The following is a 144,179-nucleotide window of genomic DNA, read 5'->3' as shown; positions in this document are numbered from 1 at the left end:
GGAAGGTGGTTTCCACATAAAGATGCATGTCAGGTAACCAATGCATGAAGGGAACTGTTGGAGGCAGAAAGTCATGTGATAACATGCAACCAACCAACCAACCAACCAATCAGAGATACCTATTCGATTGTGCTGTGGAGTCCTCAATGCCAATAGGTTTACACCAAGGGAGGATATGATAGCAGATAATTTATTCTCTTTCAGACAATAGGATTTCTTCTGTCAGCAAGTTAAATACTATTTTCTGGTTTAATGAAGTCACTTGTTGAAATTGACCATTTATGTAAACCTCAATTTCCAACAGTTGCTCAGGCAAAACCTGTAGGAACATACTATGGTGCAATTCATATCATGTACTAAGTGGATTTGTGTATTTATACTGAAACTTTAAACTGCAGAAACACAACCTAGCAAGGGTAAGGTTATATTTTCATTTCTTGAAGAAACTCAGGGAATTAGAAGCCTCTAGTACGACATACAAACAGAAAATAGGGTAGTAACCCAGGCCTTTGAGTTTAGACATAATGCTTTATCTGTCAATATTACTAATCACAGCTAATATTTTCTCATTCAAAACTGCTACCTAGCTACCATTGATAGAAATTTACATTGGCATCAACATATTGAGCATGTAACCCAAAAATAGCCAGAAAAACACAGCAGGTCTGGCAGCAACTGTGGAGAGAAAAGAGTTAATGTTTGACATCCAGTGACCCTTAAGAGTAATAGACTCATATAGATATACAGCACAGAAACAGACCAACTCGTCCATGCTGATCAATACCCTAAATTAAGCGAGTCGCATTTGCCAGCATTTGGCCCATATCCCTCTGAACCCTTCGTATTCACATACCCAATCAGATGCCTTTTAAAAATCATAACTGTACCAGCCTTCTTCAGAATTGATTGTAGCTAGGAAAAGGTTGCTAGATATGCTGAAGATGGGGTTGAGGGAGGGGGGAAGGAGTAAACAATAGATGGAAATGTAGCCCGAGAGAACAGCAGTTGGGCTGACATTGGAATGGGTAACAGTCAGCCTAGGAGAATCCATAATGGGACGATTAGTGGCTGGCAATGGAATGATTGTGGTAGCAGCACATGCTGTGTGAGTAAGAAGATGGGAGAAGATGCTCAGACCCTAAAACTATTGAACTCAATACTGAATCCTGAAGGCTGTGGAGTCCCCAGGTAGAAAATGAGGTGCTGTTCTTCCAGCTTGCGCTGAGCTTCATTGGAACACTGAGACAGAGATATTGGCCAGAGAACATGGTGCTGTGTTAAAGTGGTAGGAACTGGAAGTTCATGATAATTTTTGCAGGCAGAACATAGGTGTTCTGCAAAATGGACACCTACTCTGTGTTTCATCTTCCCACTGTAAAGGAGACCACATCATGGTCAGTGAATACAGCAGAGAACATTGAGTAAAGTACAGGTAAATCACTGCTTCATCTGGAAGGTGTGTTGAGGGCCTTGGATAGTGACAATGAAGGAAGTAAATGAGCAGTTGTCTGTGTCAGGACAGGTGCCCCAACTGTGTGTTCAGTTGCATTTACAAGTTCTTTTTTTTTTGTTGGTTTTTCTGGGTGATGTTCATCCTCAGCTAACATTTATCTCCTGTCCAAGATTATCAAAAATGGATTAACTGATCATTTATCTCATTGCTGTTAGTTGGATCTTTCTGTGCACAAATTGACTACTGTATCTGCCTTCAAAATATTGGCAGTTTAAAAACAATTAAGTGACTGTGAAAGGTGGCAGGCCATTAGATCATAAGGAAGTGAAAATATATTAAATAAAATCAATTGCTGATTTTGGGTGAACAGTTTGCATTTAAATAAGGATAAGGAAATGAAATAATAATGTTTAGGAGTTCAAGCAAGTTCCCTGCAATAGTTACATAAAAGACTTGAGGAGTACAGTTGCAACTCTGATATCATCAGATACAGACAACTGTTTAATTGTTCCAATAAGATTTTACTGATAGTGCAACAAATAATTGATGTTTAATTGCCCCATATTTAACAACTTTAATCAGTTTGAGGGATGACCTGATCAAAGGCATCAAGAAAATAAATAGCTGTAAATAAGTTATTTTTCCACTGATTAGTATTTACCTATGGTCACTAATTTAAAACAATCTGGCAAAGAGTAAAAGAGGACCCAATAAACACTATTACAGAGACGGTGGTTATAACATGAAATTGATTTCATACATTTTGTTGACACAGAATCTATAAATTCTTTTAAAGGAGTGTGATTTATCTGGAGAAGTAAAATTAAAAAGTAGGCTGAACAAATGGGAAAGTGGAAACAGATCAGTCCAGAAGCAAAACCATCAACACATATTTAATATGATGATAACTCTGCTATAACCTACTTTTGATACAAGTTCCTCCTCTTACAACAACTTCTCTTTTGAGCCTTATACTCTTTTGAGTATATTAGTAAATGGAAATTTAATTAATTTAAGATGCAAGGTTTAAACCTTTGGTTTTGTCTGAGCTTTACTCCGAAGATCACAATTTTCCATCTGTGATGGTCTTTACAGGTAAACTGTGACATTTTTCTAGTGGCAAATCAGGTACCTAAGATAGTGATGAAGCCATCAGAGCAGTGGTGCAAGCCCCTTAATAAAATTGGAGGGTTTGGAGACTTACTGATCGGTATAGACCCTATTCTTTACCCACTCAAATCAATTTCAATACAGACAGTCGAAATGACTATCTCCTCTCTCTACTTGCTGACATGTGCTTTCTATGATTTAGAAATTTGATGATGTGGCAGACACATTTAGATCCTTGGCAAGAAAGACATAATGTAACAGAAGAAAATACTTTCACGTTATTACAAGGTGTGCTTTGTAAAAAAAGTAAATAATTAGCTTGTGTTTGTTTAATAAAGAGCTTTTGATTCCAAAATAATTCCCAAAATATGCAAAGTGTAATTCATTGTGCAACCTCTCCTCTTGACCCCCTGAGTTGAGAAAGAATTTGCATTTATACTGCGCCTTTCACAATTTTGGGATTTCCCAAGGTGCTTTGCAGCCAATGAAATTATCTTTAGAAGGATAGTCACTGTTGTCGTGTGGGAAACACATAATCAATTTTCGCAATCAAAATCTTACAACCGGCAATGGGATAATGAGAGTTTCTAATTTTATTTGGGGGGTGGGATGTGTGTCTGGAGATAATTATTGTCCAAGATGCAAGATTCTGCTGCTTCACTTTATAAAGGGCAGAGAATTCTGACAAGACATGATTCCTTAGTTCAGTGCTTCGTCCAAAGAAATTTCTGACAGCATTCTCTCAATAGTGTTGAAGTCTCTGGAAGGGGACCTATCCGCTTCTTACTCTGAGGCAAGAATATTATACATTGAGCCAAGGGTGATACCCTGACTGATGGTCAATATTCGAGAGTGTGGTGCTGGAAAAGCACAGAAGGTCAGGCAGCATCCAAGGAGCAGGAGAATCGACGTTTCAGGTGTAAGCCCTTCATAAGGAATGAAGCTCATGCCCGAAATGTCGATTCTCCTGCTCCTTGGATGCTGCCTGACCTGCTGTCCTTTTCCAGCACCTCACTCTCAACTCTGATCTCTAGCATCTGCAGTCCTTATTTTCTCCTCCCTGATGGTCAATACTGTCATTAGAAGAGGGTCTTAATTCTAGATTAAGACATTGTGCCTTCCTGTAAACAAAATACTGGAGAGTTACAAGGAACAATATCACATTTTCTTCATTCCAGCTAATATTTGAAAAGTCTATATATGGTGACTTGTTGCGACATGCTTGTAGTCATTCAGACTGATATCACTGGCATTTATGTTAACCACTTGTAATTATTTAACACTACTTTTCTCCATTTGTATTTGATTTATTGTTTGTATTCTTGGTTTGTTTTAGTTACATTGCTATTAAGGAATTTTTCCCTGCTCCTTCTAACAGGCTTTTATACTAAGAGGTTCAAATTGTTATTATCAATGCATGAGTTAATTTATTATTATGAAACTCTATTTGTTCTATTTTTATAAAAGTTGATAAGGAACAGGATAAACTTACACAAAACTTTCATTGACCTCTGTACTGTTCAGTAATAATTCTTCATTTGGTTGATTGAGGATAGAACACAGTTGCTGGTTAGGTTTGTACAAGTCACAGATTCCCCTGCAGAGGGGGCCATCCAGAAATAATTCTCATTAAATAAGTTTCAGTGCAAAATGCAATGCAGTAACTCACCATCTTCCAAACTTGCAACTTCAGCTGCAGAGAAAGGCAAGAACACAATAGGGACACTACTTTGTGAAAATTATCACCCAAGCTAAACAACATCCTAACTTGTAACTGTATCCCCATTCCTAAGCTGTCGAAAGATCAAAATTCTGGAACTCTCATCCTAAAAGCAGCGGTTCAAGAAGACACATCTCTACAGCTTCTTCAGGGCAACTAGGAACAGGTAATAACCGCTGGCCTACCCAACAAAGCCCACAACCCACAAACAAATGTTAAAAAATAAACTGCAACAGGTCTATGGACAAATATAAATGTAATGAATGGCTAGCTGTTAGTTCCATTACATAGTTCAACCTGTTGGTAAGTTTTGGGCAGTATTCCTCCACTGACCAATAACAGGTCATACATTTTACATTGTGAGACTTTGATTGTTGTATTTGTTTACATAATTACACATCAAAAGCAAGCCACTGGTTGGAAAGCTTTCGAGAATGTCATGAAGACTCAATCAGGTGCTATATAAAAGCAAAATGTTTTCCAGAGGTTTTCAACCATGGCATGCAGATTGCAGGAAAGCTGACTATTGTCAAAAAAGGAAGGAAATGGCTTTTTGTAGCAACTTATAGTGTATGCTTTGAAGAGTTTTGGACACTAATGATCATTGCTGGAGTTCAGTTATGCCTGTTACATGTGCAAATGTAAATTAATTTCACACAGTAAGGAAGAAGAAACAATGAGTGGGCTAGAGTCATAGAGCCATTGTGATGTACAGCACTGAAACAGACCCTTTGGTCCAACTCATCCATGCCGACCAGATATCCTAGCCTTGTCTAATCCCATTTGCCAGCACTTGGCCCATATACCTCTAACGTTTAGGTCAGAGTGGTGCTGGAAAAGCACAGCAGGTCAGGCAGCATCCCAGGAGCAGGAAAATCAACATTTTGGGCAAAAGCTCTTCATCAGGAATAGCTATTTCTGATGAAGGGCTTTTGCCTGAAACATCGATTTTCCTGCTCCTCAGATGCTGCCTGATCTGCTGTGCTTTTCGAGCAACTCTCTGATCTAAACTCTGGTTTCCAGCATCTGCAGTCCTCACTTCTGCCATATACCTCTAAGCCCTTCCTATTCAATGCCTTTTAAACATTGTAGTTGTGCCAGCCTCCAACATTTCCTCTGGCAGCTCATTCCATACAAGCATCTTCCTCTACGTGAAAAAGTTGCCCCTTGGGTCCCTTTTAAACCTTTCACCTTTAAATCCCTCTCACCTTAAATCTATACCCTCTAGTTCTGGATTCACGAAGCCCAGCAAAAGGACCTTGTCTATTTATCCTATCCATGCCTCTCATGATTTTATAAACCTCTATAAGGTCATCCTGCAGCCTCTGATGCTCAGGGAAAACAGCGTCAGCCTATTCAGCCTCTCCCTTTTGCTCAAATCCTCCAACCCTGCCAACATCCTTGTAAATTATTTCTGAACCCTTTCAAGTTTCACAACATCCAACCGATCGGAGGGAGACTAGCATTGCACACAATATTCCAGAAGTGGCCTAACCAATATCGTGCACAGCTGCAACATGACCTCCCAACTCCTGTCCTCAATACTCTGACCAATAAAGAGTCTAAAGGGTGGCGTTGAAAAAGCACAGCAGGTTAGGCAGCATCTGAGGAGCAGAAGAGTCGATGTTTCAGGCATAAGCCCTTCATCTGACCAATAAATGAAAGCATACCAAATGCCTTTTTCATTATCCTATCTACCTGCGGGATAACATTTTGCCAATGTTTGTAGTTCAGGTAGAGCTATTGGTTAAGAGACCAGAAGAGTTCATTACTATTTACTTAGTATGATAGAATCATGTGCATCCACCTGAACCGTATTTAGAATGCTTTTTCATTTTTGTGCTTTTTTAAGTTGTGGACAGATAATTATGGCAAGTATAGTGTAAATAGTTGTTTGAACAAAAGGTATTTGAAATGGTTGCAGATGAATTGGAGCCAAGGGTGTGTACAAATATAGCTAGGTGGCAACAAGAAGCCCATAGATTAGTGACCAGTAATCAATGACAAAGGCCTTTTGACCACCAGCAACTGTGTGATTAGTTCTCAGGGAAATGAACAGCCTGGATCTGGGAACATGATAGAGAGAAGTGTTTTGATCTCTACCAGTAAAGAAGTTGTCTCTCTATTCTCTGCAATCAAAAACCATTTTAAACCTGAAGGAAATCAATTCATCTTTCCTCCAGCAGTTGTTGTCAGTTATGACTTTTAACTGACACGTTAGCGACTTTTATAAGTAAACCAATGACAATGTGTCTCTTGTAGGCCAATGGAAGTATCTGGAGAATAGTGACTAACAGTAATGATCTGACCAGCATTAGAATCATAAGGATCATCTCAGCAAACCATGAATAGCAGCCACTGAGCTGACTTTCAGATTTTCTTTGCCCCATAAGGGCAGCACGGTGGGACAGTGGTTAGCACTGCTGCCTCACAGTATCAGAGACCCGGGTTCAATTCCCGCCTCAGGCGACTGACTGTGTGGAGTTTGCACGTTCTCCCCGTGTCTGCGTGGGTTTCCTCCGGGTGCTCCGGTTTTCTCCCACAGTCCAAAGATGTGCAGGTCAGGTGAATTGGCCATGCTAAATTGCCCGTAGTGTTAGGTAAGGGGTAGATGTAGGGGTATGGGTGGGTTGCGCTTCGGCGGGGCGGTGTGGGCTTGTTGGGCCGAAGGGCCTGTTTCCACACTGTAAATAATCTAATCTAATCTAATCATAACCTATTTATCCATGTCTGTTTATATTTGAGTGTGGAAAAAGTGAGGACTGCAGATGCTGGAGATCAGAGCTGAAAATGTGTTGCTGGAAAAGCGCAGCAGGTCAGACAGCATCCAAGGAACAGGAGAATCGACGTTTCGGGCATAAGCCCTTCTTCAGGAAGGGCTTATGCCCGAAACGTCGATTCTCCTGTTCCTTGGATGCTGCCTGACCTGCTGCGCTTTTCCAGCAACACATTTTCAGCTTATATTTGAGTGTGTAGGTTTCTATAAGGGGATTAGAGTTTTAATTAGAAGTGTTATTTGCCAATGGTTTGTAACTGTTTATCGGTGGCTAGAATGTAATTACTTGTAATAAATAGTAATTCCTGTTAAGTACAGAAACTTGGTCCATAATTTCTATCACACTTTGCCAGGCGAAAACAGTGTAAGGAGTTCACTGCTCTACTCCCGCCTTCCCACAACCACCTTTTGCCCCATGAGTAGCAGAGCCTGCAGAAGCCTCATCAGACTGTACAGTCACTGATAGAATCACTCTGAGAGTGGAAGAGAATCATCCATGTCTGCGAGGGACCGCTAATAATGATGATGATGTTCTATCATCCTAGATCCAAAAATTAGGTAAATTAGAGTGTTGCTTGTATTTATTTTCAAATTTTTAATTTTCTGATGTCTCTAGGAATAGTGAGATTTGATCTCCAGTGTGCTGCCCGAGTAAATCATCACAATATCTCAAACAAAATACAACAGTCTACAGCAATGCAGCTTTCAATCAGTACTGGACTGATGTCTTATCTGAGATGATATATTGGAGTCCTGAAATGAGCCTGCTGACTCCAAGTTGACACTCTCTGTTTGCTGTTAAGTGACTAAATGGTGAAAAACACAGTGTCTGCCATTTTTCAAAACTCATACCTCGTAATTTGCTGAAATCGCCTCTAATTCTGTTGTTATGGTAACTCATGACATTGAATTTGATTAAATCAGCCCGTCAACACTGTGAACCTGCTACATGTAGGCTCCTCCAACTGCACATCAACTCTCCATTCATGATTGTTAGAACACAATGACTAAAAGCATCATATCGCTCCCCCACCCTGCCCCTCTGCCAAACAGTGCCTGTGAAGAGTTAACACAAACCATACCAGCCAGCAATGTTGATTCTCACAGGTCTCTTCAAGTCTGACCCACCAGTCAATGTGATTATGGCTCTAACTTAACTCATCATATCAACTTTTGCCCCATGTTCCTTAATGTGTTGAGCAAACAAAACTTTATCAACCTCAATTTGATATTTAAAATTCATTCAGCATCAACTGCCAAATTTCCACACCTTTGGGAGGTGTTTCCTAATTTCACTTCTGAAATGTCTCATTCTAATTTTTGACTCTAGACCAAGCTCTCTAGTCAGCAGAAATAGTTTCTCGCAATCTCACCTATCTGGTTCCCTTAAAATACATTGTAAACTTTGGTCAAATCACTGCATAACCTTCTAAACTTCACAGAATATGACTTAAATCTTAATTTCTCCTGGTAAATTAACCTCTGGAGTCCAGGTGTATTTCTGGTAAATCTGATTTGTGTTCCCTCCAAGATCATTCCTACAAAGTGGTGCTTAGAATAGCTCACCGCTGTGGTCAAACCAAGGCTTGTATCATTAGAGCATGAGGTTTATTCCATTGTAGTCTTCTGGGTGGAAGGACTAGCATTCCATTAGCTCTTTTGATTACTTTCTGCATCTGATTATAATATTTTGAATGATCTGTGTATCTGGACCCCCAAGTTTTTTTGGATTATTTGTTTCTTTTACTCATTTATAAATAATCAATTACTAGTTAGGTTTTAAAGTGACATGGGATTTTCTAAAATGACCTGATGAGACAGATGGAATCTTGGTTTGACATTTCTGTTGAACAGCGCATGATAGTCCACTTTCACAATGTTCCCACTTATTGGAAGAAGCAGGCATCATGAATTTATCTGACCAAAAAGAATATTAAAGTTATTGTGATGTGCCTTTATTTTCAATGTTTTTGTGAAGAATTCTGCTTAGGCCTCACTGTAGATTTGTATAAATTAAATAAGAGCTTATTGGTGAACGCTGAGCAAAACAATAAAAAGCCAAATTTCCTTTTTTCTTTTAATTAACATTGATAAAGCTCAATATTTTTAAAAATTGTTTTGACTGGAAATGAAGCCAGGAAGGCATTGAAGTTTCTTGATACTGTGTCGTTGTGGAATAAACATGGGTTTCTTCCACTGGTTTGAACGAATGTGAACAGACCTTTAGGAATAAAACTTCTGTTAATGTTAACACTGAATGTATGTTATTTAGTCTTGCAAAATTGTGCAACAATAAAGGAGCCAGAAATGTAACCTGAGAGCCTTTAGCCGGCTTTTATCAAGTGGGAGGCTGGTATGTATGTGTGATGAACTAGGCAGTTTGGGAAAATGGGAGCAAAATAAAGAAAGGGCTGAGAATTTGATTGGTGTTGGAGAGCCATTGAGTACAATTAGAGGCATGGAAGTGGAAGAGGTCACTGCAATAGAGTAGTGTAATGCTCTGGAGAAAATTACAATAAGGGTATTAAAAGCTGATTCCTTTGCACATTGAAAGTAAATGAAGAAAGGACAGGATTGGTAGTAATCAAGTCTATTGGGTCTCAATTGCCAACGGATTTAATTTGGTTTGTGTATCACCTAACTGTCCACTTATAATATTCAGTTATGACATGTTGACAGTTTCGCAAATAGGTTTATAATTATAGTCTGATATCATAGTGAAGAAAAGCTGAGACTTGGTGAAAGGTTCCATTCTTCTTTATGGGTGTACTGTTCAGCTTTGAAACCTGAAAATTAGTTCCACATGAGCAATTGCTGCTAAAGGCTCATTGGAGAAACAAAAAATCCTTTGGAGAGTTTGACTGTTTAGCCAGTTTAGACTATTCAAACTGGACTTTTGACTTGGAAGTAGAATCAAGGAACACAAGTTAATGTCAGTCGTGCATTTTTAGGAAAGCTATCAGTAAATGGTTCTTCACAGATAATGATCAAAATGTAGAATAAATGTCCAAATAGAGAAGAGGAGAAAAACATATTTCTGGCATCATCTAATGGTCTGATCTTACAATCTCTTTGGATGAATCATAATTAGCTAAATGTCTTCTTTATTCATAATATTCTTGAGATTTACCTTTAAAGGCAATCTTTTACTAGCCAACTCTTAACCTAAACCAACAAAAGGCAGAATACCAAAGGAAATCATGCAGAATGGGAAGGCAGGGATGCTGAAAAGGCCTGAATTGGAGAAGATCAAGAAAAAGGAAGAAATTTGAACACACTGAGAACTTTAAATTTGAGGCATATGTCCCCGCTGGTATTCCCTGACTAGTATTGTCTGTGAAGTATGTTCTTTGGCTCTGTGGAAGTTGAAGCTTCATACCATCTTATTTTTTTCTCCCCCAGTACCCTATAATCCTCTTGTCTGAACATTGATTACAATAACTTTAGACAGCCAGTATATCTTGATCTTCAAAACTACATAAATTCGGACCCAAATTCCATTTTTTTCGTAACTTCCAACAATCTCACACTTTCATATTTCCCCAGGTCTCTGAATTCCTTGATTATTTGCACATCCTTCATTTCTTACATGTACTGAGTCCAGCTGACATTATGTATCCATCATTCTTTTCATGATTCCTATTTGGGATTGTTTTTGTTTCATACACAGACATTTGACTTTATTTCTGATTAAATTTGAACGCCTGATCATCTTCTTCACTGGAAAAGAAGAATGAGAAGAGACCTCATAAAGCTCTTGAACTGTTTAAAATATATAAGCACCTTGAATTCTGAGATGTACACACATTAGCTTGCAACAAAACAGAATAAATTAAAGGCTATGGGGAGGTGGACTTGAAAAGAACAATTACTGGTAATCAGTGAAGGAATTGTATGTTGTGCTGGTTGTTCTTCTGGTGATATAATTAGTTTACATTAGATTCCCTCCAAAATGGAAACAGACCCTTCGGCCCAATGACCCTCCAAAGAGTAACCCACCCAGACCCATTCTCCTACATTTACCCCAGACTAATGCACCTAACACTATGGGCAATTCACCTGACCTGCACATCTTTGGATTGTGGGAGAATGTGCAAACTCCACACAGACAGTCACCTGAGGCGGGAATCAAACCTAGGTCCCTAGTGCTATGAGGCATCAGTGCTAACCACTGAGCCACCATGCCATCCCTTGAGCAGTTTTTAAGGCAGATTCCCACAGTATAAAAGATCTTTGTTCACAGTCAATTTTCTCTCAGGGGTGACCGTCTTTGCAGAACAGGGTGCACCACCACTTCTACTGAGAGAGAAAGCCTTCCTTGAAATTTCACAATGTTACTCCAATTTATTGTTTTATAGCAAACACTACAAATTTATAATGACTGTTTCTAATATTGATGTTTTAATCCTGGCTGTTAGCCCATAATAGGAACAAACAGTTCAAAAGTAAGATTCAATGGTCCATTGTCAGAGTTCCCCAGTTATCCTTTGATACAGATAAGGGGGGTTTCAATCCATTTGATTACATAATGGGTTTTGGATTTAAGTCTTTGTTCTGTCAATACTTGTCAGCAAGAAATCCCAGAACTGGCCATTTAGATATAGAACTGGCTTAAAGGTAGAAGACAGAAGGTGGTGGTGGAGGGTTACATAAATGATTTGGATGCGAGCAGAAGAGATACAGTAAGTAAGTTTGCAGATGACACTAAAATTGGAGGGGTAGTGGACAGCGAAGAGGGTTACCTCAGATTACAACAGGATCTGGACCAGATGGGCCAATGGGCTGAGAAGTGGCAGATGGAGTTTAATTCAGATAAATGCGAGGTGCTGCATTTTGGGAAAGCAAACCTTAGCAGGACTTATACACTTAATGCTAAGGTCCTAGGGAATTTTGCAGAACAAAGAGACCTTGGAGTGCAGGTTCATAGCTCCTTGAAAGTGGAGTCACAGGTAGATAGGATAGTGAAGAAGGCATTTGGTATGCTTTCCTTTATTGGTCAGAGTATTGAATACAGGAGTTGGGAGGTCATGTTGCGGCTGTACAGGACTTTGGTTAGGCCGCTGTTGGAATATTGCATGCAGTTCTGGTCTCCTTCCTAGCATAAAGATGTTGTGAAACTTGAAAGGGTTCAGAAAAGATTTACAAGGATGTTGCCAGGGTTGGAGGTTATGAGCTATAGGGAGAGGCTGAAAAGGCTGGGGCTGTTTTCCCTGGAGCATCGGAGGCTGAGGGGTGACCTTATAGAGGTTTACAAAATTATGAGGGGCATGGATAGGATAAATAAACTAAGTCTCTTCCCTGGGGTGGGCGAGTCCAGAACTAAAGGGCATAGGTTTAGAGTGAGAGGAGAAAGTTATAAAAGACACCTAAGGGGCAAATTTTTCACGCAGAGGGTGGTACGTGTATGGAATGAACTGCAAGAGAATGTGGTGGAGGCTGGTACAATTGCAACATTTATGAGGCATTTGGATGGGTATATGAATAGGAAGGGTTTGGAGGGATATGGGCCAGGTGTTGGCAGGTGGGACTAGATTGGGTTGGGATATCTGGTCGGCATGGACAGGTTGGACCGAAGGGTCTGTTTCCGTGCCATACATCTCTATGACTCTATTTGTAAGTCTCATTGTGAGCTATATATTCCACTTGAATGTCAGATAATTATCCTTGGAGAGCCTTTCAGGCTTTGCTAGACAATTTCAGCCATGTCATTTGTACATTACATTGTAAATTCCTATTGAGAGCTCGACTACTTTCAGATCAGATGATTTTAGCCATTTTAATGTTGAATAAGAAAAGAGTATAATTTTATGGTGAAAGGCAGGAGGCTTGGGGGCAATTTGAGGAAAACATTTTATCACCCAGAGGGTGGAGGGAAATGGAATGCATTGTGTGGGAAGGAAGTTGAAGTGAGAAACCTCTCAATCTTTAGAAAGTACCTGGATGGGAATTTAAAATGTCATAGCATTCAAGGGTGTAGGCTGAGTGCTGGAAAGTGAAACTAGTCTAGATATGGAGTGGTATTATATTGGTGCCAACCTGACAGGCTGAAGGGCATTTTCCATACTTCATGATTCAATGATCCTAAGTGTCCCGTCTCATTTTTACTCATTCCTCCAGAACAAATAGCCGAGGCTTTATAAGTTTGTTATCAAGATTTGACAATTATTCGTCATCATTATTGCATTACAGAGCCTGTTGTGCATTTCAAATATTCTTTGATCACATTCTAATTTTCAACACAATTTGTAACTTCTGTGGTTAAGTATTGGCACATCATTTTATTCAGGAATGTTGGTTACGGCCTAAATCATTGGTATGACTCAGTTTCTCCTTTTCTATAAAAAAGAACATCAGAGGACAGGTCAACATGGTGAGTGTGGAGGACGTCATAGGTACTTTGTTATATTTAAGGAAAGGTGAGTTAGTTTGGACAAACATGAAAGAGAAAGGGAAAGAAAACAGAATTAAAAATTAATATGTGGGAGACAATTGTTTCTGAAAAGAAAAATTCTTATCTTATTTCTGCTATGCTTAGTGACTTTTTAAACATTTTTACGTACATTTCATGTTAGTTGAATTCAGGGGTGGAATTTATTGATTTGTGCTTTCAATAAGTGTATCATTATTCATTTTGCAACCAATATTTAACAGCTTGCATTTATAGACCACTTTTATTTAACAAAGAAAGACATTAAGGCATTTTGGAGACCAGAAAAATTGAAGTGTGGAAAATAATAAATGTTCAAGGCCCAGTATTGAATATGCATAGATCTTATTAACAGACGTAAAGATGTATTAAGAGTTTTTGGATCAGATCTCATTTATTTGCCCTGTTTTCTGAATCTTACCTCCAAAACAATTACTATCCATGAAAACAGGTTGTCCAATATTCCATGTGTTCTCGTTTTTATTAACATTCTGTTGGCTATTGGGGCAGCATAGTGGTTCAGTGGCTAGCATTGCTGCTTCATCATGCCAGGGACCCAGGTTCAATTCCACCTCGGGTCACTGTCTGTGTGGAGTTTCCATGTTCTTCTTGTGTCTGCATGGGCTTCTGCTGGGTGCTCTGGTTTCATCACATAATCCAAAGTTTTACAGGTTAGATGGATTCACCATACTAAATGGCTCCATAATGTCCAGGGATGTGTAGCTGATGGGTTAGCAATGGTGAATGTGGAGTTACAGGGATAGGGTGAGGGGCTGGGTCTGGATAGGATGCTCTTCAGAGGATTGGTGCAGATTCAATGGGCTGAATGCCCTCTTTCTACACTGGGGATTCCATGATTCTATCCTGGTTGACTTAATTCTAATGATATCTTAATGCTCTCTGAAGAGGCCCAGCAAGCCTCTGAACTGTTGACAGGTTACCAAGGGATGGATAATAATTGTAACATTGGAAAGTGTCATTCACATTTCCAAAGCACTTTGTCCATGACTCCCTTGGGAGGGTGTGCTGATATTGATGCCACTGCTCCTGGAGTTGCCACAAATTTGAAAATTTAGTTAAACTATCAAAGTGCCCAGTTTACCTAACTGTCTGGTTCAGCTTAAAAGAAATAAAGACCATGTTTTTGTCATTAGTAGGAAAATACTGTAGCTATTTATTGTAACCAGACTGGTTTTCTTAACCAATAGGCAGATGACTCTTTTAAAAGAAAGGAAAATGAATTGCTAATTTATAACTCAGCTACTTTTTTTTCATGAAGTCGTATACATGGATAAACAGGCACACAAAGAGTGACAGACAAAATACAAATAATAGATGGAGAAAATATGTATTGAAGAAGAAACACTGTTCTGTATTAATAGTCCAGATCACAAAATTGGATGTGTTGGTCTCACAATCTTTTAGATTCTTCAACGGTACCACAATGATAGCTGCGCAGCAATGATTGGTCTTTAGTTCATCAGTTGATTGTTTGTAGCAAGGGTCTGTCTTTTTCCTTTGGGTTGTAGAATTATTTCTTTAAGCATGCCTGAATCTAGTATCTCTTCTCTTTCAATAAAGAATTGGAGATGGATTACTGAACAGAGAAATAGCCCAGAGAGAGAGAAAAAAGAGAGAGAGAGAGAGAGAGAGATGTTGACATAGCCAGCTTCTGGAGATTTCTCCTTAAATCTCTTTCCATTTCCCTCACAGTTGTATTAAATTGAAGCCAGTCCAATCAGACAGTTGTTACTATCCTGAGCTCTCTTCAATGTTCCTAAAAAGTGGGACTCTTGTGGCATAATGTTCATGTCCCTGCTTCTCTCCTGTTCCTTGGATGCTGTCTGACCTGCTGTGCTTTTCCAGCAACACATTTTCAGCTCTGATCTCCAGCATCTGCAGTCCTCACTTTCTCCTCTGAGCCAGATTACCCAGGTTCAAGTCCCATCTGCTCCATAGGAGTGTAATAACATCTCTGAAAATGTTGGTGGAATGTATCCGTTCCTAAAGTGTAACATTTTCTCTCACGCTTTGAATACTTCACTTGTTTTTCCAAATTGCAATTCCTTGCCCAGTCTCCCCTTTTGATGAGAAGTTTTCATTTTCCTCATCTTCAGTGGACAGGCTAAACATAAGGTGTGATTGTGTATAAATTATTGTTTTGTCAAGTCTGAATTTGGTAGAGTGTTGGCAAAGGCATTCCCACCTCATTGGTAGATCAATCCTCAACTGGAACACACAGACATTATCATCGAATCACAGAGTCTTTACAACACTGAAGGAAGCCATCCAACCCATCATAGAATCCTGACAGTGTGGAAACAGGCCCTTTGGCCCAACAAATCCACACCAACCCTCTAAAGAGTAACCAATCCAGACCCATTCCCCTACCCTATATTTACCCCCGACTAATGATGCACATCCCTGAACACTATGGGAATTTAACATAGCCAATTCACCTAACCCACACATCATTGGAATGTGGGAGGAAACCCACACAGACATGGGGAGAAGGTGCAAACTCCACATAGCCAGTTGCCTGAGGCTGGATTCGAACCTGGGCCCCTGTCACTGTGAGGTAGCAGCGCTAACCACTGAGCCACCATGCTGTGCCAATGCATCTGCACTGCCTTCTCTGTATAAATGTGGGGTGGATGAAAGCATAATGGCATTGTCAGTGGACTAGTAATCTGGAGAACTACATATTGCTCTTGGGGCTAGGATTTGAATCCCATCAAAATATATGGAGGAAATTGAGTTTTTTTTTAAAATCCAGAATTACAAGATAACCTTGACATCATTGTCCATTGTTGTAACAATCCATTTGATTCACTCGTATTCTTTCTGGAAGGAAAATTGCCATTTTCCCATGGTCTGGCCTACATGTGACTCCAGACTCACCTCTTAAATGTCCAAACAAGGCATTAAAACTGCCAAAATTCTCAAATAAATAGAATGAAGCCAGACAGACCATATGGTACTAGTCTATGCATTAGAAACAACAAACACAGCTCCACCAGGTCTTTGTTACCAACACCTTGGGGCTGAGGTATTTTAGGTGGTGGAGGTGATTTCCTCAAATTCCAGGAGCAGCAATTACTGTTTTGTATGCTGTTGCATTGTTTTGGAACTTTGGGAAAAAAAAGTCAAATCAACAGCAGTTTTTAAAGGGAGAAGAGCAGACAAAGGAAGCACATGGTGAGGACAGTGCAGGAGAGAGAGAGAAAAAGAAACTAATACAGCAGTGACCCTGCACAGTTACCTTGTTGTTTGAATTCATGTATCGATGGACATCGGAGTGTGTCTGGGAAAATTAACAAACAGTGAAATTCACAACTGATCTTAGAGGAACTGTTTGGGTGAAGTTCACAGCACAGAAGCAAATAAGTGTATTGTTTTTAAATGTGGCCTACAGAAAGTCTAGAGTAGTGAGTAGAGTGGGTTCTTTCTTGATTATATGTTTTTTGAGGTATGTCTCTTGATTAAACTTAAAATATAAGCCATAACTATTAATTGAACCTGGGGCAGTATTTTGTAGAGGAATAAGATGGTGTTACTTTCTGGGTCTGTAGATTGTGAAGGAGCAAAAATGGCCTTTAATAGAGTGATAAACGCGTCTTGTTTGATGTGGGAGTTTAAAGAGAGTTTAAGGGTTACTACAGATTATATCTGCAATAAATGCCGTTGGTTGCAAATCTTATCAGATCGAATGGATCAGTTAGAGAGACAGTTAAAAGCAATGAGGAGTTTGCAACAGAAACAGTATGTGATGGATGGCAGTTATAGGAAGGTGGGGGGGGAGTCTCAGATACAGGCACATAAATGTGTTAACTCCAGAAAAGGTAAGAGAGGTAGGCACATAGTGCAGGAGCCTTCTGTGGCTATACCCATTTCAAACAAATATGCTGTTTTGGAAATTGTAGGGGATGACATATTCTCAGGGGAACATAGCACGAACAGCCAAGTTTCTAGTAGTGAGACTGACTCTAATACAATGAGGGGTACGTCGTGTTCCAAGAGATCAATTGTGTTAGGGGACTCTCTAGTCTGAGGTACAGACAGATGTTTCTGTGTCCTGCAGCGAAAAATCAGAATTATGTGTTGCTTCCCTGGTGCCAGGATCAAGGATGTCTCAGAGAGGGTGCAGAATGTTCTTAAGGGGGAGAGGGGCCAGTAAGAGGTCATTGTCCACATTGGAACCAACGATATAGGAAGGGAAAAGGTTGAGATTCTGAATGGAGATTACAGAGAGTTAGGCAGGAATTTAAAAAGGAGGTCAAAGAGAGTAGTAATATCTGGATTACTCCTTGTGCTACGTGCTAGTGAGGGCAGGAATAGGAGGATAAAGCAGATGAATGCATGGCTGAGGAGTTGGTGTATGGGAGAAGGATTCACATTTTTGGATCATTGGAATCTCTTTTGGGGTAGAAGTGACCTGTACAAGAAGGACGGTTTGCACCTAAACTGGAAGGGGACTAATATACTGGCAGGGAGATTTGCTCGAGCTGCTCAGGAGGAGTTAAACTAGTAAGGTGGGGGTGGGTGGGGGCAGGTGGGACCCAGGGAGATAGTGAGGAAAGAGATCAATCTGAGAACAGAAGTGAGTCAAACAGTCAGAGCAGACAGGGACAAGGTAGGACTAATAAACTAAATTGCATTTATTTCAATGCAAGGGCCTAACAGGGAAGGCAGATGACCTCAGGGCATGGTTAGGAACATGGGACTGGGCTATCATAGCAATTACAGAAACATAGCTCAGTGATGGGCAGGACTGGAAGCTTAATGTTCCAGGATACAAATGCTCCAGGAAGGATAGAAAGGAAGGCAAGAGAGGAGGGGGAGTAGCGTTTTTGATGGCATTACAGCTGTACTGAAGGAGGATATTTCTGGTAGTACATCCAAGGAGGTTATTTGGGTGGAACTGAGAAATAAGAAAGGATGATCACCTTATTGGGATTGTATTATAGACCCCCTAATAGTCAGAGGGAAATTGAGAAACAAACTTGTAAGGAGATCTCAGCTATCTTTAAGAATAATAGGTTGGTTATGGTAAGAGATTTTAACTTTCCAGACATAGACTGGGGCTGCCATAGTGTTAAGGGTTTAGATGGAGAGGTACTTGTTAAGTGTGTACAAGAAAATTTTCTGATTCAGTATGTGGATGTACCTACTACAGAAGGTGCAAAACCTGACCTATTCTTGGGAAATAAGGCAGGGCAGGTGGAGGAGCACTTTGGGGCCAGCGACTATAATTCTACTAGATTTAAAATTGTGATGGAAAAGGATAGACCAGATCTAAAAGTTGAAGCTCTAAATTGGAGAAAGGCCAATTTTGATGGTATTAGGCAAGAACTTTCAAAAGCTGATTGGAGGCAGATGTTTGCAGGTAAGGGGACAGTTGAAAAATGGGAAGCCTTCAGAAATGAGATAACGAGAATGTAAATTATAGGAGGATTAGCGGAACCATCAACGGCTAAGAATAACATTGATTGTTATTACATAGTACCATTAAAAATCAGGATAAAACAACACACACAAAGACAGTGAAATTAAACATCATAACTGACAACCTGTTCACGAAGGATTCTTTCAAGATTGAAGAATAAGGGGGAGGTGAAAGGAATATCCAGATACAATACATCAATATATTGATGAAATAAAAGCTGACACCTTCATAAATGAATCTTCACCAAATAATTATGAAATAATGTTAAATGTTACAGTCTCATATGAAAGTGGGAGGAAACTATACAGAGGGTTAACACCTACATTTTCAAAGCAGGAGGAATCCAAATAATAGAAAAATAAACACTTGCATGGCAATTTCAGATATATTAGGGACCTTCTGATAGTACTTAAGATATTTTCTCTCATTGGGAGAAGGTATCTTGAGATTTCAAGGTAAAACGTTAATGCTGATGGATGTTCTATTCTTAGATATTGCTAGATATTTTAGTCTTGACTATCCTTAGATTGTTATGCTTGTTTTAGTTTTAGCTATTCTTATGTGTTCTTAAATATTCTTGAATACTTGGAATCCAGTTTGATGTTATTTATGTTTAGATTTATCAGATTTTTTGATATTTTGGTCACAGAATGTTAAACAATTTACTAATTTTATAATTTTATTTTAAGAAAATGTACAAGCAATATATTTTAAGTTTTCTGTTTCAACTGAAATGAACCCTATAATCCTGTACACTTAGTAGGGAAGGTTTTTTTTTGAATAGAGAAATTATGGACCCTTAAAATGCCTGTTAAGTTCAAAGTATAATGAAGGCTTATTAAATTAAGCAAGCTATTTGCAGAAGCTTACATTCTTGGACAGCAGCTTCTCCCATTGGGTGGCTATCTAAATGCAAAACTGAGCATTTGCAGAATCAGCTAGATATAATTCAACAGACAAAGTTTTAAGCAAATTACTCCTGATCGAAGTTAACTCTTAACTCTTTCTATGTTAGCGTTATAAATTAGTTCAACAGCACAGTATTACTAGTTGCATGCCAGGCAGCATAAGTTATGTGTGACGAAGAGGGTTAAGCAATTCCATAATTCCACAGATCTAAGCTCTGCAGTTCTGTTGCACCTCATTGTGAATGGTGGTGGAAAATTAAATAACTTACTGGAGGAAGAGACTCCACAAATAGCCACATTCTCAATTTTCGAAGGGTACAGCACATCAATGAAAAAGATAAAACTGAAGCATTTGCAAAAACTTTTAGCCAGAAGTGTCAAGAGGATGATTCATCTCCACCTCCTCTGGAGATTCCCAGCCTCATAGATGTCAGTCTTCAGTCAAGTTGATTGGGCGGCATGGTGGCTCAGTGGTTAGCTCTGCTGCCTCACGGTACCAGGGTCCCATTTTTGATTCCAACCTCAGGCAACTGTCTGTATGTACGTTCTCCCTTGTATCTGCGTGGGTTTGCTCCACAGACCAAAGATGTACAGGTCATGCTAAATTCCCCAAAGTGTTAGATCACAGGCTTGGTCGATGACTGTTGCTCAAAGCCAAGAAACATTGTAGAGGTATAGAAATACCTGAACGAATGGAGAAGAGAGACAAAATAGTTTGATTTAAAATCAGCGATGGGGCCATTTTAAAACAAGAATGACTAAGTCTTTCCTTGGGCATTAGTGTTAGGTGCATTAGTCAGAGGAAATGGGTCTGGGTGGGTTACTCTTTAGAGGGTCGATGTGGACTTGTTGGGCCAAAGGGCCTGTTTCCACACTGTAGGGAATCTAATCTAAACTTCCTGATTTAGAAATATATTGTTGTTTCTTCAGTGACATTTAGTCAAAATCCTGGAACTCCCTCCTTAATTGCATTGTAAATTTTCCTAAGCCAAATGGACTGCAGCAAATCAAGAAGGCAGTTCACCTGCATTTCTCAGTGGTAACTAGGGACAGGCAGTAAATACTATCCCAGTCAGTAACTCGACATCCCAGGCCTAAATAGAAAATGCATGCACATTCTCCCTTTTTAGACTGTAATCCAATTCAATATCATTATCTTTCTTGAAGGAAGCTTACCTCTGACTCTATCTTTACAGTCTTAACTAAAATACCTGATTAATGTTATTAGTATCAAACAATGTGTGAAATATACAGATTTCAGCTGTATATTGGTAATTTAAGTTTTTGCTGATTGTTCAAATTAGGTGTTGTTGAATTTCTTCATAATCATAGAATCAGTAAAAGTTAAAATTATCTCTCTTTTACCCCATTGTCCCACTAGGATGTTGTCTTGATACTTAATGATTTGAAAATCTATGTCGTGCCCAAGGAAAGACTTAGTCATTCTTGTTTTAAAATGGTCCCATCGCTTATTTTAAATCAAACTATTTTGTCTCTTTTCTCCATTTGTTCAGGTATTTCTGTACCTCTACAGTATTTCTTGGCTTTGAGCAAAGTAATAGACCAAGCCTGTACATGTTTAACTGTGAAGTTTGTACAGGGGACACAATTCCCTAGAGCCTGTGCTATCTGCTTCATTATGCAGCTGCATTCAAATTCAGAATTCAGGTTCAAAAAGGAATTGGATAAACCTTCCAAGCAATTATTGGAAATGTTATAGGGAAATAGCATTGGAATGGGCCCAACTAGATGACTCTTTCAAAGAAAGACTGAATAGTTTTTTCATGTGATCTATCATTCTGTGTCAATAGTGCTGTTTCCTCTAAAAATTAAGACTAATGAAAGTTATCCCAATAAGTATCACATTTCCTCTCAAGGTATGAAATATCTCACTGCTATGTCAACCAGTTTCTTGAAACATGTTGTTCAATACTTTAGGAAACCATTATCAAGAATATTGGTTAGATTTGACCTTTACTCCAAAATTTCAAAATTTTGAAACCAAATCTAGACTCCTCTCCTGATTCAGATCACTGCAGTCAACAGACAATTATCCAAATTTATCACCAAGGATCATGAACACCTCTATACTTCCCTTGAGATCAGTATATAATGATTTTTGTGCCTCAGTGGAATACATTTAGGGCCTCAAACCTAAGTCACCCCTGGACCAGCAAGTCTTAACATTACTGATACAACTAAGCCTGTTTCACGTAATAATACCCAACAGATGCACTATTTTGTAAGCTAGTAGTTTGGATGTTTCAAGCAGTGATTATTGTGTTTTTTTCTTTCCTGATTTGTACAAATTGTTTTCAAATTCCAGTCATATGGATTCAAAACCACTTCTGAGTATGTATTTTGACTATAGTATTCCACAATCTGCATCACTTTGAATGAGTCAATCTTTTGTTATGAAGGTATGCATACAAGGTTCATGGCGCTGTCAAGAAGGTGGTTTCCTGACTTGATCTTTGACTGTGGTGCTGAGTAGCCACGGTATTGAATGAGTTGAGAGACAAACCATTCCCACAAATATGTCTCTCTCTCTCTAATTCTTATATATCAAAAATGCCTTCTTATTTTACAATCATGTTCAGTATAATTATGCAACAGGGTGAACTTTATTTCAGCAAATTTTCTTGAAAAGACAAAATAATGAAAGGAATTAGAACAACAGGACAAACACAGTTAACTGTGCTTCTGAAAAGAATGAAGGAAAATGGCTAGTGGGAGGTTTGTAGGTTGTAATTGTTACTCTGTGTGTAATAAATGCCAACAACTTATTATGACTAGGACTAAAAATTAATTGTGCTGAAATGTTCAAACAATTTGAGAAATTTCTCTCAGAATGTAAAATAATTCCGATTTGATTGAGCAACCTATCTTGTTATTGTTCTGTGTTTTTCAGTGAAACTATTTGAACAAATCTGGATCAGTAGTCTTTATATTTTCCCCTCACTCCTAGCACTGGTGCAAGAGGTTTCAGCAGCACTACAAACTATTTTGGGTGAATGACAAGTGGTCTTTTTGAATGATAGATCCTATATGGGTGGGTGTTAGTCCATGGGAATGGGGAATCAATCACATGTAAGTCTGATTTACATGTGAGTATTCCAGATGGACCAACTGAGGTCAGCAGTGGTAACAGTGCCTGACATTCCCATCTGATGTTCTGCACCTCAGCATTCAAACTATCTCTGGAACTCTGTTTACCTGATGTGATACTTAATACAGCAGAGATAGGGACTGTTTTTAATGGTCTGGTTCGTAGCACACCCCAAGCCCATCCCCCACAAGATTCACCATGGAATATTTCAGCATATTCATTCATTTTTGCCAGGCAACCCTCAATAGGACACTACAGGATTCAACCAGGACTTCAAAAATAAAGCATTGATTAATATCCAGAACAGTACTGCAATAAAATTCAAGGAGATAGAAATGTAAGTGCATTAGGAAATGTGGGTATTTTTATTTTGCTTCATTTTCTTTAAAGATTTCTGCTCATCAGTTATAAAAAAAAAATTGGAGGTGGCAAAAGAAAACAGTTTGACAGCCAAGAGTCAAGGATGGGCAAGATGCCTGACAAATGATGGGAATGTAGGGGAGGTGTGGATGAAGGTGGGAGGTCAAATGGTGACACCTTCAAAAATATATCCAAAACAAGTTTGCAGTCTCATCCTTAGCTGGTGTTTTACAGAGAACATTTTCCAACCCCTGTACAGAGGAACCATTGATTGTGAACATGGTTATCTCAGCCATTCCAAAATCAGGTAGAAATTTACCTGGCTCTCTCTTAAAATCAAAGCTATGTTTTGATGTATCTCATAAAATATAAGACAATGCTGTCTAATGTGATGCCAATGATGATGAATTTGATCCTTTCTGCAATGTTATGATTTTGGTTCAAACCATCCTTGTAGAATTAATTCATCAAATAGAACATAGTGTCATAGATTCTCTACAGTGTGGAAACTGGCCACTCAGCCCAACCCCCCGAAGAGCATCCCACCTAACCTTCCCCTGTTACTCTGCATTTCCCATGGCTAACACACCTAATCTACACATCCCTGAACATTGTGGGCAATTTAGCGTGGCCAATTCAACTAGCCTGCACATCTTTGGACTGTGGGACGAGACCAGAGCACCAGGTGGAAACCCATGCAGACACAGAGAGAATGGGCAAACTCCATCTAGACAGTTGCCTGGAGGTGGAATCAAAGCCAAGTCCCTGATGCTGTGAAGTAGCAGTGTTAACCACTGTGCCACAGTGCATGATGCACTAAGTTAGTTTGAGCTAATGATTTTATATTTTCTTCATATTTGAAAATGGTGATGATCAAAACCAACTTTGGCAGATCACATTTTATATCCTGCATATAAATCCAGCATCCAAGGAGCAGGAGAATCGATGTTTCGGGCATGAGCCCTTCTTCAGGAATGAGGAGAGTGTGCCAAGCAGGCTAAGATAAAAGGTAGGGAGGAGAGACTTGGGGGAAGGGTGCTGGAAATGCGATAGGTGGAAGGAGGTTAAGGTGAGGGTGATGGGCCGGAGTGGGGGTGGGGGCGGAGAGGTCAGGAATAAGATTGCAGGTTAGGAAGGTGGTGCTGAGTTCGAGGGTTGAGACTGAGACAAGTTGGGGGAAGGGGAAATGAGGAAACTGGAGAAATCTGAGTTCATCCCTTGTGGTTGGAGGGTTCCTAGGCGGAAGATGAGGCGCTCTTCCTCCAGCCGTTGTGTTGCTATGGTCTGGCGATGGAGGAGTCCAAGGACTTGCATGTCCTTGGTGGAGTGGGAGGGGTAGTTGAAGTGTTGAGCCACGGGGTGGTTGGGTTGGTTGGTCCGGGTGTCCAGAGGTGTTCTCTGAAACGTTCCGCAAGTAGGCGGCCTGTCTTCCCAATATAGAGGAGGCCACATCGGGTGCAGCGGATGCAGTAAATGATGTGTGTGGAGGTGCAGGTGAATTTGTGGCGGATATGGAAGGATCCCTTGGGGCCTTGGAGGGAAGTAAGGGGGGAGGTGTGGGCGCAGGTTTTGCATTTCTTGTGGTTGCAGGGGAAGGTGCAGGAGTGGAGGTTGGGTTGGTGGGGGGTGTGGACCTGACAAGGGAGTCACAGAGGGAGTGGTCTTTTCGGAATGCCGATAGGGGAGGGGAGGGAAATATATTGTTGGTGGTGGGGTCCGTTTGGAGGTGGCGGAAATGATGATGGATGATATGATGTGTATGGAGGTTGGTGGGGTGGTAGGTGAGGACCAGTGGGGTTCTGTTGGCGATTGGAGAGGTGGGGCTCAAGGGCGGAGGAGCGGGAAGTGGAGGAGAAGCGGTGGAGAGCATCGTCGATCATGTCTGGGGGGGAATTGTGGTCTTTGAAGAAGGATGCCATCTGGGTTGTTCGGTATTGGAACTGGTCCTCCTGGGAGCAGCTGCGGCGGAGACGAAGGAATTTGGAATATGGGATGGTGTTTTTACAGGAGGCAGGGTGGGAGGAGGTCTAGTCTAGGTAGCTGTGGGAGTCGGTCGGTTTATAGCATTTTTCCCCCCAGACCTGCTGCGCTTTTCCAGCAACACATTTTCAGCTCTGATCTCCAGCATCTGCAGTCCTCACTTTATCCTGCATATAAATCCACCCTGTATTAAGAAGAATTTGTTGAAGCGTCAGAGTTGACTGATATGCAACAATCTATGATAAATTAGCTTTCAACTGAACAAAGTTGAATTGTTGGGTCAGACTTCAAGTTAATAGCCAATGATTCACTCCTCATGTTAAAATCAAAGCAAACATACCGTCAAGAATTTGCCTTTCTACTATATATTCCAAGCAGGATGATATTCTCCTGCCTTAACATAGCAAACATTAAAGTAGGTAAATTCTAAATTGTGCAATAAAGATCATAATATCATGAGATATAAGAGCCATTTTATCATGGCTGACATGTTTCTCAAAGCCATTCTCCTGCCTTCTCTCCCTTGCCTTTGGTCCCTTTACTAATTGAGAGCCCATCTATCTCTCTCTCTCTCTTAAATACATTCAATGACTTAGCTTCCACAGCCTACTGCGGCAATGAGTTCCACAGATTCACCAATCAATGGCTGACAAAGTTCCTCCTAATCTCAGTCCTAAAGGTTTGTCCCTTCTCTCTGAGGCTGTGCCCTCATGTCCTAGATTCCTCTTCTAGTGGAGGCAGCTCCTCCGCATCCATTCTGTCCAGGTCTCTCCGCATTCTGTACGGTTCAATGAGATACCTCCTCGTCCTTCGAAACTCCCTCAAGTACAGAATCAGAGTCCTCAACTGCTCCTCATATAACGAGCCCCTCATGCTTGGAATCATTCTTGTAAACCTCCTCTGGACCCTTCCAAGGCCAGCACATCCTTCCTAAGACATGAGGCCAAAAACAGCTCACAATATTCCATAAGCGATCTGACCAGAGCCTAATGCAGTCTCAGCTGTACATCTCTGGTCTTGAATTCTAGTCCTCTTGAAATGAATGTTAGCATTGCATTTGCCTTCCTAACTGCCAATCTAAACTTAGTGCAAAACATTTACATAAGCAGTCGCCTTCCTTATCCCTCCATCTTGGTATGTACTAGAATGCAGCTGGATAAATAAAATAACCATGTGCCACATAACTGCTCAGACATGAATTTAAAAATATTTCCTTTATAGTGAATTGCAAGTGACTTGTGACATGTATCAGTATCTGAGTTTGTTCAGTGAAAATCATTTCCACTTTCCAAACAGCAATTACCTTCTTTGTGAAACAAGAAGAGAGGGGCCTCTTGATACCCATCATATTTTGATTCTGTGGTTTGGGAAATATCAAAAAATTGATTGGTATGCTAACCATGTTTCTCTGTAACTCAGTATAAAACAGCCATTAAGTGTGTACGTGCTACAGCGGCTGTCATTTTTAGATAGATCAAGTATAGGTATGTAATTGGATGCTACCTGTGTTATGTCGTCAATTACCATAATGGGACATGTTTACTGCTGCAACATGAAGTGCAACTTGAAGGTCAGCTCCAGTCAGTAACTCTTCGGGTACAGGGGCAGAATCAATAAAGTTAAACAGCTGTGATTTGGTGGCATGTGGGCTCTAACCACAATGCTCCTACATATATTTATGTCCTACAAATACAACAGTGACTATAGTTCAAAAATAATTCACTGGTTGTGAAGTGTTCTCTGAGATCATGAAAGGGATAAATATAAGAATTTTCCTTCCATTGTGATCTGGATCACACATGTCGATCTGTTGAATTTAGAGGGTTATGTCTCGAATTGTTTACGGTTTATCTGATAACTTACGTTTGAGATGTGTTTCCTTGGTTGCCTGTCAGGGCATTCATTCCTCAGTGTAAATGTGTGGACCGCCTGTTTATCATTATCAGTCTGATAAATACAAGAATCATTCTGTAGTGATTGGAACCAGGTGGACCTTGTTGATTACTGGGTTCTTGATTAAGATTGCTAAGACCAATCAGGAAGCCCTGGCTGACCAATATAAACAGGGGACTTACCGCAGTGAGGCGGTAGTGTGGGGGGATAAAAATAAAAATAAATAAATAAATAATAAACAAACTGGAGATTTCCCCTTCACTGTTTGAGAGAGAAAAAAAAATAAACAGGAGTGTTTTGATGTGAAGGGCAGTGCTTGTCACTGGCCACCCGGGTGTTTTCCTATCTTCCTGGTGGTGGAAATTGAATAAAGATTGGTGCACTTTGTGTCTTTCACTGTGTCTCACACCTGCACAAAAAAAAAAAAAAAAAAAAAAAAAAAAAATGGAGGCAAGCCCGTTCCTGGTGGTGGAAGAAGAAAAAAAGAAAAAAGAAGAAAAAAAAAAAAAAAAAAAAAAGAAAAAAAAAAAAATAAATAGGGATTCACACAGCACTGCCCTTTGATGGGAAAGGCACTGCTGGTCACAGGCCACTTGGGTGTTTACAAATAAAAGAATAAGAAAAAAAAAAAAAAAAAAAAAATATAAATAGGGATTCACACAGCACTGCCCTTTGATGGGAAAGGCACTGCTGGTCACAGGCCACTTGGGTGTTTGTGCAAGGACTCTCCTTGAAGGTGACTATCCCTAGAAGAAAAAAAAAAAAAAAGAAAAAAAAAAAAAAAGAAAAAAAAAAAAAATAAATAAACAGGGGACTTACCGCAGTGAGGCGGTAGTGTGGGGGGATAAAAATAAAAATAAATAAATAAATAATAAACAAACTGGAGATTTCCCCTTCACTGTTTGAGAGAGAAAAAAAAATAAACAGGAGTGTTTTGATGTCAAGGGCACTGCTTGTCACTGGCCACTAAAAAAAAAGAAAAAAAAAAGAAAAAAAAGAAATAAACAAGAGTATTTTGATGTCAAAGAAAAAGAAAAAGAAGATAAAAAAAGAAAAAAATAAATAAACAGGGGACTGGAGTTGTTCAGGGAGAGGTGGGTGCTGCAGGGAGTGGAGTGCATTATTTCCCCCTCTAACTCTATTTTGATTTAATCCCCGCCCTCCCCTTCACTGTTTTGATCACACAGCATTGCCCTTTGATGTGAAGGGCACTGCTTGTCACTGGCCACTCGGGTGTTTCTTTTCTTCCTGGTGATGGAAATTTGAATAAAGATTCGTGCACCTTGTGTCTTTCACGGTGTCTCACACCTGCACACACACACACCATGGGTGCTGGGGAAAAAATAAGCACTACCGCAGTTAGGCGGTAGCGTGGGGGTTTAAAAAAGAGATTAAAAATAATAAACAGGGGATTTAGAATCTCCTCAGTTAAGGGGACTGACTCTGAGATGGCTGTTCACAGCCAGTGTACAGTGTACAGTGTAATAAAGGGTGACTTAGTGATGAGATACTGGTCTCTAAGCAGATATTTCACATTCGAACTTTATGTCATCAGATAGTTTTTCTTATCAATGCATTTCAGTATTAACTTCCCAATTCTATCCAATGAAATAATTCTATCTAATGATAAAAGAAATATAAATGAGAGAAAAGTGAAATTTGTTTAATGATTTTTCGGGATGTGGGTACCAGTAAGACTTTTCCCCAGCTGCCATGAAGAGGTAGCATGGGCTGTTTCTTTGCTGCAGTCCATGAGCAGTCTGAACCAGTTCAGAGAGCAGGTATGAATCAACCATTGTTGGTATCAGACTGGGGTAACAGAGAGGACAGACAGGGTAAGACAGTCAGGTATCCTTCCCTAAATGCTATTAGTAAACCAGATGGTATTTTTAACAGCAAGCCAATAGCTATTTGGCCATCATTCCCAATATAACTTTTATTTCCATAATCTCCAAGAACTGAATTATTTGGATTATTATTCCAGACTTTTGTTTTTTTGTCCCAGTATTAAAGTAATTATCTGTCACACTTTGTAAATAATAGATGTTTCAGAGAAGTCAGTATTTAAGTTTTGTTGGCAGGCCAGCTGTATTCAACTCCATCACTCAGAGTAAGAGAGATTCTGGGATTTTCAGTTGAAGGTTTACTTGATGAATTTTTAAAAATAACTTTCAATAAAGTTTGGGGCAGCAGAATATGCACTCACTGCTAGGAGGATACTTCATGGATATGGTAGCCTCTTGTTCTTTCAAGCCACCTCCTTTCAAAAACAAACAGGAGAATAAAAGGTTTATTAAATCTGACTCACCATTTTTATATGCACAAGTCAATGAAGCAAATACAGTCAATGGTTTATCATACATTTTTAAATCTTGTACTCCAGTAATACAAAGGGGAAATTCTTCATAAATTTTAGGACTTTATACCAATTATCTGTTATGTGAAGATGAACAAATGTTGTGATTAGTCAAAATTTAACAGAACAAAACAGCACCAATCACATATACTTCTGCAGGGGATTCCTAACTGAAAGTTATTTGAGTTTGTAGTAGATGTCCGTGTTGATTCGGTCGCCTGAGATAGAAACAGAAAGGTCTAGGAAGGGGAGGGAGGAGTCCGAGACTGTCCAGGTGAATTTGAGGTCGGGGTGGAAGGTGTTAGTGTAGTGGATGAACTGTTCAACCTCCTCGTGGGAGGTTGAACCCCCTTCCACCGACACCCTCCTTCGACTGACCGAACTGGTCCTCACCCTGAACAACTTTTCTTTCCAATCCTCCCACTTTCTCCAAACAAAAGGAGTAGCCATGGGCACCCGCATGGGCCCCAGCTATGCCTGCCTCTTCGTAGGGTATGTGGAACAATCCATCTTCCGCAACTACACTGGCCCCACCCCCCATCTTTTCCTTCGCTACATTGATGACTGTATCGGCGCTACCTCGTGCTCCCACGAGGAGGTTGAACAGTTCATCCACTACACTAAAACCTTCCACCCCGACCTCAAATTCACCTGGACAGTCTCGGACTCCTCCCTCCCCTTCCTAGACCTTTCTGTTTCTATCTCAGGCGACCGAATCAACACGGACATCTACTACAAACCATTCGACTCCCACAGCTACCTGGACTACACCTCCTCCCATCCTGCCCCCTGTAAAAACGCCATCCCATTCTCCCAATTCCTTCGTCTCCGCCGCATCTGCTCCCAGGAGGACCAGTTCAAAATACGTACAACACAGATGGCCTCCTTCTTCAAGGACCGCAATTTCCCCCCCGACGTGGTCGACGGTGCCCTCCACCGCAACTCCTCCACTTCCCGCTCCTCCGCCCTTGAACCCCGCCCCTCCAACCGCCACCAGGACAGAACCCCACTGGTCCTCACCTACCACCCCACCAATCTCCATGTACAGTGCATCATCCGCCGTCACTTCCGCCACCTCCAAACAGACCCCAGCACCAAGGATATATTTCCCTCCCCTCCCCTATCAGCTTTCCGTAGAGACCACTCCCTCCGCGACTCCCTTGTCAGATCCACACCCCCCACCGACCCAACCTCCACTCCCGGCACCTTCCCTTGCAACCGCAGGAGGTGCAACACTTGCGCCCACACCTCCCCCCTCACTTCTCTCCAAGGCCCCAAAGGAAACTTCCATATCCGCCACAGATTCACCTGCACCTCCACCCACATCATCTACTGCATCCGCTGCAGCCGGTGTGGCCTCCTCTATATTGGGGTACAGGCCGCCTACTTGCGGAGCGATTCAGAGAGCACCTCTGGGCCACCCGGACGAACCAACCCAACCACCCTGTAGCACAGCATTTCAACTCCCCCTCCCACTCCACCGAGGATATGCAGGTCATTGGACTCATCCACCGCCAAACCACAACAACGCGACGGTCGGAGGAGGAGCGTCTTATCTTCCGACTGGGAACCCTCCAACCACAGGGGATGAACTTGGACCTCACCAGTTTCTTCATCCCCCCTCCCCCCACCTTGTCTCAGCCGAATCCCTCCAGCCCGGCACCGCCTTCCTGACCTGCAGTCTTCTTCTTGACCTCTCCGCCTCCATCCTACTCCGACCTATCACCCTCACCTTGACCTCTTTCCACCTATCACATTTCCAACGCCCCTCCTCCAAGTCCCTACTCCCTACCTTTTATCTTCTCCTGCTGAACACTCTCTGCTCATTCCTGAAGAAGGGCCTGTGCCCGAAACGTCGAATCTCCTGTTCCCTGGATGCTGCCTGACCTGCTGTGCTGTTCCAGCAATAAAGTTTCAACTTTGATCTCCAGCATCTGCAGACCTCACTTTCTCCTTCAATTGATCTTCACACAATTTCTTTCTGAATGAAACAAGTTTTCTGCAAGAGTCCTTTTTAGAAAGACCATTAGTGTGATTGAGGGCAAGAGGGTTTTGTTGAGGGTGTTCTGTTGGCTGTGTACAATGGGTTAGGTTGTATCATTGCACTCCTGTCAGAGTAGCATTACCATTTGGCTCTGAGGATAAGATGCTATCACTGAGCCAAGTATCACTCCACTATCGTTTCAACTGCCATGAAGATGGCAAAAATTCTGTCGATTTCATATTGTAATTGCTGTGATTGGAATTTTCCATCTATGAAAATTTACCTTAATGTGGTTAGTGGAGAGTTACTGAAGTTTGTTTTTCCTTTGTCAATTCAATGATTGATGGAATTCGTTATCTGATAATCATTTGCAACTAACAAAATAGCGACTATTTTCTAAAACTGATTAAGTGAGTGAGCCAACCTCATTGCTCACACTGTGCGCAATCATTTGAATTAGATTCTAGTTTTATTTTGGGATATAATTTTTTTCTGGTTGTGTGAGATATTTCAGCAAAGTTGATTTATTCCCTAACCCAACTGTTTTATGAAAGTTAATGGCAGCCTTCGTTGATGTGTTATGCCTCATGGTCAGTTTGTCCGTGCACCTTCTAAGGGATGTAGAAACATAGAAAATAGGAGCTGAGTTGGCCATTTGGTCCTATGAGCTTGTTCCACCATGCAATATGGTCATGGCTGATCATTCAACTCAAAAGTCTGTTCCCATGTATCCATCCTATCTTTTGATTTTTTTCAACTTATATTAGTGAAATATCCTGCTGGAGGCAACATCATATCATTTCTCTTGCAATTGCTGCAGTCCTTGTGCTGTTGTACCCCACAATAGAGTAAGGCAGAAAATCCAAGATGTTGATCTCATGATGATAAATGAGCAGCCCTTTTACATCAAAATAACAATAAGGAACATGGAGTTGATGGTATTTCCATAATATTGCTGCTCTTGTTTTTGTCAGTGCTAAAGATTTCAGAGGTGCTGCAAAATTAACCTTCATTAGTTGCTGCAGTGCACCCTATAGATTATAACCTACAGCAGCCAGACAGCACCAGTATGGTGGCTAATGAGGCTGATGACATGAAAAGCAAACAAACAATCTGATCAGTCTTGGGTGGTGCCAATATTCTTGAATATTGTTGCTGCTGCACTTATTGAAGCGAGTGATTCCATCACAATTCTGACCACAGTCTTGAAGATGATGGAAAGGGTTTGAGGAGTCAAGAGTCACCAAAATTGTATTGGAATAGCTGGTCGAGTTAAGCTTTTTGCTAGATAGTAACCTTCAAGACATTGATAAGTCAATGAACCTGTGGTAACACTATAAGTCAAGAGGAAACAATTGGGTTTGTTTTGCTGGAGCTGTTCAATAGACGGCTCTTATAGACATGAAAGTTACTTGCTATTCTTTAGCCCAAGCCTTGATGTTATCCAGGTCCTACTGTTAGTAGCATGATCTTCTCTATTAATGGAGCAGGCTTGGATCTCTCCTAACATTGTGGTTATCACAGACTGGCCCTGTTCCTAAGCTTGAGACAAGGGGCAGGTCATAGCTATTGCAGCTGCTGACTATCATGATGAACTTGTGCAGTGAAATCTGAATGAAAGTTAATGTGTTTTAAAATACTATTTGACTTAAAAAAAGGTATGCTTTTGCTTTTGTCGTGAGTTTATTTCAATGTTTGCACATTTAGTGATAGGAGGAATAGTGATTCAAACTCCATTCTAGATCAGTCATGGTTTATCCAGCAGTTCATGAAAGAGCTTGCGTATACATATTATTCTTCACCTCGGAAGATTACAAAGCACTTCACAGCTAATAAAGAAGCTTGCAAGTGTGATGATTATTGTAATTTAGAGAACTGTGGCAGTCAATATGTACACAGAAACATCCCACAAATGGGAATGAGTTACTACGTTTCAATGGTATTAGATGAAGGCTAAACATTGGTCACAATACCATGGAGGTTCCCTATAGTCTTCTTTGAAAATTGTCCACTTAAGCCAGTATTTATCCTTCCAGGAACAGTATAGAAAGCAAGTTACTTACCTCAGAATTTACCATGATGTAGCTTCGGTTGGAGGGTCTGAGTCAGAGGAAAGATTGAATAGGCTGGAGGTATTGTCCTTGGAACAGCGAAGTCGAGAGAAAATCTAATAGAGGATTATGAAGGGCATAGATAGGATGGATTGGGAAGGCATTTTTTCCATTAATAGAAGAATAAAGAAGAAGGGACATCTGTTTAAGTTAAGAGATAGAAGACTAAGAGGAAAGAATTTTCTTTTCACTCAGATGGTGGTGGGAGTCTGGAATGCACTGCCTGAAAGTATGCTTGAGTCAGAAACATTTGTAACATTAAAGCAATATTTAGACAGTCACTTGCAATACCATGGTCTTCAAGCTAGGCCCAAAACTGGAATGGCATTAGTGTAGTCAGATCTTTATTGTCATGATTAGCCTTACTAAATATCTATGAGTCTAATATGACTTATTAGCTGCCTACAGAACAATAACTCTCAAAGGATACTGATTATGTGATGTTCTTGAAAATGTTTCAAATTAGCAAAGTGCCAATAAGTATGTGTGAGATAGCTAATATTGATTGTTTACAAAACTTTAAATATTTTTATAAGTACTATGAGCCAAATCAATCTTCCCAGATGGTTGTGAATGAAAGCTTTTCATATATCCTTTGCCTAATTTATGCAGAAGAATGAAAAGTGATACAAGACAAACAGCCATGCGAGGCCTACATGAATTAAGTAGATAATCCCTCATCCTAAGGGGTCATGTAGTGGCATGATAAAACGGGCCGGGTTGAAAGGTAATTAATGGCTCAGCTGTTTCAAACAAGTTCCTTGTTATTCTGATGCTAAATTTGTAACATTATAGATTTTTTTACAAGATTAAACACAATGAGGAAAAGTTTTCTTGCCTCAGGACAAACACTGTTTCTTCCAGAAGAGGTGTTTTCAGCTGCAGTTGAGAATAAATAGCGTGCTTGCTCCAGCCCTAGCCACGAACCCAGGTTATGAATGGAACTGTGAATTAGCAGACTCATTGTGCAAAGAGAACATAAATGCACACATGGAATTTACAGCATGGGAAAAGGCCTTAGTCCATGTCAGTTTATGCTGCACACAAGTTTCCACCATTCTTCTTCATCTTGCACCCTCAGTATCACTCCATTCCTTTCTCCTTCATGTTTATCTATGCTTTCCCTTAACTACATCTATGCCAGTCATCTCAACTGCTGCATTCCACACTCTTACTATTCTCTGATTAAATATGTTGTTCCAGAATTCCTTATTGAATTTATTCATGGCATTTTAAAATTAATGGCTACTGTAGTTTCAGTTTCTCCCATGAGTGGAAACACATTATCTCCACCTATCTTATCAAATTCTTTCATAATCTTGAAGATGTCTATCAGATCACGTCTCAGTCTTCCTTCTCCTTTCAAGTTTAACTTACGTTCCAATTTCTGGCTCATGGCCTGGCTAAACAAAGCAATATGTTAAGAAGTTTTCACTGTGGAAGGGTGAATTTTGTTCTTCATTTGTGGATGTGGGTGTCACTGGCTGGCTGGCCAGAGTTGCCATTGAGAAGGTGGTGATGTGTCCTTGAACCGCTGCAGTGCACCTGCTGTGGATAAACCCACAGTGCCACTGGGGAGGGAACCGCAAGACTGTGACCTAATGACAGTGAAGGAGTCCAAGTCGAAATGGTGAGTGGCTTAGAGGAGAACTTGCAGATGGTGGTATTCCCATGCATCTCCTGCCCTTGTCCATCTAGATGTAAGTAGTTGTGGGTTAGGAAGGTGTGGTGAATTTCTGCAGTGCATCTTGTAGATAGTACACACTGCAGCTACTGAGCGTTGGTGATGAAGCGAATGGATGCTGGTGGATGTAGTGCCAATCAAGTGGGCTGCTTTGTCCTGGTTTGTATCGAGCTTCTTGAATTTTATTGGAACTGCGCTCATCCAGGCAAGTGGGGAGTATTCCATCACACTCCTGACTTGCACCTTGTTAGTGATAAACAGGCTTTGGAGAGTCAAGAGTTGAGTTACTTGCTGCAGTACTCCTAGCTTCTGACTTTCTCTTGTAGCGGTGTATCCAATTGAGTTTCTGGTTTTTGATAACCCCCAGGATGTTAACCATGGGGGATTCAGTGATGGTAACACTATTGAATGTTAAGAGGCAGTGGTTAGATCGTCTCTTATTGGTGATTGCCATAGCCTAGCATTTGTGTGGTGTGTGTGTTACTTGTCACCTGTCAACTCAAGTCTGGACATTGAGCAGATCTTGTTGCATTTGAACATGGACTGCTTCAGTATATGAGGAGTTGCAAATGGTGCTGAATATTGTGCAATCCTTAGTGAATATCCTCACTTCTGAGCTTATGCTGGAGAGAGGGTCATTGATGAAGCAGCCGAAGATGGTTGAGCCTAGGACACTAGCCTGAGGAACTCCTGCAGAGAGATATCCAGCATCGGAGATGACTGACCTACAACAACCATGATCATTTTGCTATGTGTCAGGTATACCTCTAACCACTGGAGAGTTTGCCCCCTGATACCCATTGATTCCAATTTTGCAAGGGCTCCTGGATGCCACACTCAATTAAATGAGCCTTGATGTCAAAGGCTATCACTCATACCGCACTTCTGGAATTCTGCTCTTTTGTCCATCTTTGGACCAAGGCTGTAATGACGTCAGGAGCTGAGTGGCTCTGGAAGAATACAAACTGGACATTACTGAGCAGATTATTGCTGAGCAGGTGCTGCTTGATAGCACTATTAATGACATCTTCATCACTTTACAGGTGATTGAGAGTAGACTGATGGTAGGATAATTGACTGGGTTGGATTTTTCCTCCTTCCTATGTACAAGACTTACCTGGGCAATTTTCCATATTTTCAGGTAGATGCCATTGTTGTAACTTTACTGAAAGAACTTCGCTAGGGGAGCGACAAGTTCTGAAGTACAAGCCTTCAGTACTATTTCTGGAATGTTGCCTGGGCCTGAAGCCTTTGCAGTATCCAGTGTCTCCAGCTGATTCTTGCTATCACATGGAGTGAATCAAATTGGCTGAAGACTGATATCTGTAATGCTAGGGATCAGAAGATTTTGCAATGATAAATATTATTTGTCCTAAAAAGGCAGGGCAACACACAGTTAAAGCTAAAACTGAAACACAAATTAGTGCCAACATTTTGCCACTGTCTATCCTGAAAACATATACCTTTGCAAATTGAATTTCATGGAATAGTCTGCAGAAGACCATAGAATCACACTGCTGTGCCAAAACACATTCTCAGTTTGGCTTCCTAAAATCTTTGACCACGTTGATCCCAGTACTCCAATACTGGCAGGACTACCAATGTGCACAGACCTTGGTTTGGTCACAATTTATTAGATTCAAACCATAGTCACTGTGGCAGAACAGTACACATGATGCAATGAAATCACTAATTTATCTCCAAATATGACTTTAAATCGAAATTTGAGCTCGGCACCGGGATGATTACATCTGACACTCTGAACAAATTCCCAACCCAAATGAGATCCAAGATATTCCTTTTCAGTTACACATTGATGATCAAGGCTATGGACTTGAAGAAATCCTTGAGTTTGGTCTGGTTGGCTGCAGCCAGTGTGACCAATTGCATTTATCTACTGCTGAAGATGACCAATTACAAGAGTTGCAAAAGGTCATTATGGTTACCTGAGAAGATTTGTACATTTAGGCTATAAATAGCCTAATGCAATCTATCATGGCTAGTCATTTTTAAGGGCAAACAAGTCCTAATACCAAAGACATCCCTTCATGATATCATGTTTATGTTACACCAGTGGCACGTGGGTATTGAATACATGTGACAGCTATCATGTGAGTCTGTGTGCTGACCAGGGATGAATCTGGAGATTCAACAATGCATGAATGCATGTATGGCATGACATTCTATCCACCCCTTGGGACAAAAGTAGCAACAGACCTACGCACAGTGCATAAGGGAGATTACATCCTTAAATGGATTACTTCTCCCAAATTCCTCTGGTTCAATAACTTAGTAATACAAGCACCATCAGTGCTGACATCAGCACTGCTTTCACCCTGTTTGGCATCCTGGCTCACAGAATATCTGACATGGAGCACTATACACCAGAAAACCATTTCAAGATGTTTTCCAAGTGAGGCATGGCTTATACCACATCACCACCCTACTATCCACATTCAAACAATTTGGCAGCACATGCCATGCATTTAATGAAATCACTGATCGTTAAGTGTGGAGAACCAAAGTAAGATTTACACATTACTGCATTTTTGGATAATACCAATGTAATGAAAAAGGCATTACCACTCCCAGCATAACTTGTTCAGGAAGCAAGGGCAAACAGCATTGCCCAGCATCTGATTATCTAACTATTTCAAAACATAAGACATTCTTCTTCAAAGACAGAGGTGAATGAAAGAGATACATGATGAGCAAGTAGGTAGGCCTTTCAAAACTGCACACTGGGCTTAGAGTGCTAGCTAGAAATGGAAATACCTAGGCACCAGCAAAGGTTTCTGAAATATACAACCAGCTCAGATCATGCGTAGTCATTACTGATCATAGTGCTACATTGTAACCAATCATAGGCCGGCCCAGCCCAATATACAGTACGCCAATCATACATGAAGGATGAGGAAGAAGAATAATTCTGACAATACATTGTGTGGTGGTGGAGAATGACAGCAACTAACAACTGTCACCGTTTATTTACATGTGCACTGTCCATCAGCTGTGACTGCCAGCTCAGGGCCAGTCCCCACACGGAGGAGACCTCCTGAATCTCCAGTTTATACCTGCCAGCCAGGGCTCCCTGATTGGCCGAGGTAAACAATCAAGAATCTCATATGAGATCCACCTGGCCCTCGTTCCAATCACGACAACAATCACTAGTTGTCAAAGATGTGAAGCACGAAATGTGTAAGCTCCCCATATGGCCATACAACTACCAGATCAGAACGAGTTGTCAGACCACCAAAACATTACAATGAAGTTTTCAACATGAGGAAGGTACAAAGTAGGAGAGGGTCATGAGAATTTTAGAAACCTCTTTATAATCCAGTGTCAGCATCAATTATGTCCTATGCACTTCACTAAGTGAGACAGCTTCCTGTCCCATATACTGTTTCCATAGGCTGGAGGTAAACACAATTTGACTGATCTTGAGATCTGAGATCTGAGATCTTGAACAGCCAAATAACTATATTGAGATTGTTCTTACTGTTTTTATTTCCTTCAGAAAAGTGAGGGGTCAATGCCTTAGATTGTATTGATTAAATATAAGATATCATTCCTCCTACCTGCAACATTGAAGGTCAGTGTAGTCATTATTGTCTCTGATGCTGCTAATGATTTACTGGTATTTGCTTAGTTTTAGAAATCCACTTGTAATTCCTAACAAAGTTCAACAATTGTATTTTTTATCTAAATGATAGCTATTATTGATGAGAAATGAGATATACAAATTTCACATCCACCTTTTATGATTGAGCTGCCTTAGCTTTGACGTCAATTAACATTAGGAAGGAGTAAGACCTTCGTGCCTGGAACAATCATGATTAGACTCAGTCTATGTGTACTTTTCATATGAGAGAATGCAGACTTAACAAAGGCTTCCATGCTTTCTGTATCAAGCAAAGGCAAAAAGTCCTGGAGATGTTTCAGTAATGCAATAATGATGGAGTATTTGCTCTGACAGCAATATTTTTCAATTGGAAATGCTAAATTTATCTGCTATCCCTGTGTGTGCTCATTTCAGATCCAGCTCCCTTTCAAAACCTTGGTTATTTTCTTAATTTCCACATTTTGATGTTGTGATGAAGTTTCATAATATATTATTATCTGGGAAATTCATTGTTGCCCTTCTTTAAAGTTGTCAATTTATAGTAAAAGTGTGGTCACAATGTTGTTAGTTTGTGAAGTCTAGACTGAAGTTTTGACTGACTAATAACAAAGGAATGGATGATAGAGATCAAAATCAGTATGATGCCTAACTTGGAGGCAATGGTATTTGATGACCATGCCCTTGGAGGTGGTGGAAGTTGTGAGTTCACAGTATTGTTCAGACTGCAGTACAGGCTGTAAATACTACAATATACGGGTGTTCGACAGAGTAGACATTTCAGCTGGTGGATTGAGTGCCAAATATGTGGACTTCTTTGTAATCAATTTCTCAAGCATTATCAAAGCAAAAAGAGTCCAGAACTGAATGTTGTGGGACTGTGCAGAGTCCCCAAGCCCTTCATTGAAATCCAGCAGCACATCTCCAATGAGTCCCTGTTTATTTTGGTTTCACCATTTCAACATCTAGTCCTCTACTACATCCTGCATTCTTCTCGCTTTCAATTTCAATGGAAGGCTTTTATATAAAATCTGAGTAAACCCTAAGCTTGAGAAATTCACTGTTAGCTGTGTTCATAATACCCTCAAAGAATTAAAATGATTAATCAAGCAGGATGCTCACACCTTCGAAAATCAGACTGCCTCCTTTTTAAGTCATTACTATATTGGGTACTCGTTATATCTTTCATTCGAACCAGTAAAGAAGATTTGTAGAACAGTGCAGTGATTGATAAGCTAGTTCCTATTATCTTCAGGTATAAGCACAGTGATAACTTGCTTCTGGGTCTGTTGTACTTCATGGACAACTAGCTAATGACCACCCACTTCCCTACAAATCTCTGACCTAATCTCCAGCAGTCATCTTGGATATTTTCTTTCAGTCTTAAAAGTTCTTTAATTTCTTCAGTCCATCAGCCTCCAGCTCCCTGTGGATATCTAATTTTCTCCTCTTCAGACCTGCTGTCATCATTTAGAAATTCTATCTTCACTTTTTCTTTTATCAGAATAATGTTTTACTGTTACTCCAGAGCTAGTATAGATGCAGAATGGATATATATGAAGCCCCTTGTCTCTAATTTTTAGGCAGCTTACACAGTTGCTAACTGTGTTTCACTGCCATTTGTATTGGTGCAATGGTTGATTGGAAATGTAAATCATCACAATAAAATAGCATTTGAAGGCCATTGTGTTTGTCTTCATCTGCATTGCTATCAATTAAATAATAAGATGAATACTTTTCGCTGAGTGTTTAAACAAAACTAAATAAATACATTTCTGTTTTTCAGTTTAGAGATGAAGTTTTTTTTAACTTTATTTAGTCAATTCACATATTATATTCCAATTTTCTCCTTTTGACTAGCTGAACTCTCTTGATATCATTATCAAAAAGTGTGATGCTTGAAAAGAACAGCCGGTCTGGCAGGAGAGTTGATGTTTCGAGCATAAGCCCTTCATCAGGAATAGGAGGGTGGGGATGCAGGGCAAGAGAGGCTGAGAGATAAATGGGAGGGGAGTGGGCTGAGGGAAGGTAGCTGGAATGCAATAGGGAAATGAAGGTGAGCGAGATGGTGATAGGTTGGTGTGCAGGTTGGAGCAGATAGGTGGGAAGGAAGATGGACAGGATAAGAGGACGGTGCCAAGTTGGATGCTTGGACAAGGTGGGGGTGAAGTGGAGATCAGAAAACTGGTGAAATCGACATTGATCCTCTCTTGATAGCATCAATACTCACTGGGGTAGCATGTTGGAAATCAAGTCCCCTGGAGTCATCTGAAAAGTTAAAGATTTTAAAATAAGTACACAATATTTTTCAGACCCAAGTTGACAAAAAAAAATCAAGTTTTTGTTCTTAACAAGAATTATGAAAAATTACAAGTAATTAGACACTAGCTTCAGATCTGTATACAAAACTACAAATTAAAACTCTAATCACCTTATAATTCACCCACCCCACCTTTCTGTCTCAAACGCACGCACACAAATAAGTGTGGGTGAAGTAAACTGGAAGGTAGCTCAGTGGCTCCTATTCACGAGTTGCTGAGATGATCCTTATGCTGGTTGGTACATTGCTTTTAAGTCATCTTTCTCCAGGTGCTTCCACTGGTTTGTAGGAGACACAAGATGACTGGTTCATTTATAAAACATCTCTGGTTTATCAGCATAACTTACAACAACTGCTGTAGGAAAGGTGAAACGATTTTCTCAGATTTACATTATTTTTATTGAATGGAATAGAGAGACAACTCCTGAGCTGGTGGAGATCAAAACATTTCTCTATCTTGTTCCCAGCCCATGCTGTTCTGTTACCTGAGAATCAATCACATGGTTGTTGGCAGGTAAAAAGCCTTTGTCATCAATAGCTGGTCACTAGTCCATAGACTAATCAACTTCTTGTTGCCACCCAGCATCTGCACACAGGACCCCTTTGCCCCGTTTGTCTGGAATGACTTCAATTATTGCTTGTTCCAACTGTTTGTTTATGTAGAGCTTGCCATGAGTGTCAAGTTACTCACTGTTCAAAACATGCAGCAGTTCTTTAAAGCATTGATTTTTTAAAAAGTTCTTTATCATTTCAGGCCATAATTTAAAAAAAACAAAAAAGAACTTGGTCTGCAAAGATCTCTGCCCTTAAAGTAAAGAAACGTCCTTTCAAAATGTGTTCTATTACACATTGATATGCAAACAGCAATACAAGACATAAATATTTGTTCTTCCTGCCCCTTACATAACTTACACAGCATTTCTGAAAGCTTTAAATTATTTTACCAGTTTACATTTGGGTCAATGCACCTGCAATTACATTATCTTTTCCTGTAAAAGAATAAATTTTTACATTAAATTATTGTAACAATAATCTCCATCTGAATAACTTCACATTTCAATTTTTAAACTTTTTAATGAAGGTCAATAGAAATTATGATTTCCTTGTTTCCATGTTGAATATAAATTTCAAATTGTTGAAGAATGTTCATTCCTTCACAGATAAATCAACTAGATATTTTATTGATAATAGAAATGTAATTGCAGTCAGAAAGACAGATTTGTACTCAATTCCCTGATTGAAAGTCTGCATTGATTCTGTTAACAGTGCCTCATTCCTTTCTGAGAATAATTTGTTGAAGGGTTACTGGCAAGCACCATTAATATCAAGGGCTAAAGAAATATGTACTTTGGTTCCATCAAATGGGTTATACTGATGTCAAGTGATACGCACAGTGGCACTGTGGTTAGCACTGCTGCTTCACAGTGCCAGAGACCCGGGTTCACTTCCTACCTTGGGCGACTGTCTTTGTGGAGTTTGCACATTCTCCCCGTGTCTGCGTGGGTTTCCTCCGGGTACTCTGGTTTCCTCCCACAGTCAAAAGATGTGCAGGTTAGGTGAATTGGCCATGCTAAATTGCCCGTAGTGTTAGGTGTAGGGGAATGGGTCTGGGTGGGTTGCTCTTAGGAGGGTCAGTGTGGACTTGTTGGGCCGAAGGGCCTGTCTCCACACTAAGTAATCTAATCATTTCGATTAGCGAATGCTTTAGCAAGGCTTATGAATCAATAGATAGCTGAGCTTCATAGCTGCATAGTGCATTTGGATAGAGTTGCAGCATACAATAATATTGGAAAGAACATCTGAGACATGGTGGAAGAGTTGTTTAAGCAATAAGAGTTTATTGGTTTAGTAATAAAGTTAATCAGAAGTGAATTTGCGAAAGCAAGAGCAATTTGCTTCAACCATATTGTTTGACAAGGACAAGTGACAGGGACAGCATAAATTACAACTTTAATAGAACTCCCTGATCTGAAAACATCACGAGAAATCATGTGTTTTTTAGGAATGTGTGGATTTTACCAGATATTATGCATAATTACAGTATGATATCTGTGTTTTTGACAAATAGAAACATAAAAACCTAAAATATAGGTGCAGGAGTAGGCCATTTGTCCCTTCGAACCTACTTTGCTAATCAATATGATTTGAACAGATCTCCAACTCAGTACCTTGGCTGTACTTTCTCTCTAGATTCTTTGATTCCTTTAATTCTTAGAATCATCCTTCTTGAAAATCTTCAACTTTTCCTGTGGCAGAGAATTCTACAGGTTCGTCATTCTCTGGAGGAAGAAATTTTACTTTATCTCTGTCCTAAAATACTTATCCTTTATCCTTAGATTATAACCCCTAGATGTTGCGAACATTCTTCCCATACCTACCCTGCATAATTCTTTTATAATATTTTAGGTTTCTATGAGATCCCACATTCTTCTAAACTCTAGCAAATATAAACCTAATTGGTCTAATCTCACCCTGAACATCAGTCCTGCTATCTCAGGAATCAGTCTGGTAAACCATTGTCACACTCCCTCAATAGCTAGAATTTGTTGCAGAAACAAGCAAACGTGATAGCGTTGGAAAAATGCTAAACAACCTTTGATAAACTGAAAGCAATCTTAATAAGTGAACTGTGGGGCCCAGTTATTCCAGCATTGCTGCCTCACAGTCCCAGGAACCCAGGTTCAACTCCAACTTTGGGTGACTGTCTGTCTGGATATCCCCGGGTGCTCTGGTTTCCTCCCCATGTGCAGGCTAGGTGGATTAGCCATGGGAATGTATGGTTACAGGGATAGGGTAGGGAGGGTGGGTCTAGGTGGGATGCTGTTTAGAGTAGTGTGGACCAAAGGGCCGAATAGCCTGCCTCCACACTGGAGGGATTCTATGATTTCAAAATGACAATTAATGATAAGGATTTGGTGATGGGTGCTGCAATAATGATCCAGGATGTTGAGTCAGGAATAGAGAGGCTACTAAAATACTTCCCTAAAACACAAAATAAATCATAGAAGTATTCTATCAAAGAAAAATTTGGGGTTGTTGGCTAGCAAATAATATCACCTAGTGACTGGCTTGCACTGATGTCCCTCAACATCTTTATCAGTTTATTCCTCCTTGATTTGAAGTATAAGGAAATATCTTCCTTTTGAAATAACTTTTCAGAACATCCAACACTTTCATTTTCCACTATCCAATCGTAGAGAAGGATTTTTATGCCTGTCCTGAGCCATCACTCTTTTCTTAATACATTCCAATGAAACATTCAAATGAAAAGCAAAATACCATTGATGCTGGAAATCTGAAACAAACATAGAGAATGCTGGAGAAACTCTACAGGTCTGGCAACATCTGTAGAGAGAGAGATAGATCTTCTGCAGCATTTTCAGTGTTTGTTTCAAAGAAACCTGTTCTCATTGTATCAGTGCTTCAGTTTTAGTATTTACTTCCTTTTGTTATGATCCCAACTGATGTTATCATCAGACAAGTCAGATCCCAGACAGAAACCTGGCCTGATCAGATTTTGATTTGATTTGGTTTGAATGATGTGGTCTCTAGCTGAAACATGAGCATGCAATGCTAGAGTTTGCTTTAACAATAAAACAGAGGTTAATTATTAAATGAAGAGAAAAAAATAATAAACCAAACTATATACGTACAAAAGTATACCTTCAAAGATTTTTAAACACACAGAAAAAGTATAATCCCACTCATCATAAAACATTACTTTACAAATTCCAAAAATAGCATTGAGTATAAGAGGTACAGTTAGTAAGTTTGCAGATGACACCAAAATTGGAGGTGTAGTGGACAGCGAAGAGAGTTACCTCAGATTACAACAGATGGGCCAATGGGCTGAGAAATGGCAGATGGAGTTTAATTCAGATAAATGCGAGGTGCTGCATTTTAGGAAAGCAAATCTTAGCAGGACTTATACACTTAATGGAAGGTCCTAGGGAGTGTTGTTGAACAAAGAGACCTTGGAGTGCAGGTTCATAGCTCCTTGAAAGTGGAGTCGCAGGTAGACAGGATAGTGAAGAAGGCATTTGGTATGCTTTCCTTTATTGGTCAGAGTATTGAGTACAGGAGTTGGGAGGTCATGTTGCGGCTGTACAGGACTTTGGTTAGGCCACTGTTGGAATATTGAGTGCAATTCTGGTCTCCTTCCTATCGGAAAGATGTTGCAAAACTTGAAAGGGTTCAGAAAAGATTTACAAGAATGTTGCCAGGGTTGGAGGACTTGAGCTACAGGGAGAGACTGAACAGGCTGGGGCTGTTTTCCTTGGAGCATCGGAGGCCGAGGGGTGACCTTATAGAGGTTTACAAAATTATGAGGGTCTTGGATAGGATAAATAGACAAAGTCTTTTCCCTGTTGTGGGGGAGTCCAGAACTAGAGTGCATAGGTTTAGGGTGAGAGGGGAAAGATATAAAAGGGACCTAAGGGGCAACCTTTTCATGCAGAGGGTGGTATGTGTATGGAATGAGCTGCCAGAGGATGTGGTGGAGGCTGGTACAATTGCAACATTTAAGAGGCATTTGGATGGGTATATGAATAGGAAGGGTTTGGAGGGATATGGGCCGGGTGCTGGCAGGTGGGACTAGATTGAGTAGGGATATCTGGTCGGCATGGACATGTCAGACCGAAGGATCTGTTTCCATGCTGTACATCTCTATGACTCTGTGACTTTATAAGCACTGAGTCAAAAGCATACCTGATACAATACTTACACCAGAGGGGGAAAAAAACCTTTTCCTAACTCCTTGCTAAACCTGAGACAACTAACTTTAATTTCTAGCCAGAAACACTGATAGCTTCTTCCTGGAGTTACCATATACCTGAGCATAAACATTCTTAGCTTCAAATCATCTTTTCACATTTTTATCCAGCATTTCTGGTTTGGAGCTATCACTAACTCCTTACTCTGAGTTAATCTAGTTTTACACTATTCTCTTATTCACAGGAACACTGCTCTATGTAACCATCTCCATCCCAAGATTCACAGATCTGCCCAAAACAAACTAAAAATTTTAAAAGTCTCTCCCCCTAATATATGAGCATCTCCCCTAAGCTTTAAAAAAAAACCTATGTCTATAGATTTCTGAGAGATTTTAAAGCATAATGGTTTACCTTGCTAAATTGTAAATTAGCTCTCTTAAATTGTTTTTAAAGAAATCGCCATGGCTACAGGTATACTTTATTAACTTATTATTAACTTCATATGCATGCAAAACCATTGTCATTAAGCCTCAATTAAAATAATTGAAATTAAAGTATGTATAAATCATAGAGTTTATATGATAGAAAGGACAAAATAATTTCAGAATGTGTTTGACAACTTCTATGTTGACTACTGCATCAAGTTTAACAGCACCTAATTAAGACAAAATGTTTAAACTGGGTAAAGATGCCAGCCCCATCAGTATTCCTGCAAGGTGTCACAGAAGGATGAGAATGGGATCAAATCAGCAGTCAGTTATTTCCCGTAATTAAATGTTTGACAAGAGAAATACTCAGTGGCTAAAGAGACACTCAGCCTGGTCTTGGCTCTACAAGCCTTTGGTCATCTACATACTTTTCGCTGCAGTTGTTTGATACGTATACAGACCATAACTTTTAATTTTTTTTTGGAGAGATTCTACGATAGGAATTTAATAATATTTCATTGCACAGTTGTAGCATTAAATTACAAATCAAATTTATTCAGGTTACAGAAAAATACAATATTATACTGGGTGCTTTGTTATGAGCAAATCTGAAAGTAAGACTACAAGGATCAAAATGGACTTGTGTAGAATATGGTTAGATACTCGCAGAGACATAGAGATGTACAGCACAGAGACAGAATTTTCAATCAACTTATCCATTCTCACCAGATATCCTAAATAAATCTAGTCTCATTTGCCAGCTTTGGCCCATATCCCACTAAACCCTTCCTATTTATGTACCCATCCAAATGTCTTTTAAATGATGTATTTGTAGCAGCCTCCACCACTTCCTCTGGCAGCTCATTCTGCACATGCACCACCCTCTGTATGAAAAAGATGCCCCTTAAGTCTCTTTTATATCTTTCCCCTCTCACCCTAAACCTATGCCCTCTATTTCAGGGCGGCACGGTGGCACAGTGGTTAGCACTGCTGCCTCACAGCGCCAGAGACCCGGGTTCAATTTCCTGCCTCAGGCGACTGACTGTGTGGAGTTTGCACGTTCTCCCTGTGTCTGCGTGGGTTTCCTCCGGGTGCTCCGGTTTCCTCTCACAGTTACAAAGATGTGCAGGTCAGGTGAATTGGCCATGCTAAATTGCCCGTAGTGTTAGGTAAGGGGTAAATGTAGGGGTATGGGTGGGTAACACTTCGGCGGGTCGGTGTGGACTTTTTGGTCCGAAGGGCCTGTTTCCACACTGTAATGTAATCTAATCTAATTTATTTTTGGACTTACCTACCCAGGACAAAAGATCTTGGCAATTCACCCTATCCATGCCCCTCATAATTTTATAGAACCACTATAAGGTCACCCCTCAGCCTCTGTCACTCAGCCCAAGCCTATTCTGCCTCTCCCTGTAGCTCAAACCCTCCAACTCCTGCAACATCCTTGTAAATCTTATCTACACCTTTTCAAATTTCACAACATCTTTCCTATAGCAGGAAGACTAGAATTAAATGCAGAATTCCAAAAGTGACCTAACCAATGTCCTGTACAGCCACAACATGACATCCCAACCCCTATGCTCAGTGCACTGACCAATAAAAACAAGCATACCAAAGTCTTCTTCACCACCCTGTCTACTTGTGACTCCAACTTCAAGGAACTATGAATCTGTACCCCAAGGTCTCTTTGTTTGGCAACACTCTCCCAAACCTTACCATTAAATGTATAATTACAGCCCAATTTGCCTTTCCAAAATGCAGCTACTCACATTTAATCTAAATTAAACTCCATCTGCCACTCCTTGGCACATTGGGCCATCTGATCAAGGTGGAAAATCTTTGTGTCTAATGTAATCGAGTTATTACACTCAATATAAAGTAGAAATTCTGGTAAGTATGTTGATAGGGAAAAAAATGCCCGTTAAGCATATACTTTCATTTGGAGGGTGGTGTGGGGGTGGGATGAGGGTTTAAACATATTATTATTTGGGAATATGTACAGATCAACCTCGATTATCCGAATATCAATTATTCAAATTTCGAACTATCTGAAGAAGATTTCAAAGTCCCACAAAAATGTTACATCAAAAAGGTAAGTGTACTTGATTTATCTGTACTAAAGAACGTGAAAATGCTGGCAAAAACAAAGAAACACAAATTACTCATGCATCAGCAACAAGATATTTTTGAGGTAATGAATAGTTACACAAAAGTGTAATTTTTGCAAAAGTAAGTGTTGTACAGTACAGGGTATTCCCATCATTTTACCAGGCCATTCATGAAAAAAATGGCCGAGAAAATAAACACATGTGCGAGGCGGTGCTATCGCAATATTGAGTTCCTGGAAAATGATAAATGCTCTTGCGATCACAGAAGTTGTTCGGGACCTTGTTTAATGGCTTCCCTTGTTTAAAGTAAAATCGATTATCCGAATAATCAATGATCCGAACGAAATAGTGCCCACCCACCTCGATTATCCGAACGAGGTGGGTGGGCACTATTTCGTTCGGATCATTGATTATTCGGATAATCGAGGTTCCTCTGTATTTTAAAATAGCAATAAATAGGTTTTATTTAAGGTAGCATTGTTTTAAGATGTTAGAATGTCATATTTAAACAGGGAAGTCAAGTATAATTTCCAATGCAGCGTGTGACTTAAGGCAAATTGCTAGATTAACTCTCTGGGATGTTAATTAATAAAATACTTAGAAATATAAGCTTTTATAAGATATTTAAAGACAAACCTGGGGTCCACAATCAGGTTTCAGTTGACAAGAACAGTTTTACACTAGAGTTTAATTTGTGGCAGAAATAAAAGTGAAAAGTATTGGAGAAACACAGGCCAGGTAGCAACTGTGAAGAAAGAAAATGTTAACATTTCAAATCTACATAAATCTTTTATGGAACTCTCAGTCCAGGCTTTTAGAGCTGCAAAGAAGTCTTAAACCTGTTATGGTAGTTTAATTATACAATACTTTTCTTCAAGTTCAGTAAGGAAAAGTCAGTAAAATAGCCAATGTCTGTGTACCACTTTGGGAAGCATAATGGAGAGAATCACAACAGGTAATGAAATATATAAAATGTTTCCCCATTTCTGGAAGGCTTCATGAGGTGTCTGGGGAGGGGGCCTGTGAAAGAGTGATTTGGGAGGGAGGGGATCTCCGAGATGGGGGATGTCCCTGCCCCAGGTAGATGAAGGCACAGCACCTCAATGGCAGAGTGATGGGAACTGGGGGAACCTTGAGAGGCCTGGATCGGATGAACACATAGATCTCGGAGGGTCATAGGAGGTGATAGAGTTGGGGGGGGGGGGTGAGGTGAATAGGAGCTGGAGGAGCTGATAGAGATAGAGAGGAGTGTAGGAGCTGAAGATGTTGATAAATATAGGGAGGGGATGTAGGAGCTGGTGGAGGTGATGGAGATAGGAAGGGGTGTAGGAACTGGAGGAGTTGATAGAGATAGGGAGGGATGCAGGAGCTGGAGGAGGTGATGGAGGAAGAGAGTGGTGGAAGGGCTCAAGGTGTTGATAGAAGCTTGGAGGGGCGTAGGAGCTAGAGGAATTGATAGAGACATGGAAGGGGTATAGGGGATGGAGGAAGTGACAGAGATAGGGAGGGGTGTAGGGGCCGGAGGGGGTTACAGAGACAAGGAGGGCGTGTAGGGACTGGAGGAGGTGGCTCCTCACAGCGATCGGTGGCAGCATCAGCAGCAGCAAAGGTGATCGGTGGAGCATGTCCCAGAAAGAGGCTGACCGAATCTCGAGCCCAGGGCTAGGCCCAGGGAAATAAGCTACTAAAACCTGGACTTTCTCCTTTGCTTTTGGATAAGGACTTAAAGATCTGTCCGTTGTTCTTTTTGCTCTGTTTCTTTTATTTCTTTTATTTCTTCTCTTGCTTCTTTTAAATTCTGGTTTTGTGTTTTATGTTTTAAGAATGGCAATTTTGTATACTCCTATATTCCTCTCTTTGAGTACATGTGGCAATAAAATCCAGTTCTAATTCAAAAGGAAATCATTGCAAATTGAGAATTAAGTAAGGAATTAAAGAAGTAAGAAATGAAAGCAATGAGAGTAATACTTCAATTGGATTGAGTATCTGTAAAGGATGTTGCAAGGAAAAGGGTGATTTTTTTTGTTGTTTAATTTAAGATTTTTCTAAATTGCCTTGTAAAGCTTTGTTTTTATTTCCTCTGTTAAAAGAATATTCACAGCCTCATGTGAATATATTCAGTGATTGACCATCATGGCATCCAAACTGCAATAATAAAAATGAAGATCTATCAATCCAGGGATTCACTCTGAACTCTGACATATCCAGTATTACCATCAGTTGGGATCATAATAGGGGCTTTCATGAATATCAGAATCATAGAATCCCTACAGTGCTGAAGAAGGCCATTCAGTCCATTGAGTCTACACCAACCCTCTGAAGAACATCCTACTTGGGCCCACTTCAACCCTGTAACCCTGCATTTCACCTACTTAGTCTGCATATTCCTGGGCAATTTAGCATGGCCAATCCACTTAACCTGCACATCTTTGAACTGTGGGAAAAAATCCACCCAGTCAAGGAGAATGTCCAAACTTCACATAGACAGTCCCCCAAAACTAGAATTGAACCCAGGTCGCTGGTGATGTGTGACAACAGTGCTAACCACTGAGCCACCATGGGATGAACTGTGGAACAAATATGTGAATGTACTGCCAGAGGAAATGATAGATGTAGGTACAGTTATAATATTTAAAAGACATTTGGACGTGTACATGAAGAATTGAGAGAGAGAGAGAAAGTAGTGAAAAATAAGAAAAACTTCTCACTTTCCAAATTTAGCACATTAAAAAAATCTCTAAAAATAATTCACTACCTGAAGGAATGAGAATTATGATTACAGCCATTTCTTTTTCTGTATCAGAGGTTTGTTAGCATTTCATTAACGTTGCTGAAGAATGCTTCATTACTCATGAAACTTAACTTACTACAATGCTTTTAACAGGTAATTAATGTGCAGATCCAACAAGTTCTTAAAAATAATGATAGATAAAAGTGAGATACCAGTTGTATAAATCAACTCAGCATTAAACTTCATTACCCCCAGTATGTGCTAGATCATGTGAACGTTATTGAAGCCAGTGGCATTAAGACACTATTATTTCAACAGTAATATCCAGCAAAGTAATTCTACTGCGATCTTGGCTGAGTGCTATTAACTGAGCAGAAAACTGAGAATTGAACATAGAATTAATCCATAAGTTAAGATCCATCACATGTTGTCCTTGCATTGACTGTCTTCAAGATTGTGAGCCTGTGAGGGTTTGTCTCAACTGGGGGCCATAAACAAATGCTGCAATATTTACTTTTTGCTGAGGAGAAGTTTTAGAATGAAAACAGTTTCAAAGTGCGTAAGTTCAAAGATAAAGAGGACTAGGGATTGGATAAGAACTGAAAGAATTGTGGATACTGCAAATAAGAAACAAAATTAGAAACTGCTGGTTCTGAGGAAGGGTCACTTGAAGCAAAACATTAACTGATTTCTCTCCACAGATGCTGCCAGACCTGCTGAGTTCTTCCAGCGATTGCTATTTTTGTCTCTGGGATTGGTTAATTGGAGAGGTCAATTTATAAATGTGGTTCAGTGGCTAGCAGTGACTTGCCTGTGAGTCAAAAGGTCATGGATTCAAGTCCTACTTCACATCCCTAAATATATAAACCAAATAAACTGAATGGAGTGTGAAATAACTGCACAGAGGCTGGTGTCCCGTCACCAAGTCACCCTTTAATCACATGTGCATAGTACATGAGCTCTGGCCAAATAGCTCAGAGCCAATCCGTAGAGTGAGGAAACTTTCTGAGACTAGTATTTTATATACTTTTTATTTTATTAACCAGTACAAATTACAAACAAACAATTAACAATGAACAGCAGTTTACAGGGGAAAGGGGTGGCAAAGTCAGACCCCAAATCCCACCGTACAACCCGTTCACAGGGAAAAGAGGACAAACCTGAAATCCCACCTTATTATATCAAAAAGGAAACAGTAGACGCAGTCATATATAGACAGTCTGATAAACTGAACAATAAAACAGTCTATATATCATAGACACTCCTAGCAACCCAGCAAACCACCCAACTCTCCCACCTTCCGACAACACAAAAGCAGCCCTCCCCATGCCCTTCCGGCTCTGGGTCCGCCCAGACACATCTGTCAACCACCTCTAGGACAGCCCATCCTGATTCTTTTCCTCACTCCAGGACGACAGTGATCAGAGTGGCCTACCCACCCTCCTGCTTTTGGGGCAGCCTATCCACCTTCCAGTTCTCAGGATGGCCTACCCAGAATCCTCTCCAATATACAGAGTCCACTCCCGAAGGCAGCAAATGCAAACCCCACAGCACACACACAGGTATTCAGTCTCCATAGAGGCCTCGTCTATCCAGAGAGAACCAGGCCCACAAACAGGAATACAGTTCATTGTAAAATGTGCAGCTAATGCAGTTAACTCACAGGGCATGGTCCACTCCATCAGGCAGGGTCCACTGCAACAGGCAGAGGCAAATACTCACCTCCCAGACACACACAGTTGTTCAATCTTTACACAGGCCTAGTCTACCCACGAAGGGACAGGCCTACCCATTGAGGAACAATTCATCTGGAAAGGTGCATTATCTCACAAAGCCTCAATCCAAACACCAAAAAGTGAAAACACACACAAAAAAGAAAGAAATCCAAAGTGCAAGAGCTAAGCCCTGCCATAAAATCAGCATTGTCCTTTTCTCCAAATAAAAGAAAAGAGTAACACACAGGCTGTAACCAGCCAGTGAAACAACAGTTCCCTAAAGAGAATTGAAATACACATGTAACACATTGACTGTATAGATCAGCAAGTTTACAAATCAGTCCTCAATTAAAAAGAGCAATACCAGTTAATAAATCTGGCTGTATAGATCAGCCAGTTCAGGAATCAGGTTTCTCCCAAAACAAACAGAAACCAAAAGTAGCAGTATACACTGTTTGTGGCCAGCCAGCACTGCGTCAGTCCCTAGAGCGAGGAGACTCTCTGAGACTAGTGGTTTATTTTTATTTTTGCCCCACACTATCACCTAACTGCGATAATGCTTATTTTCCCCAGCACCCATGTCGTGTGTGTGCAGGTGTAGGAAACAGTGAAGAACAACAAGTGTGTAAACCTTTATTTATATTCCACCACCAGGAAGAAAGGAGACTCAAGAGTGGCCAGCGACAAGCAGTGCCCTTCACAACAAAGGGTATCATCAAAAAAAAGTGAAGGGGAAAGCAGGGATTAAATCAAGATAGATTTGGAGGGGGAAATAAACACTCCAATATTAATGTTTTTTGTTTTTTTCTTTTTCTCCTTTTCCTCTTCTTTTAAAAATTGTTCCCCACACAACCGCCTAACAACAGTAGTGTTTATGTTTCCCCAGCACCCATGTCATGTTTGTGCAAGTGTCGGACAGTGAAGAACAACAAGTGCGTAAATCTTTATTTATATTCCACTACCAGGAAGAAAGGAAACACCAGATTGGCCAGTGACAAACAATGCCCTTCTCATCAAAGGGCAATGCTGCGTGATCAAAATGTGAAGGGGAGGGCAGGGATTAAATCCAAATAGAGTTGGAGGGGAAAATAAAGCACTCCATTACTAGTGTTTTATATCTGTCATCCAGAGCACCCTGACTGGCCCAGGTTCACAACCCCAATCAAGAATCTAATATCAATGAGATCCACCTGGCTCCTGTTCCAATTTCTACAAGGTTCTATCTTGTTTGAGATGACTTATTTTATTTAACCAATATCCAATCTTTCCTTCTGGGTGGATGTAAAAGATTACAATAGTCCACCTTAAAGAATATCAGAGAATGTTGCTTCCCAATACATCTTTGTCCTGACCAATATTTATGTTAATTATCATCTATATCAATTAATGGGGTGATTTTCTTCCTTTCTGTTGGTAAGAATTTGCTGTGTGGAAATGGATGCTGCCATTTCTACATCTTTTGTCTTTTAATGATTTTGCTGCAGTTCAAATATAATTTAGAGGCTCTAAAGCCACATGGTATGACATGAAAGATGTTACTTGCTCTTGCACTCCCATCCTTGCTTTTTCCCTTTCTCACATGCTTTTTCTCACCTGTGTGCTCCCTCTCCCTTCCTTTCTTTCCCATTATTTTACATTCCAAGATCCTGGTATGTAAGGCAAAACCACAAATCCCAAAACCTTAGCTTGATTCTTCAGTTCTGAGACTGCCTTCCTGCTTGGTCAAGGGTAAGACGATATAAGAATGGGCCATAGCATTCATATATAGTCAAATAAATTGGATATCTAATGCTGTTATCATCATCGGATGCTTAACTGGCCTTTGCTACATCAAGTGTAAGGTGTCATTTTTGCATTGAATATGTACAATTGGTATTAATCGACCTCTTGATGTTGGATGTCTGTCTCTCTAATGATCAACAATCTGAAACCTTACTATTGCAAGGTTGGCACTCAGTATCCATTCTTGGTTGGCCTTCATAAGCTGGTGGCCGGCTTTTGTACTACTACAGTCTGTGCAGTGAGAACACTTCCACAAAGCTATCATGTTGTGAGATTCAGGACTTGAAATGTTAACTCTGCTTTCTCTCCACACTTGCTATCAGATCTCAGTTTCTCCAGCAATGTTTTGGTTTTATTTCATATTTCCAGCCTCCATAGTTCTTTATTTCCTTTTGGGTTTTCATGTGCCTTCTGATGTCTCGGAGGTCACAAGTTTCAGTCATATTACTGAAGGATTTTTTCGGATGGAGTGGAAACGTTGAGCTAAACACATGCGCAGAGGTAAATATTACAAAGCTAAGCATTTGCCACATAATTTGCTTTGAATAATAAACAGTGCAGGTGAAGTTATGATTTCCAGAGTTTAGGGTTGTGTGCTCAATATAAGACTGTTCTCCCAAAACCAGCCAGTGAAGTAAATGATGACTTGAAGAAAAACATGCAAATGCTGGAAATCTGAAATATAATCAGGAAATTCTAGAAATACTCTGCAGATAAGGCAGTATCTGTGGAGAGAGGGAAGCCTGGTCAACATTTTGAGTCTGTGATGTTCCATCACAATCCTCGCAAAAAGATTAAGTTCCTGAAGTATTCACACTACTTCCTTTTTCCACAGATGTTGCCAGAATACCCACTACAGAAAGATCCCAGTATTCTCATTACACTCTTAGCATGTTTCGCAGATCAAATACTGTGGAAAAAACTCACTCCCAGACCTTTGAACTTTACTGGAATCCTATTGACAATATAATTGTAGCACCTTAATCTTGTACCTGGTGCGGACTGGTGTGTGGTTATTCAAGCAAATGTTTAACAGAGGGAGAGAATAATGAAAATTAAAGCACAGTAGCAAAGTGAGACTAGAGAGAAAACATTCCAACATGGCAAGCCCTGATTTAGCAGCAGCACTAGAACCACCACTTTAGAGATAACAAGGTACAGAGTGGAAGCAACAATATGTTAGGTCTCTGCAGGGCAATCCTGCCCATTTTAATTACCATGCCTTACTGGATTGAGCTAAAACAGTCATGACATTAGCGGCTACTTCTGGATTGTCCTGTCTGATCAGAGAGTGTGGCCTTGATGATGGATTGCATCTGTCACTGGAAGACTTTCTACTTGAATGGATCCTGGCAGGAGGCAAAATGGCTGCAGCCAATAAAGTTGCTCAAGGCTGGAGAGAGACAAAGCATATCCCAGCACTGACTCTCCGACTCTTAGCTGGAGGAGATGCTGGTGGAAGTGAGAACTAGAAGGTTGTTTCCTGTGGACAGCAGGGAAGAAGAGAGGAAAACCACACAGAGTAAACTACTGTGCATTGAAGTTCCACAAGCTATTAGCAACAGGAGTTAAGTTCCAAGGCACAGTGTCACAAGAGTTTAGAGGGATATGGGCCAAATGCTGGCAAATGGGACTAGATTAATTTAGTGTTTCTGGTTTACATGGATGAGTTGGACCGAAGGATATATTTCCATGCTGTACATTTCTATGACTCTATGACTCATGCACAGACTCCACCAACACCGTTATAGATACACACACTCACCTGCAAAATGTCCCAGTAAATCCTATAAGTGGACAAGATCACATTAAGTTTCTGACCCACTGGAATATGACCTAACCCATGGCAGTTAAAATTGTGCTCTTGGATTTTGGCTTAAACACAACCATGGTTTCTGAAGCTGCTTATTACCTCCACCATTAAGTGGTTAATGGGTTAAAATCACCATTCTGATACAGTTATAGACTGCGTTGGCTCCCAAAGAGGATAATTTAAATATTTGTGAAGTGCAGTCACTGTTATAGAATGCAGGCAATCAAGTGTATTTGTTTTACGTAAGAACCATTTTACATGTTTTCTGAGAACCTATTTACAATTTAATGTGCAGAATGGAGAGTGAGATTGGTACCAATAAAGTTTTAAAATATTATTTGAAGACGAGCAGAATTCTTGCTCTGTGACTCAAAGTCACTATCACACACTCCCTGTATGCAAAGTTGGCATAGTGTCAGATTAGCAGAAGGGACAATGTGCTAGTCCTTGCACTGAGTTCTCTGTGTCATTGTGGAAAGCACCAGACTGGGGGCTGTGATAAAAAAAACAACCTCAGCAGGCCTGGCAGCATTCTCCTGTGGAAAGAGAAATAGAGTTAACATTTTGAGTCCAGTATGGCATTTTGTCAGAACTGAGTGGGAGCTGAAGCTTTAATTTTCCACCCTCCTACACTGTTTGGGGAGGCGATAGCCTAGTGGCATTATCACTGGACTGTTAATCTAGAGACTCAGGTAATGTTCCAGGGACTCCTACTTCAAATCCCACCATAGCAAAAGGTGGAATTTGAATTCAATAAATATCTGGCATTACAAATCTAATAGCTGTTATAAATCCATTGCCATTTGTCAGAAAACACTTGTGGTTCACCAACATCCTTTAGGGAAGGAAATTGCAGTCCTTACCTGGTCTGGCCTACATGTGACTCCAAACTCACAATAAATTGTTGACTCTCACTGTCCTCTGGGCAATTAGGGATGGGCAATAAATGCTGCCTAGTCAGTGACACTCTCATTCCTGTTAAAGAATAAAGAAAAACACCACCCGATTTTTGCCCAGAACCAGTGTAGCAAGGGAGGGTTGACCTGCTGTGATTTCCAGCATTTTTATTTCCCTGAGCAATGACTGGTTTATTCCAAGTTTATGCTTGGAAAGATTTCCTTTCCTTAATGTTTCATGAAACATTCTGCACATTGTTCTTTGAGAATGAGTCATATGATTTTATTGCAACTGCCAGAGGAAATGTTCACAATCATTTGAGTTGTCTCAACAAGCAAAATGATGAGATTAGCTGTCAGTTGATACTTGGTAAAAATTGCTCAGTTTTTTGAAAGAATCGCGATGGGCTGAACGATCTCCTGTATGATTTTAGTTATTACTTGGCCAACCACATTTGCTTTCATCAATCAGAATTTAAATGCAAAATAACTGTTACAATCCAGTTGGGAAAGTGCTCTGATCTTCAACCTCCCAATACCCTTGGGGTCACCATAAAGGTTAATCATTTTATTAAAATCCTCAATTTACCTGTCTGATGGTTAGAACCTGTACTTCACAAGAACTGCTACATTTATTACAAGTGTATTAGTTTACAAGTTTATTCTCTTTTCCTTTAGTTATCTGACAAGAGGTCAGATGGCATTGGGAGTAGCATATGATCCCAGTGTAGACTTGAGGGATCCCGGGGGGGACCTTGTGGCAGTGTGGGTGAGCCCAGTGTAGACTTGAGTGACCCCCTACTTACTTTACTCAGGCAAACATGGGACCTGGTCTCAGAAGCGGCGGCCGCTACATCGGTGAAGATGATATTGGCAAAGTAGGCCCAGTGACAGAGTATGCTGCCTGAGGATCAGTAACTCCATCATTGGTTGGATTCAGTGTAGGCAGTGGTGAGGTGGTGGAAAAGGAATGATGATGAAGGCATTGTTGATGATGACCTGGCTCAAGACTGATGGATTTTTGTTAAGTGATACCTTTCTATTGTTTGTCTTATTCTTAAACTATTCACTGGATCATGGCAACAGTAGAAAAGCTGTTTCTCTCACTGTAAAATACAAGGACAATAAAATCATTCAAAATCAAGTAAATAAATTCTAACCACAGGCAAATGATTATGAGCCAGCAATGTATGACTCTACTAGTTAAAACTCTAAGTTCCTTTAAAATTCTGATACACATGTACAGATAGACAAACAAAAAAAAAGAGTTGGCGTTATGGGTGGATGGAAAATGAACACAATTCAATAGCATCAGCCGACAGGCTTTCATATACTGTTCCTTTTGCTTCCCAAGACCTTCCATTCTTCAATCCCCTTTCTCAAGGTTCTTTCACTTGCTCACATGAGGAATATGCTAATCTGCATGACATCTTTATGAAATCCTGGCCAGGCAACATAGTTGTTTAACAATGCTTGCATTTTCACCACTGCCATAAGATTTTCACGTGCTACAATATGTCCTTATAATATCTGACCAGCACCATTATTTGAGATTAATCATCCATTCTTCACCTGGAGATCTGTGAGAGTCCAGTTCCTCATCAGAATACTGTTTTTAAGGTAATAGCACTCCAGAACTCCTTCGGCCTCAGCTTCAGTGAGAGCTGTCTGTGCTCACTTACTTAACTGCAGATCTGCCTCTTGATCCTCAATTAATGAAGACATGCCAAATATTCCTCTTGAATTATCCTCATTCTTAAAGAGAGTTTTTTTTCTACCCTAACATACTTTTGCGGTATTACTGTGACCTCTGGTGATGGACTTTGTTTAGCCATTGCCCTGGTTACTAAACACATTGGAAAAATACACAACCTATTTTTATAACTGTCCTGTCTCTTTAGCATCACTCAAACTTTCCATGATTATAGGTAACACTCTAAATTTAACTCCAGCCACATCATTCCCCAGGAGTAATCACAGGCACTGGTACATCCGCATGTACCTACTCTGACTACCAATAATCTAGATGACAAGTTACACTCCAATTAGATTTTATACAATGGGACCAGGATGTACACATCTAGATATTAGCTTTTATTGAACCCTCTGGAGGGGAAACTGAGCTCTTCTCCAGCAAGATACTTTGAGTGGCCGCTGGGCCCCTTATCATTGTCATTTCCCTGCCTGCATCATTCAAAGAAAAAGGGATTATTTTCCCTTTATACATAAACTTAACATATAACTCATCTACTACACTTACTTCTTCTGCAATCACACAGCTTTTGGATTTAGATTTAGGCTTTATTGTAAAATATACTCAAGTAGAGGGTACAAGAGTACATTGAAAAATATACAATGCTTTGGTACAAGGTACCTGGGTACAAAATATTAGTTACAGAAATAGTGGAATAAAAAAAAGTTAAAAAGTTCAGCATTACAGTCTTCTTAGCGTAAAAATAGAAAAATAAAGAAATGAAGTTAAAGTGTCAATCATTACAGTCCTTTCTTGAGCCATGGCCCTGCAGATGCTCCAAGCTGGGCATCCCCAAGAGGTATCGCTCTCCCCTGAGCTGGGATAATACCCACCCAGGTAAGCCAGACTTCATTGCTGCTCGCAGTGGCCCCAACCATCACATCACTGTTGATAACCACTGCTACCATCCCTTGCGGCCAACCACCACCATCCTTCACCACCGGTCACCAATCACCACTCGCCTTCACCAGTCTCTTAGTTAAAGTTGCAACTTCATCTGCGGCAATTTCCTTTTGAATTCCCTTTTCAGACTCAAGCTTATGAATTCCAGTTAGTATTTCCTTGCAACTTCTAGCATTCGAAACAAATGTGCTCCACTTTGTAACAATAGAAACACTTTAGTCTTTGATTTTCAACTTCAGAAAGGACAGTTCTGAGGATGATCAGATGAAGGAATTGGAGTGGAATTTGCAGCGATCCATGCTTTACCCTTGGTACTTGCTTCCTTTCACTTTTCCAGTTTTTTTTTCTTTCTTTCCCTTCCAAATTTATAAGGCTGGTGAATGAAAGGTTATTTTTAAGAATCAACTCATAATCATCAGCCATTATTGCTCCCTATGTAGCAGTTGCAAACTTTTGTTGCTCAGCATAGGTTCTTATTATGGAAGTAGTGAGCTTTTAAATTCCTCTAAGAAAATTAATCTTTCTCTGAACTTCAAACATTCAATTTCTAATAGGATGATAGAATCCTACAGAGCAGAAAGAGGCCATTCGGTCCACTGAATGCGCACTGATTCTCTGAAAAGCATCCTACCTCGACCCAATCCCCCACCCTGCATTTACCACGACTACTCCACCTGTCTAGACACTAGGGGATAATTTAGCTTGGCCAATCCACCTAACCTGTATATCTTTGGACAGTGGAAGGAAACTCACACAGCCATGTGGAGAATGTGCAGACTCCACACAGACGGTCACCCAAGGCTGGAAACAAACCTTGCACTGTGAGGCAGCAGTGCTAACCACTGTGCTCACCCAATTCAAATTCAACATAGGTTTGTCCTCAGACAGTAGCCCATATGCAGCTAATATCCCTGTTTTTACAGTATTAAAATTTGGGTGGCACGGTGGCTCAGGGGTTAGCACTGCTGCCTCACAGTACCAGAGACCTGGGTTCAATTCCCGCCTCAGGCAACCATCTGTGTGGAGTTTGCACATTCTCCCCGTGTCTGCGTGGGTTTCCTCCAGGTGCTCCAGTTTCCTCCCACAATCCAAAAATGTGCAGATGAAGTGAATTGGCCATGTTAAATTGCCCGTAGTGTTAGGTGAAGAGGTAAATGTAGAGGAATGGGTCTGGGTGGGTTGCTCTTTGGAGGATTGGTGTGGACTTGTTGGGCCTGTTTTCACACTGTAAATAATCTAATCTAAAAAAATCTATCAACAACTTCTCTGGTAACGGAGTGTAAATTTTCTGACCTTTACCTGTCAACTTACACTGTATGTGGAAATGCCTAGTCTTCCTTTGACCAATTCATTTCCCCTACTACTTTCTCAAAGGACATAAAGAATGCCTCCACATACTTTTCATCAAATTTTGTTAGGGCTTGTACGAACTTAAATACTTCCTTACCAGACTTCAAACTATGACTCAGTCTCCCCATCACAACCAGAATCAGCATCTGTTGTCTCTTTTCTCAACTGTAGCACTCTAAGCTTAAACTTCCTATCTCTTTTTCTCTCTGTAATTTTAATTCTGCTTTTTCTCATTTGCTTCTTTCTTCCTTTTGGAATTCCATCACTTTTTTTATGTCAGGTTGCTTTAATTTCTCCTCATGTTCAAGCTGCTTTAAACAACCTAATACTATTTGATTCCAATATTTTACTACTTAAAGTACCTGGCCTTTCTTGTATTTCGACTAAGCCCAAATGCTTAGTAGTCAATTCTGTCTGCCTTCCTTAGTTTTGCAGGCAATGCTAACCCTAACTTACTTGCCAACTCAACCAACCAGGCCTTTTTAGTTACACTTAAGACTTCCTGGAACAACTCTGTTACCTGCAGGGATTTTATAGCAATTCCCAGCTATTTCTTCTTTGGAATACAAAGTCCCAAGATTACCTGTCTGATGAAATCAGGCTAACTGAAAGCACTGACCAAGTTCCTGTAGTTCAAAAGAATAATGAAAAGAAATATACTTATTACAAATAAATGAATTGTAAGGATAGAAAAATTATCAACTTATAACATGTAATTCTACTAGTTAATTCCTACGTGCACATATAGACAGATGTGTACAATAAAAAAAGTGGTATGAGTGGAGAGAGAAATAAACATAGGTCAATAGCACCAGTCCACAGGCACAGGGCAATTGGTACACTAATTGCAAGGTCTCTTAGTGACTGGTTAAAGGCAACAGCTCACAGCAACTGGTGGGAGAAAACACCTGCCTTCCTCAGGCTCCATGTAGTTTTACTGCAGAGATGAAGAGATGTATTCCAACTGTCAAGAGGTCTCCCAACCTGTTCACCTGCTGAGAACCCTATCATAAGACTGTCATCTGGCTGACAACGTCTGGCACCCACAACTGGTCACAACTGTACAAACTAATCAGTTCCCATTGTCTCTGCACATACACCCCTGAGACAGGCTGTCTTAACACACACACACACACACCAACTGCTTGCAATACAACAGTGTAAACATAAATCACCAATGATTTCCCATAACTTACCTTCAAAAGTGCAGCAATTAAAAGCAGTCCTTTTCCCATTTTAGTCTGCAATCAAAAATACAGAAAAACAAAGTGATGCAGTCTTTACGGGACATGCATAGTCTACTATACCATACAAAATGAGATACAATTGATTTTACAAAAAAGTCTTGGGTATGTGGTGGAACAGAGGAACCTTGGAACCTTGCATGGTCTTCTGAAAATGGAGTCACAAATAGACAGGGCAGCGAAGGAGCTTTTGGCACACTGGCCTTCATCAGCCAGGCCACTGAGTATAGAAGTTGGTAAGTTATGTTCCAATTGCACAGAACATTGGTGAGGCTGCACTTGGAGTATTGTGCTCAGTTTTCATTACTTTGTATAGGAAAAATATCATTAAACTGGAAAGAGTGCAGAAGAAATTTACAAGGATGTTGACAGGACTCAAGCGTCTGAGTTAAAGGGAGTGGTTTGACAAGCTCGGATGTTTTTCTTTAGAGCATAGGAGACTGAGGGGGATCTTATAGAAGTGTATGAGATAATGAGAGGCATGGATAGGATGAATGCACTCAGTATTTTTTCCAGGGTCCGAGAATCAAGGACTAGAGGACATCACTTTGAGGTTAGATGGGAAAGAATAAATGGGAATCTGATAGACAACGTTTTTACAAGGAGGGTGGTATACATATGGAATGAGCCACCAGAGGAAGTGGTTGAGGTGCATACATTAACAACTTATCAGGCATTGCGGAAAATACCGTACATGGATGGGAAAGGTTTAGAAGGATATGAGTCGAGAGTGTGATGCTGGAAAAGCACAGCAGGTCAGGCAGCATCTGAGGAGCAGGAGAATTGACATTTTGGGCAAGAGTCCTGATGAAGCGGTCTTGCCCGAAACGTTGATTCTCCTGCTCCTCGAATGCCGCCTGACTTGCTGTGCTTTTCCAGCATCCCACTTTAAACTCTGATCTCCAGCATCTGCAGTCCCCGCTTTCTCTTTAGAAGGGTATGAGCCAAGTGCAGGGAAATGGGGTTAGCATGGATGGACATTTCGTTTAGCATGGACCAGTTTGGGCCAAAGGGCCTGTCTCTGTGCTATAGGTCTCTATGACTCTATGAGAAGCTGTTTGTATGACCAGTCCAAGAACTGAACCCATGAAAAATGCACCACAAAAAGTGGCACTACTCATTTCAATATTGACAGCAACACAGTGCAGTTTCAAAACTAACTTTCAAAGTAAGATTGAATGGAGGCCAATGTCGAATAATTTCAGTACCTGCCCTACTGATGTGCATGACATGATGTGGGGTTACCCAAGAAGCATGGTCAAGTATATTTGTAATGCTCCTTTGCACATGAGCAAGTTGAAAAAACTATCACCACGGTCAGCACTTCCTGTCCTCAAGTCCTCTTCTATGTCCATATCACTAAGGAGGTGAAATTCCACTTGGCAACAACTTTAGCAACAAGATAAGTAAGGACAAGTCCAACCCATACTCCCAGTGAATCGTTTACCGAAACCATTGTTAAAATTTCATGTCTATGTGGTGTTCATTGGTATAATATACACAAATAGATAATGCAGCCAACATAACCTTACAGCACAGAGTTCTAGTAATTGTGCAGGGTGGTTGCTAAATTGAAAAATAACGCTAATTGTGGGGTACTTCAGCTATAAGTGGAATGTAATACCTCGGCTATGGCATTATGAGAATATAATGGCTCATTATCAATTAACAAGGATAATGCCCTATGGAGCCACATTGGTATTTGTTATTGACGTTAGCTAATATCCAAAGGGCAATAGAGCATGGAGAACAATGGGCTTTTATCCCACGTTTACGATCCAATCAGAAATCATAAAGAGATTAGCAGAGGTTAGAAAATCTGCTGTGCCTCAGGCTGGGGAACATAATCCCTTAATCGATGTGAAACTCAGCTAAATGCCGAAGAGCTTCCATTGTCTTTCTTGTGGCTCACCTGGGAACAGAGGATTATCTTGTAATATAAACGACTCGTCCAGCTTTACATGGGACATTGTCAACATTGTAATTCTTTTATCTGACATGACTATCCTATGACATCATGAGCATTTCAGACATTCTAAGGGAACTGCTCATCAGTGACCAGAAGCAGTCAGGGAGGTATTTCAACTTGTACTTTAATAGCAGTCCTCACTGTTCCTCACAGGTATGTGGGAAAACCTCTTTTATAAAGAGAGTGCTTTTTTCGATGGTGCAAAGTGCCTCAAATGTAGGGAGAGGAAGAATCACAACATTCTCCATACAGAAATTGCAAGATAGAAAAGTCAATAACTTGCATTAACATAGCACCTTTCACAACCTCAGGATGATCCAAAGAACTTAACAAGCATTGAAGTGGCTTTTGAAATGCTGCCAGTGTTGGAATGTGAAGAAACATGGCAGGCAACTTGCTCACGTCAAGATCCTGCAGACAAGATCTGATCATCTGTTTTTACGATGTTGGTTGAGGAATGCAACCGAGGACTTTTGTAGAACTTTACAGGTTCAACACATTATCAGAAACAAGGCGATAGCTCATGGGGCGAAAATACACATTGCTGGAGAAACCTTAATTAACCTCTGCGCCCAGGCGATAGGAAACCAGGAGCTCAGTCAGTGTTCTTGCTCCTGTCTCTATTAAGTGATCTCTACCAGAGAATGGGAGTGCAGGTGTAGATAACAGCTGAGGACTTTATTGATCTTGACCGAGTTATGTTCCACTGTTCTCTCTGCAGACTTCCACGCACAATCTTGTAACCTTGCAAATACTCATTGTCCAAGCACACATCGAAAGACCTGTGAACTGGACAATGAGATGGAGAGATATTAGTGCCCATATAACTGTATCCCATAGTTCTGACCCTGCAGGCAAGAAAATGCAAAAACTGGAGGAAAAACATTAGATTTGCTCACCACTGCTTCAAATATATGATTGTTGCCTTCTCATTCTCTGGGTACCACATTGGGATGGATAGACTTTATCATTTCAAAACTATTTAGAAATTGACGCATCAAATAATTCAACGTCCAACTCATAGTTTAAAGGTCAGGAATTAATTGTTCCACATTAATCTATTTTAGTACAAATCTACATCTTAAAATCATAAATTCCCTTCTAAAGAAAGCAGGAATAATTTGCATTTATACAGCACCTGTTACAATGCCAGGGTGTATCAAATGCCTTATTGGTATTGCTTTTGAAAGGTAGTCACTATTACAAATGGCAGCAAATTTACTGCATCAAAATCCCACAAACAGCAGTTTGATAACCAACAGCTAATTTGCTTTAAAGGAAGTTGATTAAGGAATAAACATTGGACTGAAACAATGGGGCAAAGTAACCTGCTCTTCTTTAAATAATGAGATCATATCTTTTCTGCTCACTTGACAGGACATACAGGACCTCAGTTTAATATTTCATCTACTGGATGCCACCACTGGCAAGTAGCACCCCTTGAATACAGCAGTGGGGTGTTACCCTGGATTATGTGCTCAGTTCTGTGAAGTGGGATGGAACATGTTTGCCAGTCTGATTCAGCATCTTGAGTGATCCCTGCTGAGCCACAGCCAACACCTGCATCAAATTCCCAAATTATCACTCATTCCTCCTCAGGCTTTGTTATCTCCACCTTGTGCTTCTATTCTGTGCAATCCCAAAGCCAGGCTGCTTTGATAAAGGACTGATGACTCTCACCCCAGTGGAAACTGCTAAATCAGTTTCCTGCAATAATAATTAACACTATTCAGGCAACCACTTTCAATTAACTTACAGATAACCACAAACACTTGATAGACTGTGGCTTTTTACCTAGCTTGCACTTTTAACATTATAAAAATGATATCAAAGCTGACTGTTAACTTCAAATAAAGCTTTGGATGAACTTACCTGAGACATTGTGCCTGCACTGAATTCCTAAGTTAGTACTTGTTCCTTGTCACACTCCACCTTGAGTGTCTCCATTCTTTGCTGTCATACACAACCTACATGTCCTTTGACCCTTTCCCAATTTTACAAAGTGTGATCCAATCGTCCCACACTTTCATTCTAAAACACTGCCAGATCTTCCCTTGGAATTATTTATTGCGTTTGATCTCCAAAAATTTTGAATTTAGCTTTCAACTTGCACATTCTCGGTGTTCATTCCCTTACTCTCTTCCTTTAATACCTCCTTAGACTGAGCTTTTAATCATCTGATCAAATATTTCCTAATGTGGCTCAGTTTAATATTTTGTTTCATAATATTGTTCCCCTGAAGAGCCTTGGGACATTTCATTTGGTTCATGATGTTACATAAATATAATGTGCTGTTGAATTCTATATATATTTTAATGTGGGATGGTAACAATATCCTTCCTTTCTGCCCCTCCAATATAATGGTTTCAAAACTGTTGTTCATCCAGTTGCAACTGGGCTGGTTACTCTCCATGTCACTGCTCAGTCGCTACTCTTCTGAATATTGGTCCCTGTCCCATTTCCCTTCATTGTATGATCAATGGCAGACCCTTTAGCTATGTCCATGCTACAGTCTGACATGTCCTTTCTAAGCAGCTTCACTTTGCTACCTCCTTTAACTCCAGTAAAGACCCAAGAAAAAAAACACAACCTGCTGTTGTTAACGCCTTTCATAGCTGAACATAATTGTTTTTTCAGTTGTTACACCCCTGTTTTTGTTATTGCCAGGCCAAAGCCCAGTTCATTAAAGGTTGTCTGATACTGCTCAGTCACTATAAGTTCAGTGCCATGAAGGAATTCAAACAATGTCATACTGATGAAGCAATGAGTCCTGTATACTTGCATTGAAACTAAATCTCTTTGCAAATGCTAGATATATATAAAATAGCACACGCATATATAAAATGTATATACAGTATTTATATATATATTTCCTCCAATATCTTAGCACCATATAATGCATTTCCAATTGAAAGTTAAACACCAAATGCAATAATGAAAGTCACTGTGAAGCAATTGATTTATTATTGACAATACACCCACTAGTTTCAATATAGATTGGCTTGTTGCAGTGATGGCTGGAGCTGGTTTGATTACCATTTTGTCAACAATATCAAGAAATTCTTTAGTCCAACAGATTGGAATTTTAGAAAGGTTATTTGAAAGCATTTGATAATAAAAACTCAGCTCTATGTGCTGCATATCAACCATCGAAATATATCTCCTTCATGAATTTGTCCCTCCTAACCTGAAACTACCTAAGACCTGATAACTTTTCCCAAATCTCTGCTGTCTTCTAATTCTGCCCTCTTGTGCAGTCCTGATTTGAGTTGCTCCAAACTTAAAGCGGTGTCATCAGTTGCTGAATACACTTTCACCCGAAATCTCTCCATATCTCCAATTTACCTGCCCTTTAAGAAATTCCTAAAACCTGCCTGAAACAAAAACAGAAAATGCAGGCAAAATCAGCAGGTCTGGCAGCATCTGTGAGAAGAAAGCAGAGTTAAGATTTTAACTCTGGTGACTCTTCATCAGAACTCTGATGTGTTCTGCCGCACAGATACTGGACTTGAAATGTTAACTCTACTTTCTTCCCACAGATGCTGCCAGAGCTGCTGAGCTTCCCCAACAATTTCTGTTTCTGTTTTCGATTTCCAGAATCCACAGCTCTTTGTTTTATTTTAGAGCCAAAAACATATCTCGTTGACTAAGCTTTTGATCACTTATTGGCTCTTTCTGTGGCTAAATCTCAAATCCTGATGGAGAATTATACTGTGAAGCACTGTGGAATTTTTTATGACATTAAAAGTCCTGTATCAATGCATATTGGCATTGTTTCCATACTTACATGAGTCGTTTTGACTTAGTTGTAGCAACTAAGCGTCCTTCATTGTGATTCCAGAACTTGAGATCATAATCTTGACAGAAAGGTGAGAGCATTGCTGACAGTGTACCACACTGATGAAAATACTGTACTGTTTAGGTGGATTTAGAGGGTCTATTGACACTATTTGAATATGAGGGGACTTTTCCCAATGTCCTGGTAAACAACTATTCCTCAACCAATACCAGTAAAACAGATTAACTCACTATTTAACTCATCGCTGTTTCTGGAAATATTCATTGAGTAATGTGGGCTAAGAGTTTCTTCGTGAATGTCCATACTATTTATACATCCTCTGAGAAGGAATGAAGGAATATTGGTTAAGTGCAAAAGCAGTGGAAGGGATTGTGTCCATGTACAACTCTCCAAACTGTGCACATTGGCACGCCTGAATCTATCTGAAGTAGATCAGATCATATTGCAATCCATGCAGAGTTTAGCACTGTCCCTGGTAGGCAACAAAATCGCATGTTTAACTTCTTTTGATCCATCTCCTTCAATGTTTGAATGGGCACCACCTACACTCTCAGTAACTGTGATGCATTCGAATGTACACTGACTACATTCAAAATAGACTAGGTAAAAACAATGACTGCAGATGCTGGAAACCAGAGTCTAGATTAGAGTGGTGCTGGAAAAGCACAGCAGTTCAGGCAGCATCCGAGGAGCAGTAAAGGAGGAAAACTTCTTCAAGGCAGGCATGGAGGAAAACTTCTTCAAGGCAGGCACTGCTCCTCGGATGCTGCCTGAACTGCTGTGCTTTTCCAGCACCACTCTAATCTAGACCCACATTCGAAACAGAGCCAACTATTTAATCTGCTGAGTGACCACAGAAACTTAACACAACATCACTCACTGTGATGCTGTAAAGTATCCATTTGATGGTAGCAAGCTCTCGGCTTCTCATGTGATTTTGCACTGCTTCTCTTCTTCACTTCTGCTCTCTGACAAACCTGATGTGACATAGAGTAATAGAGTCATACAGCACAGAAACAGAACCTTCAGTCCCATCAGTCCCTACCATGCACAATCCCAAACTAAACTAGTCCCGCCTGCCTGCCTGCTCTTGGCTCATATCCCTTTTCCTATTCATGTACTTATCTAAAAGTCTCTTAAACATTGTAATTGTACCCAAATCCATCACTTCCTCAGGAAGATCACTCAAACCACATTCTGTGTAAAACATTTGCCACTCATGTCTTTTTAAATCTCTCTCCTCTTACCATAAAAATATGCCCCCTAGTCTTGAAATCCCCCATTCTATGGAAAAGACACCTTATCTATACCCTTTATAATTTTATAAACCTCTGAATGGTCACCTCTCAACCTCTTACGCTTCCAAGAGAAAAGTTCCAGCATATCGAGCCTTTCTTTATATCTCTAACCTTCCATTCCTGGCAACATCCTGGTAAATCTCTTCTGAACCCTCTCTAGCTTAATAATATCCTTCCTATAACTGGACAACTAGAATTTGATGCAGTACTCTAGAAGAGGCCTCACCACTTCACAGTGGCACAGTGGTTAGCACTGCTGTCTCACAGTGCCAGAGACCTGGGTTCAATTCCCGCCTCAGGCAACTGTCTGTGTGGAGTTTGCACATTCTCCCCATGTCTGCATGGGTTTCCTCCGGGTGCACGGTTTCCTCCACAGTCCAAAAATGTGCAGGTTAGGTGAATTGGCCATGCTAAATTGCCCGTAGTGTTAGGTGAAGGAGTAAATGTAGGGAATGGGTCTGAGTGGGTTGCTCTTCGGAGGGTCGGTGTGGACTTGTTGGGCTGAAGGGCCTGTTTCCACACTGTAAGTAATCTAATCTAATCTAATGTCCTGGAAAACTTCAACATGACTTCCTAACTCCTATGCTCAAAGGACTGAGCAATGAAGGCAAGTGTGCTAAATGCCTTTTTAACCATCTGTATGTCTATATGTGACATAAACATCAAAGAATTATTTACCTGAACCCTTGGGTCTCTTTGTTCTACAATACTACTCATCTTCAAATTCGGGACAACAAGGATATACACAGTTCTGTGCACAAAGGTTGGTAGGATAGTGCGTGTTCCTACAAGATTGTATTGTTTCTCCATCCACTGGCATTCTTGTTCAAGAGCCAAAGTGTCAGCAAGCAAAACATACAATTCTGGCTCCACCTTTGGCACAACTCAGTGTATGATGCTAATCTCCATGACCGCTGCCTATGTTGAAGCTAATTATTTGCAAGCTTTGCATCCATGCCACATGGAGTAAATGAAGTAAATAGTACAGATGCCTTTAAAGGGAAGCTAAATAGGTATATTGGGAAGAAAAAAAGAGCTGGAGTGACGTGACAATGAGTAGAAAGAGCATAAACACTGGTATGAACCAGTTAAGCTAAATAGGTTGTTCCAGCAATGTCCAACCCATGTAATCTTATTTAATCCTCGGCTAAGCTTTCAACTTCCATATCCCCTTAATCAGAAACAAATGAATACTTACAACTCTGTTTCATTATGCATCAATGCCAATGCCTTAATCTATGTGCTATTGAAACCCTCATTGAGGTCTTTGTCTCTTCTCAAGCTCTCCTGGACTACAGAATCCATAAATACCAGTAGGTTTTGGACAAAATAGAATAAGCTGTTTCGTAAACAGTCCCAGCTGTCTACACAGTTTCTATTAACCCCACTGGCACCCAATCTAATCCTGGGGTAGCATGTTGGCTCGATGGTTAGCACTGCTGCCTCACAGCATCAGGGACCTAGGTTTGATTCCAGACTTGGGTGACTGTCTGTGTGGAGTTTGCACATTCTCCCTATGTCTGCATGGGTTTCCTCCCACAGTCCAAAGATGTGCACGTCAGATGGATTAGCCATGCTAAATAACCAATGGTGTCGAGGGAAAAGCAGGCTAGGTGGGTTAGCATGGTAAATGTAGGGTTATATCAATAGGGTAGCGTGGTGGGTCTGGTTGGGAGGCTCTTCACAGGGTTTGCGTGGTCTCAATGGGCTGTATGGCCTGCTTCCACACTGTAGGGATTCATAGAGATATACAGCGTGGAAGCAGATCTTTTGGTCCAACTCATCCATGCCAACAAGATATCCTAAACTATTCTAGTCCCATTTGCCAGCATTTGGCCCATATCCCTCTAAACTCTTCCTATTCAGATGCCTTTTAAATGTTGTAATTGTACCGGCCTCCACCACTTCTTATAGCAGCTCATTCTATCCATGCACCATCTCCACGTGAAAAAGTTTCCACTTTAATCCCTTTAAAATCTTTCCCTTCTCAGCTTAATCCTATGCCCTCTAGTTTTGGACTCCTCCACCCGGTGGCCCTCATGATTTTATAAACCTCTGTAAGGTCATCCCTCAGCCTTCACACTGCAGTGAAAATAGCCCCAGCCTATTCAGCCTCTCTCTATAGATCAAACCCACCAAGCCTGGCATCATTCCTGTAAATCTTTTCTGAATCCTTTCAAGTTTCACTACATCCTTCCTGTAGGATTCTATGATTATGTTTCTAATGTATAATTTCTCTCTCCAGTAGTAGATTTTGGTCTATATTGTTAGCAAGGTAATTGTTGTGCAAAGCTTAAAAATATGTTGCTGGAAAAGCGCAGCAGGTCAGGCAGCATCAAAGGATAAGGAGAATTGACGTTTCGGGCATAAGCCCTTGTTTCCTGAAGAAGGGCTTATGCCCGAAACGTCGATTCTCCTTCTCCTTTGATGCTGCCTGACCTGCTGCGCTTTTCCAGCAACACATTTTTAAGCTCTGATCCCCAGCATCTGCAGTTCTCACTTTCTCCTAATTGTTGTGTAAAGGTGTAAAGGTCAGAAAGAATTAATGCAGAGTGTGTATGTTAAGCATTTTCCACCATGGTAATATCATGTGGAATTGATGGGAGAACAGCTTAGGATATCAAAGGGTTAAGACCTACCATCTATTCTTTATCATTGTCCCTATAGCAATGTGTTTCCTATCAGTGTAATTTCTACCTAAAGGTTATCATGCAATAAGCTATGTATTATTTATGACAACAGCCTTTTTTCAGTGGACTTCCAAATGGTTTTTATATGCCATACTAGACTGTGCTTGCACTTGAAACGTTGTGTTACACTGAGTAATAGTACAGAGAGCTGATGCAAACTGATGAGCTCGTACAACTGAAATTTTGTTTTAAAATCAGACTAGTTTTTTAAAGGTGAGCAATTAACAGTCAGGTTCTAATTCAGGCAGCATCAATGGAAATTTATCCTTATTGGTTTATATCCCTCAACAACTTTTCCTCTCCCTATTTCCCTGTATCTTCCTCCAATTTTACAAACTACGCCACCTCCACCTCAAACTCTCCATTTGTCCAACCTGAGCCTGCTTTCCATCCTGGATCCACACCTCACCATTATTGGCAGTGAATTCATTTGGATAATTTCCCTACTCTTGGATTCTTGCCATCATCCCTCTGGCTCTCCACTTCATATCACCATGTCACTCAAATATATTGCTGTTTCTTTACTGTTGCTGGGACAAAGTCCTTGAACTCCCTACCTAATAGCTGTTGGGTGTATCTACATTCACCATCATCTTCTAAAGGCTAATTAAGTTTGGGCAATAAATGCTGGTCAAGTCAGTGATACCCACATCTCGTGAGTAATATGAAAAACAAACAAAAATTGATAATGAGTCAAGAAGACAATACTCAATGAATGACTAAAAGCTTTATCAAAGAAATAGGTTCTACAATGATTGTAAATGATTAGAGAGGTGGAGAGACAAAAAGAAATATGGATGGAATTCAGAGGTCTGGGCTTTAGTGACTGAAAACATGGACAAGAATGTTGAGATGAAATGAGTGAGGGATGCACAATTGGCTCGAACTTTAAGAACATAGATCTCTCAGGGTTGTGGGTTGGATGACGATAGGAAGGGTCAATGACATAGACCGATTTGAAAACAAGGATGAGAAGTTTAAATCCAAGTGATACTGGACTGGTGGTACATAGATTAGTGATGATGGGTGAGCAGGATCCAGTGTGGATCAAAGTATAGGCAGCAGTCTTTGATGACTTCAAAAGCATATGGAAGCCATAGAGGATTGTAACAGTCAATTCTGGAGGTAACAAAAACACATGATATTCAGTAGTGGTTAGGACTTAAATTGCAGGGTGCATTGAATTCCTAGCCACTGAACTCTTTTTATTGAAGGCAGAATTCCACAATACGCTGAGAATCAACAAAAGGAAATAAAGTTTTGCACAATATGTTGTAATGATTTGGTGTGTGCTACCTGAAAGGGTGGTCATAATTTGGAGGAGCCATTGTTGGAGTGGGGTGGACAAGGTCAGAAGTCACACAACACCAGGTTATGGTCCAACAGGTTTATCTGAAATTACAAGCTTTTGGAGCACTACTCCTTCGTCAGGTACAGCTAGGGTACATGCCTTAAAACATTCCATGGTTCCATTTGGGGAGCTTAGTCAGAAAACTGACCTGCAAAGTTATTGTGTGAATTTAAGTCAAGTTTTATCTATATGTCAAAACTGAAAACTTTGTGGATTTCCATTGCCTTGATTGTGATTTCAAATAATCCTGTTGGACTATAACCTGGTGATGTGTGTCTTCTGACCTTGAAAGGGTGGTGAAAGCAGATTCAATAATAATCTTCAAAATGGAAATAAATAAATACTTAGAGGGGAAATATACACATAGCTATGGAAATAGCTGATAAGAAGTTAGACAAATAGGTAGCTCAAAGATTTAGTGTAGAATACTATGGGCTGGCTGATTACCTTCTGCACTCTGTCATTCTATGACTCAATGATATTATGAACTACACTTGGACCAGAAATGGGTGACATCTATAATGTAGGTGGAAGTAATTATTTTGTTTGTGTTGGAGAGGAAACAGTGTCCAATGCTCAGCTGAAGGTCAAATGGAACACCAAGGCTGCAAATACTTTGGCTCAGCCTGAAATATGGCCAGGGACAAGAGTGTAACAAGTGGGGATGACGGAATGGAGTTTGTAGAGACAGTTAAAGAGAATCACTTTTAAGTTCTCAATGTTCACTTTGTAGGAATTTCTGCATCTTTAGCAATGAATATCAGAGAAGAATCATATTAACAATGAGACAGCGAAAGGGTCAAGACACATGGCGATGAAGTGTGTCAGGTGTCAGCATACACAGGGAATCCAATATCATGTCCTTGGATCCTTGCTGTTAAGGAACAGTGTTTTGAAGAACAATAGAATGGAGTGAAGGATAGATCCAAGGAAGGACAAGGCGGGAAGTTGCAAAGACAAGCAGTTGCACAAGAATCTTTAGTTATGATTGGATAGGTTAATGGAACCACATGACAATGGTAAGTGAATGATGGCGTATAGATATTAGAAAAGAATAATTTGATTCACTTGATGATCAGTCACTGTCAGAACAATAAGGATGGAAAGGAATTGGGCTGAATAACCAGTTAAAGAGGATGTCATTTGTGACTCATTGGAATTATTTAGGTGCTATAACAGGGATAGAAATTGGACTGGAAAGGTTCAAATATGATGGTCAACTAAAGATTTCAATCTGAGACATTTTCAGCAGAAATCCGCAAAGTCTTTAGTTTTTATAAATGAATAAAACTTGACTTAAATTCATGCAATTGATTCAAATGTTGGTTTCTGAATAAACTCCCCAAGTGGAACCATGGAATATTGTAAGGCATGTGCCCAAGCTTCCCCAGTTTCCTACTCAGGGAAGCACATTCAGAAAGTTATCCCTTTTATCTACAACAGGCAAAAGAAGCTAGCACTGCCAACTATGGACACCGGGCTAAAGAGGAAATATCACTGCAGTGTTAATTCACAGTCACGCAAGCTGAGTCTAGTAAGAAGCAGAGCAAATCAATATCTCCCACAATGAGATAGTGTGGTCAGGTGATGGAGATACAGTCAGTCTGTCTCCTAAAACATACTCAACCTGGGCACACCCAAATTGCTGCTATATTGAGCAAACTGAAATTGCGTATTACTTTTTTTCAGTTGATTGTTATCACAAGATGTATATGGATAAGGAAAACCATTTGGCCCATCCTATATTGTCAGTCCAGAAATATTCAAAAGACATCTATATAACTATAAGATCACAAGACATAGGAGTGGAAATGGGCTATTTAGCCCATCGAGTCTGGAATGCCACTTAATGAGATGATGGCTGCTCTGAAAATCCTCAATGCCACTTTCCCGCCTTTTTCATACAACTCTTGATTCCCTTACTGATTAAAAAGAAAATTGTCTATCTCTGCCCTGATTAAACCTAATGGCCTAGCCTCAACAGCCCTCTGCAGTAAAGAATTCCACAGATTTACTGCTCTCTGAGAGAAGAAATTCCTCCTCATTTCTGCCTTAAATATACAAACTCCTATTCTGAAATTATGCCATCTGGTCCTTGACAATCTCATAAGGGGACACAACCATTCTAATTAAACCCACAAATGCTCTAAGAATCATATTCGCTTCAATAAGGTCGCCTCTCATTCTTCTGAATTCTAATGACAACAAGCTCAATGCATTCGACATTTCATTATAAGACAAATCCTCCATACTAGGTATCAGCCTAGTGAAATTTCTCAGAACCTCCTGCAATGCCAGAACATCTTTCTTTAAATAAGAGGCTCAAAAGTGTTCGCTGTATTCCAGCTGTGGTCTGACTACTGCCTTGCACAGCTTTAGCAACATGTCTCTGCTTTTAGACCCCACTCCATCTGAAATAAAGACCAACATTCCATTTGCTTTCCCCATTATTTGCTGCTAGCTTTTTGTGATTCATGGCTGAGGCCTGATAAATCCCTCTGTTCTGTAGACTTCTACAGATGTTTTCCTTACAGATGTTCAGCTCCTCTATTCTTCCCGCCAAAATGCATAAACTCACATTTTTCCTACATTATATTTCATTTGTCAAGCTGTTGTCCATTCACTTAACCTGTCCAAATCCCTCTGCAGACACCTTCTGTCATCCTCACCACTGTGATCCCACCTATTTTGTGTCATATACAAACCTGGTGCTAGGACATTCACTTTTGTCATTCAAACCATTCATATAAATTGTGGTCCCAGCAATGATCCCTGTGGCACCATGCTAGTTACAGGTTGCCATTCCTGAAAATGTCTCCATTATCTCAACTCTCTTTCTTCAATTAGTTAGCTAATCTTACACAATCCCAAAACCATGAGCTCTTACCTTATTAAATGGCCTACAGTGTGGCCTCAGATTACAACAGGATCTTGATCAGATGGGCCAATGGAGTGAGAAGTGGCAGATGGAATTTAATTCAGATAAATGCGAGGTGCTGCATTTTGGGAAAGCAAATCTTAGCAGGACTTATACACTTAATGGTAAGGTCCTAGGGAGTGTTGCTGAACAAACACACCTTGGAGTGCAGGTTCATAGCTCCTTGAAAGTGGAGTTGCAGTAGATAGGATAGTGAAAAAGGCATTTGGTATGCTCTCCTTTATTGGTCAGAGTATTGAGTACAGGAGTTGGGAGGTCATGTAGTGACTGTACAGGTCATTGGTTAGGCCACTGTTGGAATAGTGCATGTAATTCTGGTCTCCTTCCTATCGGAAAGATGTTGGTGAAACTTGAAAAGGTTCAGAAAAGATTTACAAGGATGTTGCCAGGGTTTGAAGATTTGAGCTATAAGGAGAGGCTGAACAGGCTGGGGCCGTTTTCCCTGGAGCGTTGGAGGCTGAGGGGTGACCTTATAGAGGTTTACAAAATTATGATGGGCATGGATAGGATAAATAGAAAAGGTATTTTCACTGGGGTGGGGGGAGTCCAGAACTAGAGGGCATAGGTTTAGGGTGAGAGGGGAAAGAGACAAAAGACACCTAAGGGGCAACATTTCCACTCAGAGGGTGGTACGTATATGGAATGAGCTGCAGCAGAAAGCGGTGGAGGCTGGTACAATTGCGACATTTAAAATGCATCTGGATAGGGAAATGAATTGGAAGGGTTTGGAGGGATATAGGCCGGGTGCTGGCAGGTGGGACTAGATTGGGTTAGGATATCTGGTCAGCATGGATGGGTAGGACCGAAGGGTCTGTTTCCATGCTGTACATCTCTATGACTCTATGACTCTATCTGACCAAACATTTGCTGAAAATTTCAAATATATTACATGCATTACTTCTCCTTTAGCTATCCTGCTTGTTAACTGCTCAAAGAATTCTAGTAAATTTGATCAACATGATTGCTCCTTTATGAAGCCTTGCTCACTCTGCGTAATTATATGATGTATTTCTAAGTGCTCTGCTATTACATCCTTTAGAAAAGACACTAATGTTTCTCCAGTGATAGATGTTAAGTTAACTGGTTTACAGTTTTGTTTTGTCTCCTCCCCTTTTTAAATAAAGGCAACATCCAACTTCTTTAAAATAATTCTCCATTTTTTTCCATGCTACTAAACTGGAAAGTTCATTCTCAATTTTCTTCGTTCTGTACAAAAGGAGAGCTTGCTGGTGTCATTGGCAAACTTGCTTTTCAAATGTCATTTACTTAATTATTCTTATCTAAGCTAAGCAACAATTTCCTTCAAATTATAAAGCTGACAAAGTGAAGAAGTAGAAAAGAGATCACAGGTTTCACCTGATTGGAAAACCATTAATGAGATGCCCATGTTGAAGAAGGGAGAGGGACAGAAATCAGGAAATTATAAGCCAGTTAGCTTAACGTCATTGGGGAAATGCTTGAGTCCATTATGAAGGAAAAAATAGTAGAGCAATTAGAAAAGCTGAACAAAATCAGTGTCAATATGGTTTTATGCAAAGTGCCATGTTTAATAAATTTGCTCAAGTTCTTTAAGGATACAACAGGCAGATTTGATGGAAGGAGGTAGAATTGGTAGATGGAGTGTATTTGTACTTTCATAAGATATTCAATAGGGTGCCACATAAAATTATTGTCCAAGATAGGAGTTCATGGTATTGATGGCAAACTATCAGCATGGATTGAGGATTGGTTAACGTTTATGAAGGAATATCTTACAGGTTGGAAATATGCAACTAGTGGAGTCCCATGAGCATCAGTCCCAGAGACCCAATAACTTATTCTCTATATTAATTATTTAGAGGTTGGAGCAAAGTGTAACGCGTCCCAGTTTGCTGATGAGACGAAAATAAGTGGGAGGTTATGTTGCAATTGGAATGTAAGGAATCTGCAAGGGGATACTGATTGATTGAGTGAGTGGGGAAAAGCTTGGCTGTCAGAGTTTTAATGTAAGAAAGTGTGAGGTAATGCACATTGGCTGGAAGAATCAAAAAGCAGTCCATTATTTAAATGGAGAGGGACTTTTTAAAAGGGATCTGAGTGTTCATGTGCATGAAACACCAATGTTAGCATGCAGGTACAGCAAGTAATTTACAGGGAAATGCAATGTTGAGCTTTGTTGCTAGACGGTTGGAACTGATAAATGGGGATGTCATGTTACAGTGTAAAGGATATTGGTGAGGCCACATCTGGAGAACTGCATACAGTTTTGGTCCCTGCATTTAGAAAACAATTGGCATTGGAGGCTGTTCAAAAGAGATTCACTAGCTTGAGTCCTGGGGTGAAGGAATTAACTTTCAAAACCTGCTTAGGACTTTATCCATTAGAGCTTAGAGGAATGAGGGTGATGTTACTAAAACATACAGAGTTCTGAGGGGGGCTCCACAGTGAGATGTTGAAAGGATTTTTCCACTAGTGAGGTAATCTCAAACTAGGGGACATAGTTATAGAATAAAAAGATGTCTTCTCCCAGAGGGTAGTCAATGTCTGGAATTCTTCAGCCCAGAGATACCTGGAGGTTTGATCACTGAAATATTTTAAAGAGGAGGTAGATGGATTTTTGAAAGATCAGGAGATTGAAGGCTTTGTTGAGCTAACACAAATGTGGAGTTGATCAGCCATGGTCTTGTTGAATGGCAGGACAGGTTTGAGGAGCCAAAAGGCCTGCTCCTGCTCCCATTTTATATTAAGGGCTAGAAAGTATAAAATACAATATTCCTCAATCATTTATTCTCTCAAATAATAACATAATTTTCCCTTAGCTATTGCTATCTGTCTTTGAAATAAACCATTATATATATTTGTCCATTCTATGTGAAGCCATTCATTCCAAACTGTCCGTGAGGAATAGATTTATTAGAATGGTACTTGGGATGAAGAACTTCAGTTACCTGGAGATTTGTTCTCTTAAAAACAGTGAAGATTGAAGAGAGATGCTGAGACATATGAACAATTAATGTGAAACTATACCCATTGCCAGGAGGATTGATAAACTGGGCATATAGACTGTCGGTCACTGGAAAAAGGAAGTGACAGAGATATCAGAAATAGGTATACAGCAAGGACTTGTTGATTTGGCATGAACGACCTTGAAGGATGGTGCAAGTATATCTAACATTAATTTTCAAAAGGTAGTTAGGTATATACTTGAACAAATTGCAGGCCCAGATGTGGGATTAATTGGGATAGAAAGTGAGGTCTGCAGATGCTGGAGATCAGAGATGGAAATGTGTTGCTGGAAAAGCGCAGCAGGTCAGGCAGCATCTAGGGAACAGGAGAATCGACGTTTCGGGCATTAGCCCTTCTTCAGGAATGAGGACAGTTTGTCCAGCAGGCTAAGATAAAAGATAGGGAGGAGGGACTTGGGGGAGGGGCGTCGGAAATATGATAGGTGGAAAGAGGTCAAGGTGAGGCTGATAGGTCAGACTGGGGTGGGGGCGGAGAGGTCGGGAAGAAGATTGCAGGTTAGGAAGGCGGTGCTGAATTTGATGGATTTGACTGAGACAGGCTGGGGGGAGGGGAAATGAGAAAACTGGTGAAATCCGAGTTCATCCCTTGTGGTTGGAGGGTTCCTAGCCGGAAGATGAGGCGTTCTTCCTCCAACTGTCGTTTTGCTGTGGTCTGACGATGGAGGAGTCCAAAGATCTGCATATCCTTGGTGGAGTGGGAGGGGGAATTGAAATGTTGAGCTACAGGGTGGTTGGGTTGGTTGGTCCGGGTGTCCCAGAGGTGTTCTCTGAAACGCTCCGCAAGTAGGCGGCCTGTCTCCCCAATATAGAGGAGGCCACTTCCATATCCGCCACAGATTCACCTGTACCTCCACACATATCATCTATTGCATCCTCTGCACCCGATGTGGCCTCCTCTATATTGGGGAGACAGGCCACCTACTTGCGGAGCGTTTCAGAGAACACCTCTGGGACACCCGGACCAACCAACCCAACCACCCTGTAGCTCAACATTTCAATTCCCCCTCCCACTACACCAAGGATATGCAGATCTTTGGACTCCTCCATCGTCAGACCACAGCGAAACGACGGTTGGAGGAAGAACGCCTCATCTTCCGGCTAGGAACCCTCCAACCACAAGGGATGAACTCGGATTTCACCAGTTTTCTCATTTCCCCTCCCCCCAGCCTGTCTCAGTCAAATCCATCAAATTCAGCACCGCCTTCCTAACCTGCAATCTTCTTCCCGACCTCTCCGCCCCCACCCCAGTCTGACCTATCACCCTCACCTTGACCTCTTTCCACCTGTCACATTTCCGACGCCCCTCCCCCAAGTCCCTCCTCCCTATCTTTTATCTTAGCCTGCTGGATTAATTGGGATAATCAATCAAAGGCACAGTATGTCAAATGGCCTTCTTCTGTGCTTTTTATTTCTATAAAGAGGAGAATAATTTCATGTCTTACACAGCAGAAACTGGGTGTTTATGAAAGTTGGATGGGAGTGATGAAATCCTTGGCCTTGAAAGAACCAATACAATTTACTTTTTCCAGTGTTTCATTATTAAACTTACCTGTTATGCTATCAACTTGTATAAGCTATATTATATACAAGAAGCGCTGCAGTAACTGACTTCTGCTGATTGTACAGCACCTTCCAAACATATTTACCAACTTGAAGGATAAGGGCAGCATGTACATAGGAACACCACCACCTGCAAGTTTCCTTCCAAGTCCCATGTTCAGGTGCCTGCTTCAGAGGCTGAGCATTCGATACACCTTGATTGAGGGAGGACTTTAAGATCCAGCTATAGCATGTTCCTTCAGTGTCGCTGGGTTAAAATCCTGGAACTCCCTCCCTAACTGCCCTGTAAGCATACCCACATCACAGTGGTTCAAGAAAGCACTGACTGCTATCTCCTCAAAGGCAATTAAGGAAGGGCAAATGTTAGCTTCACCCACATCCTGTGAAAAATAGAAAACTTTGAACAGAGTTTGCTCAGGAAGTAATTGTTGAATCTTTGAACAAAATGTTTCAGCAGTTTGATAGTGTTACTGAAATGGTAAACAAGTGGAAAACAACAGCTGTGGCATAAATTGCCCAAGTGGGAATCTGATAGAAATCGGATTTCACAACTTTGAGAAAGGTATGTCGATTGCACAAGAAAATATCATCTGCACTGTTACAGCTATTTTGGTTGATTAGATAAAGTGAAGAACAGTCTTAACAGGTTAAAGGGAGCAGGCTTGTTCATATGCTCTGTTCAACCACGTCACATATGTCAAGGAGATGCAGGCTGAAGGAATTACAATCATAGGGAAGATCTTTAATATAAAGAGGTTTTGTACGTATTGCAACTTTTACACTGGAGAAAGTAACAGGAAGGTGAGAGCTTTAAAATATGGATCTTATGGCTAGCAATGCATTCAGCCACTTGTTTGAAATTGTAGTTTGCTTTGGCAGAAACATAATCTGAAGTTCCTTCATTCCTCTGTTATTGGTCTATAAATGCAACTTTATGAAGAGCATTCCAATGATGCCATGACATGTGCTGTTTGAACAGTGTGTCCATCAGGAATGTTGCAGTCTGACGTAATGTACATTTTGCTTTCTGATTTGTTGTAACTCTTATTGAAAATATATGTTGCCTACTATGAACTGAAATCAGATTTTGTGGATGAATGAGTGAAATTGCATCATTGTTGAAACTAAAACTTCACAATTGTTTGGTTCGTTTCACAACTTCAGGATATCCCAAGGTCCTTTGCAGCTTAGGAAGCATGTTTGGAGTTGAATTGAACCCAGGGAATGGGGGTTTCTCTGATGCCTCCAATTGGGAAGGCCCAAAGGTTGACAAATCCCAGCCCCAAGAGCTGCTGATCAATTAGCAGCCATTTAGACTCCACTGCTAGCTGTGCCATTGGGAATAGTGACAACTGGGGCCCAGGTTACATGCAAGTGAGCATGGGAAGGGCTTGCTGGCTGGAAGAGGTGGATGGCAGTGGTTTTCAGAAGAAAGGGTAGAGGATGACTCTCATTAGACCTCCTGATCCCAATTCTGGACCCCTCAATCAGGAATTGTGGGTCTGAAAAAGATGATGGCCCCTTCCACCTACCAAGCCTTCAAGCAAACTAGGAAATATGCATACAGAGTTAATTCTCTCTCTGATCATACTTTGCATGATTTGCACTGCAATATAAAATAGCACAGGACAATTCCAAACCACACCAGACAATCAAGTTACAAGGTTTTGACAGTCATGACTATGTCTGCCATCTATTTCCTGTCCCTCGTCATTTCACACCAGTGCATTTAGAGTGAATTCCTTTCAAAATTTCTTAATCAATGTCTTTCACATTTCTCTTGCTGAATTTTGCATATAGAACATAGAACATAGAAAATTATAGCACAGTACAGGCCCTTCGGCCCTTGAAGTTGCGCTGACCTGTCATACCAATCTGAAGCCCATCTAACCTACACCATTCCATGTACATCCATATGCTTGTCCAATGACAACTTAAATATACTTAAAGTTGGTGAATCTACTACCGTTGCAGGCAAAGCATTTCATACCCTTACTACTCTCTGAGTAAAGGAACTACCTTTGACCTCTGTCCTATATCTATCACCCCTCAATTTAAAGCTATGTCCCCTCATGCTCGCCAAGATCATACTTGGAAAAAGGCTCTCCCTGTCCACCCTATCTAACCCTCCGATTATCTTATACGTCTCTATTAAGTCACTTCTCAACCTTCTTCTCTCTCACGAAAACAGCCTCAAGGCCCTCAGCCTTTCCTCGTAAGACCTTCCCTCCATACCAGGCAACATCCTAGTAAATCTCCTCTGCACCCTTTCCAAAGCGTCCACATCCTTCTTATAATGTGGTGACCAGAACTGTACACAATACTCCAAGTGCGGCCACACCAGAGTTTTGTACAGCTGCAGCATAATCTCCTGGTTCCCTCTATTAATAAAAGCTATAACACTGCATGCCTTCTTAACAACCCTGTCAACCTGGGTGGCAACTTTCAAGGATCTGTGTACCTGGACACTGAGATCTCCCTGCTCATCTACACTACCAAGAATCTTACCATTAGCCCAGTACTTTGCATTCCGGTTACTCCGACCAAAGTGAATCACCTCACACTTGTCCGCATTAAACTCCATTTGCCACCTCTCAGCCCAGCTCTGCAGCTTATCTATGTCTCTCTGTAACCTACAACATCCTTTGTCACTATCCACAATTCCACCAACCTTAGTGTCATCTTCAAATTTACTAACCCAACCTTCTACGCCCTCATCCAGGTCGTTTATAAAAATGATTAACAGCAGTGGACCCAACACCAACCCTTGCAGTACACCACTGGTAACTGGACTCCAGGATGAACATTTCCCATCAACCACCGCCCTCTGTCTTCTTTCAGCAAGCCAATTACTGATCCAAACTGCTATATCTCCCACAATCCCATTCTTCCACATTTTGTACAATAGCCTACTGGGGGGAACCTTATCGAATGCCTTGCTGAAATCCATATACACCACATCAACCGGTTTACTCTCATCTACCTGTTTGGTCACCTTCTCAAAGAACTCAATAAGGTTTGTGAGGCACGACCCACCCTTCACAAAACTGTGCTGACTATTCCTAATCAAATTATTCTTTTCTAGATGATTATAAATCCTATCTCTTATAACCTTTTCCATCACTTTACTAAGAACTGAAGTAAGGCTCACTAGTCTATAATTACCTGGGTTGTCTCTACTCCCCTTCTTGAACAGGGGAACCACATTTGCTATCCTCCAGTCTTCTGGCACTATTCCTGTAGACAACGATGATTTAAAGATCAATGCCAATGGCTCAGCAATCTCCTCCCTGATTTCCCAGAGGATCCTAGGATAAATCCCATCCGGCCCAGGGGACTTATCTATTTTCACACTCTGCAGGATTTCTGATACCATTTCCTTCTGAACCTCAATCACACCTATGCTTTATTTTTCTTGAGAAACTCAGTGTAATTCTATTAAATCTCTGTACAGGATCAGCAAGAACTGGAAAACTAACACCTGATTATTATACTGTTCAGTAAAGGCTGAAATCAAAATATAGAAGTGCCTAAAATGTCATCCTTTCATCACTTTTCTACTATTGATATAGTTCTCCTTATCAGCAAGAACATAGTCATCTTAAAATAAGTCAACTTGTACAAACCAAAGTAGCTCATGATGGGTGGTTTTCAGAAATTGGTCAAACCCTGCATTCAACACCAGATGGAAAACATGACATACACATACTGAGTGACTTTTTAGTTTGCTAGTCAGGCAGGCCGCGCGATAATCAGGCATCTCCAAACTTTAAAACTGTAAATTGATCAGTACTAATAAAAGTAGTTCTGGAGAAACCCAGTAGATCTGGTCGCATCCATAGTGAGAGGAATTAAAGGAATTAAGGGCTACGGGGAGAATGCGGATAAGTGGAGTTGAAATGCCCATCAGCCATGATTGAATGGCGGAGTAGACTCGAAGGGCCGAATGGCCTTACTTCCGCTCCTATGTCTTATGGCCTTATGGAGAGAAACATGGCTAATGTTTCAAGTCTAGCATGGCTCACCTTTGAAACTGATACTTCCAGACCTTTCAATTTTTATTTCAGATTTCCAGCATTCACAGTATTTTGCTTTTAAATATATCTACAGATTTGGAGACATTGCATCTGAAAGTGCCTCACATTTCTCACAATGTCTAATCCCAGTGAACACCTTTTTGATAAAGGCAAAACTCACTTGATGTAATGAACGTCTTCCTTAATGAAACTGCCTTTGTATGTTGACAGACTATTTATAAAATTGTTACAATGTGTAAGGAGGCTCAGTTTTGTGGAGGTCCAAAAATCCGTATTATGGGTGTGATTTTTGAATGATTCTCAGAAACGTGTGGTTTGTTGATAAAAAGTTAAAGCAAACAGGGAGAAGAAGCAGTAGACAACTGCAGAGGCAGCAAGGTACAGCACAGAACAGTCAGCGACTTGGATAATACCAACCTAATTTAAGGAGCAGGGTACTGACATTTGTAATTGTCGATTTAAATTGAAAGGAGAGCAAGGTTTTTTTTTAGATTAGATTAGATTACTTACAGTGTGGAAACAGGCCCTTCGGCCCAACAAGTCCACACCGACCCGCCGAAGCGCAACCCACCCATACGTTTACCCCTTACCTAACACTACGGGCAATTTAGCATAGCCAATTCACCTGACCTGCACATCTTTGGACTGTGGGAGGAAACCGGAGCACCCGGAGGAAACCCACGCAGACACGGGGAGAACGTGCAAACTCCACACAGTTAGTCACCTGAGGCGGGAATTGAACCCGGGTCTCTGGCGCTGTGAGGCAGCAGTGCTAACCACTGTGCCACCGTGCCGCCCATAATGATGTTCTGATGTTTGTAAATGCATCAGTGATTAAGAAGAGGAGTTTATCATTTTCATGCCCCGGATGAGTTCAGGTTGATAATGACAGATAGGAGTATCAGAGCTAAGTGAGAGTTCACTGGCTATACATGTGGTATGTCTAGTTGTGTCGCATGGTCATCCATGGCTCCATGCCTATTTGCTGTTAAATCAAAAAATCAAGTTCAAACTCCAAACTCCAAATGACTTGAGCATGTCACCTGAGTAAACACTGGGGAAGGTCTGTTCATCTTTTTGGGAGAAATGTTAAATTGAGATGTCGCCTCAGCTTGTCAGATTGGATAGAATGGATCCTGTAGCACTTTTCAGAACATGGAAATTCTCTCAATGTCCTACCCATTGCTTATCTCTCAGGCAATAGATTCTCCAGTCATGATTCTTTTGGGGATTCTGCTATGCATAAATTGGTTGCCACATATCCTACACTATAACAGAGGTTGTGTTTCAAAACCGTGAAGTAATTTGGCTGTTCTTAAGTTGGTAAAGGTGCTACATAATTTTTTTTTATTTTAGTATAAAGAAGATTCACTATGGTTTTCCACATTATTAGTAGGTTTTCTTGCATTTCATGGTAACATGTTATGCCAACATTCATTTAGCTTTCACTTGTTACAGTGAAGTTGCAAATTTTCCAGAGGAAGACTCTCTTTCAACTCTGCCAGCATCTTGTACAGATAAACATTATAGGCTGAATGTTATTTTTTTTTGGCTAAAGTAATGTTGCATCAAGATTTTTGGAGGAGTTCTCACTACTAGGCCAAGCGAGGTTTCTTGGCACCTCTCATCAAACGCGCCTCATTAACTACCTATAATGCCCCTGTGTCCTCACATCTAATTCTACGCCAACTTACCATAGGCCCTTCTCAGAACAACTCATAAGACAGTGAATATCTACTAAAAGACTGCTACCCCTTGCAAGTGGCCCTTACTGGTATGGTAATGGCACAGCAGCTACAATGCCACACTGTCCATGGCACATAGGTGACACTCATGGCTGACATTCCCTTGCAAATACAACTCAATTCTCTCACCTGTTGCTGTTTAACCACCGCAACACAAAACTTACCTCTCCTTACCTATGTCCCATCTTGAACACCTTCTCTGAGTCTGTGCCTCTTTGCTTCCAACGCCCACTGTCAATGTGCATCTCCTCATTGTCCAATAGGAGAACATCACATACAGTTGAACAATTACAAACATGAGCTTTTATTTCTCGCCATTGAAAAGGAACACAGCAAAACCAAAACCAATGGAGTTCAACCCCATAATTTAAAGTAAATCCTGGCATTGTGGGCAACAGCTTATCAACAAACCACACGTTTCTGAGAATCATTCAAAAATCACACCCATAATACGGATTTTTGGACCTCCACAAAACTGAGCCTCCTTACACATTGTAACAATTTTATAAATAGTCTGTCAACATACAAAGGCAGTTTTATTAAGGAAGACGTTCATTACATCAAGTGAGTAATCAAGCCTGCTGCACTCAGCTCCCATCTACCTGAAGCAAGTGTGAATGGATCCTCTCTGACTCATAGCATTAACCTCCACCACTTTGTGACATGGCCATTTGACTGAAAAGAACATGCAGTATGTAGGCTGCATAGCTGGCATGTGCTATAGGTGTTAGATTGACATCTGGTGTGCTGTACCCATACCGTACCTTGGTAGATTCTTCCTAACAAGCAGCCTATCTGTGTGCTCTTTGTTGAAGAGTACCTCAAAACAGCCATATTGATAGCCTTTGGCTCTGGTTAAAGTGCTAACAGACATGGCATGGCAAAGCTAGGCATGGATGGTGCAAGAATGTGGGTAGTCACGAAGTGAGTGAGCTAACAACCATGAGATGCTGTCTGATCTAATCTGTGAGCAAGGTGCCTGCCTCTATGCTCAAGGTGACTCAGTTGCAGCCTTTCAATATTTGTTGCTGGTGCACTCTGTGATCCAAGCCTGTGTTTCCTGAACATTTTGCAAAGATGTGCACGGACAGTGTGGCTTTGGAGCTGCTGTGTCATTACCATTAAGGGGCAAAGATGTACCATGGTGTTTGTGAGGGGTTGGCAAATACCAGGTGCTAATGTTTGTGGATGAGGAGTGCATGCGATTGATGCTTGTGGATTGTGGCCTGAAATTCTGTTTGGTCAGAAGCAACATGGAGGTCCTTCAGAGCAAGAAGTGAGCTGACATCAGCAGGTATTTGCTCTGCCTTCCCTCTCGAGATTTCTACAAGCTGAGCTTGTTTGGTACATTTGGTAAGATATGCAACATCTTGGACTTTGAGTATTAATTGTGGCAAAAATTGAATGCTGACTTCCAGCATCTGCAGTTAAAGAGTCATAGATTCATAGAGAGTTACAGCATGGAAACATATTATTTGTCCAACTCATCCAAGCTGACCAGATATCTTAAACTAATCTAGTCCCATTTGCCAGCACTTTGCCCATTTCCCTTCAAACCCTTCCTATTCATATACCTATCCAGATACCTTTTAAATATTGCAATTGTACCAGCCTCCACCACTTCCTCTGGCAGCTCATTCCATTCACGTACCACCCTCTGCGTGAAAAAGTTGTCCCTTAGATCCCTTTTATATCTTTCCCCCTCACCTCAAACTTATGCCCTCTAGTTCTAGACTCCCCTACTTCAGAGAAAAGACCTTGTTGATTTACCCTATGCATGGTCCACATGAGTTATTTGTTTTTGTGTTTGTATTAATTGGGCAAGTTGTTTAACAAGCAATAATCTCTCTTAAATGGCAACTCGTCCAATTCAGCCACAAATCCCACCATCACCCACATCATTCAGACCCCTATAAGCTTCCATCCAGTATATTTCTAAACCAATTCTGGACAATTTACTTTAATAAAATTTACATTTAATAAATGTCTGTGCACATTTATCTATATATATTACTTTTAAAATACATTATATATGTAGAAGAAGGAGGTACAGGGGACAAGTTTAATCATTTATTTCTACAACACTAGGAAATAGAGGCTCAAGCGACAATAAGATTAAAATGTGAATTCTAGAAATCAGTTTTCCCATTTTGGAATGGGATTTTGATTGTGGTGCAAAAAGGGTAGAAAATGAGCCTAATCCAATGGAATTGGTTTCATATTTAGAGTAGGCACATTGTATAGCATGTATGGAATGGGTCTCATTATACAGAATAAGGCCCATTGGAATGAATCTCATTGTCTTGGAATGAATGTCCTGTACGGAAAAGCCCTCATTGTACAGAATAGGACTCAAAGTATGGAATGGATCTCATGGTATGGATTGGACTTTAGCATAAGGAAAAGGCACCTTTATATAGAATGGAGCCTCATTATAAAGACTGGATTCTTTTTTGTGTAAAATAGGCCTCATAATCCAAAAAAACATTTTCAGGAACATGTGTTGGTGCTGTTTGGTTCACTTGTTTTCCAAACAGAAAGTTTGAATCACTATCTCTGTGGAATTCTTGACCTGGTTAAATTGCTGCTGACAAGAGAAAGGAAATTGCTGATGCATTAGCTTTAACAATTTCTGAGTAAACCTTTGTTATTTTCTGAAAGGAAACATAGCCATTATCTTGAGGGCCATTTTCAAAAACACAAACTCCCTGCAGATAAAAGATTGAGTCAGCATTAATAACAGGAAAACAGTAGTTCGACAGGCAAATATCTCCAATAAAATTCCAGGGGAATTGTTATCAATAATATTTGTGGCATGCAACACTTGTGATAAACCATTCCGTTATTCCACACCCATCACTTTGGCACTTATGTAAATATTATACTAATTTTTCTTAGCAAATAGATGACAATTAAATGGAAATGGTAAACTGGTGTTGTTTTTGTATTCAATCAGTCACGCTGTTTTTGAATAAAATGTGCGTTGATTCCTTGTTATTAAAGGGAATCTCTATAACGACTAATCAAATTTGTCAGTAATGCTCCAAAATCTTTGCATGGAAAAGAATTTCTTTAGTGTGCAGGTCTGAGTAATAATGTTTCAGGGCAGGTGTTAGAAAATTTTTGCTGTGAATCAATTAACCCTCTGCTTACCAGTACAGCAGAGTAAGAAACAGCTGGAGTAAGAAAGCACAGTGGGGTGCAGGTGGGATCTTCCTAGTGTAAATAGGAGGAACTACGTATACACTTAATATCCACCCTGCCCCAGTAACAAGTTGGGAGGCATTTAATTATGGTGGGAACCTTGCCACTTTCTCACCTCTGCCTGAGCAATGAATACCCACTGAATGGTCTTGTGCTGCTGGTGTTTAACCAACAGTGGGAGAAACTTGCCACAGGGAACCCTGCAAAGAGGGGGTGGAAGAGGGTTGGGGATTTGGATTCTTCATCCAAAAGAATTCGATGTCTCTTCGAGGGAGCCAGCATCAGGAAGTGAGATGACTACATGTCACACTTCTGCCTGAATAAATAACCTCAATCACCAAACTCACTAAATGGGAGGACACATTCTTGCTTTTAACAGATCATGTACAATTTAGCCAATATAACCTATTATAATCTGCAACATACTTTGGAGATTAATCTTTCATTTCACAGTAATGCTTGTCTCACAGAATCTTACCCATTACCCATGGTAAGCAGTGTAATAAACAATCCGTTTCACAAAGTCCATCCTACAAAACCCTAACCCTTATTTTGTAATCAGAGTTCATATTTCACAACAGTGTATACTTTGCAGAACCCGACTCTTAACCCCAGGGCACAGGTCAGAAAAATTAGCTCCAGACAGAACATGGAGTCGAAATTTGGAGAGACCTCTGAAAAGGTTTATTTTACACATGAAGAGGATACCGTTCAAGCTGAAGGGAGTGAAATTGGCCATGGATGGCGACACAAACCTAATACAATTGCAGTGGTTATCCATTTTATACACCTTTTAAATTTGTACTTCTGTTGATTTCAAAAGAGTTGAATTTTGAGCATGTTGTATAACAGGCATCAAAAGTAATTCTACCAGTTTCTGTCTTGGCTTAAGTCCATGCATCACACCGTCCCCCCCTAATTTAGATGGAGAAAGCTTGCAAGAACATAAGAGGAAATAGGAGTAGGAACAGTGTGCTCTGCAGTGCCCTAAATCTCTGGTTAATCTTTTCCCTCAACTCCACTTTCATGCCCTTTCCCACATTCCTTGTTTTCTTCGTGACCAAACATTTCTATCAATATCCATCTTGAAAACATACAACTAGTAAGCCTTCTGGGATGGAGAATTCCTAGAATTCACAGCTCTGGAGTGCAGAAATTTATTGTCCTCTTAATCCTAAGTGTCTTGCCGCTGATGCTAAGACAGACTCAAAACTCTCCAGCCAACTGAACCAGCCACTAATTATCTGCACTGTCAAAATAATTTTATATGTTTCAAACAGAGAACCTCTCCTTTTAAATTGCTGTGAACATGTGCCCATTCTGTTTGTTTTCTCCTCATCAGCCAGTCCTTGCATCTCCCCCAATCAATAGACAGTTGTTCCTATGCTGGTGCCTTTGATTTATTCTCAATCTGATTGTGACATGAACATTGGCCCACATTTATTGCCCATCCTAACTGCAACTGTGCCCAGAAAGTTGAAAGGGCTATCAGATGGTACTTCGAAACGGTTGTGAGAAAGTTATGCCAGATCAAGCAAACTAAATATCCTAAATGAGACTCATAGGAGCTGTTGTGATTGGAGAAAGGGCCAGAGTTAGATATATAAAACAATGAACTGCAGATGCTGGATCTCTGAAACAAATGCAGACGTTGCTGGAGAAACTCAGCATGTCTAGCAATATCTGGTGATACTTCATCAGAACTTCTACTTTCAGATCAGAAATGTTAACTCTGTTTTCTCTCCACAGATATTGCCAGACTTGCTGAGTTTCTCCAGCAATTTCTGTTTTGTTCCATTGACTAACTGCTGTTTTGCACAGTTATGCCAGGTGGTTGTTACAATACTGGGGATTGATGTCTGGGTTTTCTTGAAAAGAGAGAGTTTACAACCGTGTGAGTAAAAACCAGTGACTCTTCTGTAACCAATTTCTAGCTCCATGTGATCTGCAATCATCTGCACTTACTGATAATGCAATCTAGCCATGAGTATATACTTATTGATGCCATATGCTACCTTGGATATGGTTAAAATTCTCTGTTCACCCCCTACTCAACCTTTTGTCACTTTGAGACTTTACTGAATAAAAATAATCTCCTGCATTTTGCTGTGTCGCAACATTGATGACCCTTCAAAAACAAAGTTCTTTAGGAAACCCTAAGGTGATGAAGGGCATTGTGAATTTGCATAGATTCCAGACCATTCAGACTGTTACATAACATCACAATATCTGGTGTAACAGGTCCTCGCTTTCAGTCATCCTCTGCCCAGTGTAACAGAGTCAGCATAGTCAGTTCAGTCAAACAGTTGTGTATATGTAATGTAACAGTAATAGTAAGCACAGGACCTAGTCTATGTCTAAGCCTGAGACATCACAACATTGTAAATGTTAATAAACTTCAAAAGTTAAAAAGCTTCAAGACATTTGTCTTTACAAGAACTCAGACTTTGTGGGTTTGTGTTACATGTGTAGTCATGCATTCAGGCCATATCTTATGGGCAGTGATGTTTCCCCAAGATACTGTGTCAAAAGGCTTGATATTATTTCAAGTTCTATCTTTCATCAGTTCAGCAATGGTGGAATAGTGCACAAAATCTTTCAGCTTCATTTAAATGCCAAAGTTTGCATGTTTTTGTTTCTGACTTGCATAATTGTTAAGAGAAGAATGCACAGCCCCATGGGACTTAGACTATGGGCTTGTCTGGGTGTCAGGGTAGTGACGGGAGCATTCAAAAGCCAAATGAAGGAGCTCTCAAGATTGTGCTTTGTTTGGGTAGTACATAGTGCCTTTGAAGGCCCTCATTTAACCTTACAGTACAGACTATGGGATGTTCTCAACAACAGTGTTAAAGTGTATTTGAACAATTGCTCCATCTGGGACTCTAGCAAAGACAAATTAATCCTATTGTAGCCTGCTGTTATTGTAGCAGCACAGTGATATGTCAGCAAATAATGCATAGAGCTGTTCCTGGGTCAGCTTTTCCATACAGCCTCCAAACCCTAAAAATAGCCAGGGTGAACAACAACAACCAGACATCATATATAGCACGCACAACAAAAAAAATCACAACTAAGATGATTCCTCATAAAGTCTGAGGAAGTTTGCCAAGAAAAACAAGTAAGCAAAGATTTTAATGTTAAATTCTTGTAGTGGCAACAACTATTCACATCAATGTTGGAGAGTGACATTCCTTCCAGACTCATTGGAGCCTGAATTGAGATAGATTTTAGACATTTCTAAAAAAAACCTCCTTGCTGCTAGCAAAACAAAACAATAAAAATTACAAGCATATGCAAAAGAGAAAGTATTTGTGGCTAATCATGCATACCCTTTATAAAATTAGTTATAACACCTCAGCTGATATATTAGGTGGTAATTTATGTGCTGCCATTAACACAAGTTTGGAGGTGAGGACGGGGCTTCATCAGGAAGAAGGACGGCAATTGAAACTTTGCAGCCTTTAACCTAATTAGGTCCATGGTGCAGAGACTGCCTTGCTACACCAATCCCCAACTCAATTAATGCTCAGTTAAGGACCTCATCTCACCGCCATTGATACGAAACCAGTCTCGGATAAGCCAGTGCCAGGTGGGAAGCACCACAAGCAAACATATGTTCATTGCTTGTCATCTTCTGGGGATGCTCCTTGTTCAAAGGTATTCCGCACCCAGTTGAGGGCTGGCATTGGGAAACACAAGTGTTGCCATTCCCTGTACACCTACCTCTGTCCACAACAAATATCTCAAAAACCTCCTCCTTCTAACACTCTTCAGAGTCTAAGGGTTTGACTAATGTCCAGGCCTCAGCTAGGTGTCTTTCCTCCAGCAGCCACCAACTCTCTGTGGGTACTCCTGAACAAAACACCCCTTGACATCCAATTGAAAAATGATAAAATGCTCTCCGTTCTTACGTTCGAGAGAGGCATTAAGTCACACCCACAGTGTGTCCTCTGGCGACTACAAGAACACTGAAGTGAACAAACTATAAATGATGAGTTACCCAAATTGTTTTGTTCTTGTGAAGTCTCCAGATTAAATAGAGTACAAAACTAAAAACCACTTAAATCATAAGAGCTTTTGAGAACATCACACTCCCGCCTCAGCATCATGCTTTGACAAAAGGCCTGTGTTTCCACCAACCTCAGATACCTTCAGATGCACTTTAGCAATTGAGGAAACTTTCATGGCCTTGTGGGTAATGGTAAGGGAGACACTGGAAGTGACCAAACATTGAGAAGGATTGTGCAGAATGTCCCGTTCATAGATCCGCACAATAGAAGAAAATCAACTAATTAGTAACTAACCATCTCTCACTCAAAAGTTAAGTCATTGAAACAATGTCAATTTTTTGTTTTTAGCATGCTACATAGAACATAGAACAGTACAGCATAGTACAGGCCCTTCAGCCCTCAATGTTGTGCCGACCTTTTATCCTAATCTAAGACCAAATTAACTTGTAGACCCTTCATTTAAGATCTTCCATGTGCTTATCCAAGATTTGCTTAAATGTCCTCCATGTATCTGACTCTACTACCACTGCTGGCAGCGTATTCCACATACCCACTACTCTCTCAGTAAAGAACCGACCTCTGACACCTCCCCTAAACCTTCCTCCAATCACCTTAAAATTATATCCCCTGTGGTAACCATTTCTGCTCTGGGAAACTTCTCTGACTATTCACTCTATTTATGCCTCTCATCATCTTGTACACCTCTATCAAGTCACCTCTCATCCTTCTTCACTCTAATGAGAAAAGCCCTAGCTCCCTCAACCTTTCTTCATAAGACATGCCATTCAGTCCAGGCAGCATCCTGGTAAATCTCCTCTGCACCCTCTCTAAAGCTTTCATATTCTAAAATGGATAAAATTATTAGGTGGAATGTTTCCATTTGCAGTTGAGTGAGTGAGATTCGGGGCACCAGTCCATCATGCCCTGGAGTGACTTTTTCACGCAATCTTCTGCTTTTCATCTCATTAATGAAGCAGTTGGGTCTTTTGGTGGTCATTTTTAGAATCATGGAGAAGAAGAGGTGGAAGTGCGACCACTGGCAGGATCCTCAGGTGCTTATGATATCATGCCATCTTTAAAGTGTGAATACACATCACCCCAGACTCTGCAAGCCAGGAACCGGCCCTCATACTGTGCTGCTTCCCCTATATCACCAAGGACATGGTACAGAAAGCAAAAGCTTGCACTCTACCTCCAGGTCACTGTCCATGAAGTACTGATGGTTGACTTGGTGAGTAGAGGTCTAGCCTTTTCACTGCAGATCACAAAGGAGGCAAAGCCATGGCACATAATTAGCCTGGACAGAGATAGCTTCCCGAGCTACATTACCCTTAACATTGTTATCTTTTGTGTGAAGCTCCAAGGATACTGCACAGCAGCAAATTCCAAAACCAGAAGTCAACACTCAGAACTGTATTGGTATTGCTGAACTGGGAGCAGTTGCTCATTTCAGAGGGAATGTTGGGCCTGAGCAGTGTTGTGTCATGAGTTAAACGGAAACACCTAGCAGCACAACAGAACGTGAATGATCTGCGCTCCACAAGGCCAAGTGCCAGCAGCTACTCGCTGCTACTTCATGTACACAGCCATTGCCACTCACTCTAACCCTGCCACTGCACACATTTCTCACCAAGGCTCCTGGACTAAACGTCTTGCTATTGCATGCAGCATGTCCACTCAACAGCTCTCACCCACTTCATCTGCCCAAATTACCAATCCAGCCTGCCCTCTGCACTACTGACTCACTCACTGGGGACAGCATACCACCTCTCTTGTTCTTGCATCACTACTTCCATCAACGACCATCATACACAATCCCTCCCATTTGTCACGTTGTAGGAAATGTTAGCTCAAAACCAACGGGGGTTCTAGGAGGTATAAGGCTCTTCCCCCCTCTTGAGGAGCAAATATTCAATTTGAACAGAGAAGAGCCCGGCCATACATGTGGGGATGGGAGACGTCAATAGGGAACCAACCGAGTAAGTTTCATTGTGCTGTGCTGCTCTCTCATTCACACCCAATGTTCACTCAGTCTGAATCTGCACACTTTTTTTTATCCCTTTTACACAATATAGTTTCCTCCCATCTTTTATTGAGGGGCCAGCAACAATTGGTGAACTTCCATTCAGAACAGGCCAGTGCTGGAAACCCTCAGCTCTGAGGAGGAAGCCACTTAACCATCAGAGGATGCACCCTCTTACCTCAGTGCATTCTCTGCCAAGATTGGACTCAGAAGCAAAATCCGGTGAACACATCGCTGGCTCTCCTCTACAGCTGATCAAGGAAGAAACTCCCCATGTCTCTGCCGCTCAGAGAACTGCCAGAGACAAGACACCTGCTCAGACCCAGGCAGAAGACTGTGTATGCTGAAAATATGAAGTAGAAACAGGAACTGCTGGAGAAATGCAGCAGGTTTAGCCTGCAATCCATTATGATTCTTCTTTAGAACTGAAGATGACAAATAACACACTGCCTCCACTGAGTTTTGCTGTTGCTATCATGTATGGTGAGGCAGGAAAACTGAGTCAACTTCCACATTATGGACCTATTTGTTAACGGTGCATCTTTTAAAAATGAGATGATTGAATTTGACAAGAGGCTGTCATTAGTCACATTTAATGTAGCATTTGTTTGAGTTTTAGGGACTGGAGTTCAGAGATGTTATGACACACATCTGGAGCATGTGGGACTTGAACCCAGACCTCCCTGACTCAAAGGTGGGGACTCTGCCAGTGTGCTGTACTATCTTTATATTGGTAGAGGACATGACAGAGTGAATTGCAAATTTCACATCAATAGTTTTAGTGAAGCATAGGTGTTAAGAGTTTCAAAAGCAAGCCAGGTGAATGGAGTTAAGCTCGGTCTTGATCTCCTCTAAAGGGAGGAGGAGAATGGCCTCCTCCTGTTCCTACAGCAGCATTCTTTGTCTGTTTACTATGTGCATGACTGACAGCTTAGTTTGATTTTGTAAGTCATGGTTCTGACTTATTTTGTTCTGCTTAAACTTTGAAAGCTATCGATGATAAGTCTGAGAGAATATTTCCCTTTGATGGAGAGATCAATGACCAGGGAACAGAGATTTAAGGTAAAGGGCTGGACATTTAGAGGAAATGTGAGGAAAAACATATTCACCCAGAGGCTAGTGGGAATCTGGACCTCAATGTCCATAAAGGTGGTAGCGGCAGAAACTTACACCATACTTAACGTTATAGAGGTTTATAAAATCATGATGGGTATAGATAAGGTGCATGGCAGGAGTCTGTTCCGTAGGATGGGGGAGTTTCAAGACTAGGGGGGTATATTTTTAAGGTGAGAGGAGGAAGATTTAAAATAAGACATGGGGTAATATTTTTACACAGGGTGGTTCTAGTGTGGAATGAACTTCCAGAGGAAGTGATGAATACAGATAGTTACAATGTTTAAAAGGCATTTGGATAAATACATGAGTAAGAAGTGTTTGGAGGGTTATGGGCCAAGCGCAGGCAGGTGGGACTAGTTTAGTTTGGGATTACAGTTAGCATAGACTGGTTGGAGTCCGTGCTGTGTGACTCTATGACTCGAAGTGTCTACATATGCACTTATGATGATGAGGCATACAAGGATATGGACCAAGTGATGAAAAATGTGATTAGAATAGTTGGGGATTGTCTTTGACCATTGTGGATGTGATGAGTGTTGACCTTTCTCACTATGTGACTAATGCCACAGTTCTTCTAATATCAAGAGGCTTCTTGGAGGAACATAGCAAAATAATGTATTGCACGGTTAGTATTAGGAGATACTTGCTCACATCTAGGATTAATATTAATGTCAGTAATGTGGGGTTTCTGCCTCCAGTTTTCTACATTCAAGGGAGTAAGATAGGGCCTGTAAAGTATTGTAGTTTTTTCCGCTTGGATTAGTTTACATGAGGTAATCAGCTACATATTTATTCTCTTACTTTTATGTGTTTGTTAGATCTGGTGAGGCTATGAAACATATCCACTGCATTGGCCACAGTGATGAGGATTTCTGTTTGATCCCCGAACTGGTGACATTACCAAATATCTGATTCATAGGAAAGATGAGTTCTCCTTCGTTAAACATTGGCATGAAAGATGACAGAAATTATCTGAGGTAAAGACTCAAAAATGTAACAGCTTCATTCTTCCTCACCATCCCCCCCACCACCGCCCCCATATCCCCCCAAAAGTCCTTGCCATTTGCTGTTTTCGTGAAACAGTCTCATCTCTGAAATTAAAACTGGGGATTATGGGTACAACATATGGAAAACCTTGAGACTTCCGTTTGCTTTTAAATATTTTACATTTTCTCATGTTTTCTGCAAGATGTTTAAGTGCAAAGCTTTTTTTATTCCCAGTGGTAATGATTAACAAATTAGATTTCTGTGGGAGATGCAAATTGTTATTTTAGAGGATACTTAAGTTATGCCTCATGCAAACTGAAAGAACTGCAGACACTGTAAATCAGAAACAAAAACACAAGTTGCTGGAAAAGCTCAGAACTAGTTCTGAGGAAGGGTCACCAAACCCGAAACATAAACTTTGATTTCTCTGCTTAGATGCTGCCAGACCTGTTGAGCTTTTCCAACAACATCTGTTTTTATTTTTCAAGCAGTTTGCCTCATCAGTAAAAAGCACTTAGCTCTTTATATGCTCCAGAAGCATTTTATGTCAAAATTTTATTAGGAATTTGGATGAATTAGTTATAAAATCAAACATTACCTCGCACAGACATCAAAAGGTTTTGTGATAGAGAAAATGTAATAGCGTGGTTGCAGTGTGCACCATCTACAAGTATGTTACTAACCTGGAAGGACAAGGGCCACAAGTGCTTGCGAACAACACCGCCTACAAGTTCCCTTCTCCACCACCCACACTATCTTGACTTGGAGCTATATCACTGTGCCATAATATCATGTGGTCAAAATCCTGGAATTCTTTCCCTAACAGACTCTGAGAATTCTGACAGCCACAATTCAATAAGGCAGCTCATTACTCACTTCCTGAGAGGCTTTAGGATGGGCGGTAACAAATGCAGCCTTCCCAATTAAGGTCCTATCCTGTGAACAAAGTCAAAAAGAATTTGGTGTTCATCAGCACAGGAATAATTGACTAGATTAGAATTGATTAAAAAATCCATTGTAGTATTCAATGTTCAATCTGATTTCAGAATAGCAGTTCTGAATCATGAACTATCTTCCATGTTGTTTTACGCAAAGACTAATTACATCCAGATTACAATATATCCAAATTAGGTGGATTGCTTTCTGAAAATTACATTTTTGGATGTAGAATGTTAGTGATTTTAAATGTGTCATGTGGTTAGTGTCGAGTTCTTTAAAGAGATGGCAACTTAAGAATCATTGTCCTCAATGCTTTCCACAACTGCAGTATTCCCCTGTGGCATCTCTGGGTCTAATGTAAACTAAATGATGAAGTTGATTGCCAGTTTTTAATGACAATTCCAGTATTGTTGTAGCGTGCAAATACCAGAATTGGAGACGGTGTACTAGATTAACACTGGTCTTTTTTTCATCCAGAATTGTCTATGTTCCTAAGACTGGCATTGGAACATAAAGCATGGATTATTAGCAGAACGCAATATGTTTTATACTAAAATGCTTGCTTGCCTCTCATGATTTTATGTCATGGAAAACTTAACTAAAGATTTCTTGTTAAATGCACATACACTGAATTTTTATTATGACCAATCTAACAAGCTCCTATTATAGCCATATCAAAATCAGTATTTAATATCTCTACACTCCATTAACTAAAATTTACTTGATCTACTGCCAGCACCTTGAATATAAATTCTCTACAATTTGCAGGAGAAGGAGATGTACATTCCATTTGTTCCAATTTTCTTATTGACTCACCTGACATTTGCCTTAAACTTGTCTTAAAAGGAAGTTTTAAACTCCAAACTGTATTTGCTGACTGTGATTTACATTCTTAGGATTCATTCTGGGACCAGCTCGTGAACTTTGCTTGAACCATTATCCACAGTAAAACCTATTTGAAGCCGGAATAGTCCGAATTCTGTACAAAGCTAGAATATGTTGTAATATACCTGCCAACAGTTTTGGAACCTGTTAAAGCCTTTTGCTTGTATTTATGAGGCGCCTTATTACACCATTCAAACTAACCTCTAAGACTGGGGATCCAAACCTCATTCCAGAGACTTGAGCAAGTAAATGAGACCAATGTCACAGTGCAGTACTGAGGAAACACTGTATTGTCAAAGGTGCAGGGTTTTGGAGAATGTTAAACTGAGACCTTATTTGCCCTCTCAAATGTAATGTTAATTGTTCCATTGAATTTAAAGGAATAGCAGGGGAGCAAGGAATGGTGCTCCATAAACATCTCTCAAAACAGACTATGTTGTCACTTGCTATTTATGGAGCCTTACTGCACACAACATGGCTACCACATTTCCCTCCCATACAACAGTGACTACACTTCAAGAAAGTACTTCATTGTCGCTGAATCTTTTATAATGATATGAGGTAATTGAGGTACTTAAATAAGTGTTAACTTTTTTCAAAAAGATCTAAACATTCTTCACATAAAATTAATTAATTTAAAGCACAGTGACAAATATGGAGTCGTTTTGCACAAAGCAAGGTGCCAAAAAGAGCAATAAGTTCAAGTTCTAAATCATATGTTTCTGGTGTTGTAGCTAGACAGATGAATCTTGGTTGGAATATCACAAGAACACAGGGAGAGAGGTACAGGAGGAGGATTACTCAACCTCCTAATCCAGGACGATCATTCAATCTGAAGTGTTTTCTGACATCACAGTTCAATGACCTACCTCTAATGTTAAAGTTTCGCTCGCTTGAAGTCCCTCGTTTTCCATTTGTATTTACCCTGGTTATCTAAAATTCTAACAAGATGAAAGTTCAGTGACAAAACAATAGGCTCTGAAGACTGGAGCTTAGACTTGAGGCTGGATTGGAATTAATAGTTGACTAAATCTGGAAAGTGAAATTTCATACTCTCTATGTTGAGAATATAGAGAATGATTCTTTTTATCTAGTTTCATCTTTTATTGAGGACTGAATTGGGAGAAGGACCATTTTACAACAAAGGACTGTGAAAGGAATTACAGCACTTTTAAAAACCATGCTACTGAAACTCATGTTTACATTGCTGCTTTGCAAGTGGGGGAAGGTAAAAAGATGATACAGCATCAGGGTGAGAGTACAAAGTGAGATGCAGTCAACAACAAGCTGATTGGTTTGCATTTACATTCAAATTTTGAACTTACACTCAAAATCATTGATGTCAAAGGTCATCAGTGTGATGACAACTCTGACTCGTGGGTAGCCGAACAGCTTGTGGTTGCGGACAATACTGGCAGAAGTCCTCAAACATCTGGAAGGGGGAGGTGCTGTGTGCCTGACCCTGTAGCAAAATACCTGAAGATATAGAAAGCCAATGTTTTCCTCCACAGTAGCTGTTAGCTGTTGCTTTGACTAATATACGAGAGACTTTACAATTTGTGAACCAGTCACTATGTATCGCCTGTGAAGAAGTGAAAGAACTCAAAGGAAGAGCTCAGAAGTAATGTACCATGGAAACCACAGGAACTTTTCAATCGAATCATCGGGACTTGTGTCTTGAACTGTTTCCCCAGAATTTTATACAGCTCCATCTACAGCATCATTGTTTTTATATGTTTGTGTAGTGTGGTTTTCGAGGATCTTAGCGTTTTAACTAGTAGAGTTATATGTTAACAGTTCACTGTTGTTTACCTGTAGATATAATCTACTTATTTGTTACAAATAGTTGTTCTTATTAAGTACAGAATTCTGGTGCATATTTTCTGCTAACCTGAGTCTATCAAACAGAGAAATTTAGGACTTTGCGTACTTTGATAAAGAGAAATTAACTTTTGTGACGACACTGGGATTAGCACAGCTTGACTTCTAGTGCACTAGCCCATGAGATTTAACAAAGATATAAAGAGAAAGATTGGAAATCTGAAAGAAGTCCATATATGGCAGGAATGTCAACATCTGAAAGATAGCCATTAGTTTGGTCTTTTAATCACAATGTCCTGAAAGTATAGATCTTTTGGAACTGTTGTGGGGAAAAATCACCAGCCTCAGAGTTAGAGTCAGGGTTCAATGACAGAGTTTATTGTACAAGGAAACACCAGAGCTCCGGGGAGAGAAAGACACCAACAGCACAGTGGTCAGCTGCGAGTCTTCTCTCAACCCGGAGCACATGTCAGGATACTTTTATACATTTTGTAACATAATAGGTCAGTGATGAGGTTATTGCCTTTGTAATATAGTTTGTTTATTGTAAATATTGTAGAATCTTTGATCGTTTCGGTTCAGTCATTGTCAGTTCTAGTGCATTGTTAATTTCAGTTTCAATGTCTGCAAGGAAGTCCATTGCTGTAGTAATGGGCACTAATTGCTCTTCCTGAGATGGACGATTACTGCAGCCCTGGCTATCAGCGTTTTGTACTGAGTCCGTATCAAACAGTTAGCATTTCCATCAAAGCTGTTGGCTGGACCCAGACACTTCGGCGGGCAGTATACACTACTCGTGTCTATTCTCTCTCCCACCCACCTTAAACTAATCAACCAGGTTGTGAGTGCATTGTGGCCCCAGGCAGTGTCTGTATTTGCTCTGCTGTCTCTCTCCATATTGTGGTCCAGCGGCCAACCTGTGTGTCAGCGGCCATCTAGTGTGTCCATGTGTCTAGTGTCACCCTGCCCCGTGCCATCTCCCATTTCACTCCCCCCTTTGTGGTCAAGGAGGTGACTCCCCCCTTTGTGGTCAAGGAGATCTCCCGCAGACCACCCAATTTACATGTAGAGGTAGGTGATCTCTAGGAACTCCCCCTCCCGAGGGTATAATGGAGTGCCAATTTCATTGGGGGCTCTTTTGTGGTGACACTCACTGCTGGCACAGTTATCGGCAGTAGCACCTTACAGCAGAGCTTTAAACACCTGAGGCCCACACAGAATACTAGCATGAGTGCAGTGAGGAGAACTACCCCGTGTGCCAAATGCGGTCCCCAAGATCTACCTATTAACCAATTTAGCCAGCTGTCTGTAATTGTGGCTCCCTGTTGAAAATTATCTAGCTGGTCTCAGATATTCATGATGGCTTCTGTAATGTTATAAGAGGCATCAATAACATGGGTGATACAATTGTCACCAATAATTGTACAAACTCCCCCTTGCTGTGCTAATTGATAATCCACTGCGTAACATGTCTGCTGTGTGTAGAGTCTGAGTTCAGCCAACTCTCTGTTAATTGGTTCCAGAGCTTTTGAGGTATTACTGCCTAAGATAGTCAGGCCACATACAAGGTAATTTTGGTTTTTAGCACTGACAACCCCTGCAGTGCCCCCCCAAAGATAGAGATCCCAAGAATCCATATCCCAGTGATGACCCCAAAGTGGTGGGGGCCTGCCAGTCAGCACAGAACTCCTGGCTGATGGAGCGGGTCACTATCCTTCTCCAAATATGTCCCCCGCTGGGGCATGGTACAGTAAGGGATGCAATTGTCCCTGCTGTGAACAATTTTGGGAGGTCTGGGGTGTCTGTTGCATAAGTCCCCTTAAATAGAAAAACAAATCCCTTCGCCGCTTGGAAACATACATTGTCCTGACCTTCCGTCTGTCAGTACGTCCCTGTCACCCATGATCCCCCGGGTGTACCCCAAGCTGGTAAATATCGAACAGGTACAACTATGTGGCGGAGCTGGCATGGGTGCCAATGCACTGGTCACATATGAATTGTCTGCCCGCGGTCACATTCGAGCATGCCTGCTCACTGCAGGTGCGGGTAAACTGTCCCCTGGTGACTGTACAATGCTGATGAGTGCACTGAGTCTGGACGCATGACTCCATTTTGGGAACCAGGGCATGAAAGCATCCCCATCCCTGCCCTGTGAAACAGAGTAGGTAATTACTGGGTTTTAGATGGGTCTTCTCTTCCCTAGCCTAGGGGCCTGGCCCCATGGGCCAGCTAACCTTACTAACTGCACACATCTACCCTGGAGTCCCCATTTATATTTTCCTATCTGCCCCTTACACGGCGCTCCCACGGTCGTGATGGGTAAACATCAGGGTGGCCACAAATAGGGATTCTACTGATCACGCCAGTGGGTAGCAGACAGTTCGGTTCCCAGTCAAGCTTACGTGGGTTTTATAGAAGAGGTTATCCTCAAATCCTAAGATGCTCCTGACAGTTGCAGCACTTAAATACAGTGAAATACATAGAGGTTTTTATGTTTTGCAGTTAAATAAAGTTATCAGTCAAAGTCTTTGTTTTCGTCAGGAGGTGCAGTCGTGCCTCTGTGTGGTTTGTTCTGTTATGTTTTCGGTATTCCCCCCATCGACCCCGCCCCCACCCTCCTCCCCGGGATGATCGTCTTGTCTGCCGTTCCTGTCTGCACCTGGGGAATTGTCAATGACATTACTTTGGTTATAGGAGTCTTTCATGGTTTTAGTTGGGTCCAGTGCTTCCATGTGCCTTTTCCTTAATATCTGTGCAGGCCCAGGTGTCCCCACTTATTACCGCGTCGTATGGCCCATTCCATTTTGGGGCAAAGCCTGGTTTGTCGGGCAGTGCTCACACCAGGACACAGCTTCCTGCTGCTGGGACCTCAGGGAGGATTTCAAGTTCCCCTCCTTTGTCCTTTTTGTCCTGTTTGTTAATTACAGATTTTCGCATCCCTTTCAATTGGGTGCTTAATTCCATTACATACCACCAAATTTTGTCTTTTAATGGACCCACATCGGTGCCACCTGTGATTATTGTCTCTGGAAATTCCATTTCTCGCCCGGTCATTAATTCAAAAGGTGTTAGCCCGGTTGCCTGATTTGTGGTGGCTCTTAATCTCATTAGTAATGTTGGCAGCATTTCAGCCCATGTTCTGCCTGAGCTTTGCATAGCCTTAGCTAAAGTATTTTTGAGTGTTCTATTCATTCTCTCTACCATCCCTGAGCTCTGGGGGTGATAGGGAATGTGAAATTTTTGTCTAATGCCAAGTAATTGGCAGACAGTCTTCATGGAGAAAGTGAGGTCTGCAGATGCTGGAGATCAGAACTGAAAATGTGTTGCTGGAAAAGCGCAGCAAGTCAGGCAGCATCCAGGGAACAGGAGAATCGACGTTTCGGGCATAAGCCCTTCTTCAGGAATGAGGAAAGTTTGTCCAGCAGGCTAAGATAAAAGGTAGGGAGGAGGGACTTGGGGGAGGGGCGTCGGAAATGTGATAGGTGGAAAGAGGTCAAGATGAGGGTGATAGGTCAGACTGGGGTGGGGGCGGAGAGGTCGGGAAGAAGATTGCAGGTTAGGAAGGCGGTGCTGAATTCGATGGATTTGACTGAGACAAGGTGGGGGGAGGGGAATGAGGAAACTGGTGAAATCCAAATTCATTCCTTGTGGTTGGAGGGTTCCTAGGCGGAAGATGAGGCGCTCTTCCTCCAACCGTCGGTTTGTTGTGGTCTGGCGATGGAGGAGTCCAAAGACCTGCATATCCTTGGTGGAGTGGGAGGGGGAATTGAAATGTTGAGCCACAGGGTGGTTGGGTTGGTTGGTCAATTTCAATCCTCCCACTTCCTCCAAACGAAAGGAGTAGCCATGGGCACCTGCATGGGCCCCAGCTATGCCTGCCTCTTCATAGGATATGTGGAACAATCCATCTTCCGCAACTACACTGGCCCCACCCCCCACCTTTTCCTCCGCTACATCGATGACTGTATCGGCGCCGCCTCGTGCTCCCACGAGGAGGTTGAACAGTTCATCCACTTCACCAACACCTTCCACCCCGACCTCAAATTCACCTGGACAGTCTCAGATTCCTCCCTCCCCTTCCTCGACCTTTCTATTTCTATCTCAGGCGACCGAATCAACACGGACATCTAGTACAAACCGACCGACTCCCACAGCTACCTGGACTACACCTCCTCCCATCCTGCCCCCTGTAAAAACGCCATCCCATTCTCCCAATTCCTTCGACTCCACCGCATCTGTTCCCAGGAGGACCAGTTCCAAAAACACACAACCCAGATGGCCTCCTTCTTCAAGGACCGCAATTTCCCCCCCGACGTGGTCGACGAGGCCCTCCACCGCATCTCTTCCACTTCCCGCTCCTCCGCCCTTGAGCCCCGCCCCTCCAACCGCCACCAGGACAGAACCCCACTGGTTCTCACCTACCACCCCACCAATCTCCATGTACAGCGCATCATCCGCCGTCATTTCCGCCACCTCCAAACGGACCCCACCACTAAGGATATATTTCCCTCCCCTCCCCTATCAGCATTCCATAAAGACCACTCCCTCCGTGACTCCCTCGTCAGATCCACACCCCCCACCAACCCAACCTCCACTCCCGGCACCTTCCCCTGCAACCGCAGGAGGTGCAAGACTTGCACCCACACCTCCCCCCTCACCTCCCTCCAACACTCCTGTGTTTCCTCCCTCCTATTCCTGCGGGTATGTAAATTCTCTCCTCTCCCTTGCCCTCACGAATGGGGGCAGCTGGTTGTCAGCTCTGCTGACCTCAGGCTCCCCTCGGTTCCGCAGTGTCCCGGGTGGTGTTTGGGGGTGCCCCATGCTTTTCTCAGTACACAGCTTCTGTGTGTCCTGTTCTGTTGCAGTGGCTGCAGTATTTTATATTGTTCCCTACTCTATTTCCCGGTCATGGGGCTCTACACTCTCTCTCAAAGTATCCCTGTTGGCCACAATTGTGGCAGGATTGTTTTATTCTCCTGTCACCTCCATTCCAATTGGCTGCTTTGTCAGGTCTTGCCTTTGTCGTAGGAGCTTCTGGCTCTTGCTCCCTCTTAGCCGACTCAACGAGATCATCAAAATCCTGGGAGATTATTACTCCCATTTTCAGGATGGATTGGTGAGCGCTAGAGAGCCCAATTCTAAAAGCTTGGATGAATGCCCGGTTCCCCCGATCTGGGTTTGCTTGCCCTGAGCATTCCTGATAGACCCTAAATAAGCATTTCTCATACTCAGAGGCTCCTTCCCCTTTAAGTTGCTTAGTGGCCGTGGTCTTGCTCCAGTTCGTAGGAGCATTTCCTAGCACCCTCTGGGTTTCCTCTTTAAAATTGGCGAAGGGGGCCTGCTGGGCATCTATCTCGACAGCATGTGTCCACCGTCCTCCCCTAAAATCTCAGGCTGCTATGGCATCGGGTCCACCAGCTATCTGTCTCCACCTGTCCACTGGGCAAGCTGCCCGGACCAGCTGGTGTTATGTCTCTCAGATGTAGTTGGTGCTCTACCCATACACTTTAAAAGTTCTTCCCAGAACCTGGAGTTTATGCTCTGGGGCTGTAATTTGCCCATGGAGGCCATAATTTGCAGCCTTTCCCCAGGATGAAGGGTTTATAATTCACTTTGGGCTGTAAATCTGTTCCTCCTCTAGTAACTGGCGCAAAGTTATACTCTTGAATGGTTAGTCCAACAGAGGGAGCAGTTGGTTCCTGCTAGGTGGTCTCGTAAGGAAGAAGCGAATCCATGTTTGAATTTTTGTACACTTTCCTTAGCTCCTGCTCCAACTCTTGTATTCTGTCCTCCAGCTCTTTAACCTGTTCCTGGCCCTTTCTCCATCTCGTGGAAGCACTCACTTGTTCAATTAGGCCTGCTAATTGGTACACTAACATTACCCCTATCTTTTTAGTTTTATTCCATTTCTGTTTATCTATCCACTCTCTCTGTCATGCTAATGTCTGCGATGGGTCCCAACCACTTTTCTTCATTTGGTCTGTCAACCCCTGTCTGTCTGCCTAGTATTTCTCAATAAGGGAACCTACAGTATTCCCCTTAAAGCTTTGATCTGCCATTTAACAGATTGTATACCCCCGAATAGTGGGGACTTCTCCACCCTCTGACGAATAATACTGTCCCAGAACCATCCATACAGCTGTAGCAGCCTCCTAGCAAGGTGTGCTCTCTACCGGTGGGACTTCTCGACCCTCCTGGCCACCACTACTAGTTGGTATCTACTGGTCGGCTGGGAATGCTGGCTCAATGGGGCGAGCTCTCTACCAGGACTCCTCTACACTCCCAGCCATCTCTTCTGACCCAATGCATCCTGATAGGTCCAGAATCCTACCTCTAGCCCAGTGTGCTCTCTGCTGGTGGGACTCGCTCCCCACCTTGGTAACGTACCGTCCACTGAGGTTTGGGTCTTGGTCAGAGTGATCAGCTCCTCTTCCTCACCACACTGGAAATTACAAGTACAAACAGAATCCAACTTTTAACTTAAACTCTAACTGGACTCTACGTTGTCCGCCCCTACAGAGTCCAATGTTACCTGACTTTGCCACTTGTGCTTCACAACTCCTAGTGCCCTTGGCGCCTCAATTCCCACTTCAAATCCCAACCTTCATGTGGGGGGCTACCCCTCTTAACAATCGATTTAGGACAGGATTTTTGAGACAGGCACTACCTTGTCCTCTGGCTGTTTCAGTACAAGCAGCAGGTTCTTACAACAATTAATACAGTTAAACACTTATTCTCCACAGACATGCACCTAACTTTTTAAACTCAGTACTGTAGCAAGTTAGACATTACAATCGGTATACCTTTTAAACTGTGTCCTCAGCCTGGTCTGAGGACACAGACCGGGCTGTGTACCATTTGCAGGTACAAATTGGCTCTTAACCCGGCTCCCCGATCATGGCCTTTGACCAGGGCACCAGTAATAAGAACCCTGCTCACAGTTCCAATTGTTGTGGAGAAAGTCACCAGCCTCAGAGTCAGGGTTCAATGACAGAGTTTATTGTACAAGGAAATCCCGGAGCTCCGGGGAGAGAAAGACACCAACAGCACAGTGGTCAGCTGTGATTCTTCTCTCGACCCGGAACACATGTCAAGATACTGTTATACATTTTGGAACATAATAGGTCAGTGATGAGGTTATTGTCTTTGTAATATAGTTTGTTTACTGTAATCATTGCAGAATCATTGATAGTTTCGATGCAGTCATTGTCAGTTCCAGCGCAGCCTTTGTTAATTTCAGCACGGTCGTTGTCAGTTTCAGCGCAGACATTGTCAAGTTCAGCGTCTGTGTGGAAGTCCCATTGCTGTAGTAATGGGCGCTAATCGCTCTTCCTGAGAAGGATGATTACTGCAGCCCTGGCATTTTGCATTGAGTCCGTATCAAGCTGTTAGCATTTCTATAAAAGCTGTTGGCTGGACCCATACACTTTGGTGGGCAGTATACGCTACTCGTGTATTCTCTCCCCCACCCGCCTTAAACTATTCATTTAGGTTGTGAGTGCATTGTGCTGGTATTCTGGTGGCCCCAGGCAGTATCTGTGTTTGCTTTGCTGTCTCTCTCCATATTGTGGTCCAGAGACCATCTTGCATGTCAAATGGCCAACTTATAGCTCAGCGGCTATCTTGTGTGTCCGTGTGTCTAGTGTCACCCTGCCCTGTGCCATCTCCCACTTCAGAACCAAGAGCAGTATATTAGAGCTTGCCAGTGAAAACTAAGCCTGGAGCAGGAACATGTTACTTGTATACTTAATATAGAAGGGACAACCAGGTAAAGGCTAATTTGTGATGCAGCTTAGAGCTGGGAAACTAGACAGGATCATGTTTCATGACTGCTTTCAGATCAGTAAAGACAGATATAAGAACAAGATGTGACTTTTTCAGTGACTAGTTGCATGAAGGTCAGTGTCCTAAACAGAAAGACAGACTGAACATTGGACTGGTCGGCATAGAAGAGAATAAACATGGAGGTGTTGGCAGAAATATCATGGACATAATTTTATCAACTTCACCTTATCACTGGACAACAATTAATTCATTAAACTTTCTAAACTGGACTCCACCCTGAGATACATATTTTGTAAATGATTAATTAAATATTATGTTGGTGAACCATTGCTATTAAGCATTACAACTTTAGCTGAGTTTGATTTTATAAGGATCCCAGGAACAGAGAGAGCTTTGTACCAGAGTGTATACAAAATGTTAGAACATTGTGATATTGATTAGATTATTTTTACAGATCTGTGTGCATAAGATCAATGATTAAAAATAGATATAAGATCATAACGGGTTAATTAAATGCACCAATAAAGGCTGCCAACAAAGCCCATCTTAAACTAACACAGGGTAAAATATTGATTAAGAGCAACAAAAATAGCCTACAGTTCAGCAAATGTGGCTTTGGATGTCAGTGCTAAATATTAGCAATATATTTTCTTTGCTGCTGGCCTTCTATTCTAGTAACACTGATGGGGAGCTCATGGACTTGCTGAGTAAATTTAAGCTGTGTGTCATCTTTTGTCTCATATTTTGGGATTCAAGTCCTGGAGTGAGCAAATAAAGTTTACCGGAAAATCAAACTGATCTAATCAGACCTCCTTCCCACTAGGAAATGTGACTGGCTTCACTAGAATTTACTTTATTTAAAGGTATTGAAACTATGGAAAGCAGGGAAGACTCAATACATGATCTTTGACAGAAGCTGAAGGAGAACTAGAGACATCAATGAGGATACCATTCTGCCACCAGCTATCACCCCCTCTGGTGGTGAGTCTGCCAGCCTCGGATTAAGCTCTCAGGAGTGGGACCTCTGTCATGAGGGCTTCAATTGTTTAGAAGATCTGACAATGGCCAATTAATTCTTTGAAGAGCCCAACTGTTTTGATTGGGTCTCCTCATTCCTGAAGAAGGGCATGTGCCCGAAACGTCGAATCTTCTGTTCCCTAGATGCTGCCTGACCTGCTGTGCTGTTCCAGCAATAAAGTTTCAGCTCTCCTCATGAAACTGATTGGGGTTCTCTCTGGTGCTCCAACTGGTGGGTGAAAACAGTTGTAAACTCCACCAAACAGAGTCCAATGCAACAACGTTATATGTAATAATGACTCGTTCAGGTTTACATTTACGGGTCAAAAGTGCAAAACAGGCAATGGCATTTACACACCATCCAAGTTATTTTCTAAGTTAGTTTGAGAAAGAGTTACAGGCTTTGTTCAGAAAATAGCCAATCATGACCTTATGAAGCAACACAAAAAGTGTTTCACACCCAATGTATTTCTGAAGTACAATGACTCCTATTACTTAGGCAAACATAGCAGCATTGACCACATCAACAAAAAAATGACTAATTGGCATTTGATGGTCTTGTTTTAAGAACACTGGGATAATGCCTTCATTTTCTTTAAATAAATTTAATGGTATTTACCTTTCTTCCAGACCTAAGAGGCAAGTTTCAACAAGGTAGTTGGGTAAATCTGATTTTACGACAGGGGTGACTTTAACATTGAGTGTCAAGTGCAAATGGGTGCTGTTAAATAGGCCTATGTCTCAATTAATCTTTCTTTTCATGGGGAGTAAATGGAAAGGAAGATCCGACTGATTGTATTTATTATTTTTCTTTCTTCATTCAAGGGATGAGGACATTGATGGCTATGAAGCATTTATTGCCCATAGGGCAGTTAAGAGTCAACCACATTGCTATGAATCTAGAGTCGCATATAGGCCAGACCAGGTAAGGATGGCAGTTTCCTTCCCTAAAGAACATTAGTGAAATGTATGGGTTTTTCTGACAATCGGCAATTGATTCATGATCATCATTAGATTCTTAATTCTATCCATAGTGGCGGGATTCAAATCCAGGTCCCCAGAACATTATCTGGGTTTACAGTCCAGCAATAATACCACTAAGCCATTGTCTCCTATTTTGAGTGGTTAACTGATATAGAAGAGGTCTTGTCTTGTGACACATCTCTGCTTAAGTGTTGGGTTCAAGTCCCACTCCAGGACTTAATGTTGAAAGAAGCCACGTTCAGAACATGGTCAAACAAGGTTGAGTATCAAAATAGAAATCCTTTCAATGTTTCAACAATGGCAGGTGATAAGAGCAGAAGAGATTCTTCATCAACTGTGTGATGAGCAGAAATAGGCGTCTCCACCATGACTTTCTGTAGCTCCAAGTTACAACTTGCATATTAAAATGTACGTTGCCACAGCAGCTGAATTCCTTGGTAGGGGCTGGTTTGTTCAGTTGGCTGGATAGCTGGCATGGATCAGTTTAGTAGCAATAAGACAGCGTTTCATTCCTGTTCCAGCTAAAGTGCTGGAGTTCATCTTTGTCCAACACACTTTGGAGATTTATGACACTATGAGTTGGACCTGTCTTCACGGAAAGAACTCAAGAAGAATCAACAAACCCCCAAAGTTAAAATGTTATTCATGCAACTCTCTACAAACATGAATTCAATTTTGAAATGCCCTGTCCTAAAATTGGCCTAGTCCAACCCAAAGTCCTTGGGCTCCATATATAACACACATCATAATATGGGATGTGCTACGTTGAATGGTTCATAATGGGCAGCACATGATGAAAACAAATGAGAAAACAAAGTCCAATTATAAGGGTTATTAGGTAATTATGTTGTTCGATAACTGAGTCTTTATTATAAAGTGGAGATTGCACATTTCTTTTAACTCTTTGACAAATGGTTTTGCAAAAAGGGTATGTATTCAAAAATTGATCTTTTTTGATTATTAGTATTTGTGTTTTGAATGGATTGGTGTTGTAGAGGTGAGCCTTTTTAAAAAAACATGCATCATCTATAGTTTAAAAAATTATGACATAATTGAGTCAATGATCACATATCTCATCTCATGCTGTAAATTTATTGTTCTGAAATTAAAACTATTCCTATAATGAGATCAATGAATCAACGCTTGGACAAAATTCCTAGAAATTCCCTTTAAGCAACATTGTAGGAATACATTCATTTGGACTGTGAGCTATTTTAGAAGAAAGCTGACCAGATATCTTCCTTCTTACCTGCATGGGTACACAGACATAGAGTAATTTGTGATGTGCACTCAGTGTATTCAATAGGCAGTGCTCAACCAATGTTCCCTTTAAGATGTGTGGCTGCATAGAAACCTTGAACAGAACATACAGTGCCATAAACAGGCCCTGTGCAAGCAGGATTTATTAGTGGGAACTTTGCTCATTACCACTTTCTTAGGAGACACAACGGATGGACAATAAATATCAGCCTGACCAATAATGTATCCATTATGAGAATTTAATTTTCAGATATCCAACCTTTATATTTGCAGGAATCCTCTTCCAAACTATCTTCATTAATGAAGTTAAAAATCACACAACATCAGGTTATAGTCTAATAGGTTTATTTGGAAGTACAAGCTTTCTGTGTGTTGCTCCTTCATCAGGTAATCTTCATCATTAATGAAACACAGTCACATAATTCAGCAGCCTAAAATCATACATTAATATACCAAAAAAAAGTCATTAAGCCGATCGAGTCTGTGCTGTCTCTTTCTGAAGAGAGGTCTACTTCAACCAATCCCTGCTCATTTCGCATTATCACAATTTTTTGTCAAGTATTTATCCAGTTACCTTTTGAAGGCTATAATTGAATCTGCATCCACTTACTCTCAATACTTTTGAGAACCTAATCATTTCTTATGATACACCAACACTGTTCCTCATATTGTCTCTCGTTAATGTCCCAAATACTTTTTAAATCATTGGAAATTTCCTCTTTTTTACTAAATACTTCATAATTTTAAAGTGCTCTATCAACAATCCTCTTAGACATCTCTGCTCCAGGGAAAAAAAACAGTCCGGCTTTTTCAGCTTATCCATACAATTGTAATCCCTCTTCTCTAGAACCAGTCTGGTAAAATGTTTTCTGTACTATCTCAAAATCCTCCATGTCCTTCCTAAACTATAGTGGCCAGAATTGGCCACAATGCACCAGCTATGACAATATTTTATATAAGTGAGGCAAAACTGTTGGCTCTTGTATTCTATGCCTTTCTTAACAAAGTTAAAAGTCACACAACACCAGGTTATAGTCCAACAGATTTATTTGGAAGTACAAGCTTTTAGAGCGCTGCTCCTTCATCAAGCAGCGCTCCACAATCCAACACCGGCACCTCCACATAATTTCTTAACAAAGCCAGCATTATTAACTGCTTTGTTAACCATTCATGCCATTTTCAAGGATTTACAATCAAATACCACCAGGTCCATATCAGTAAAATTGCACGACTGAGCACATCTCTCCTTACTTATCCTGACAAAAGTTTATTGCATCAGATTTTTCTGAATTGAATTTCATCCCCCATGTCCATTCACAATGGCAGTTTGCCAATATCATCTTCCTGTCAGTGTTACTGTTTAGTACAATTCCAAGTTTTGTTTCATCTGCAAATTCAGAATTTGGTCCCAAACTCCCAAATCCAAGTAATTTATGTTTATCAAAAACATTAGTGCCCTAACAAATTCTTGGAAATACCAATGATTATCTGCCTCTAGTCCAATAAAGAGGCTTTCTCATCACAACTATGCATTTTCTATAACTTACCAAATCCATATTTTTCCTGCTCCTTGTGTTCCATAGCTTCAATTTTGCTAACAAATATCATATGTGGTAGTCTATGAAATGCCTTTTAAAAATTATGATTGCAGCTGATGATAATACTGAACAAGTCAGATTCCAGACTGAAATCTAGCTTGTTAGACCATATGTTTTCTTTTTGTAATTTAGTTACATTGGTGATCAGTTACTGAACATATTTCAAAGAGGCAACAACGTACTTGGCAAAAGGACGTCAAAGGTTATTGCACTCAAAAAATACACCATATATCAGTTATTTGTAAAAGTCTTGTTAAAAATGTCATAAAGAAAAGATTTAAGTCTGATGTGTATTTCTATGTCGCATATATAAAGGGGGTTTGGTTGGCTGGGTAGCTGGTTTGTGAAGCAGAATAACACCAAGAGTATGAGTTCAATTCCCGCACCAGCTGACATTACCAAAAAGGGCCTGCCTTCTCAACCTCACCCCTTGTCTGAGGTGTGGTGATCTTCGTGCTATTCATTGTCTGTCCACTTTAGAGTCCAGGTTTCCAAATAATAATATACAATGGACATGCATCAGAAAGTGCTTATGCACAAGATCAGCTGTATTGTTTTCATCTGTCAACTGTTATCACGTTCAAAAGCTCAATGAAATCAGTCAAACACACTCTGTCCTCAAGAATTCCATACAAAATCAAAGAACTGCGGATGCTGGACATCAGAAACAAAGTCAGAAATTGCTAGAAAAACTCAGCAGGTCTGGCAAAGACAACTCAGAGTTAATGTTTCAGGTCCAGCAGCTCTTCATCAGACCCTTCTTCTGACCTTTCTGTCTTGAAGAAGTGTCACTGGAACCAAATGTTAATTTTCTTTTCTCTCTACAAATGTTACCAGACCTGCTGAGCTTTTCCAGCAATTTCTGATTTTGTTGCTTAAGAATTCCTTGTTGGCTTTTCTTTATTCGGTCATGTTTTACCAAACGGTTCTTATTTTTATCCACATTCCACCACTGATACAAAGCTGGCTAATGTGTAAATAATAGGTTTATTTTCCCCCTTTTTGTTGAACCAGGGATATTCGCCATTCTCCAGTCCCTCGGCATTACTGCAATATCAAAGGAGTATTGAAAGATTGTAGGTCAGTACAACTATCATTTATAGATATTTTGTAATCAACCTGTTCAGAGATTCCATTAAACACCTCTGGAGAAGGTGGAACTTGAGCCCAGGCCTCTTCATTGTGAGGCAGGACGGTGGCTCAGTGGTTAGCCCTGCTGCCTCATAGTGCCAGAGGCATGTTTTCAATTCAAGCCTCAGATGACTGTCTGTGTGAAGTTTGTACATTCTCCCTGTGTCTGCGTAGATTTCTTCTGAGTGTTCCAGTTTCCTCCCATAGTCCAAAGGTGTGCAGGTTATGTGGATTGGTCATGATAAATTGCCCATAGTGTCCGGGGATGTGCAGGCTGGGTGGATTAGCCATGGGAAATGCAGGTTTACTGGGACGGGGTGGTCTGGGTGGGATGTTCTTCAGAGGGTTGATGTGGACTTGATGAGCCAAATGGCCTAATTCCACTCTGTAGGGATTCTGTGATTCAGAGGTAGGACGCTACCACTGCACCACAAGAGTTTCCTCCCCTGCCTCTTCATTCCCTTCTATATGAGCCACCAATGTATTCCCAGACTATTTCTTTGTCCCTCTTAGTTTTCTTTTCCAAATCCTCCTCTGTACATCCTATCATCAGCCTGATTCTCCCTTAATTTGTCAAGCTTACACCTGTTATACATGCAGTTTTCCTGTTTCAGCCTATTATCCCATTCTTTCATTGTGTAGAGAACTCAGGTTTTGGTTGCTTCCCTTGGAAATGTGCCTAGGCATTATGGTGCACAACATCTCTCCTCTTAAAGCCACCTATTGCTCAATTATTCACCCTCAATGTTAAGTATTTTTCTTCCACTTTCCTGTTTGTCTTTCTCTAAAACTAATCTTAAGCTTAAAGCTTAAAGCTTTGTAATCACATTTCCTGAAACGCTGAGCAACTCACTGTAACATTCTCCACTTGACACATTTAATGCCCGGGATGAAATCCAGCAATTGTTCTTTGCTCTTTGGCAGAAAGCATATTGTTCAAGGAAAACATCCGAAACTCTTTCCAGAAATTCCTTCCCTATTCTGCCTTAACTCAAGAATGTTGGCCTATGTAATCTAACAGTAGACTGCAAACTTCCTGATCCTGGTGAGCCTCCTGGCATTGCATTAGCAGCATCAATTTTACTACTACTGCTGACGCTGTGCTCTTTGGTTGTAGAACTGTTTTCAGGAGATGGGACAACTTACGTGTAGCTCTCTTGGTGCACTGCCCTATGGTGAGATTGAGGACACAACACTGTCTAGACTAATATTAGATCTGGTTTTGGACCTGCTTGAACTGTGCTGCTTGTCTTCTTCATTCTCGTGGGGAAAGGTTCTAATTTTGGGTAAGAAAATATAATGGACTTAACAACAGTCAGCACGCAAATTCTCCCAATGTTCATTTTCATTTATTTCAAAAACTGACAGTGGAAAATAAGGAACTTTCAAAGGAATGGCTTTGGTTAACTGGCTTTCATTCTAAACCGATGAACTGTCTCCTCACTGATGAACCATGTAGTGCTGCCAATTTTGATTTTGCATAATGAGAGTTCATAAGAGGCTAGAATTTCAGTGTTTATTTTTATTGTGTATACCTCTTCCACTGACGTCTGTAGAATATAAGACAGTTACAGAATGAAACCATTTAGTGGACACCTGACAACCCTTCTAACATGCAATTCACAGTTTTAACAGTTGTATTAAGAAGGGGGAAATAACTAATTGCACACCGCCTCTCATGTGGCCTGTGACTAGTGGAGTGCCTCAGGGGTCAGGGCTAGGCTCATTGCTGTCTATTATCAATATCAATGATTTGGATGGAAATGCACAAGGCACGATTAATAAGTTTGCAGATGACACTAGGGTCTGTGGCATCGTGGACAGTGAGGAAGGTCATCAGAAATTGCAGCAGGACCTTCATCAGTTGGGGAAGTGGGTCGAGAAATGTCAAATGGAGTTTAATATACATAAGTGTGAGGTTTTGCATTTTGGAATGTCAAATCAAGGTAGGAGTTTCATGGTGAATGGTAGGGCCTTAAGTAATGTAGTGGAACAAAGGGACCTTGGAATTCAGGTGCATGGTTCTCTGAAAGTGGAGTCACAGGTAGACAGGGCAGGGAAGAAGGCTTTCAACACACTGGCCTTCATCAGTCAGGGCACTGAGTATAGAAGTTGGGAAGTTATGTTGCAGTTGTACAGGACATTGGTAAGGCTGCACTTGAGTATTCTGTTCAGTTCTGGTCACCTTGCTATAAGAAGGACGTCTTAAAACTGGAAAGAGTGCAGAAAATATTTACAAGAATGTTGCCAGGACTCAAGAGTCTGAGTGATGGGAAGAGGCTGGAAAGCTAGGACTTTTCTCTTCAGAGCGTAGCGATCTGAGAGGGGATCTTGTAGAAGTGCATGAGATCATGAGAGGCATGGACAGGGTGAATGCACTCAGTCTTTTTCCTATGGTTGGGGAATCGAGGACTAGTGGTAATCAGTTTAAGGTTAGAGGGGAAAGAATAGAACAGTACCTGAAGGCAACTCTTTTACACAGAGCGTGGTACACGCATAAGGAACGACCGATCAGTGGAAGTGGTTGAAGTGAGTTCATTAGCAACATTTAAAGGCATTTGGACAAATTCATGGTTAGGAAAGGTTTAGAAGGAAATGGGCCGAGTGCAGGGAAATGGGGTTAGTGTGGATGGACATTTTGGTCGGCATGGACAAGTTTGGGCCAAAGGGCCTGTCTCCGTGCTGTAGGACTCCATGACTTGATGACTCTATGATCAAAGGATAATCCAATATTTGAAGCCCATTAAGTACTTACAAAATGTGAGAAAAAAACAGAGCAAGGTTCCATTAGCTGTGGTGAATTCAATCAGCAGATAAACTTTCATACTAACATTGGTTGAGAGATGAGCCTTGGGCAGAAATTCAGGAACAGTCACTTGCTTTTCTTTGAATAGTGCCATGGGTCCTTTGCATCTTTCTGAGAGGTTGGGAAGACCTGCTTTTAAGGTCTCGTCCAAAAGACAGCATTTCTGATTGCAGGTTGAGAAAAAGACAACGGGAAGAACCTCTTTCACACTGCAGTATGCAAACTTACCTTTATTCCTCGTGGGAAGAAGCCTTTTTCTGTGTGGCCCATGAGATTCTCTTCAATAACTGCTCAGCAAAGAAATGACCAACTTCACACCTTCTGATCTCTGAACCCCAAATTAATCCACAGATAGACCATGAGTAAGTTTAAGAAGAAAAACAGAATTTATGAATCATGGAGAAAAATTCACACTTCCCTTGTGGTATTTTACATTAGCGTCTAACCAGCTGGTTATATCTTTAATATAATCTACGTCTTTGTTACCATGGTAACCTTCATCTCATGGTTTTGAAATGTCAATGTCAATTCTGTGGGTTTGGCATTCACTTATGACTGACTGCAAAATCATTGCAATAGAAGAAATACATTTCTACTTGTGATGGTAAACAGTGATAAGGAACAAGAGTCAAGAATACACTCACATACAATAGGCCTAATACCCTTAGAAGCCTGAGGAGAGTAGTAAGATGGAAGATGAGAAAAGACTGTAACTTGGTACAAGGCATGATTCTACCAGGTCTCTGCTCATTTGTAGATGATCTGATGAGGTGTCCTTTATATGTCTGTTATAACACTTTGAGTCTAAGCTTGTGTTCTGAAATTCATCAAGAGTTCAACAAATGGCCTGGATTTTCTACTGGCCAGATCATCATTTCTACAGCGTCAGTTGGAGTTGCACAGAGGATCCCTGCGGAATTTGCATCATTGCAAACTCTGAGGGAATTGCTCAAAAATTTGAAGGCTCTGCTGGGCTAATTCCCCCTCACCTGGGACCCATTGAAAGTACCCATTAAAATCAAATTAAATGGGTTCCACTGCAGTGAAGTAAATACTTACTCTGGGAGGTTGGACTGTTAAGTATCTACTTTAACTCTGTGTAACTATTCCACACATCCCCAATCTACCTCACACACCATCAGTCACACCTTCCCCAGACACGTTGCCTCTACTCCTTTCTTTATGCCTGGGACCTGGCACAACACCTACCCCCATCCCCAGGACACACATCTCCCTCTCCTGCCACTGAACCTGACATCAGTCCCTTGTGCCTGTCAGAACCAATAGCTCCCATCCATCCTAACTTACCTGGCCACCTTGCCACCATATACCTTGACATCCTACCTAATTTGTCATCCTACTCAACTCACCGCTTACCTGCCTGACACCCATACCCCCTACATATCTAACTACCAGGCATCCTCTTCCTCCAAGAACTCTAACCTGACACCTTACTGTTTACCCTTTCACAGGATCTGTTAAAGTAGCTGTCTGTGATGCTAAATTTTAATATCAGCTACTGTGAAAAAGAGATGATTTGGAGATGCCGGTGTTGGACTGCGGTGTACAAAGTTAAAAATCACAACCACCTGATGAAGGAGCGGCGCTCCGAAAGTTAGTGCTTCCAATTAAACCTGTTGGACTATAACCTGGTGTTGTGTGATTTTTAACTGTGAAAAAGAAGCAGTGTTTGCCTAACTTCAACCATCCTGCACTAGGAGAGACGTGTCATATTTAAATTACAGCTTCCCATTTCTGGCTCTGGGGAGCCTCGATTGGTCTTTCCTGTCAGAAATAACGAACTCTATTTTAACAGATGGAGAGGAATGGCAATCTGCATGTATTTGCCACTCTTTGGAAGATCTGGTCCAGTCAGGAGGATAGCATAGCTATGTTAGTTGCTGAACCAAAAACATTATTTGATTGTAAGAAGTATTCATTTTGTAACCATTCACAACATGCTCTCAACATTATCGCTTAAAGATCATCATGATCACTGATAATTACTTTGAAGCAAGCTTTGGAGTTAAAGAAATAAAGGAAATGTTTGCATTTATGTAGCATATTTCACAGCCTCACAACAGTCCAAAACACTTTATAGTCAGTTAAACTCTTTATTGAAGTATTTTTACTAATATAATGAAGGAAACACAGCAGCCAATTGATGCATAGCAATTCCCCGACACAATGCTCGGTCAACTATCCAATCTAATTTTATAATATTGGTTTGGGATAACTACTGCCCAGAATTCCAAAGAAAATTTGCTGTTCAGGCTGTGTATAGCATGGTCCCTAATTTATAAGGAACATACTCTGGATTGTGATGGGAACACTCAAGTTTTCTGATTTCTGTAGATCAGGCGAAAGTACTAATCCACCTACTGTACTGTCTCGGGAAAAGCACGAGCAAGTTTTAATGCTGAGAAAGGTGGACATTGGACTAAATAGGTTATTTTACAATATACAATTATATCTATTTCCACAATATAATCCCTAGCACACTAAGGGACCTTGACAGAGAGAAGCATCATGGGTTTTGTCATAAGTTGGCAAGGTAAGGGCCACATTTCACATGATTCCAGGAACACAGCAAGCTCCCACAATTAAGTCACTTTGATTGGGGGATACTACTGGCTTGGATACCAAGGAGGACTCTCCTGCATTTCGTAGAAATGGTGCTGTTGAGAAAGAAACAAAGACAGTTCATAGTTCAGTAAAAACATTGCATTTCAAAAGGGCAGAAATTCAAAGTCCATGAATAATGGACCAATAACTCAATGATCTCAGTTTTCTGGTGCTATTTCAAATCTCCATCTAAGCAGTTGGTTCATCTATCTCTTTATCATCAGAGTAACCATGGATCTAGAGTGTCTATCCCAGTCCATTGAGTTTGGCATTCATTCTTAGATTAGATTAGATTACTTACAGTGTGGAAACAGGCCCTTCGGCCCAACAAGTCCACACCGACCCGCCGAAGCGTAACCCACCCATACCCCTACATTTACCCCTTTACCTAACACTACGGGCAATTTAGCATGGCCAATTCACCTGACTTGCACATCTTTGGACTGTGGGAGGAAACCGGAGCCCCCGGAGGAAACCCACGCAGACACGGGGAGAACGTGCAAACTCCACACAGTCAGTCGCCTGAGTCGGGAATTGAACCTGGGTCTCTGGCGCTGCGAGGCAGCAGTGCTAACCACTGTGCCACCGTGCCGCCCACAATAGATCATTGTAGATAGATTTAGCAATAACTGTACTACCCTTAATAATGTACTGTAGAGATGGAATTGAGTAAATACTGAGCTGAGCCTTTGAGGTATCCAGCTTTGGTCCTAATGCCTACTGATCTGATCCCATATTTATGCATTGGCATTCTGCTCCATACAATTTGGAGCTTGCTGTTCCATTGCCTTATCATTAAGAATTGCTCCAGTTCTAAGTTTTCCTTCCATCAGGGTTAAATATAATTGAGAGCTAGATTATAAGGAGCAGTAAAGTGCTCAATGGCATGCCACAACAGTTTAAGGCCGTTTTATGACTCTTAATACTATAAAAGTCACACTGAAGTTAAATTGATTGGATGCTTGGACAGGGAGTGTGCAGATTTATCTCGAGTCTGTTATTTCTGAGCAATTGTCAATCAGTCCTTTTGTCCCACTGAAAGGAATGAAAATATAATTGACCTCTTGTGGACTCATTTGCTGCAGTTAGACTTGGAGGTCTAACAGGGAAATGTGATGTGGCAGTTTTTGCACTTTACTTACTCAGGTAGACTCAAAGAGCTTTGTTTGTTCATTGCTGAACTATGTAGTCAGAGATAGCTGAATAGATGTCGATAAAATAATTAATAGAATAGATCATGTGCCTATGATGGATTATTACAGTTTAACAGATTGAGGAGGTCCAGGGGAAATTAACTTAATTTATGTAAGAGAAGGAAGAGATGGAATGGCTAGAATTTGAACAAATCGCAGGTTGTCTCCGTATCGAAAACAAAGCTGGTACCAAACCAACTTAAATGGACACTAGGACCCCAGCGGGACTTTTACCAGCAACAGCCAATCAAACAGCCATAGCAGGGATGATCACACAATTGAGGGTGGGGATGTCCCTCTTTCAGAACCAGTGAGCCAATCAGAGGACTCCAGAGTCTTTGGCGGGAGTGCCAATAAAGGTGGGCACTGCCCAATCTGCAGTGAGAATGATATGTTGAAATAGCCTCAAAGGTCCTGCCATTATTTACAGGAAGCTCTCTGCAGGAGGATTGGTGAACTACATGCCACCCAACCCCCATCCCACCCGCCTCAGAGATAAGGGTAACAGCCATGAGCATTGACAACAGGGAACCATGGGATTGGCCAGTAAGGAAGGTACTCCCTCCCCTGAGAACATATGGGGAAGTTATATTTTATCTGGCAAGGGTGTGCTATCCCTTCCCAATTTTCTCCCTTGCCCCTTTCTGGTAACATGTTGCCACTAATTGTCACCCAGCCCCCAGTCAGTGGACATTCGCACAGGCGCTGTTCCCATGTTTGAGAATATTCCATGCATGGGGGAGACGTCAAGGCTTCCCTCCCAATGTTTTCTGCTGCCATTTTATGAGGTCTACTGCCTCCCAGCTCTTCTCCAAGGTGTTTGTAAGATCCAACCCCTTACACCGGCGGGCAGGGGAGTGCAGGGAGAGGTGGTGATGGTGGTTGGTTAGCTCAGTTGACTGGGTGGCTGGTTTGTGATGCACAGACATACCAACACTATGGGCTCAATTCTCACACTGGCTGAAGTTACAGTGACGGACTGTCATTCTCAAACTCTCCACTTGCTTGAGGTCTGGTGACCCTCAGGTTAAGTCATCAACAGTCGTCTCCCTCTAATAAGACAGATAGCAGCCTCTAGCCTCTGGATGACTCTACTACCTTCTTACTTTATTCTTTCACCAGAGAATAGTGTGACTCAAAAATATACTGCTTCCCCATGGGGTAGCTGATGACTCTCTTTATGTCATCAAGAGGGAGCTTAATTGCTTTCAAGGAAAGGTAAGAGGCTTTACAGAGAATAGCTGTGCACGTGATTCCTTGGGCTGGCCTTGAGAACTTTTTGCCCTTAACTGGACAATACACAGGAATGGAGATTGGGAGGGAGAAGTGTTTAAACTATGGTCTTCTGGCCATTTGATGGGCTAACGGGTCTTTCACCACCTACCAGTTCCTTATGTTCAGAAGTGTCACTTGAATTGATTTTTCAGAACGATGTACTTTATGCAATAAAAAACTGTTCAGTGTGCAGACTCCTCATCTAAAACCAGACAAAGGTTTGAGTGCACACATTTCATCATTTCTCCAGCCAGACTCAAAATAAGACTCACACCAGAATTTATCCTCCTCACAGGAGGGTTGGAAGGGAGAGGAACTGTAAAAGAGAGGGTTTAATTAACAAGCAGAAAAGCCTTTGAGGTATGCTCTGATGTGACAGTAATCTGAGTAGTTGTGTGTGTGAGAAAGAGAGAGAAACTTTGCGAGAAGGCTGGAATGAGTGCACCTGAGGGCAGGGATACAGCTGACAGAGCTATGTGTATCTGGTGTAAATAAATACTGTTTGAAAAGATGTTGTGTGGTCTTATCTGAGCCTATCTGAACAGATGAACCCATACTGAAACGAAGAATGACAATTGGGAAACACACAAAAGTCAAACTGAAGTGTAAGGAGTGCAGAAAAGTAGTGATCCTGAGAACAAATTCTGCAGAAAGGAAGGGGCAAGGTGGGAGAGAGTAGCGCCTGTACATAAAAGCAGTGGGATACTTTACTAGAACTTCACAATCATGAAATATATTATTCAGCATTAGATTAGATTCCCTGCAGTGTGGAAACAGATACTTTGGCCCAACAAGTCCACACCTACCCTCTGAAGATTAACCCACCCAGACTAACACATCTCGGACTAACACACCTAACACTACGGGCAATTTAGCATGGCCAGTTCACCTGACCTGCACATCTTTGGACTGTGGGAGGAAACCGGAGCACCCGGAGGAAACCCACACAGACAAGAGGAGAACGTGCAAACTCCACACTGTCGAACCCGGGTCCCTGGCACTGTGAGGCTGCAGTGCTAACCACTGAGTCACAGTGCCACCCCATTAGATAATACAATATTTCTTTTCATACAGCCAAAGACAAAGGAAGTTCTCTAGACATCCTGAAATTTGTCACTTTTGTCACCAGTTCATGTTCTAATTTCACTTTCCTTCTTACTTCCTTGCCTCCTTGGATTTGTTCTGATTACCCCTGCAATTTACTTATCCAAATCCTTGCACAACTTTATTGTAGCGATCAACCTTGACCTTGATTATGAACAAGTTTTCTTTTGGCCAGCTTATCAGAACTTAACAAGTTGACACGGAATAACCCGTGTTTCTGCAATAAAACTGAGAGGGAAAGTTTTTTCTCTCAGACTTTAACCTTGCTGTTGGCTGGAAGAAGCCTCCATGTATAATGAAGTGGGAGTTGTTACAATGCATACTTGACTCAAATGAGTCCATAGTGAATAAAAAATGCTCGTAGTTCAGCACAAACAGTCACCAAGTAACAGATACTAATCTCAGAGAGGTCATAAACATGATGGATCTGTGTATGTATGTTGAGGAGATCAACAATTGTACAGTTGGAATCTTCTGGTGTTACTGTTTACATTTAAGAAATAAAGACATGCATTTATAGAATGCCTACCATGGTCAACAAAAAGATAACATTTAATTACATTGAAAACCACTTGTAAGCAAACATGGTCGTGATTTCACACCACAAGGTTCCAGACACAGCAAGAAAATGAATAAATAGGTATATCAGCTGTTGGCTAGTGGAGGTATATTGGGCACTTGATTAATTCCCTGCTCAATTTCCCTAGTTCTTTGAGAAGACTTTTAACATTTACTTGGCAGGATGTCAAAGGGATGTGCCCGGCAATGCAAAACTGTTCAAAATCCTGGAACCGAGATCTGACTCCTCAAATCGCTCAGCTTTACAAATGTGTGATGGGGTGATGTAGAGGGTGCTTTACTCTGCATATTCCACGCCTGAACATACAGTACAGGTTGCTAACACTAGGTGGCAAAAGTGAGTAAAGAACAGCACAAAAACTACCATGAAATCTCAATAGGAAAAGAAAGAACGTGCATTTATATAGCACCTGTCACTACCATAGACGATCACAAAGCTCTTCACAGCTGATACGTAACTTTTGAAGTGTATTCACTTTTGTAATGAGGGTGAGACATTTGCCTATGAAGGCACTCATTAACAGCAATGTCACGATGACAATAAAATGTATTTTGAAAGATTTGGTTGTGGGACAAGCATTGATTGGCTCACCAGACAAAACTGTCTTGCTCTCTTTCAAGTGGTGCTCTGAAGTCTCTTCAATCTGCCTGATGTGGTGTAAGGAGTCTTTGTTTAAGGTCTCTCCTAACAATGCAACAATCCTTCAGTGATGCAACATTGGGGTGGGATTTGAACCCATATGCGAGGAGGAGGGTCCTATGAACTGAACCACACTGATACCTGAAGTTAATTAAGTTAAAAAAGGAAAATGAATTTGCTCTTTAACTGTTAATATGGTGCTAAATATGGGGAGGCGATGGTCTTATGCTATTATTGCTGGACTGTTAGTCCAGGTAATGTTCTGGGGATCTGGGTTCAAATCCTGCTGTGGCAGATATTGAAATCTGAATTCAATAAAAATCTGGAATTAATAGTCTAATGATGACCATAATCAATTGTCAGAAAAATCCATCTGGTTTCCTAATATTCTTTAGGGAGAGAAACTGCCATCCTTACCTGGTCTGGTATACATGTGACTCCAGATCCAGAACAATGTGGTCAACTCTCAACTGCTCTAAGGGCAATTAGGAATGGGCAAAAAACATTGGTCTAGCCAGCGATGCCCTCATCCTGTGAATGGATCCACTGGCAGAGGTTCCGTTTTTAGAAGAAAACTTGTGTGGTGTCTAGCGTGCGACTTGATGGCAAATATGCTGCTCTAGCTTCTCCTTAATTCTGGTTAGGTGCAATCATCGCCCTCCAGTGACAAAAACTGTGTTTCAAACCACTGACAAGAAAAGGTATTGAATGACTAATGCAACAGATGGATATAAGCCAATTTACTAAATTCCTTGACGAAAGCTTCATTACAATTAAATACACTTGCAGGATTATTGTTAGAGGGGCATTTGAAACTTGACCCCACCTGGTTTTCTGCTGTGTCACATTTCTTTTTCCATAAAACCATTAGGATATGTGAGTCATCATTGACTAGGTATGGTCTTTGTTTCCTGAATGAACCAGAAATTTCTGGCTGCTTTACAATTGATCTGCAGGCTCCAGATTTGCCTTGATCTTGTCACACTTGAGGAACTGTCTATCTCTGTGGCCAAAGATAACGTTGTGCCTCTTATGTGTGGATTTTGATAAGGACATTCAGGAGTAATTGTTTCCACTGGCAAAAGGAGTCAGAAAGTGGAGGAAACAGATTTAAGGTAATTGGCAGAAGAATTAGAAATGAAATCAGGAGACTATTTTTCATGAGGTGACTTGTTATGATCTGGGCTGCACTGACAGAAAACATAAAGGAAGCAAACTTGAGACCAACATTCAAAAAGGAATTGGATAATTCCCTGAAAGAGTGAAAATTACAGAGCAACAGCCAATGGCATTAACTAGAGAACTTTTTCAATGACCCAACAGAAAATAGATGGAGTCAGTTGACTTCCTTCTTGACTAATATTCTAAGGGAATGATAATCCCTTCCCTGAACGTGATGAAGAAGGTAACAAGGATGATTTGGCCCCAGAGAGATACTCACCTCTTTCTCACCACCTCAGGAATTAAGTGCAGGGTGAGGAGATTCATTGGTGACCTGCTTGACATGGCAGCAAATAAGGACCTTAAATGGTCAATCCCCTGGAATCTGTCTTCACTCACACAATGGCTTGTCTTCCCAGCAGCTGAGAAACATGGCTGGGTTTCTGACTAGGAAACCAAGGTGACCTGCCTGCTTTGGTTGGTGACAAGGGTGCCTCCGTTCTTCCCAGTCTGGGGCCAATCAGGAGAAGGGACAGCCACAGAAGACAGCAGTCCTGCTGTTGCCTATGATTGCCCTGAGCCCTCTTCTCTCAACTCCCCATTTATGAAAGAAAACAGCCAATCTTCTCAACTTCTCCAGTTTCTGACTGACCGGTTACTTGAGGTGAGGCAAGATCCCAGCATCGGGGCCTGTGAATCGCTGAGTCAGCTCTTAAGTACCTGATTGGAGGAGAAAGTGAGGACTGCAGATGCTGGAGATCAGGGCTGAAAATGTGTTGCTGGAAAAGCGCAGCAGATCAGGCAGCATCCAAGGAGCAGGAGAATCAACGTTTTGGGCATGAGCCCTTCTTCCAGAATCATTCCTGAAGAAGGGCTCATGCCTGAAACGTCGATTCTCCTGCTCCTTGGATGCTGCCTGACCTGCTGCGCTTTTCCAGCAACACATTTTCAGTATCTGATTGGAGCTTGATCCAGTGAGCTTCCTTATTGATGGTGGCGGGGAGTTGTTTGCCACTGAAGATGTTTATCCCCACTCTCAGGCTGAAATTGCACTTCAAGCAAATGGGTACGAAGACCACTTGAGACCATGTTAAAGTATTGTCCGTGTAGATTAGAACGAGTTCAGTCAAGTGGATCTCGTGGAATACAAGTTCCTTGATTGGGGCTGTTAACTTGGTCCAATCAGGGAGCCCTGGCTGACAGATATAATCAGCAGTGTCACCCTCCCCTTCACTGTCTTGATCACACAGCACTGCCCTTTGATGTGAAGGGCAGTGTTTGTCACTGGCCACCCGGGTGTTTTCCTATCTTCCTGGTGGTGGAATTTGAATAAAGATTGGTGCACTTTGTGTCTTTCACTGTGTCTCACACCTGCGCACACACACACCATGGGTGCTGGGGATAAAATAAGCACTACCGCACTTAGGTGGCAGTGTGGGGGTTAAATTTAAAAAAAAATATATAATCAGCAGTGTCACCCTCCCCTTCACTGTCTTGATCACACAGCACTGCCCTTTGATGTGAAGGGCAGTGTTTGTCACTGGCCACCCGGGTGTTTTCCTATCTTCCTGGTGGTGGAAATTGAATAAAGATTCGTGCACTTTGTGTCTTTCACTGTGTCTCACACATATACACACACACCATGGGTGCTGGGGATAAAATAAGCACTACCGCACTTAGGTGGTAGTGTGGGGGTTAAAAAAAAAATCAAAAAAAAAAATATATAATCAGCAGTGTCACCCTCCCCTTCACTGTCTTGATCACACAGCACTGCCCTTTGATGTGAAGGGCAGTGTTTGTCACTGGCCACCCGGGTGTTTTCCTATCTTCCTGGTGGTGGAATTTGAATAAAGATTGGTGCACTTTGTGTCTTTCACTGTGTCTCACACCTGCGCACACACACACCATGGGTGCTGGGGATAAAATAAGCACTACCGCACTTAGGTGGCAGTGTGGGGGTTAAATTTTAAAAAAAAATAATCAGCAGTGTCACCCTCCCCTTCACTGTCTTGATCACACAGCACTGCCCTTTGATGTGAAGGGCAGTGTTTGTCACTGGCCACCTGGGTGTTTTCCTATCTTCCTGGTGGTGGAAATTGAATAAAGATTCGTGCACTTTGTGTCTTTCACTGTGTCTCACACGTATACACACACACCATGGGTGCTGGGGATAAAATAAGCACTACCGCACTTAGGTGGTAGTGTGGGGGTTAAATTCTTTTTAAAAAAAAGAAGAAAAAAATATATAACCGGGAGAATCTCCTCATGGGTCTGCTCCTAGGCCTGGCCAAACTGGCCATCAACAGGTCCAGGCAGCGGGCCGTGGAGGGTGTCGAGAAAAAAAAAAAAATCAGCAGTGTCACCCTCCCCTTCACTGTTTTGATCACACAGCACTGCCCTTTGATGTGAAGGGCAGTGTTTGTCACTGGCCACCCGGGTGTTTTCCTATCTTCCTGGTGGTGGAATTTGAATAAAGATTTGTGCACTTTGTGTCTTTCACTGTGTCTCACACCTACACACACACACCATGGGTGCTGGGGAAAAAATAAGCACTACCGCACTTAGGTGGTAGTGTGGGGGTTAAAAGAAAAAAAAATAATAAAAAGGGGAGTGTCCGACTCTATATAAAAAAAATAAATAAATAAACAGGAGTGTTCAGAAAAAAAAAATAATCAGCAGTGTCAGGGCTCTGGTCACTTTAACTCAGAGCTAGCTGGGTCAGTGTGATGTACTATGTATGTGTAACTAAAGGGTGACACCAATAGCAGACAGAAGTCTCTGCTAAGCCAGAGAGACAGTTTACTTCAGGGGACAAAGTTTGGTGTAGGAACCATGGGAATGGCCCTGCATGAGTAAGAGGTACGGTTGACATGTGGTCAGGTCCAGTGGCGTATAAAGTTCAGGTAGATGCGGTGGTCCTGAACATGCACATGGTCCATGTGAAAACTGTAAATTCACAAACTGTGCAGGAGCAAAACATGCCCAGCTCCTTGACAGCCTTTCCCACTGTTCTGGAATCTGTGGGCTCTCCCTCTCCATCAAGTGTTGAAGATACATCGAAATCTGAGAGGGACATGGTGGACGACGCCACCTTGACGCCTTTGCCACCTGAGGAGAACAAATTTCTTCTGAAATGTCCCGTGCACAAGAGGTGAGCTACTTGCATAACATACCGTCCTTATGAAAGGCAGAGTCAGAGAAACCAGAACCCGGTGCTAGGATGCCCCAGCAGGATCAGGAAAAAAAAGAACCAGTCTATGTCCTCAGACACAGAGTTTGGGGGGGGGGGGCGTGGGGGTGGATATAGTGATTGTAATGAGGTTAGCCAGGTGGACTTCATGAAATGTGAGTTCCCTGACTGGATGAGATTGACAGCACCAAGCAGGGAGCCTTGGCTGATAGACAGAGCAGGAGTGTCAGCCATCCTGTTCACTCTGAAAACTGGCTCTGATCGAGCTGGATCAATGTCAAAGGTTTTCCACATGTAAATAAAGGGTGACTTAGTGATGACATATCAGTACCTGTGGAGTTATTTCAGGGTGTAACGCTTAAGACCAATTCTGGTTTATTTTAAGGATGTAGATTTATATCCTATGACAGCAATCTTGATGAAACACATAAAACTCTTGTATGTCACATTCCAGAAATGACACCTTGCAAGACATGCATAGCAACCATTTTCTTTAAAAGGTCAAGCATTTCCTCAGATTCTTCTGAACTCAAAACAGAAATTGATGAACCTGAAGCATTGACAGGCCACAGTAGCTAATACTGCTTGTGTAAATTACTTGCCTCAGAACAGATCATTGAGCTGGGGTCTTATAGAAGCAATGCCACAGAAGATCCATTAATAGACCACGAAAAGGGCAAAATGCAGATGGCAGTTAGAAAACACAAATAACAATTGCTAGAAATTTCTTCTTGCTTCTTCGGTAAAAAGAGCCAATCAAAACCATTTTCCAGTGTGTGATTCTTCTCCTTCACAGTAGAGAAGGTTTAGGAGAGAATTGGCAGCAGGACCAGTAACCATAGGTCATGGAATGAAAGTTATCAGCCAAAAACGGCTAAGGATGGATGAAAGATTTTTTTTCATGCAGAAAACTTACAATTCTGGATGCAGTGCCTGAAGTAAATGGTGCTTCACTGAAAACTTTCACAGGGGAATTGGATAAATATTGAAAAGAAAGCATTCAATGTTGTGGGAAAGAATGGGTGAACATGAATGCAGGACTAACTGGATAGTGCTTTTTAAAAATCCAACACCAATAGAATGGGCTGTATGGACATCCTCCATGCTATATGGTTTACTTATAGACTCATAGATATTTACAGCACAGAATGAGGCTATTTGGCTCATAGCATCTATGCTAGCCAATAAAGATCTGACTGCACTAATCCCATTTTTCCAGCTTTTGGTCCATATCCATGGATGCTATGGCAACTCAGGTAAATATCTAAACAATGTTTAAATGCTACGGGACTCGGGGATTGCAAATGGGATGGTGTTGTTTAAGAAAGGGCAAATGATAAGCCAGAAAACCATCAGCTTGACATCAGCAGTGGGAGAACTGATGGAAGTCATCATTCAGGATAACATAAATATGCACTGAGAGAAAAATAAATTAATTCTTTGCTTTGTCACAGGCAGGTCATGTCTAATGAATTTAATTGAGTTATTTAATAAGGTGAGCTGAAAATGTGTTGCTGGAAAAGCGCAGCAGGTCAGGCAGCATCCAAGGAGCAGGAGGATCAACGTTTCGGGCATGAGCCCTTCTTCAGGCTCATGCCCGAAACGTCGATTCTCCTGCTCCTTGGATGCTGCCTGATCTGCTGCGCTTTTCCAGCAACACATTTTCAGCTCTGATCTCCAGCATCTGCAGTCCTCACTTTCTCCATTTAACAAGGTGACACAGATAGTGGATGATGGTAGTACTCTGGATGTTGTATATTTGGACTTTCAGAAAGCATTTAGTGTGGTGCCACATGATCGGTTGATTAGCCAATTAGAAATGTTTGGGATTGCTGGGTCCTTGGTAACTGGATTAGAAGTTGGATAAAAGTTAGGAAGCAGAGGGTAGGTATCGATAGGCATGTCACAGGCCGGAGAGGATTTGAAAGTGGTGTTCCCCAAGGATCAGTATTGGAACCCTTGCTGTTTTGATTTATAAAAGCTATTTGGAGATGGGTGTTGAGGGGAAAAAATTCTCTAAAAAGTTTGCACTTGATTCTAAGCTATAGAGAATAGTGAATTGTGAGGATGATGCTGAGCAACTTCAGCCCAACATGCCCATGCCACCTAGTTTTCACAATTAATCTAGTCCCATTTGCCTGCATTTGGAGCATATCCCTCCATACCTATCCCATCCATGTATCTGCACAAATGTTTCTTAAATGACAAAATTTCTTAAATGACATATTCAGCACCAAATGTGTGAAAACATTGCCCCACTGGACCCTTTTGTATTGCTTTCCTCTCACCTTAAACTTAGGCTCTCTAGCTTTCGACTCCACTACCTTGGAGAAAAGCTGTTGTTTTTGTACACTATCTAGGTTGTAACACATGTGTGAGTGTAACTCTTCAGAAGGTTTGCACTGAGACCGTTAACCTTAGATTGACTCTCGAACACTGCTGCATAGTTGGACTTCCTGTCTTTTGAATGAGCTGTTAAATCAAGGCATTTACTGCCCTTGTAGGTGAACAAACAAGATCCCTTGCCTGTATTTCCAAGAAATGGAGTAAAACTTTCCATTGTGTCCTGGCCAATAACTACTCCTTAACCATCATCACATTACCCGATTGTTATCTCATTGCTATTTGTGGAAATTTGTTTTGACCAATTAGTTGCTGTATTTGTAACACAACAGTGACTGTACTGCAAAAGTAGTTCATTGGTTGTGGAGGACTTGGGAACATGTCGAGGTCACAATTAAAATGCACGATTAAAATAAATCTGTCTGCTTCTTTTGTAACTGAATTAGTTTACAACAGTGGACAGAGCCAAAACAGGTAAGTTTAAGGTGAGAGAATTACAGAGGCAGCAAAGTCATTTTGGATAATAGCCAGAAATAATGTAGAACAGGGAATCTGAGATTTTGTCTTTGTGGACTGCAGTCGTAGTCTGTACATAAACCTTAAATCTGTTTCCATTAATTTGCTGGTAAAAAGATAACCATTGCCTAGCAGATCCTGGTGTGCACAATCAGGATCTATTCTTCAATGATGCAATATCATGACAAATCTCTTTTCTGAAACTTTCTATCCAAACAAATTTGAATTTCTATCCAAACAAATTATAGCAGTAAATCAGAGATACAGTTGTGGATTAGAACAAAGAAAAAATGCATTTACCTAGCAGCTTTAACACAATAAGCCATCCTAAAGCATATCACAGGAGTTTTCAAAAGTGGATAGAATGTGGTGAGTGATGTATATTTTAGATTTCAAAATAAAGACGGCTAGATACGTCTGTTCTGTGGAAATGTTTTTTTAATCAGGTCAGAAAGTCATTTTTAAACTATGATCTAAGTGTTTCAGTGATTAATCACTATTGTAACCAATAGCAGAAGTTAAACATATGATCTATCAAGCTGATTTTCCATCTGGGATCTGACTTGTTCAGATGGGATTACAACATGAGCCAATGAAAAAGACATTAGGATAGGTGACTGACTGCTCAGTGAAAGAAATGGGTTTTAAGGAGCATTGTAGAGCAGTTTGGAGAGTGATTTCAGTAGTTTAGTGAATAAGTAGCTGATGGAATGAGTAAAGTGAGAATGGACAATGCTAAAGCTGGATTAACCTCAGAGTTCACAGTTAAAAGCTAAATTGTTTGGAGACCATAGGTTGAAAATCCCTGAGACATGAATTTCTATCAGGAAGTAAGGGATTGGAGTGAGCTCTGCATTAACGTTAACTACTGCAGTCCTTGGGGAGAGCAACCTAAAAGACTACACTTGGTGCAAGATTTCTTACATTGTTTAGAAGAAACAAGTTCAACTTCCAAGAAAGGAGAACTGTCTACACCCATTAACTGCAGTGTTGTTTTTAATAAGATGCTTACTATTGGAGTGCCCTCTGTTCCCATGGTAAAGTCTGTCATTCTTGTCGATGAGAGGTAGTTTCTTGCCCATGAGGGTGATTATTCCGTGAGAAGATTGGAATAATGCGGACTGCAGTTGTGGAAAGGAATTCAAAACATGACGAGTCAGGTTACCTTGTTCAAACTGAAAGGTTGTCAAATACTGTATGTCAATTGTGGATCAGGCATCAATGCACCATTGACAGAATGCCATCATATTCCTGCAGGCAGCTGATAAAATTGCTGCAAAGAAACCACAGACATTTCCCCTACAATTGAAAACACTACGCGTGATTTGCTCTCATGAGGGTGGCACATTGCATGATATTTTATTCCAATGTTCCTAATCTCAAACATAATTCATTATGTCAGTTCAAAACACCCATATCTCATAACTGACCACTATTTATTTCCCTTCCTTTTTAGGTGTAGACATGAGCTGCCTATTTGATTTAGACTTGCATCATCTTGCATCCGGCAGAAACAACGTGATAGGCATTTGATTTGCATTGAAAATAGATAACATTTTGTTGATTAATTACTGTGTGGTATCTGGGTCCTCTGTTTCTGGGAAGGTGGATAACAGGTTACGTTAGAATTAGAGTTTCTGCATTATGAACTCATCTTGGACTCTGCCCTTCCTGAATATAAATGAATTGGGTAAAGTTTATGATGAGGTAGATGCTTCATATTGTATGAAGGGAATTAATTTTGAGTTCCATGTTATTTTGTAATCTGTCCTGACCATGGGTCAGATTGCTGAAGTACTGTGGACATTTTTAATTTTTAGTTTCAAAATATGCTTTCAAAAGGGGGTGTGGATGTAAATTAAAGGGCTTAAACAGAAAATGCTGGAGAACTCAGAAGGTCTGACAGCATCTGTGGACAGAAAAAAAAATTAATATTCAAACTATAGTGAGTTTTGAGAAGATTTTTAGCTTAGGTTGAGGTTCTGGATGCAGGTTTGCTTGCTGAGCTGGAAGGTTCATTTCCAGACGTTTCGTCGCCCTGCTAGGTAACATTTCAGTGGGCCTCCAGGCGAAGCACTATATATATGTTTGGGTTTCCTTGGGTTGGTGATGTCATTTCCTGTGGTGATGTCATTTCCTGTTCTTTTTCTCAGGGGGTGGTAGATGGGGTCTAACTCGATGTGTTTGTTGATAGAGTTCTGGTTGGAATGCCATACTTCTAGGAATTCTCGTGCATGTTTCTATTTGGTTTGTCCTAGGATGAATGTGTTTTCCCAGTTGAAATGGTGTCCTTCCTTATCTGTATATAAGGATCCTAGTGAGAGAGGGGATCATGTCATTTTGTGATTATTTGATGTTCATCAACTAGCCACAAAATGACATGACCCCCTCTCTCACTAGTATCCTTACATACAGATAAGGAAGGACACCACTTCAACGAGGACAACACATCCATCCTAAGACAAGCCAAACAGAAACACGCATGAGAATTCTGGAAGCATAACATTCCAACCGGAACTCTATCAACAAACTCAATCACCAACCCAAAGAAACCCAAACATATAAATAGAAAGCAGGAATCATCAACAGTGCTTAGCCCGGAGGCCCACTGAAGATGTTACCTAGTAGGGTGATGAAACATCTGGAAATGAACCTTCCAGGTAAGCAAGCAAACCTACATCCAGATTCAAACTATAGACTATGTCCCAAACTGTAAACAAAGTTTGTGTTTTTTCTTTGGAGAATGTACAAAGGACATTGGTTTAAAGTCAGTTTCAACTCTATTGCAGTGTGCTAATGTGATTGAACATTCCTGCATAACCCAGCTAAATTCAAGGGTTAGCATACTGTCATTGATTGATTGATTGATTGTTATCACATATATTGAGATACGGTGAAAGTGTTGTTTTATGCATTGTAGAGGCTGATCATAGTATACAAAGTTCATTGGGGTAGCTGAACAGAGTGCAGAATGTAGTGTTATAGCCTCAGAGAAGATGCAGGGAGAGATCAGAATGAACATTTGAGTACTCTGTTCAAAAGTCTGATAAAAGAAGCTGTTATTGAATCTAAAGGAATTAAGCACTAGTCACCACTGTGTAGCAGGTAAAGGAAGCCCATTTCTCACTCCAAGTGCTGCAAACCAGACAAAAAGAAAGAAGGACAAGTTCTCCTCCTCTTGAAGGCTGTAATTCAATCCTGGTTGAAAGAAATCAGATGTGCAGAATGTCGACCAATCTCAAAACTAAGGATCATGAAACTGACTGTAAAACCACCAACACCAACTCTACCACTGCAACATATGTAATGCTCAACTGGGTTGCTCTTTATGAATAATTCCAAAATTGATCGATCCAGGTTTTTAAAAAATTTTATCTTTATGGCCTCACCTTTCTGATCTTGTGTTTGGGTTTTGTTCGCATTTATTCACACATGTAATAATTAATGAATTCACTATCCTTGTTCATTTTCAAGAAAGCCCAGTTAGGTTGACTCTTTATAAAACATAAGATCATTTGGGTTGAGGAGAAAGGTATACATAAGGGAAGGGATTGTTTTTAAATTAACCTTATTGCAACTAACCAAAGGGATGGATGAATATAGAAGGGGAGCCACTTTTTCCTTCCTCACCTGGGAGCAGCATAGTTTGGGATATCATATCTGGAACAGTAATGAATTGGGGAACCTTACCTGGAGACAGTGAAGATTGCAGATGCTGGAGATCAGAGTTCCAGCTGACCAGCTTTTCCAGCACCACACGTTGACTCTGATCTCCAGCATCTGCAGTCTTCATTTTCTCCTAGTTGATTATAACCTTACAACGAAGCCTCTTCCAAGGATGCACACCTTGAACAAGTTCTCCTCCTCCCTCTACTAGCATCTCAGTGAGTCTCTCCCTCACTGCAGACCTCCCCCCTCTCTCCTCCCCCCCCCCGCCCCCCCCCCCCCCCCCCCCCCCCCCCCCACGCTCCCACCTCCACTAGGTCATCTCCTCGGCCCTGAAGCTCTTTTCAGCCACGTCCTGCACCAGGCCCGCTACTACAGCCACATCTCCTTCTGCCTGACCAGCTGTGCTTTTCCAGCACAACCCGTTTTGAACCTTGATTAGAGTGGTGCTGGAAAAGCACAGCAGTTCAGGCAGCATCCGAGGAGCAGTAAAATTGACGTTTCGGGTAAAAGCCCTTCAGCATCTGCAGTCTTTGTTTTTACAAACTTTTTGAACTTTCCCTGGAATCCAAACATAATAATTCATATCCTATTGATATACATTGATTCTGTTGTATTTCAAGATTAGTAACCTATTTCCAATTATGATTCATTATTTCCTGCTGTTTGATGCATTTTTTTTCACAGTGTTGAGTGAATATTTGACATCAGGCCTGATAGAAATGGCTGACACAGCTAAATAACCTACCAACATGATATTCACAGGTGAAGAATAGTGATTTGTTATAATCTGCTGGCACCTATGACTTTGGGAAAGGAAATGATCTGGGAAGAATGCAGCGTGGTGCGACAATAAAAATATAGTCATCTCTATCTGTGATGTTGATATACAGTATACTGAATCTTTCATGAGTGTTATAGACCCAAGCTTTTCTAAAGACCAGAAAGGTGGAGATCTAAACTTTTGAAATGCAACTATAAACTCTGCAACTATACAGATTTTATGGAGTGTAAAACCACTTTATTAAATAATTCTGAAGATATAAATGCTAGTGGAGGATTCTACTGGAGTTTTTCAAGTCACATACTATCATTTTTGTCAATTTCAGTAGCTACTTAAGAACCTTTTCTAAATGGGTAAGAATCATTAACTTAACAATCATGGTCCTTTTCCAAAAATGAATCTACATTCTACCTTCTTTACAAATTTTAATCCCTTTGCTATATTCCAACAAAGACTTCATGCCAAAAGTACATAATAAGCTGTAACATGCATTGGAACATTGTAAGGTCACTAAAGGTGCTACATAAATGTAAGTATTTATTTTTCTTTCTTTCATTTTTGTAACCTTGTCCACCATTCTCATTCCTTTTCTTTCTCATGGACTCTAACCAGCAAGGCATCTGATTATTTTCTAAATCCATTTGTATTTATCTTCCAATGGATTTTCTTGCCAAACTTTTGGTTGAACATAAAAATTAACTTCCCTACTTAACTCTAATTTCTTGCGTTCACTTTGTGTTTCCCTAATTTTCATTGAAGTAAAATGCTTTGATTTCTACCCAGTAATGGAATATGCTGCGAGTTTCCAGATTCAAATGCCAAGAATGTAACCCACATATGTTAACAAGTTGAAACCATTAAGACCCAGTACATTTCCATACTTAGTTCAGTGCTGGTATCTCAATTCGTGCATGGATTAGAAAAACACTCTTAGTCTGTGATACACATGAGAACAAGACCCAGAGGCCCGTCATGCCAGTCAGGTGGACAACACCATTCTGAGTGTGAGCTACTGCCAACAAACAAGTTTACTATTAATCAATATAGACTGAACAGATTCTTTCATCAAGCACTGAAATGTTTTCCTGTGGGTTTGAAATTCTTTTCAGACATGTAGTTGTATGGCACGAAATCATTTTTCAAATACCAAGGCAGTTTGTGTTTTTTTGTTTCAATGAAAACACTTAACCTGACGAATCTCTATTCACGCAAGCATACCTTCAGTATGTGAAGATATTTGCTCGACTGAGATACAAGCAGGGGTCATGCAGGGTTAAAGTGCTGCAACCATTTGCACCTCAAAATGGCTCGACTGTAAATATATCCAAAATGAAGGATGCCAAGAATGATTTTATTTCTTTGTTGTTTTAGTGCATTCCCCCATGATCGGATTAGGCATTCAGGTCAAGAAAGGTCCACATTCAGGCCTCAGTCTGTACTATTTTCAAGTATCAGTGGGTGGCAGTAAAACAAGTTCACATACAAATTGTACTAACAGAATGTGCTATGGAAGAGTTTTTCTAACTATTGCTTTACCACTGCCATTTGCAGCTTTTCGGATTGTAACATGATGGTTTGCATTCTGACAGTCTGGTAAGCATTACCTGGTTGGGCTCAGGAGCCCCCACCATTGCATGGCAATCTCTGCTGTGTTTGCTCCAGAGGAAGACAGTTGGCTGAGTAGTGTTGAATTTGCTGCTCTTTATTTTCTCTCTGCCTCTTCCTGGCTAGCTGAACATTATACTTCAACTTCCCTTCCAACAGTCTTCGGCTGCCCCTGGATATTTAAGAGTAGTTGACTATCTCCTAGTTGTTAATGCTCATGACCGCCAGCTTCATATCTGACTTACAGTTGTCCTTTGTAATGAAAATATAGATAACCAGGAGGTTGTAAGCTAGCAGCCAATTCATCATGTCCATCAGGTCTTTAGGTGTATGATCATTTATGTGATGATAGTAGCCAAGCCAATGCAGACAATATTGGTTTAGCAGTGAAGACATGCTGATGGAATTAATATGCTCCAGGACCTCTGAGCTAGTGATCTGCCACAGATAGAGGACACTCTGAGACAGCAAAGATAGGAAATGTTCAGCCTTTGTCTTACCTTGCATTTATTGTCCAGGTCTCACCACTGCACAGGAATGCACAGAAGACACAGATTCAGTACACTAATAGTTTCTCAGGTTGCCTTTATCCACATTCTTTTCCTTAGCTTGGACATGAGGGCCGTAACATTTGTGATGTATGTGTTGATTTAAGCATTGAGAAATTTCTGGAGATTGTAGAACCTTGTTTTTTTTTTAATTCACATGATGTTTATTTATTTATTGCCCATCTCTAGTTACTCCTGAGAAAGTGGTGGTGAGCTGCCTTCCTGAACCACTGCAGTTTATTTGGCGTAGGCAGACATAAAATGCTGTTAAGGAGGGACTACAAGGATAACTGTAAGTGAGATATGAATCTGGAGGACATTGGCATTGATCTTGTGACATCAAAGCAATGGCAATATATTTCCAAGTCAGGACGTTGAGTGACTTGGAGGAGAACTTGAAGGTGGTGGTGTTCCCATATATCTGCTGCCCTTGTTCTTCTAAACGGAAGTGATTATGGGTTTAGAAGGTGCTGTCTGAGGATCTTTGGTGAATGCAGGGTATCTTGTAGATAGTACACACTGCTGCTACTGAGCTTCGGTGGTGGAGGGAGTGGATGCTTGTGGACGTGGTGCCAATCAAGTGGGCTGCTTTGTCCTGGATGGTGTTACGACATGGGGTAAATCCCTCTGCTAATTTAAACCAGTAACACAGAAAAGATTCACCATGTGCTGTAATCTGTTCAAATTCGAGAGGCAAAGAACTAGCTCAAAATTCACTATTTAAAGTAAAAATTAACGACTTTATTTCTTTAAGTCTAACAGAGAACATTAACTAACAACTACTTACAACTCCTTGCTCTTAAACTTATCGTTTACCTCCCCCTCTACAAAATTAGTCCAATAAAAAACCCCGATAAAGATTTACAATAAAAAAACATGTTTTGCTTTGCCGAGTCACTTTTGTAAGTTTTTCTCTGTAGATTCTCTTCAGATTGGTTTCTATGTTCTGCTGTGCAAATGTCTTCCACAGACAGGTACCTTTATGAGAGCTCTTAAACTAGCAGCCTACGCTTGTGATCTTTTGGTTCCTCATCACCTGCCACTAATCCAGTTAAGCAGCTATGTCCTTTACGACCCGACCAGCTCGATCAGTAGTGTTGCTGGTGAGCCACTCTTGGCGATGAACATTGAAATCCCCCATCCAGAGTACATTTTGTGCCCTTGTCATCCTCAGAGCTTCCTCTAAGTATTGTTCAACATGGAGGAGTACTGATTCATCAGCTGAGGGAGGAGGCTATATGGTAATCAGCAGGAGGTTTCCTTGCCCATTTTTAACCTGAAGCCATGAGACTTCATGAGGTCTAGAGTCAATGTTAAGGACTCCAAGGGCAAGCTCCCTCCCGACTGTATACCACTGTGCCACTACCTCTGCTCAGTCTGTCCTGCCAGTGGGACAGAACATATCCAGGAATGGCGATGGTGATGTTTGGGAAATTGTCTATGAGGTATAATTCCGTGAGGATGACTATGTCAGGCTGATGCTTGACTATTCTGAGAGACAGCTCTCTCAATTTTGGCACTAGCCCCCAAATCTTAGTGAGGAGGATTTTGCAAAGTCGGTAGGGCTATTCCTGCCACTGCCTTTTCTAGTGTCAAGGTTAATACCAGGTGATCTGTCTGGTTTCATTTCTTTGTTGTGACTTGGTAGTGATTGATACAACTGAATGGCTTGCTAGGCCATCTCAGAAGTTAGTTCAGAATCAACCGCCTCATGGTGCACCTGGAGTCACATATGGGCCAAACCAGGTGAGGATGACAGATTTCCTTCCCTGAAGGACATTTGTGAACCAGATAGGTTTTTTTCCAGCAATTTACAGGCAGACTCTCTGTACTGTCCAGATCTTCCTCGGTGTTCTCTGAGTACAACTCATGGTACCGTGCCACCCATCTCTCCAACTGTTAATGGCAAATGATGTTGATCTTACTTGCCATTATGTTCAATGGAGCTATTTTTCTGTTGATGAGCCTGATATGCCCTTAAGTCCCTTCATTCATGGCCCTTGCATTCCCTGTCCGGAAGGATATCTGGATTTTCTGGCAGAGTTGTAGCCACTTGGTTTACTTTGAGCAGTGTTTGGTGCATGCAGAGTTCTCAATCAGATCTCCCTTGAAATCAATGAGAGCCGACTAATTGTCTTCAATGACAGGTTCCATCACATTGATGTTAGCCTCGAGCAATCAGTATGTTTTCACTTTTCTTTCCCACAGGTTGAGGTGGTGGCATTGTAGTTGGTGGAAGTATCTTTTATTCTGACACTGCTCTGTGAGAGTGCTGGAGAGTGTCTCTTCGATCAAATTAAGGAATTTTTGTTTTTTATTTAGGCACATGTTATGGCTGGTGTTAATATGAATGTAGCATTTCTGTTTGGAATGAAAAAACATCAATGGTTGCTTCCTCACTCTGGTCCATAGCAAGGAGTGATCTGTTTCAGTCATTGCTGTGATAACTACATGTGGTGAGAATGTTGTTCAGAATCACATCTGCTGATAACTGAATCCACCTGTGACTCTGCCCCAAACATCAGGGATAGATGGATCGTTACTATATATGTGTTAACAATGCCAATTCCAGGAGTGGTACTACAAGAGCACATGGTCTGTGAAGCATCACAATTTCTGAGCAATTGCTTACCATTACATTTCAAGTCAAAGGTCAGTGAGACGTGTCACTCGGATCTCTCTTATCATTGTTCTTCCACTGTCTCCCTGCTTGGTGGACCTTGAATTGCAAAGAACGTGCTGTGCAGGAATTGGTCAATCTGCCCAATTAGCATTTATGTTCCCTCTGAGTTTCCCCCTACTTTACTTTATCTAAACCCATCAGCATAATCTTACAATTGTTTCCCTCTTGAACTTATTTGTTTCCCCTAAATGTACTCCTTCTCATCACTTCAACTATTTGATACAGCAGCACATTCACATTCCACTTACTTTTTGAGTAAAGAATGTTTCCTCCAAATGTACTTATCTTATTTTCATGGCTTGTAGCTTCAGTCTCTCCCCCCAGTGGAAAAATCTTCTCTGTCTACACTATCAAGGTCTAATACAAACATAAATACCTGTATCAGGCCACTCCTCAGATCCTCTTATGTAGAAACGATTCTCTGGCACTTTCATCTCTACTGCTAGATATGACTCGTTAGGGCATGCACAAGCTTCTTTCTGTTGGCATTCTAGACAAGGAATTGTTTTTAGCTTGATTTTCTAAGCAGCTTGGAGGTTCCCCATTAGACATGCCCCTATATGAACATTGAAAAGGAAGAGTGGGTGGAAGAAGCACTTGCCCAACATTGGGACCAGTAACTCTGATCTCCCTTTATCATTGTTTTCGTCTCTCTCCCTGCTTCTGGAAATCCCTTACAACTCCAACACTGAAAGACAAAAGAAATACCAAAACTGTTAATTATGGCTGAAAACATGTCACTGCTTTACTCTCATCTTGCAGATGGGTTTATCAGCTGTGTCTGCCTGTAGTTACTTTAAAGCAAGATTTATTAAAATACTACTGGGGAAACTCAGCAGGCCTGGCATCATCTCTGGAGAGAAAGCAGAGTTAAAGTTTTGGGTCCAGTGACCCTTCTGAGCTTTCCCAGCAATTTCTGTGTTTGTTTCTGATTTCTAGTATCCACAGTTGTTTGTTTTTTCTCATCAAAACATTCATATTTAAAGTAATAAATGTATGTTCATATTCAGACTATATTTTTGGTTCTGTTTATTTTAGTTGGGATTAGGTCTGACTGTTTGGTACGCTGTTATGAGACCCTATGCACTATCAGAGGAAAGGATATAATTCTATTCTTTCTCGCAGCCTCATGGAAAGAAGAAGCTGTTGTAGAAGATAATGGTTCTCAAAGGGTTAACTTTGGAGTCTAAATCAGGCTCAACCAAAAGTGACGATATCATACAGTCCTGGAAGGAAAATTGAGGATTCTACTTGAGATTCTGACAGGGTGAGACATATCATTCCTAATTTCTGATAATCTTTGTAATTATGTCTAACAAGAAAATATGTCTTGCATCTACTGTCATTTACATCTTGTTGTTAATACAAGTGCCCTCTTCTGCTTCATTTACTTGGTCCACCCTCTACCTCCAGGAATAAAACAGACTCTTGGATGTTTTCCAGAATAGAGAATTGGTGTATTCTGATCATTAACTGCTAGTCATTGGTTCTGCAAATCATACAACAGAAACCACAAAAAGTAACTTCTTAAATAATATTTTGCTAAAATTTACAGATTCTGTAAATATTCTTCAGCAGCACAGCAAGACCAAGGCAAACTGTGGTTGTTCTGCTTAGA

At 41.0% G+C, this 144,179-nt stretch overlaps 2 long non-coding RNA genes across 3 annotated transcripts; one reads left to right on the top strand and one right to left on the bottom strand.

The window, feature by feature from the left end:
• Positions 1-40,718: 40,718 nt before the first annotated feature.
• Positions 40,719-65,252, bottom strand: LOC122563425 (uncharacterized). 2 transcript variants are annotated; one of them, XR_015752210.1, is made up of 3 exons: positions 64,957-65,252; positions 62,644-62,688; positions 40,719-41,204 (listed from the first exon to the last, which is right to left on the bottom strand). It is a non-coding gene; the product is annotated as an uncharacterized LOC122563425 (long non-coding RNA). The 2 variants fall into 2 exon arrangements; XR_015752209.1 differs by lacking the exon at positions 40,719-41,204 and adding an exon at positions 59,777-60,470.
• Positions 65,253-81,957: 16,705 nt separating this feature from the next.
• LOC148142161 (uncharacterized) lies at positions 81,958-143,823 on the top strand. The gene is made up of 3 exons (XR_015752145.1): positions 81,958-82,102; positions 98,255-98,413; positions 143,687-143,823. It is a non-coding gene; the product is annotated as an uncharacterized LOC148142161 (long non-coding RNA).
• The last annotated feature ends 356 nt before the right edge of the window (positions 143,824-144,179 follow it).

The sequence above is a fragment of the Chiloscyllium plagiosum genome, unplaced genomic scaffold (genome assembly GCF_037043375.1).
Source record: "Chiloscyllium plagiosum isolate Xiang-an unplaced genomic scaffold, Cpla_swu_hap1 HiC_scaffold_30, whole genome shotgun sequence".
NCBI lineage: Eukaryota > Metazoa > Chordata > Chondrichthyes > Orectolobiformes > Hemiscylliidae > Chiloscyllium > Chiloscyllium plagiosum.
This window is presented reverse-complemented; position numbering and strand designations above follow the sequence as displayed.